The sequence below is a fragment of the Megascapheus bottae genome, chromosome 13 (genome assembly GCF_031878675.1).
Source record: "Megascapheus bottae isolate mThoBot1 chromosome 13, mThoBot2.hap1, whole genome shotgun sequence".
Taxonomy (NCBI): domain Eukaryota; kingdom Metazoa; phylum Chordata; class Mammalia; order Rodentia; family Geomyidae; genus Megascapheus; species Megascapheus bottae.
Genome location: NC_143521.1, coordinates 34,335,981 through 34,474,487, shown reverse-complemented (window position 1 = coordinate 34,474,487; position 138,507 = coordinate 34,335,981). Strand labels below are relative to the sequence as shown.

The 138,507-nt window shown below is 34.7% G+C and overlaps 1 protein-coding gene and 1 pseudogene across 4 annotated transcripts; one reads left to right on the top strand and one right to left on the bottom strand.

Annotated features, from left to right (window-relative positions):
* The first annotated feature begins 24,306 nt into the window (after positions 1-24,306).
* Positions 24,307-40,418, top strand: LOC150055806 (kelch-like protein 24; annotated as a pseudogene).
* Positions 40,419-57,264: 16,846 nt separating this feature from the next.
* On the bottom strand, positions 57,265-124,008 carry Gabrg1 (gamma-aminobutyric acid type A receptor subunit gamma1). 4 transcript variants are annotated; one of them, XM_090343647.1, is made up of 10 exons: positions 123,882-124,008; positions 123,692-123,842; positions 102,163-102,311; positions 94,271-94,338; positions 81,285-81,505; positions 78,320-78,402; positions 76,611-76,748; positions 76,341-76,493; positions 69,671-69,882; positions 57,265-59,752 (listed from the first exon to the last, which is right to left on the bottom strand). In XM_090343647.1, exons 1-10 carry the CDS (start codon positions 124,006-124,008, stop codon positions 59,483-59,485), a joined length of 1,572 nt encoding a protein of 523 aa, XP_090199773.1. In that variant the 3' UTR covers positions 57,265-59,482. The 4 variants fall into 4 exon arrangements, with proteins under 4 accessions (XP_090199773.1, XP_090199769.1, XP_090199772.1 ...); XM_090343643.1 differs by having other exon boundaries at positions 123,692-123,888; XM_090343646.1 differs by lacking the exons at positions 102,163-102,311; positions 123,882-124,008 and having other exon boundaries at positions 123,692-123,750.
* Between the last annotated feature and the right edge of the window lie 14,499 nt (positions 124,009-138,507).

Below are 138,507 nucleotides of genomic sequence, written 5' to 3'. Positions count from 1 at the left end.
GTCTTTCTCAAGTCTAGAGCTCTACCACTTGAGCCACAGCAACCTATCTGGCTTTTCCTATGTTGGAAATTCACGAGTGTCATGTAGCATACACAGGAGGTAAATCAGGATATATGTTCATAAAATATTCAGAGAAATGAACCTTTTTAGCTGACATATTCTTTTCTTTTAATATTTTTTATTGTAATTAATAAAAGGGTTACATGATATTTGCCAGATAAATGGTGCATTAATTCACATACATTGATACCCTTTCACATGTCTTGGTCCCCATTACCCTCCCTCCCACCCCCACCCCTCATCTTGTTTTCCCCCCTTCCTTATCAGATTTCAAATAACCAAATACAAATATATCCAATATATCAGATAACAAAGTGAGATACTGTAACAATATGAGATAACCAAGGGACAGCAAAGGAGATGAGAGACAACATACTACATTAAGGACAACAATCATTCATTATATGGCTTTTATTTTGTGAGATCATTTTCATTTTTTCTTACCTCTCTAAAATTTATATGAGTTTCCTGAGAACTAGAAAATTTCTACTGCAAACTCCATTTGGTATTCATTCCAGGATTTATTCATCATCGCTAACACACAAATCTCAAGAAATAATTCCATTTCAAATCTAGAGAATCAAAATATGACATAAATAAAAATGTCTCAAAGCATATGTAGATGCCAGTCCTGATTCAGGAGGCACCTAGCTGAAAAGAAATATAAGGGTGAACCAGAGATTGGATAAAAAAGATGTAAAAGACAATATGAGCCTGACCTTTAATATTGGATTTACTCTAGTTTCCAGTAAAAGTGACAGCTGTGCATGATTGATTATGACCAATAGGATTGAAACTCTTCTTTCTATAGTTTTGAAGTTTTAGCAGATTACTGAAAAGTGAATTGGAACAGTCAAATTGGAGAGGTAGTGACACAGAGTGAAAAAGCTCTAGAGACAGACTTGCCTTTTCCTCAGTTTAAAAGTATATTTTGCAACTGTGTTATGTCACATGTATCAAAAGTTATAGAGCATTCAAATTAGCACAGATATTAAAAAGAAAATTTTAGAAAAATTGTTATGTTTTATAAAAGGGCTACAGGAATAGAGTAAACAAAACTATCCAAACACAACTGCTACAAAAGGTTTACAGTGCAAACAAATATGCTTGTGAGAAATCAATTTGTTTGGCCATAAAACTATGTACAAAAAACTATACAAATATATATGAAATAATAAATATTGATTTTATTTAAAAATACCTTCATGTAAAATAAAAATTTTGTAAAACATGTAAATATCTTGTTATTTATCTAAAACTACATAAATACCTTATATAAATGTCAACACGTTAGTCAAGTGTGCCACTGAAGTAGATGGTGAGGAACAGTTAGGAAATATGGGTTTTATTCAAGAAGTAAAGTTTGTAAAAAAGAAAACATAAAATTGGATAAAGTGACAAGTTGCAATGAATTCACAACAGTTTTCAGTAAAAAACATATGGTTGTGGAACAAATATTGCCTGTTAGAAGAATTCCACATTGGGAAAATTGCTTCTTTTAATGGAATGCCATTAAAGGCATTTGAAGCAATATGTGGCTTTGTTGTAAGCTAGGGGTTAGGAGAGGGGGATTGTCAACCAGTTGTAATCCTTGTCACATGTACAGAGTTCTTTGTGAGATGTAATATCCAGGGCTGCCACAAATAGCATTTTTTAGAATTCATATTAACAAATTATAATAAGGCATAAACATATGATTGCATATGTTTGTGTGTATATGAAAGGATGTTTACCTTTTACTCATATTCAAGTAAAAGCCAAAGCTGCCAGCTATAATTCCTGAAATTTGGTAGGATTGTTAATGTCCTTGTATTTATAGTGTGGTGCACACAAAAACAAAATGTGTGACTATGACTGCCTAAATTCTCCAAGGACAGCTCTTTATTTAATCCCAGACCAGAAAGTTATCTTGATATGTCCCTCAAGTAACGTCTTGAGAGCCCTTTGACACAGATTATTCAGAAGGATTAAAGGAACACGGAAAACATTGTCTATCATATATTGTATTACAATTGGCATCTTTGCAAGTGTCTTGTTGGAAATGCCTATAGAAGTTTAAGTTTATACTGTCAGCAAAAATAAGAAATTTACCACATTCCCAGTTTCATTCAGGACAAATCTATATCATATTGATTTTTTTGGTCTGAAGAAGATGGATGAGGTTTTCCTTTTCTTTCTTTCAGTCTTACCCTTGTTTCGAGAGTTTTATTTGTAATGACCTGTGAGTCATTCCTGGCTTGGATGTGAGGTCAAATAGAAATGCCAGTTCTAAAATGCAATTATTTAAGGGAATTAGGCCATGTTTTATGAGAGCTTTGTCAGGAATTTGATTTTGACTTTTTAACAAGATCCACACATTCTCCTAGAATATAAATTAGCGTCCTTTATGTTTACTGTGCCATTCCCTCTCTTCATTACAAGTATAGAGCATCCAAAATGTTGTGTGGTATGATGACATAGATACAAACTTTGGATCTGTAATTTTTAATAGAATGATTGGACAAGAAATCAGTGACCTTCTAATGATATTCCAAATAACATGACTATTATAACAACACATTACTGATACAAACTTTTCTTACTTGAACTTATTTCACCTCTGAACTGAAGTAAAATTATAGAAGGTAGACCTTGTGGAACGTAAATGGTCAATTGGCATTAGAGAGAAGCAGCGTACACCTTTAGAAACATGGAAGTTGTGTAAATAAACCTTCCTGTATTCTCAAAACTGATCCATACTTACCCAGATTCTCCAGTTGTCAAAATAACTATATGTTATTTTTCAGTACCTTAAACAAATTCTTTGGTTTGTGAAACATAATAATCAAAAGTTCTGAACCCTCCCATTCTTTGGGACTATCCATTTGGCTCTATGATGAATCTGTATCAATCCCATTTCCAACTATCTTCACCCATTCAGCAAACAGAAGTTAGTTCAGCTATACCTCAGTAGATATTCTTGTCAGAGAAGCTAGGCACAAAGGAATAAACATGTACTGAAGCAAAAAAATAAGAAACAAATCTTTCCAATTGAAATTACTATTACATGAAATAATTTTTCTTGATATTAATAACCAAAATATAAGGGGAGACTTCCATGTGTAAAGCCTTAACTTGGGGAGGTGTAATAGATATTATGTATCTAAGTACACAAAACAAATTTAGGAAAACTGTGTGGATATCAGCACAGAGGCTTGCTAAGAGCTGTAGATAGACTTTAGAGTTCACCATCTGCATATCCATTAAGTAACATTGTATTTTTCATACTCAAGGATTTCTTACTTTAAACTGACAGTGTAATACCATTCCATTTTTTTCATGATTCATCAATTTTATTTAATTAAACTCATCACAGAAATGTTGGATTTATTGAAGCATTTTTCTTTCTGAACCACCATTCATCCTTTAAAGTCTGTGACCTGAAGTTTAAAAAAAAACACTCAAGGACAAGCACTTCCTTTGATTCATTGTTGTTATATTTTTTCCTCACACACACACACACACACACACACACACACACACACACACACACACATACAGACAAACCTCCACAACTTTCTACATACACTGTCCACCTTAGAAAATTCTTTTGGCAGAGCTAACAGATGAAAAAAAGCCAAAGATGCTACAGTATAAGATTTAAAGTCCTTGTCCAAATTGTCTGGATCATAAAGTTACCTCTGTCATCATACTTTAATTGGCTTCTATTAATAATTTTATTTTTGTAGATAAATCACAAAATAGATTAGGTTGGCATGGAACTCAAGTATTTAACTTATGTTTCCAAAAAAATTGGCACTAATTATATGCATCAGGTAAAAAGCCGCTTTTATTCAGGTGAAAGGGCATAGGTAATTGTGAGTTGGGCCAGGTCCACCTAGTATATACTTTACCACTGTAGTACATGTGCTGATAAATTTACTTAGTTGTATATTGAGTGATTAATAGAGACATGTTGATAGTACTTTCCAATCCTCAAACATTCCCTATAAGAGAACAGTATGCATTTACATGTAAAGACATTAAACGTAGTTAATACAAATGTTTGCTTAACTTGGGCAAAGTTTAGAGCTTAGCATTTATACAATGTTTAAATTGCAAATCCATTATGCAACAGTTCTCTGTGTGTGATTGATCTGTTAATTAATTAGTTAATTTTTAAATTATTTTGTATTTCCTTGTCACATCATATGTGGTTAGGCAGAGCAGGATGCAAAAATAAGCCTGCTAAATACAAATTTTATGAGATTTTCTGCTTCACACTGTAAAAGGTGGTTGCCTGTTAGCTAATGTTCACTGGAGGGGTACTACTATAAAAGGGGACAAGTGTGCTCCTTTATTTTCTTCTGAATATTGCCATGTTCCTTAGTCCCTGTGATACACATTTCACTACTCATGTGCATATTGTCCCAGAATTCTTCAAATTTTGAAAATTTCTCACTAAGAAAGCCATATGGTGTCCAAATTTCTTGTCACTATGTATGGATTTAACTATTTTCTATAAACTGAAATACCCACAAATAAGCACAAAAAAATAAGCACAAAAAATCCCACACATTTACAGGAGAAAATATGTCAATCAGATACTATACCAGCCTCGTAGAACTACAAAAGTGTATACTGTGATGTATGAATATGACAAAGGAAGTTAAGAATAATATTGATCACACTGAGTTTTCTCTTTTTTCATATATTTTTATTGTAATTAATAGAAGGGTTACATGATATTTGCCAGATAAATGGTGCATTAATTCCCATACATTGATACCCTTTCACATATCTTGGTCCCCATTTCCCTCCCCCCCACCCCCACCCCTCATCTTGTTTTCCCCCGTTCCTTATCCAATTTCAAATAACCAAATACAAATATATATCAGGTAACAAATATATCAGGTAACAAAGTGAGATACTGTAACAATATGAGATAACCAAGAGACAGCAAAAGAGATGAGAGATAACATAGTACCTGAAGAACAACTATCATTCATTATATGGCATATGTTTCTATATCCTAGCGATCCTTTCATTCAGCGTCCTACTATGTGGCCTTTCGTATCAAGGTTTTGCTCTATTGCAAATCTCTGCTAGGAGAGCCCAAGGTTTCTACTGATTATGACAAATGAGGGAAACCATTGAGCCTATGTTCCTTTGAGTCTGGCTTACTTCACTTAATATGATCTTTTCTAAGTCTTTCCATTTCCTAACAAATGGGGCAATGTCATTCTTTCTGACAGCAGCATAGAATTCCATTGTGTACAAATACCACAACTTGTTGATCCACTCATCAACTGAGGGACATCTAGGTTGGTTCCATATCTTTGCTATGGTGAATAGTGCTGCAATGAACATTGTTGTGCTAGTGGGTTTAGTATGTCCTTGTTTCTGGATGGTTGGGTAAATGCCAAGTAGTGGAATTGCTGGGTCATAGGGGAGTTCTATGTTTAGCCTTTTGAGGCACTGCCACACTGCTTTCTATAGTGGTTGGACGAGTTTGCACTCCCACCAACAGTGTAGTAGTGATCTTTTTGCCAGTCCTGGGTCTTGAACTCAGGGCCTAATGACGGTCCTTGAGCTTTCTCAAAGCTAGAGCTCTATCCCTTGAGCCACAGCACCTTCTGGCTTTTTTTCTATGTATGTGGTACTGAGGAATTTGACCTGGGTCTTCGTGCATGCTAGCCAGGCAATCTGCCACTAGGCCAAAGTCTCAGCCCACCCATTACTTTTTAAAACAAGATATTGAACCACTACTATGAAATATTCAGTTTATAGCTTTAAAATATAAATGTATTGAACTCTAAACAAAGACTGAAAAATATCAAATGTATTCTTCATAAATGATGGATATATTCTTGTATTTTTAATTTTCATGGATTTCCAGCAGGAGTCTCTTTTTTTGTTTGCCAATCCTGGGGCTTGAACTCAGGGCCTGGGGACTGTTCCTGAGCTCTTCAGCAAAGGGCCAGTGTTGTACCACTTCGAGCTACAGTCCCACTCACAGAGAGTCTTTTTTCATGAGTAGAGTCATTACTTTAAAAATCAAAAGATAAATAGAAAGTGAACATGTGCAAAGTCAAAAATGAAATAAGCTTACCATGACCTAATCACGTTGTATTCAGTCATCAAACTATGTTCAGTTGACAACCTATATTGTTTTTTACATAAAATTCAATGGAATTATCCAATAAAAACAAAATAGAGATTAAAAAATCAAAAGACTTTAAACATAAGAGCAGTTAATATTTTTATTTTTAAAATTTTATTTTATTGTTGTGGTAATGTATAGTTATATTCATCAGATAGTGGGTACATTGCTTTTGAACATTGTTACTCCTTCCCATGTTTTTCTCTCTCTTTCACTACCCCAAGCCCCTCCCACTCATCTTGTTTTACCCTTACCTTCCCATTTTCAAATACACAAATAAATATATATACATTATACTAAGTACCAAAGTCAGATACAGTAATATCACTGAGATAAACCTTAAAGGGAAAAAAGAAATAATGTAACATAGTATATTAAGAACAATAATTGCAAAGATAAATCTCTTGTTTCCGTTTTCTGGAGTTCATTTCACTTAGCCCCTTCCTATATGGACATATGTACATAGTTTTTGAGCTCTTATGATCCTCTGTTAGGAAAATCCTAAATGTATACTAATTGTTACAAATGAGGGAAACCATTGAGCCTATGTTTCTTTGGGTCTGGCTTACTTCACTTAATATGATTTTTCCATGTCTTTCCATTTCCTTACAAGTGGGGCAATGTCATTCTTTCTGATGGCAGCATAGAATTGTATGTTATAAATATACCACATCTTCACCACCCATTCATCTACGGAGGGGCATCTGGGTTGGTTCCATATCTTAGCTATGGTGACTAATGCTGTGATGAACATAGTTGTGATGGTAGGTTTAGTATGCCTTTGTTTCTAGATATTTGAGTAAATGCCCAGGAGTGGGATTACAGAGTAATATTAAATATTCTGTGGATATGTAAATAATCTAAAATGTTGGAGAATTATGTACATATTGTTTTAAAGATACTAGGAGGCCTTTATGTTTGTTTGTTTTTTTGTTTTCTGAATTAAGTAGCCTGATGATCATCTTAATTACCAGGTGAATTTAAGATAAAATAATTGAAAAAATAAGTGAACGAACAGAAACTCTTTTAGATTATTGTTTAAAATTATTCACATAATGAATTGCATTTGCTTGAATACAAAAAAAGGTAAGGTTTTATTGTTTTTATAATTTCTTAGTGAATTTACTATATGATATATATATATATAATTTTCCTATTTAATTCTTATTCATTATTTTTCTTATCGACCTTTGTACACATATATGCATACCTGTATATGTTTACATATATATATTAGAACTTTCAAAATAACCCATATTTTCTATGAATTAGAAGCTCTATTCAAATAATATACGCTTTTGCTCTCATGAATCATCTATATTAACATATTCTCTCAGAAATGGGATTTTTCCAAAATGCATGAGTATAAATTAATCTTGATCCTTTTTTTAAGTTGAATTCTATTATTCTGTTAAAATAGTACTTTAAATTGGAAATGCAAACTTAGCTAAGGATCTCATGTTTAACAGAGAAAATATATCTGTAGCCATTTATCATTTTTATTAGCAATTTTGATGTCTCATTTGGGTATGTAAGCTATAAACATACCTAGAATCTCAGAGCATTGCTTATTGTTGAATACCTTGGCCTTCAATGACCATGACCATGAAACCCTGTAGTTAATAGATAAGCAAGCATTCCAATCTTTTACAAACTTATTAGAGAATAAAAGGTTGTGAAAGTACCAAATGTAAGAGACAACATGATATTCCTGGTTTGTTGAAGCAGTTACACAAATACTGAACTTATACTATTCAAATGTCCTCTTGACTTCATTATCTGTACAGAAAAATAAAAGTAGCCTTTACCTTGAGTTTGCTTCAGAGGACTGCCTGCTCATGTCTTCAGTACTTATTAAAACAGCTTTCACTGAAAGGCTTTTTTCTTGAACAGGATCTGGAGAGGCAGATGACAGCCTGTGGAAATAGTTGTCAGCATGTCTTACCTCTACTAACTTTCTTTTAAGCTACCAAATTGCATAATTCTAAAATAATGTATTAATTGAATAGCAGAATCCATGTTTTAGATTCACCTAAATGTTGCCTAGAGCTGATATGTAGTTTAAATATGCAATCAAATATAGTTTCAATTTTGCTCTGACAGACTGGCTCTGTTAATTAGGACAAAGTTTTTAATTTCTCCTCTCATTTGTGTGTTTCAGTATGATCAGATCAACATAATAATAGCTGTGTCTCAAAAATTATCATCTGAATATAATTAGACTATTCCCTTTGGAAAGTAAGAATAAGCAGCAGAGTTAAGTTTCTTGATAGTTCTATGTGCTATTTATTGTCGTTTCCTATTTCAGGATAGGATATCATAGGGAGAACTGTTGATTTCCAATTATATAATTTCTGATTTGGGATCACACTAGTTTTAAAGCCAGGGAATAGATTATGATATAGACGCTTAGAGCTATCAAAGAAAATTTAGGGGAATTTTTTAAAGTTTGAATTTCAGTTTTAACAATAGATAAAGCTAATTTATGTCCGGGTGAATTTTATGTTGACGGCTATATTTATCAAAGACTCAGAAATTCTACCTCCTCTCTACATATTAAGTACTGCAAGCATTAGACACCAACATGGCATCCCAGTCAAGCAGGCCATATGATTTACCCTGCTGTATTGCCCCCATCTAAGCTGAATGTGGACTAGTCCCATCTAAAAACAGAATATGGTGCAAGCAACTCATACGGCTACATTATGAGAGAAAAGTGCTGTGCTCTATCAGGTGTCTAGGGAAACTCCCTTTGTGAAACTGGTGACCTGAGAACGAGAGCCATCTTGGCTTGCCATATCTTGAAGAAGCCAAAGTTAATTTTGTACATAGAAAATGCTGAGAAAGAAGAAGTTACTGGCCATCAATCTCCAACTCTTCCAGCCATAACTGCTTGTAGACCCAAGCCTATGAGTACATAATATATCTGGACACCCAACCTAGTTAACCTTCAGATAATTCCAGTAACAGAAGTGGTTTCTGACCCAAATCCTCTGATAATTCCAGTAACAGAGTATGCTTTCTTCTCCAAACCATTTGTGAATTATGGATGAAAATTGGTGAGCCCAGGTAAGCTTTAAAAAACCACAGCACTATGATTTATTATGCCATTGTTTCTTGAGATGGTTTGTAATCTATCAGTATATATAAAAATTATGTTCACACTTAACCATAAAAAATGAAAAAGCATGTATGCTTTGACCTGATTTGAAGTCGTAAAAGAATGTGGGGAAAAGCTGGCTTCTTTTTTTTCAGTCAATACATAGACCATAAATTGTGACAAAGAATTTAGATCATACAACTGTTTGGGCCTGTAATAGTCCCAATAATTTCGTATGTTGAATCTCTAATACCTGAGACTATGACTATATTTGGGAACATGGTCATTGTGCTTATTAAATGATGCCAAAAACATTTGCATTTCCCTTTGCTGGAAATGGAAAGTAAATTGTATGTCTCCTCACATAACAGGGGTTGATTCTGGTGTAGCATTCACTGCCATTCCATTGTGCTGTGCCTTCTATTCCTGTAAAGCTACCATGGTAACTGAGACATGGTCCTTTCATTGCAACCACTCTACATCCAGCTAGAGAGATCTCCAACCCATTTTCCTGGTGTCTCTACTAAACGCAAGAGAGGAAATCTCTATTATTTGCATGTCACAAGGAACCAATGAGAAGCGATAGAGGCAGAAGCTGGAGGAAATAATCAAGAAAAACTCAAAATGTTTTTTTGCCTCAAGTTAAAAACAATCATAAAATCAGAAATGCAAGTTCAAAAAGAAAAATGGAAAACTGTGTTTGAGCCTGCATAAAATATCTAACAGGTTTTTATTCAATGGTTATAAATTATCAGGAAGAAATATTTTCATAAAGGAATCCATGCGCATAGTTTCTTGGAACATTTGTAAAAGTGTTTGTAACACTGCATGTATGAAGCTGAGTCTGTGTGTCTCTGTGTGGGTGAGTTTGTGTCCATGTCTATCTGTCTGTCTAACCTTGTCTACTCAGGAAGTTTTCTTCTTTTTTATTATTTTTTATTGTCAGGGTAATGTATAAAGGGGTTACAGTTACATTCACCAGGTAGCAGGTGAATTACTGCTCACACACTGGCACCCCTTTTCATGTTTTTTTAATCTTATTTTTTATTATCAAGGTAATGTATAGAGGGGTTAAAATTGCATTCACCAGATAGTGGGTGTATTACTTCTCATACATTGATACCCCTTCATATGTTTTTGTCCCCATTTCCCTCCCCTACCCCTTCCCAATCATCTTGTTTTCTCCTTCCATTTCCTATTTCAAATAAATAAATAAACATATATACAATATACCAGGTAACAAAGTCAGATACGATGCAGTAACAATATGAGATTAACCAAAGGGCAAAAAAAGAGAGAAATAACATAGTACATTAAGAACAACAATCACACAAGATAAAGCTCTTGTTACCATATCTCAGAGATCCTTTCATTTAGTCAACTCAGAAAGTTTTCTAATTGAACTGTTTGAACCATGATTGTTCAGGTCTTGATCTCCTGATTTACAGGGGCTACAGGCATGAATCATCAGTGCCTTGCTGCAACTTGTTCATTAATAAATGAAAAAATAAGTCATTTTGGGGAGAAAACATTTGAGGTATATATACATATATTTTAATTTCAACAAACCTGCACAACCTGATGAATAACTCCCCTAAACTGAACTAGATACCTACCAAAATGGGTGGATCAAGTTTGTGGTGAATCTCTGTAATTGCATCTTTATTAACATTGCCATTTAGAATGGCAATTATTGCCCTCCATCCATTAAGGAAAACTTGATTTATGGAGTTCTAACACATCAACTCTGTGATTCCAAATGCCTAGACCAAAAAAATCAGGTTGCATGGCAACAGTGTCCTCCGAGGTCAAAGAAAAAGCTGAAGCAGAGAGGGCAAACTAATTTCTTATTGTTTGGAACAAAAAAGCACTTGTGTTCCAAATTGTCCTTTGTTGAACAGCATGCAAATGGAACAAGCATGCTATGATGAGGTAGATTATAAAGAACATAGTCCAGCATGTTCCATCACCTCTACTTGACAGAGAAAGTGGCAGTCTGACAAACAATATTGAAGGACAGAAATAATTTTATGCATCATTGGCTTGATTACAGCATTCTGTGCCCTGAAGGTGCCTTATCTCTCTGCTATGGTTTCAGGTGTTATTCAGAGTTGATGTGTGGGAAACATAATCCCGAATGGATCGTGTTGAGAGGTGGGATCTCTAAGGGCTCCTTAGGACATAATGTATCTACCCATGTGAATAGAACAATGGCATGATCATATGAATGGTTTATTATAACTGCAGTGATGAGCTAGAATTTTGTTTCAGGGATAATAGGTTAGGTAATGAGAAAATTTGTCCCCTTCTTGCTTGGTTCATGCTCTGCCTTTCTCTTCTTACCTTCTGCCATGTGATAATGCATCAGAAAAGCATTGAAACACACTTTTAGGTTTTCAAAATAATTTATTTAATGTGGGCAAATAATTTGCTTTGTAGCTTGGAAGTTACAATAAATGCCTTGAAAATAATATTCTGTTGATGTGGGAGAGCAGTGGGCCAAGCCCACATTTGTTTATGTTCTTCTTGTCTACAAGAAAACATCTATAGTTTGCATGCACAATGGTAATTTAGAAGAATATAGGTACTTGTGTATGTATATGAACAGTGCTCATTCACTTTTAGGGAGGAAAGGAATATTCTTACTTGTCTGACTGAAAACCTGTGCTATTGCTAAGAAAATGCGTTGGGTAATGAATTCTAGAAAACATAAACAAAAAGATTTTTTTCTGTTTAACTTTCCCCCCTTTTTTGTGTTCTATTTGTTCATTTATATGTCTTTGGGTGTATTAGAGGAGGCACAGAAATGGCAGGAAAAACAATGAACAAATGCAGTATTAGTAATCACCAGGCACTATTTTGAAAACTATCTGACTTGTGAATGGGGATGGGAAGGAAAAACTGAGAGAGAGCAAGGGCAGGGGTAACGCTCCAAAATGAAAGGTCCTCTTTACCTGACTTATGTATATGTAATCCCTCTGTCTATCACCTTTATAATGACAATAAAAATTTAAACCAAAGGAAATGCATTTTGGATCCAGAGAGCCTAAAAATGAATTCATGCTTTTGCAATCAGTAGACATTTTGTTTTCACTTTTAGGCAATATGCTTACTCATTTGTGCCTACATCCTTTTATAAAACATCAGGACTTAACTCTTAAGCTTGTGCTAAGAATTAAACAAATTGAATGTCATTGAACTTGTTGATCAGTGTGAAGTACATAGTAGATTAAGTAAATTAAATTAACATCTTTTAAGTAAAATTGATTGAATATCAGAAGTTTAAACATTCCATCCTAATATCAACTGTCTAGCTAATTTTTATTCATTATAATCACAAGACCACATCAGTCTTTGCCAGAAATTTCCCTAACTTGTTTTATTCTACGCGACCTTCCTTACTGCTACCACACTAAAAGTATCTATCTCTATTAAAACTTTACCATGTGTATAATTTATTTTTTGGCTTTAGGATATGTTTCAAAAGATTGCACATTTTATTTCAGTGCCTCCAACACTTACCACTTATTTCATTTTTCTGACAAATGAAAATTAAATTATATTCCAAGTGTCCAAAAACTAGCATAGAAGTTTTCTTTTCACCTTGTCATTTACTTTCAGCCCCTAAGAGCCTACTCACAAACTTCTGGGTTCTATGGGCATCACTATGACACTGTTTGGGATGCAGGGACACTGCTCTGATAAGCCCAAGCCTACAATGAATGAAGAGAAAAGTACAATAAACAGGAAATTGATCTCACCTTTAGACCTATCTACACAACAGTCCTCTAGAATAAATTTGTTGTTTTCAAAAAGTAATTTCCAAGGTATGAAATTATGGCTTAAAGGAGTAATGGGAGATTTCATGCACGTAAAAGAAGATGTGCATTGATAGAGATCTTGTGTCTGATACTGAGAAGAAATCATAGCAATCCTTTGTACTTGGAATTTGCAATACAGTGCGCATACCATTTGTAAAAAAGGAGAATATGAAAGAGCCAGCAGAAACACGCAATAGGAAAGAAAGGAAGAAAGGAAAGAAGGAAGGAAGAAAGGGAAGGACGAAGGGAGGGAGGGAAAAGCTTTCCTGTATATATTTGTAGACAGAAATTAGTGGGTTTTTTTATTGTATTTTATTGTCCATTTGATGTATCAAAGGATTACATTAAATTCATCAGGTAGTGGGTACTTCTTGAACACTGATATACCTTCCCTGGGTTTTCTCCCACTTTCCCTACCCCACCCCCTACCAATCATCTTGTTTTTCCCTTTCCCTTTCCTATTTAAAATAAACAAAAAAACATATATACAATATACCAAATAACAACATGAGATAAACATATGAAAAGCTACTTTTGAATCTTGCCTTGGACACTTATTGCCTTTGTGTTTCTTTTTTTTTTTTTGCCAGTCCTGGGCCTTGAACTCAGGGCCTGGGCACTGTCTTTGGCTTTCTCAAGGCTAGAGCTTTACTACTTGAGCCACAGCACCATTTCTGGCTTTTTCTATGTATGTGGTACTGAGGAATCAAACCCAGGTCTTTGTGTATGCTAGGCAACCACTCTACCATTAGGTTAAACTCCCAGCTCCTGCTTTTGTGTCTTAAAAAAAATTGCTATACCTCAGTAACCTGTTCTATAAAATGGACATAATAGTTATAAATACCCAACTTACAGAGGTGTGAATAGTAGATAATGTTCATAAATTATTTTATACAACCCCCTAGAACATAGTAATAAATATGCTTATTAATGCATTAATGCAGAGAGACAAGATAAGAATTACCAGTTATTCTGGTCATTTTAAAATATAATAATCTCTTAAAATAATATATTCACAGCAATTACCTTAAAATTTCATATTGAAAGTTTAATAAAAATTGCATAAGGGCAATTGCATATGGCAGGTCCATGGTATTGAAGATATAGGTGTCTTAATCTTTATCATGACTCAGGACACTACCTTTATTCTGTCAGCTAGAAAAACCTTAATTTTTAAAAATAAATTAATCTTTTGACCTTAGAGGCTTTCTATGAGGAAAACATCTCATTTCAACCTACACCACTAACAAAGGACATTGTTCTACTAAATCACTCAGGGATATGGAGTGGTGGAAATAGTGCCATTGTTATATAATTTCAAATGTACTTCATTTTCCCTGGTCATCATGGTAGGGGAAGGGAGAAGCCTTGGTTGGAATGTGGCCATTCTCCTCTCCTGACAAAGGTAACTGCAGTTCGCTTCTACTCATGGTTTATTACATAGCACTTATTTAGTTGTACCAATGGTCTAGGGAATACACTAATGGTGATGGAAATATATACAGCATTTCTACCTATTCTACAACCCACATTTTCTAAAATGGCTGATACTGAAACTTTATTTGAGCCAAAAGGAAGAGTAAAAAAGGGGAAGATATTTTCCATTTATTAATTGCAAAACATCTGAAAGGCATACTCAGACTTCTCTTCACCATCCATGATTAAACTGTAGTGAAGTGATTAGAATTACCAGTGAAGACTAGAAATACAATTTCATTCTCACGATCATATTTGACTAGAGGAAAAGTAAGTGGATATAAACAGACAAATTTCATTTTGGCCACAAATTCATTAATAAAATTATAGGATCAGGTAGGTATTTCTTTGTTAAAATGTATTCATGTATAGATTCTAGTACAAAATCAAAGCTCAGAATCAAAAGCAATTTTGAGGCACTTTCTAGCTTCTCCAAATATTATATTAACACCAAGAGTCAACCCACAAGATCTATTTAAATACTCTCTTTTCTTGCTCTCATTAGAAATTTCTTCTGAATTATCCGGGCAGTCTGAAGACTTTTAATAACAAGAAATCTTACAAATGTCAAGCCATACAGATTTTAAGAAAGAAAGGAATAGATTTATAGCTCATGGTTTATCTTCTTTGCAGTTATATGAAGAGAAGCAAGTTATCTAATAACAATATCCAGCAGAGCTTTGATAGTTTCTTTTTTTTCCCTTTTCAAAAAAGACCAATTCTTTGAAAAATACAAGTTTGACAGTTCCAAGAACTAATGTTCCAATGCTGTAATTACATCAAAATCAATTTAAGAGACAGTTCTTTGATTTTCTTTTCTTCTTTGTGTTTTTTAAAGACAAGCAGATCATACTCACGGCTCATTTGATATTTATCCTTCGATATTATTTTTAAAATCCTTATCATTGCCACCTGAGGGCAACATGAAAGCTAATTGGCAGCAATTATATTATTATACTGACCTTTAAAACCTACACAAGAATTTCAGGCAGTATTTCCTGCAGTGAATCTTCTGGTTATTCTTCCTTGTTGCAGAATATTTCCTTGAAGACTAACCTGTAGGATTATGGCCTCTGTCACAAAGAGCCACTTTTTTCCAAAAATGCACAGATTTGTTAGTTGCTGCTAATTAACAGACCTATTATTATAATTCTAAAGTAAACTATAAATATGTACAACTATCAAGTCCTTGGGCTATGATGCAATATTTTCATGTGATTCATGGGCCAAATGGTAATCAATTCTCTTGGGCTAGAAGACCCATTTCTTTGGGCTCCTTTTCTGTCCTATATTGAACAGAATAGATGATAAATCATGTCATATCTGTAGCTAGATGGAACACTTGTTGCTATGGATTATCCTAGTGCCTCTTATATGCAAGACACTACATGACCTTTGAGGCTTTCTTTACTACTTTCAGATCAGCTTTCCCAGAAGTTGCAGTTTATGCCCAGATAGCCAATTTGAGAAGATTTGGCATTAGCAACTCTTCAGAGTTTTACTTGGCCATTGAGAATATGCTGTTGGCAGACATGAGATAATTTTAGTCATTTCCTACACATCATTCATTATGGTGATCACTTCTTTTGACCGTTAGAAGTTAGCTGTTAATGATATATTGAACAGAATTGTAGACACGGGTACAATCTCAACATTCATCTGCTCCTAAGAATTAGAGGAGTCTTCCAGTGAGATGGACTGGCGTGTGAAGACAAAGAACTTCCCAGGTTCACAGACTCAGAATTAAGATTCAGGTTTCCTAAAGCAGAGATAAAGCTCATAAATTCCTTCTGTGTTTTTTTTTTTTAAAATATCCCTTAGTTCTAATATTCTCTGGGCGTAGACTTTGTGAAACAAAAACTAGGGAATGAGTAAAAGATGGCTACAAAGCAGTAGTGAATCGCCCACCCTAGCTCTGACTGTCTGATCAAACAGAGATTTAGGGTCCGAACATATGCTTCACTCCAAGAGACTGACAACAGGGAAAACACAAAGGGATAGGATGACAAGAATGAAAATAAACTTATACCTAACATATACGAGGAACAAGAACTGCGAAGTTCTTTCCCCCAGCCCTTCCCGTCCCCACAGTACAACTAAGCCTTGAGAGCGGTCCTGGGGCTGCATGGAGAACCTAGCCAGTGCACTGAGTTAGCAACGTGAGACTGCCACATTCCGACGCAGAAAACGTTTATCTAGTGCTGAGGCTCTAAACCAACAGTAGGAGCTGTTGAGTACCCAGCCAGGGACCCCTCCCATGGCAGAGCAGTACTGTGGTGACCCAGAACCGCTCCCTCTCTCCCTCCTGAAAAGGAACACCATGCTTGAAGAGGCAAAAAGACAGAGCCCTTCCACATGTCCCTTCTGAGGGACCAATATTGGTTGCATAGGAGGACCCTGAATATCCTGCAGCCCTAACTGCCAGCAGAAAAACCTGATAGGCTAAAAACAAAATAAAGCAAACAAACAACAACAGCAACAACAACAACAAAACCAGCAGGGACAGTCTCCCTGCACCCTGTGGGGACCTGTTCCATTCCAGGCAGAGGTTTGTTCCAGTTCAGTACTGGAGCTGGGAAGTGTTGCTTTCTGGGACCAACGTGGAGAAGATGTGTTTACTCTCCCCTTCAGAAACCAGCCTCCCCAAAGACTACCCCCATCACTGAGGTGAGATTACAGCCCCTCACCACAAGAAAAGCAGGTGTCAATTCAGGACTTGAGAAGGTCGCAGTCTGGGATACAAGTGGGGTCACTTTCCACACACTTCCCTGTGTGAGCCTGCTCTGAGGCCCACCACTTTCCTAATTCAGTACTCAGGAGGGGAAAATCTCCCATTCAAGTGGGAACCTGTCCCCTTCCAGAGCTCAAATGAGTTCCAGGCGCTGGAATGCTGCTCCTCGCCCATGTAGAAATAGATGCCAGTCCATACTAACATAAAATTATACAGCTATAATATATATATATAAATGAACTCCAACATATGTTAAAAGGAGACCTCATTACTCTGTTTACTTAAAAAATTTATATCTTTATTTTCGATGATTTTATCTTTTCCTTATGTATGCTTCATTCAAATATATATCTTCCAGGAGGTGGGGAGGAAGAGATAGAACTTGAGGGGAAAAAAGGTGAAAAAGTACAGCAGTGGAATTCACTGGATATAGGTGAAAGTGAACTATATAACTTGTGGATGGAGATTGGAGAGAGGGGCTGGGAGAGAATGAGGGAACAGAAGCCACGAAACAAAAGGAAATTTACTCACTACCTGACTCATGTCATTGTAATCTCTTTGTACATCATCTCTACCATAATAATATAGTAAATTATTTTCAAAAACTGGGTGGAAAAATTATGCATCAATAAAAATCCAAAGTCTTTAATTTTAAGGAAAATTACTAGGAAATTACTAAGATTTTCAGGAAAGAACCCATAGAGTCTGCTTTTTAACTCTGTACTCTGTAAGAGAAGGTTGTCTGTTCTAAATTATTTAAGTCCCTGTCTTTTCAAAAGGCACGTTTTCAAACCATAGAGAATATGGAGCTATTGGCAGTGTTCAAGATTTCCTGACCTTTGTTCTTCTGAAATATTTAGAAATTTCTTTCCACCTATCCTTGTACTCTGAGTGATGGATGGTTCTCAGAAATTCTACCATATGTTAATAATAAATCACAGCAATTAGGGCAATATAGTGAATTTCTGCTTGCCTTTACATGTTCTCTAGTTAGGATAAGGTTGGACAATACTACCTGTATTACTCATTTATTTTACCATTGTAATAAACCTAATTTTATTTAAATTGTTAACTTAAGAGAAAAATCATACTAATGATGTCACTGAAAAAAACACATAAGTCAACAAAACAGAAACAAAGAATATCAGTATCTTGTGCCCCAAAATTAACTAATACTGATTTTTGAATTTTCTCTTTCAGAAATATTTCTATCTACATATATTACTCATTTTTATTAAAATGGTTCTTACTATATACTGTTTTTTTTATCCTGAACCTTTGCTTTTAAATGCATAAGGGCACAAGGATTATCACTTCAAGTTGGACTAATGTCACATTCACATTAAGAATTATTGTGCCTTTTTGATGAAAAGACCTTTATCATTAGGTGGTACTCCTCTTTTATCATTGGCAGCATTCCTTGCTCTTAATTACAATTTATTTTATAATAGTATACTCTCCTTAACTGCTGTTATTTGGCACAATATATCTTTCTCAAATCACTTTATATTGAAAGTTACGGTATAAATTCATTTCTTCTGGAAAAAAAATGAAGCATGGATTTATTAACCAATTATATTTAAATATTGGACCATTTATACACAATGCAATAAATATTTCCTCTGCTGTGACATTTTCCTTATAAATTAATTGAAGAAATTCTTTATCTACCATAATACCATATCTATTCTGTCTCCAACAAATATCACAAAATATTTGTCCACCCTGTAAAATTAAGATGCATTGTACTGATAATCAGACCTATGGAATTGTAAACTCTCATTAAAATTACTCAATAAATTTTTAAAAATAATAAAAGTGTAGTAGCTATTTTTATCCTAAAAAAGACAACACCATGCTGAAAATATATTTAAGACTTAATAAATTCTTTTATTAACTTCTAAACCATCTTCTAACACTTAATTTTGTAGGATATGCATTGTATTATTTATTTCATGCTTTCCCTTCTCATTTGTCAACCCTCTTCACCTCCTCCCATCTCACTCCTCTCAAGTGCCTGCTTCTTCTGTATAAAAATAAATTACTTTAAAAGCAGCTTATGGAACAAATAAGAATACATTTTTTCACCCAGGGAAACAATTACTGATGTCAAATTCTTGCCACCAACGTTTGTACTTTCATTGTTTATAGTCGTATCTATTCTTCAGATAATTAAATGATTTAAGTGCTATGTTTCTATTTTTATACACATAAGAAAATTAAGTTATTGTTTGCAAACATTAGCCCCAGAGACTGTACCACATCAGAATACTTAGAGTTAGCAATGTAATGGTTTTAGCTAATGTAATACTACCATTTTACAATGATTATGTAGTATCTTGCCACTATTTTCTCAATATTTAAAAGTAGTAGTGGTATACTACTAAAAGAAAAGTAGAAAACAGTGAATTAGCTTATTGAAAAAGATCCTTTGCTTTACCTATTACATTAACTTTTTAAGCTGGTTATTCTGCCAAAGTTGGAATTCTCATTAATTACAAAAATGTCATTACCTAGTCTTCTATCCTTTTTTGGAAAAAATATTTAAGTCAATGGCTTGAAAAGGAAATAAACTGTTCCTTAATTTTAATACACAGTCCAAAGATTTTTGTAACTTTTTGTAACAGAAAAAGATTCTTTGTTTTCTGACTTGAAAAAAATCATATTAAGTGAAATAAGCCAGACACAAAGAACATAGGCTCAATGGTTTCCCTCATTTGTAATAATGAATACACATCTAGGACTCTCCTAGCAGAGTATTACAATAGCTCAAAACCTAGGTACATAAGGTCATATAGGATGAGGCTAAATTTAAGGATATCCAGGATATGGAAACAACAGCTTTATTTCATGTTGTTTTCATGTTGTTGTTGTTCTTAATGTACTATGTTATTTCTCTTCTCTTTTGTTGCCCTTTGGTTAATCTCATATTGTTACAGTATCTGACTTTGTTACCTGCGTATTGTATATACATTTATTTGTTATTTGAAATAGGAAAGGGAATGGGGGAAAACAAGATGACTGGGAGGGGTTAGGGAGAGGGAAACGGGGCAAAAACATGAGAAGGGGTATCAATGTGTGAGAAGTAATGCACCTTCTACTGGTGAATATAAATGTAACACATTACAATAAAAAAGTAAGAGATTCTACTTTAAGAAGGAAAAAAATCTGTTCCCTCAATTCATCAGTAATCACTCCTATTTTTTCGAAGGAGTTGAGCCAACCTGGCATAAGGAAAAAAGAGAAATGTTTTGGCTCCTGTAGCTGAAGAGTTCATAGATAGGGCTAACTTCAGCCACAGCTTGCTGTACAGGCTTAAATAATGTCCTAGGCATCTGTTTTCTGCCCACCACTTGGCTCAGCTTGACTTTCCTTCAAGCTTTGTCTCAGCTAGATGGCAGGCAGAAAAACTAGCTGTGGGCAATCATGACCCCCAATCTCTAACCTTCAGTTTCCTGAAGGTAGGCTGGTATTCTCTCTCATAGGATTCTCATGGAAAGCTTGCTGTATTTTATCAGGTTTAGCAAGTACCAATCCTAAAACAAACTCATAACAGAACAATGTGAAATTATTAATTGATTCAGGACTAGGACACATGACCTGCGACTTGAGATTAGATTTCCTAGGAACAATCCTGGAAACGAATCCATGACCTAATCACTGAGATAGCATTTCACTGGAGAAAACAGAAAAGAGAACAAGAAAGGACTGGAAACCGAGGATGTTAGTGTGTTAAGCTGAATAGAGGAAAAGATTCATAACCTTTTCCTACAGAAAATCTGTACTTCTATCTTTTTAAATAATTGGCCATGAGAAAATATGTACTCTGGGCCATCTGTGTATGCAATCAAAAAACTGCCTCTTGAAGAGTACTCTTCCATGCAGGTTTAATGCATGCATGTATTTGAATCTAGTAAATGCAAATGCACAAAGAACCTGACAGGGGTCATATAAAGAACTAAAAGGATGGGGACATTTGGAGAACCTACTAACCACTGTAAGCTAAAAACTGTGAATAAAAGAGATAGACTGAGGTCTCATCTGAAAGAAAATCAGAGTGCATTTCATGAGAAAGTGGATTAAATTAACCTTGTATGGCACATACCAAGATATCCCCACTGAATTTTCTAAATTTGGGGAAATGAACAAAATGATTTTACAGAGGAATGTAATGGATCTTTAGTGCAAAATATCCCCCCCAAAAGTCTGTCTCTTTTTAAATTATATAGTAAATAATATTGCTACCCGGGTAGCAATATACATTTATGTAGGAATGCTGTATAGTGAATTCAGTCAGTGAGATACAGAGAAGCAACATTTTGAGAGGTCAAATGGAGATTATTAGTAGGTTGGCATCTTCAGGTGGACAATTATCCCAAAGACCTGCTACACCTAACACTGTTAAAAAACTGAGCCACCAGAGCAGGAGAAGAAAGAAAGGGCAGAAAAAAAATACCAACAACCCAGATAAACCCCAATGGAAATCTGAAGTGGGATATTGTGTTGACCTGAGGAGAGCCGGGAGACACAGCATACAAGGCCTGGCATAATGGCATTTGATCTGGTCTGACCCCTAAAATAGGGTCAGGTTAGGAAGTAGGGTCACAGGAAACTGGAGAGTCTCCTAAATTCAAGGCATTAGACTGAAAGATCCAGTAACCTTCCATCCAAATCCCACCTCTACCTCTATGAACTCAGGCATAGCCATCACCGGGAGGTGAGACTTCTCTTTCCTCCACCAGGAAGTCAAGATGGCCTAGCAAAGCCCAATTCCCTATCCACCATGTGACCAAGATAGCACCAGCATCCCCACTTCCAGAATCAGCATAATAATGATCTAGAGATGGTGTAAAGCATCTGGCTCCTGTGGGGGGCGGTATATAAAAATACTAACTGTTTCATTTTAAGGATTTGAACTTTTAAGTTCTTAGGCATCTGAAGAAGGTTGAACCTGCATGAATCATGGCTCTTCAGATAGAGAGGAACAACTAACATTGAAGTCATGGTTGTTGTATTTTCACACTGGTGTGAGGAGTACAACAGCTGGTGTGGAGTAGAAAGGGTATAAGATGTAGAATAAAGCTCTGGTTTCGCCTCTCATTTAGAGTGTGAATGTAGACCAATTAATTAACCTTCCTGAACCCCAATTTTCTTATCTGCAAAGTGAGAATTAAAATATAGACCTAGTTCCCTAGTAGCAGTGCCAATCAGATGAGCTAATGAATACAAAAGTAGTTTTCTAATGGTAACACTTGGAATGTTAATAGAGCCCTGATTGGTGTGTAAGTTTCTGAAGGTCAGGCTTAACTGTTCTCTATATTTAACCTAATACCTACACTTAATTTATACTTCTTAGAGATTTAATCAGGAAAAACATATTTTTCCCCGGCAAAGTTAAGTTCTTTTCTTTTTGTTGTTGTTTGTTTCAGCAGTGTTACTTGAAAGTCAATGAAGCTATCTATCTACCTTGGTCTTTGCCTCTGGAAAGAGACAAATTCAGGCAAGCAGTAAGCGCAGTCAAAGTGGTAGGAACATTTACCAGGAAAAAATGTAAAGACTATAACTTGATATAATGTACTCAAAGAGGTAACTTCAGTTCATCCCTAGCTGTCTTCAGTCTACAGACATGGACATTAGTGTTCAGTAAAGAAAGAATTAGGGGAAGGAGGGGGTTGCATAGTTAAAGAATCCCAGGTATAGATTTGTCATGGTTGGTCATTAACTCAGTACTGGTTCTTCTGAATTTCTGAGTTGTTATCCTTATTGCAATGTGAGTGGAAATATCCAGTCCTCATGAGGCGATTCTTCTGCTATGCCTCCTGCTCACCACACACTGAGAAATTTGAAGGTCCTTTATGGAAGCCAGCTGTTGGTTATCTCCAACTAAGATTTCTCATCTCTGAGGGGAATTAAGTGGAATTTTAAAAAGCAGAACTTGAAATTTTTACATAGATTTAGGGAGATGAGTTACTGACCATATAAGGCTCAGGCTACAAGGAGATGACAAGATGGTGTCAGCATGAAACTCTGCGTGGCCCTTCGCTGTAAAACTAGGACCAGGGGGAGGTTAGGCATTTCACTGGAGTGAACAGAGCGTGAATATATTGTTTATACATGTAAAATAATGTCTATATGGCTTACATTCAAGCATATGGAGACTTTTAATTCACTGGTTCATATAAACTATAAAGAGACACATTTCAGGATTTCACTTCTTAGAAGCTCTAGGGTACAGCTTTCAACATTATAAAGTAATTTTCATCTTTCGATGCAACTGCAAACTTCTGCTGACCCTTAGGGTAGATTCCTTCTCTTGCCATAAGCATAGCATGATCACTCCTGTCTTTCCTGAATCTAAATTGGTTGCAAAAATCAGTGTAAACAGCTTAGAACAAAGACAAATAGAAAATGGAGACAGAGGTGCTAAGTTTTTCTCCTGCTTTTAATTAACAGTGGCAGCAGCAATCCTTAAGATACCTTTTGCAGATAAGCTTTCAATAGATTGAATGAGAATTTTCTTTACTGTGAGAACAACAGATGAGTTTGGGGGGGTTGAGTATTTATTGAGACTGGGGGAGAAATTCCTGTTACTAGCAACACTGGGGCCGAGCTAACCTGTTTGTTGAAGGTTGGATTACCTCATTATTTTATTTATTTATTTTTTGTCTCAGAGACCTCACTCTCACGTTCCATTTTGCTTGCTATCTAGCAGAAGTTGTGTACCTATATACCTGACTGTATATAGTAAGGTTGTTAGAATATTTTAAACTATTTCACAATTTTTGTGAGGCATTCCTACATTTTTCATAATGCAACAGGAACAAATATTGTGAAATAAACTGATGGCGTGCCTTGTTTTATAAGTTTTTGTTTTTTTTTTACAGATTGAAATGTTTTTATTTATCTTCTTTTTAGCCATTTAAAGAAAATCTCTAGCAGTCATTTCTCAACAATTATATAGTCAACTGATGTAACAATGGTACTAATATTGGGCCACAGACTAAACAGAGAGGATCTTGGGTTGCGTGATTCCCCAGCAACGAAGCGTAAAGTTTTTGAAATGGACCCCAAATCTCTGACAGGTCATGAGTTTTTTGACTTCTCTTCAGGATCATCCCATGCTGAAAACATACTCCAGATATTTAATGAATTCTGAGACAGCCGCTTATTCACTGATGTAATTATTTGTGTGGAAGAAAGGAGTTTCCTTGCCATAGAGCTGTCCTCTCAGCCTGTAGCATCTACTTCAGAGCTATGTTTTGTAATGACCACAGGGAAAGGCAAGAAATGTTGGTTGAAATCAATGGCATTTTAGCTGAAGCTATGGAATGCTATGGAAAGGTGAAGATCACTACAGAGCATGTCCAGGATCTCTTTGAGACATCAAGCCTCTTTCAGATTAGTGTGCTTGGAGATGCTTGTGCCAAGTTCTTGGAAGAACAACTTGATCCTTGTAATTGCTTAGGAATCCAGCACTTCGCTGACAGCCATTTACTCAAAACACTCTTCACAAAATGCAAAACCTTTACGTTACAGACATTTGAGGATGTGTCCCAACATGAAGAATTTCTTGAGCTTGACAAAGATGAACTCATTGATTATATTTGTAGCGATGAACTTGTGATTGGTAAGGAAGAGATGGTTTTTGAAGCTGTTATGCATCGGGTCTACCGTGCCGTTGATCTGAGAAGGCCATTGTTACATGAGCTGCTGACACCTGTGAGACTCCCTCCGTTGCATCCCAACTACTTTGTTCTAGTGGTTGAGGTGGACCAATTGATCCAGAATTCTCCTGAGTGTTACCAGTTGTTACATGAAACAAGGCGGTACCACATACTTGGTAATGAAATGATGTCCCCAGGGAGTAGGCCACGCAGGTGAGAAGACTGTGTACACATCTAATTAACATATAGTTGTTCCTACAACACACCTATAGATGTTAATTCATAAACTATAAAAAAGATAATTTCCTGGCTGTAACAATGGGAGAAATACTGGTGGTTTTTTAAAATTTTACTGTAAGTAAACTAGAAATTTCTATTGTGAGAATGATTTTAATGTTTTTCTGACAGAGCTAGCATTGCTGTTGGAGTTTTGTATTGTGGCAGAAAGCACCTAACAAAAACGTACCATCTTTTTATCTTTACTTGTACAGTTTAGTATTGAAATTGGTTTTGCAACCAATATTTTCCCAAATAGATTTTTATTTTTGATTGAGCAGAAAATAAGCATAAGTTACAAAGGGTGAATGAATTCAGCAGTGAAATCCACGAGGTTATGTTAGAAATGAACTATACAACTTTGGGGATAAAGGAAGTGAGGAGGGGAAAGATAGAATTAGAGAGGGGATGGCACTGTTCAAAAGGAAATGTACTCATTACCTGAAGCATGTAACTATAAACTATAACCTCTCCATGCACCATCTTTCAGTAATTTTTATTTAAAGAAGTGTTTAGTTGCCAAAGTGACTGTTTCTTTATATAGTTAAGAGTTTTTAACGTCTACAATGAAGCAATCTAATAGTCTCAGAGATGCCTAAAAGCTGTTTTCTGGGGTTTTTTTGTTTGTTTGTTTGTTTGTTTTTTTCTGGACCCATTAACTAAGTAGATGCAGGAAAAAAGCTTGGCATCCCTGACCCCATTCTGTATGATCTTTGCTCTAAGCCATGCTTCTGCAATCATTTGCAATCACCCTGAAATGGGAGAAAGATAGGACTTATTGCTGATCAATAGCATCTTTATGGTGATATAGAAACTATCCCTAAGGAATAACAAAACTACCTCAGGAGAGATCAACCATCCATATAAACACACAACTATGATTTGTAAATACTGGCCAGAAATGATAGTGATAACAATTTTAGCTAAACTGTCCCCAAATATAGACTGAAAAAAAAATCCACCAACCCATAGTTTGACTGGAGCAATTTAATCGTTTTGCATACTTCTTCCCTTCACCTTCAGGTTCCTGACAATTTAAATATTTAAGTTGCAGTTGTATCACAGAGATAGCTAAAGATGTACTGAAGTGCTGTCTTCCTGTGTTATCATGTAATAAATCTCTTTTTTTCTGGGATTCTCTATGTCTCTTTAATATTATGCTACTTTGACTTACTATTTCAGTTTTGTGCTTCAATTTCTGTACTTATGAAAGACAGTAATAATGATAACAACAATACTTCTCTTATAGATTATGGAAAGAACTAATTGCTTCAATGCATCAAATTTTTATCAATTATTATACACTAATTTACACTACTATGTGGTATGATTAGCTTGATATTGTAAGAATAAAAAAAATCCAGGACATTGTTAAGTGCTATCCTTAATAAAAAAAAAAGCCAAGAAAGAACATGAAGTCCTAAATTTAGATCCCAGAAGTGTCCCCACCACTCTGACAAAAAAGTCTTTAGTGCCTTTAAAGTGATGGCATTCTCCAAGTAATGGTAAATATCTCCTTGGAATGAAAACAGAGTTCCTGCCATTCGGTTTCTATAGGAAGATAGACTGCTAAGTTTATATGCTCCTATTTGAGGGCTAGTTATTGCTCATGCTCAGAAAATATGAAGGAATGGACTGCATTGATTGGCTATATAAAGTGGTAATATTGTATCCAGTCTTTGTAAAGGGCAGATTGCCTGTGATGCCTGACATTTTCTGATTCAAAAAGAAAACTGTGTTCTTTCTCTACTAAAATCATGGAGAAATATTCCTGATGTATGATTGAAAAATACATGAGCATTTATTTTTATGAATAGGAAAGGGGACAAATAATAAGAATATCTTGATTTCTCCCTTACTACATATTTGATTTTTCCCCTCTCCATACATAGAAGAGTAGCTATAATATCTGACAAATGTAGATAAACATTTCTCCCTGAAGTGCAGGCAAGGAAGTAACTCCATCAGAATGATTTGATCTGCTGCAACAAACTCAACAATGATGTGAGCCCACAGTGTTACAAGTATGCTTTGGATTTTTGGACAATACTGGGACATGAACCTTACATGTGCTGGACAAGCATACTACCCATGCCTACCTAAATATTTTTTGATTATCAAATGTTTAGACATTGTAATAAGAATAGCAGTCTACTTCTCTGGTTTTCTAAGTAGAACACTTTATAATCATTGTCTTGGGAGTTTTCTATTGCCGTTCTTCATTCTGTTTCCATGTTGGTTATCTCTGTGTATTAAAATTACACTAGATTTCTTGTTTTCATTACAGACATCTGTTTGCAATTTGCGAGCAAGTCTGATTAGACTAGGTCAGAGAAAAACTGTCCATTTAAAAAGGAATGATTTGAATAATTTCAAAGAGAAATTTCTACATTAATCTTTAGAATGTCATGCAACTGCTCTAAAGCAAAAGAAAACATATTGAGTCTATCACAGAAAATGAAACCTCGGTGGCTTCAAATAGCTGATAAACTCCATTTGAATCCTTTGCAGCAGAGTCTATTCAGTATATGGCAAAAATTATCGCAGTTAGTCTTCCAAACATTTTAAAAAATTACATTTAGTTTCTTGTAATGAAATATTAACCTGTATGAAGTAATATAGTGGAAATGAAAAGAGATGAAGGCTCTAAAACAAAGTTTGGTAGAGTTAAGTGTGTTTATTCATAGGATCAAGCCATTCTACTTGCAATCCAAACCTACATATAACCTCAATATGGAACACTGCAGGTTGTTTAACTTTGGGATTTTTTTTAATCAGAAGGTTAGAAATCATCTGAGTTCGAAGCAGGTTCATTATACATTGCTTACCATGTCAGTCCACTGTGTCATTGTGTCTGAGCTGCTGTTTTTCTACTATGTTTGGAGAGATAATGTAACCAGACAGACAGACACACACACACAAATACACACACACACACATACACACACACATACACACACACTCTCCTACACACACACACACTCCTAAACAAAATAAGAGGAAATGATTTAATCCAAGATTATAAGGAGGGAAGCATCACCATGCATAAAATGTCTTAACTAAAAGAGCTAGATTAGATGTTGTGGGAAAAACAAGATATGTAAATAGATCTTCATTACAGTAATAGATGACTGACCTCTCTCTTTCATTGTACTCCTCTTATGTATTTATTGAAATGTATATGAAGTAAGTTTTCACAATTTCAACCAAACATAAATGTAACGTAGTAGATGAATTGGTAATTCATGTACAGGTACTGTGAGTAGAGCTATGGGAGATGACAGGGTAGTGCGACCACTAACATGATCCATGAACAGGTCAATCCCTGATGAGTGTGTAGAAGTATGTAGAGGAATTTCGGAGTTGGGAGGGACCTATTTGAAGAAAGTAAGTCACTGGATGCTTGTCTTTGAAGGTGCATTTGTTCCCGACACTTTTCTGCATGAGGAATGCTGATTTCTTCCACAGTGTGCTCTTCATCATGAAGCTCTGCCTCCATATAGGAAGAAGTGACAGAGCCAAGTGCCCATGGAATAGAAAAAAAACAGGAGGCAAAGTAAACATTAAACATAAGAAAAATATAAACATCAACTGTTCGATTTTTTTTCTCAGGTCTTCAGTCACCGAAATAAAAGTGATTACCACAGTATTGTAAATAAAAGAAGTGTTTATACCCCTACACAAATGAACACCCTAACCAGGCAATACCATATTCTGCAAAACAATTCACCCATATTATCATGTTATTCTGTGGCAGACTGGGCACAGAGAATCAATGAGAAGCAGAGGCTTCTCAAAAGTGTTTCTGGATATTTGGGTAAATGCCAAGGAGTGGAATTGCAGCATCATAGGGGAGCTCTAATATTTAGTCTTTTGAGGAATCTCCATACAGTTCTCCATAGTGGTTGAAAGAGTTTACACACCCACCAACAGTGCAGTAGAGATCCCTTCTAGACAAATCCCCACCAACATCTATTGTTATTAGAGTTCTTGATAATGGCCATTCTAACTTGAGTGAGGTGGAATTTCAAAGCTGTTTCAATTTGCATTTCTTGTATGGCCAGATATATAGAGAATTTCTTCATTGCCATAATAAAGCTACTAGCATAACAATGTTCATTGCAGCATTATTTACCATAGCTAAGACACAGAACCAACCCAGATGCTCCTTAGTAGATGAATGAATCAAGAAAATGTGGTACTTAGACACAATGAAATTCTATGCTGCCATCCAAAAGAATAGCATTGTCTCATTTGTAAGGAAATGGAAAGACTTGGATAAAAACATATTAAGTGAAGTAAGCCAGACCCAAAGGAACACAGACCCAATGGTTTCACTCATTTGTAACAATTTATACATATCTAGGATTCTCCCAGAATGGGACTACAATAGAACAAAAGCCATGTACATATGGTCATACAGGATGAGACTAAATAAAATGAACTTTAGGTTATGGAAACAAGAGGTTTATTTTTGTGATTGTTGTTCTTAACGTACTATGTGTTGTTATTTCTCTTCTCTTTTTTAATTTAACTTATGGTTAATCGCATGTGATTTCTGTATCTGACTTTGTTACCTGGTATATTGTATATACATTTATTCATTTATCTGAAATAAGGAAGGAGACTGGGAAAGCAAGATGATTGGGAGGGTGCGGGAGGAGGGAAAGAGGGAAAAAACATGAGAAGGGGTATCAAGGTTCCAGAAGTAATGCACCCACTACATGATGAATGTAACTGTAACCTGCTCTGTACATTATCTCACCAATAAAAAAAAGTGTACTGTATCTCCGGAGGTGGTGGATGGGAAGGCTTTGACTCCAAGATTTAAGTATGATTTGTTTGAACTGTATAAGACTTCTGCACCAATGTAAAGTAAATAAAACCTGCAGATCAAACCACCATGCCATGGTGGTCCCTTTGTAAGATAGTAATCATACGTCGTTATGTTAAGACATGAGAACAAAGCATCAATACAAACTACTCTGGGCATTTAGTTTCTTTTCCAATGAAGAGTAGACTTACCATTAAGTATTGTATTAACATTTAAATTGTTTACATGGTAACTTAAAGCAGGTACATTGTGCAGTGAGTCTGCTGAAAAAGAATACCAGTGTGCACAAGTTGTACCAAGCATATATTTTTATTGGCAAGAAAGTGGAAAAAAAGAACAGAAATAGTCTGGGATTCATTGTGAGCCAGTGATAGTAGCACCAGAAAAGCTGCTTAGCTGCCTAGAATCTCATCTCTGTGTGTCCTCATTTCAGGCACACTGAAGATAGTCCACTATGGTCTAATTCACCTAGATAATATAAATTCCTGTTATAATGTACAGGTGGATATTGTGCTTCTAAGGCAGGCAGCCACAGCACCCAGGCTGTTCTGCTATTTCCCCCTTATCACAGATTATTGCATTGCTTGCACTTTGTACAATTATTCTTGAGAACTTTACATGGAAAAAAACAAAAAATTGGATAAAATAAAGATTGGGAGAACTTTGCTCTATTAAGTACTCAGATTGTGTTACATAGTATTACTAATATATATTATAATGTTACTTATGAGCAGTTAAAGATACTGCACACAGTTGTTTATTAAAATGTAATAACATTAAAGATTATATCATGGATAAAAAATGGAGGTGAATGTTTGCAGCTTTCTTGGTCTTTCTTTGAAACTGGCAACCAACAACTGACTTGGTCTGTGGAAACTCTAATCAGTGGTGTGGGTTGACATTTCAGTACAAGATCTTCTGACATCTCCTGGGACAAACATTAACACTGTTCAGAACAAATAATAAAAAAGAAAAGAAAAAAAGAAAAAAAACAGATAATGATCATCACTTCAACCTATAGAGAGAAGTAACTGAAATGAGAATGAGATTTTCTGGTAGTTTGTTTAATGCCGTGTGCCCTCCTATTGAAACCAGGGTCAACATTTTCAGTAACCAAAATGGATTTTGTTCCTGTTTCATTTTTAACTGGTGAGCTCTAAATAATAACTTTCATAATGATATTAGTTACGGGACCTTTGCGTGGCATATAAAAATTTAGGCTTTGAGTCTTATTTTATGTATTTGCTGGTTTACTTATTGAACTTTTTAAAATCTCTCGGCCACCATGCTATTTCATATATCATTTGATGCTTGCAAAGAACGTGCTATCGACAATTTATATATTACTTTTTTATGCAACTCGTGGGAAATTAGTCTCTATGAAATAATATTTATGAATAATGACATTTCAAAAATACATGGCTGATATATTTACATTCTTTTTGACTATAAAAGTAAAATAGAATTTCAACAGGTCAACAACTTACTTTATATTACTGAAAGAAAATTGGTACATTAAATTGTAATGCATAGTGAATTTAGAAGAAACTATGTGAATCTTCAATATTGCGTGGCAGACATCTCAATTGCCATAAATCGTGAGTGATGTGTTGGGTCAATAGGGACAAATGAGAGATGGAACGTAAATATATTTTCCTGATAATATAACATATAACAATCTAAATTTATGGGACCACTATTTGAAAATGTTATTTTATGATAACTTTGAGATAGGTAAATTTGTTAAACCAAGTAATGTGTTTTTCATGTAATCACATTTTATATTTAAATGTTAAAAGACAGTGTGATATACTGCAAAAGAAAATTGCATTGGAAACCAGAGAGGGTAAGGAATGGATTGTGGTATTGTGGATTATTTAATATCCCATACATTGATATGTGTATAACTTAGGAAAGGATAATGACAGCACCCAATTATAGAGTTGATTATGAGGATTATTATGTAAGCAGCAATAAAGTTCTTGGAAGAATAATATGCAAGAAGCACTAATAAGAAGCAATAACCCCCAACGTAAATATAAAGAAAAAACTATAATAAATATTTGTAATAAATATAATCTTAGTTATATTAATTTCCATAAACCTACTAGAAATACTGAGAGCAGTGAAGAAAATACATGAATACTTACATTCAAAAAGGAGTAAATTCATTGTTTATGAAGAAAAAGTAAATTTTCTTGGTATAGAAAGAAATGTATACTAAGTGAAACTAAAGTAAGTTTCTTTTGAAGTTCCTAGGCTTAATAGGAAAATAGAAGAGCAAAAACGGTAGGAGATTTCAATTACCATAGTATTTTATTTTTTGACCTAAAATATAATTTTATAATTTTGTTTTTTGACTAAAATAAAAAACACTATATTGAATAATCTATAATATTGATATTTTAGAAACTATAAAATTTCAGATGTTAGCTATGTGATGGTGGCTCATATATAGAATCCTAGCAACTCAGGAACCTGCGATGTGAGGATTATCATACCAGATCTGGCAGGTAAGTCCCTGAGGATCTTCATCTTCAATTAAAAATGAGAAAACTGCAAGTGTGTCTGTGGCTAAAGTGGTAGAGTGCTAGCCTTAAACAGAGGAGCTTAGTATGGGGTGTAGTCCTTGAGTTCAAGCCACAGACTCAGCATAAAAAGAAGAGAGAAAAGTTCAGATGAAACTGCTATGTATATCAGTTTAATTTCAGTTGTGAAAATAAATTTTAGCAATAGTATACTAAAAAGTCTGTCATATGGTGATAGTAATCTAATACAAACAAATGAAACACAGATAAAAGTCTGAGAACAATTCACCAACATTTAAAGATTAAAAAATAAAATATTTCCTACATTTATATATTAATATATTTTAAAATTAAAAGAAAAAACTATTCTGTATAAAATATAGTTGCTCAAAACATTTTGAAAAGCTTGTGAAATAAAATCAATTCAATGCTCTAGGGAAAATCATTTTTACCCTGAATATTTTTATATCCATATTCCACCACTTGTTGATAAATGCTCCTATTTATTTTCTTAATAATTACTATAGATTCCAATGGTTTTTATTTGAATAAACTCAAGTTTTCAATTTTAAGTTTTGCTTATTGGTCAGTCCATTGAGCTTTACAGTAATACTTCCTTCATAGCTCTGCTTATAAATTTGGTGGAAATGGAACTTGGGTACTCTAATAATATATATATAATCTTATTTTATATGCATGTGGTTGCATTCTCCTTTGTTATGGAACCAAAGGAATATATTACAGGTTAAAAAGAACATAGAGAGGTCCATGCAATGAGAAGAGAGACAGCAGTTTAGGAGAAGGAAGAAAAATTCAAGCTGGCTAGTCACAAACCACCACCTTGCATGGAAAATGAGAGCTAACAAGGGTAGGGTGGTGGCCTTGAGCTGAAACAGCACCCAGGCCCAGGGATAGGGCAAAAAATATTATTACAAATATTATTTTGTAGCATGAATAATTCATTTTTGAGAGAATACTTATCAACAGGTAGATTAAATTGAAGATGGCAAATACAAAGACAATAATAAGGATTTGGTAGATGTTCTAGTTAAAAAGGAAAGAGATCAATGGAAGTTTCAACTGACATGGGTCAGTTAGATGAAGTCAATTTCACTTAACCTTTCTGATCCTCCTTTGGTCTCCAAGCAAATAAAGTTGTTGACTAGATGAACTCAGATACCTATTTGATGTAAAAAGAAAATGACTCCAGAGAGCTTAGCTCATCTATTACAATGAAAAGAGCATTCTGTCCTTACTATGGGAATTCAGAATAATACGTTATGAATTTGAGTTAACACATAGCAATAAGAGACCAGGCTGTGTGAATTTGAAAGAGAAAGATAAAAAAGGAACCACAAGAGAAAGACAGGCAAGCTAATAAACTGAAATGTCTGCGGGGAACTGCTTCACACAGGCTCATTTGTGAAGATTCCTAAGGGAAAGAAGCAAGCCAAACTCATCTGGTATATTCTTCAGAAAGCTTCAAACTACATAAAAAAATGCCTGCCTCAGAAGCTTATGCACAAATTCTGTACCAAAGGGATTTTGCATATGTGTGTAAAATGTTCTTTCTAGGCATAGTACCATTGTGTTAAAGCAAAAGAGACAGACTTGTTACCAGGTACTTTCCTCAAGGTCACAGTTTCACTACTCTGTTATCTGTGCCCAGTTTAACAAGAAGTGAAGATGGGTTTGGCTGCCCTGTTACATGGAAAACCATTCCTGTGAGTTAATTGTGTAAGGTAATAGCGAACATGGCCATTAATAATCATGTGATACATGCTTAATTTGAATTTCTACCTGTTCAAATAATTCTTTTTGTTTGGTTGGTTTTTTTAGAAACAGGGTCTCATTATCTGACCAAACCTGAATTGAGAATTTGCCTTCATTTTGAATCATCTTCTCCATTACTGAGATTATTTCAACCACTTCTTATTTGTTCCAACCTAAAGATTGTTTTTTTAACATTTAAGATAAATGCAGAATGAATTCAGCCATAGACATATAGCAAGGTTTGTCACAATGTAATTCCAAGTCTTCATACATTGAAAGCACTGCTGTTATAGAAGAACAAAAAAGAGCCAAACTCTCTCCTAGATTGATTTTTAGAATGGGTGACTTTATATAAATGTGGGTAAGACCGCCTAGCATAAATAGGGCCATAATCTATGAACATTCTATATTCCGTTTATTTAGCTTGGCCCTGTGAAGAATGTGTCTCCATAAAAGGGTTCTAGAAATACATTCCTCAGAATGTGTTCTGTGTACTACCAATTTGATTGGATTTTTCCCTTTGCAAAAACAAAAGAAAAGATTTTGAGATCAAATGATTTAGGGAATCTGGTTCAACAAGCTCTCTTACTGCTAAACACCTTAGCAGCTTTAAGATGCTATTGTGAATTGAATATTTTTGTAATGAGAATGTGGCATTTTCAAAATTTAATAATAGCTTCCATTTTTTAAGTACTAGAATATCTTATGAGAACAATGTGTTAGAAAGGCTTGGGAAAATCTCATTCATGTCAATTGGAAATAAAATGATTAAAAAATACAAGGAGATAAAACAGGGTGAATTCAAAGTTTAGAGCCCTTTATGGTACAATGAAAATACATTTAGCACTTGTGATATTTACAAATTTAAGTTACTCATGATGATGAATAGAACTGCCTTATGTTTAGGGATTAAAACTATATGATGTTCAACTCTATTTCCGGCATCTTTGTAGAAAAAATTCAAAACTGGGAAAACAAAGAAAGATAATAAATCCAATAGTATCAACACTTTCCATGGAGGTTGAGGGTTCTGAGGGAGGAAATGGGACAAGATCAAGTTCTGGGGGTTTAGGATACTGAAAAGTGTTATGTCATTTATTTTATTTTATCGGTGCTGGTCCTGGGCCCTGGGTGCTGTCTTTAACCATTTTTGCTGAGGACTAGTGCTCTACCACTTGGGCCACAGCTTTACTTTTTGCTTTTTTTGGGTGCTTCATTGGGGTTGAGTCCCACAGGCTTTCCTTCCCTGGGCTGGTTTTCAAATGCCATTCTCAGATCTCAGCATCCTGAGGAGCTAGGATTATAGATGTGAGCCAGCTTGGCTGGGTTGTGTCTTTATTTTTTTTTAATCTGAGCAATGTTATACAAATCATAACTTTCTTTGAGCATCTGAGAACCTTCTACTTTGTGTGAAAATTCCTATTTTAACCCAATCTGCTCCAGTAACATATAAGTCAAAGAAAAAGTAAATGTAGCAATGAGTGGGGATTTATCAAGAAGCTACAAATGATTAACCTCAAGTATTTCCTCATGCCTACTCCTTGGCCCAATTCATCATACAAACTTGCAAAGATGAATGTTTTTGCACTCTAGAATTAATGTCTGTTTTACTTCTGTGTATGTGTGTGCGTGTTTGTATGTGCATGCGTGCAAATGCCAGTCCTGGGGCTTGGCTTCTGTCTCTGAATTTTTTTGCTAAACAATAGTGCTCTATAAGATTTCAGCTACAGCTCTACTTCTGTCTTGTTGGTGTTTAGAGATAAGAGTCTCTTAGTCTTTCCTGCCTAGGCTGGTTTTGAATCTTGATCCTCAGATCTCAGCCTCCACAATAACTAGGATTATAGGTGTGAGTCACGAGAACTTGGCTTTAGTTTACTTTGTTTTAGACCTGCTTTCCCATGCCTAAAGTGATTAGAGAGGGGAGAAAATAGAAAATAAAAATTTTTGCTCAAAAAAAGAAAATACATTTATCATTCTTAGTCAAAAGTAAATGAATTCAAATGATGGTATCATTGTACACAGACACATTAAATGTCATTTCAATGCTCAAAGATTTGTAATTTTTCCTTCTGTGTTTACTTATATTTTCTCCCATCATAAAGAAAACTACCGAATCCCAATAACACTGCAACATTTATCCATCAAGCCAGTCCTAAAATATAGAATAATAACACTAAGTATAATTTCCACTTCTATACCCAAAGGATATAAAACCAAAAGAACTTCAAATGAGCAAACCTCAGAATTATATGTCAGTTTTTAAACTTTCACCATTATAAATAAAAGTAAAGGGAATGGCAATATCATCCAAAGAAATAAAAAAGACATATACTCTTTCCCGATTTATGCAATGGCTGACACTCTGTACAACACCTTAACAATAATGATAAAATTATGTATATATAAATCTCAGTTTAGTGAAATTCTGGTCTAATTCAAGAATATCTTACTGGGTCAATTGTGTGCACTCACACAAAAATAAGAAGTCATATCTAAATGACAAAAATAATATACTAATTTGGCAAGTTCCCCACTGAGCTAACCTAAGAAACTCAACCTTTCAAATAAATAATAAAAATTCTGAATGATAAAATGTAAGTTATAAAATAATTCATGAGTCACATTTTGGGATGGATCAATTCCTTTGGGCCTTTAAGTGCCCACCTCATTTGGGAAATACTATTCTGCCTTTTTCAGCACATTAGAATTTTTCTGGACTAGTTAAATATTTGTGTCTCTAAGTAAAATAGGTTGTACTTTCTTAAATAATTGGGCCTTGTAAAATCAACTGAAGATATGAATAGATAAAAATGTTGGATCCTTGTACAAATAGGAGACTGCCTTTCCTCTACTAATTCCTGAAATATTTTCACAGTTTCTGGCCTTACACTGAGGTCTTTGATTTATTCTAGTTCAGGGTGATCTATGCATACAAGTGGTTGACAAATACTTGATAGCTACGTGCATATGATCATATGAAATAAGATTTTATGGGATGAACTGCAACCAATAGTTTTTTTTTTTTTTAGTTGCAGTGGTGGCTATTTTTGTTTTATTTTCCTTTTGTCTTTTTACTTTGTACTTGGTAAAGTAAAGGGAGACACAGAGAACTTGGAACAAAAGGTGAACAAATTCAACAGTGGAACTTACTAAACACTATGTGGAAAATGAACTGCACATCTTGTGGGTGAGAGCAGGAGGAAAAATTTGGGAGAGAGGGAATGAAGGAGAGACATGGTTCAAAAAGAATTATACTCACAACCTGACTTTATAATTGTAATTCCTCTTTGTATCAACTCTAAAACAACAACAAACGTTTTTAAAAGACAAAAGAGAAACAAAACAAAAATAACAACTAAAATATCTCTTGTCTCATTTTCTTGGAGTTCATTTCATAAAATTTTATTTGATTGCTTCATTCCATAGACTTTTTCTTCATTCTTTACATGGTATCTTTTCCTTCGCAACTTGCTACCATCATCTGTTAATTCTTAAAATGTTTCCTATTCATAAACTGTTAGCCTCATATTTTCCTCTATTAGTTTTAAACAACAATGGGAAAACAACTGCTTACAAACTATTATTTGTAATACCAATTGTTAAAGATTTTGCTTTTACCCCAGTATATTTTTGGCACCATTGTCAAGAATCAGTCCACAGTACTTGCTTGGGTTTATTTTTGGATCTGGATTTGTTTAGTGCCAGTACCATGTTATTTTTGTTACTATGGATCTGTATTGTAGTTTGAAACCAGGTATTAGAACATTGCCAGCATTGTTCTCCTACTTTTCACTATGGAAGCCAGTATGGATTTCTAAGTAAAGTCTTTAAAACATACAACTCTCATACTATTCAGGGATATACTATATACTCTCAACTTCAACTGATTATGAAAATGCCTGTATGCTCATGTGTATAGCTGTACTATTCATACTATGTCAATTACTCAACTGGTAAAGGTACCTTATTAGAGGAAATGTAATATGCATGCCCTAGGTAGTTCTACTGAGCTACTCAAAAGAAATTATAATCAGGACATAGTGGGCCAAACCTGTAATAATATCTACTTGGGATGGAAACATGAGAGAATCTCAGTTTGAGGCTACCACTGGCAGAAGTTTATGATATTCCATCACAATCAATGGCTGGATCACAGTTATCTAGGCTACATAAGAAGTACAATAGCTGAGCACAGTGCCAGACTCATGTCATTCCTAGCCACGTGGGAAGGATGGCTAACAGAGTCTCAATGTAGATGAGTCTGGCCGTAGGAGGGAACCCCATCTTGACAATGACCAATTTATAATTCTCATTAAGTTGTGTAAAGATGTTGAATTGACAGCTGGACACGTAGTTTATGAAACAGGTATGCATCTATAGTGTGGGGAGCCCGGCCCCTCCTGCATGGTGGCGGGACCTGGAGGCGCAAGTCCCCCTTTCTCTGTGGGGCCGCCTGCGGTGCTGGTGGCTGCGTGACTCAGGGATATCCACCGCATGACCGGATGAAGGCCGGCATCCATTTTGGGGAGTGCTGCCATTGTTAGCGGAAGCCTGGTCTCTGCGTGGCCAGATGCATGAAGGGTGCATGACTGGAGCGTGTGAAGCCGTGATTGGAGGGCCTGGGTGAGCTGGCATGAGTTGATTGGCCCACTGCCTGTATATAGCCTCAGGAGAGGAGGAAGAAGAAGAGAGGCCTCAGAGAGAAGAAGAAGAAGAGAGAGAAGAATAAAGGATCCTGCTTTAGCTGTAACCTGTGTGTCGTGCGTTCTTTCTTGCGGGACAGGGATAGCGTGTGATATCTGGTGCCGAAACCCGGGAATTATTGAACTGTAAGTATTTATAGGTAAGTGAAAGCGAGCTCCGCTTGGAGACTCCGATTCAGGATAGGGCAGCCCCATGTTCGCGGTGAGCGACTAATCTCAAGCTCGCGGATTGCGACTACCACGCTCCCAGAAGGTGACTAAAGAGGAAGGATACAGGTGTGTGGGATGGGATCAGAAGTGTCATGAAACAGGATGGAATTTACCATTAAGGGTCAGTTGGAAGCTAATGGGACCCCTTTAAAATCTTCCACAGTAAGGAAATTCATCAAAATTATAGAGGAGAGAACCCCATGATTCTTGGAGGAGGAAACCATTGATGCCAAAGTGTGGGAAAGGTTAGGGAAGGCTCTGTATATGAAAGGGAATGAATGTGTGTAAAGAGATTTTAGAATAGAACCATATGGGTTCAGACTGGAACGATCGCAAATGTGTGTGTGAATGGTAAATCTCTATAAGAGGTGTAAATCTAAATCTAAGTCTACACGGGAGTAAACAGTTTAAGAACAGGTGAAAAATAGCGCAGAGACGCTTGATGGTAGTGATTTAGAAAGCCTGTGTTTGGGTTCAGAATAGTTGAAACAGGCTAAAGCTTTTTAAAGTCCCTGACAAAATATAGAGTCAACGCCCCTGAATCAGCTTGAAGAAGTTACAGAAAATGGATCTTCGCCCGGCAGTGATGATTGCGGGGGAGAAGCAGAGAGTAATGTGGAACATGCTGAAGACATTCCCGCTCCCGATTCCATTGACAAATAGTTCCAGAGTGTATCCTTTTGTGTTTTCCACCAATTCCTCCTCAAAAGGAGGGAGGTGTGCGTATTAATTGTAGTAAATTGGTGGAGTTTAAATCTACTCCTGTTTGTGTTTGGTCTCCCTTTCTGTTTTTGTTGTTTAGTTTTTCAGGAGAGCATCTAAATTGTTCACAGCAAACCTGCCTGCTTAGCACCTGCTGGAATGGCAGTGTCCACGATAGTGCAGTGCTGATGCGGCTTCCCACGTCCATTCCGATTCCAGCATTGGTGACTGATAAAGACTTATCGGTGGTTCTTAGAGAAAGAAGAGATTTTGGTGTTCTTGCTGCAACTGCTGCCGCTGCTGCGTGGTTTCATTGGCTGTGTCGATTCCCACAGCTACTACACTTAACCAACTTTCTGAAAATACTGCTCAGGCTTTGTCTACACAGATGTCTATGAATGCTCATTTTTTAGGGGACTGATGATTGTGAATCAATGGGTTGATTTACTTCAAGAACAATTGGACATTTTGCAGGAAACCGCTGGCGTTGGATGCATTTCCACCATGCGAGGGTTATGCATCACCCCCTTTTAATATCAGAATTGGACACGTGCCGCTAATTTATCAAAATTATTGGGACAAATGCTACGTGGCACTTGGACTATTCAATTTGAAAATTTGACTGAACAGTTATGTTTGGAAATAATGGCTGTTAATTCCAGTAGAGTAGAAGTTTTGTCCATGCCAGATATGTTATCCTGGGTTTCTAATGCTTTTAGCTTTGTAAAAGAGTGGGCAGGTTTTGCGGCTCTGGTATACTTGGTAATCCTTGGATTGGTAGTGATGCTGTGAGTGATCTGTGTGATGTGTAACAACATGGCCCGACAAAATACTATCATCAGACAGGCTTTTGCGGCACTATCCTCTGGAGACTCCCCTCAGATCTGGCTCAGCATGCTGGACCGGTAGTCAAAGACAGGTAAGGACAGGGGTAGGCATATACCAACCTAAGACAGAAGCTGCAACTTGAGCCTTGCAGCATTTCAATGACGGGTAAGGATATGTCCTGACTCCTCCACCTAAGACAGGCACGGTCCCTTGCTTCAATAAAATAAAAGAGGGGAAGCTGTGGGGGGCCCCGCCCCTCCCGTGTGGTGGCGGGACCTGGAAGCGCGCGTCCCCCTTTCACTGTGGGGCCGCCTGAGGTGCTGGTGGCTGTGTGACTCAGGGATATCCACCACATGACCGGATGAAGGCCGGCATCCATTTTGGGGAGTGCTGCCATTGTTAGCAGAAGCCTGGTCTCTGCGTGGCCGGATGCATGAAGGGTGCATGACTGGAGCGTGTGAAGCCATGATCGGAGGGCCTGGGTGAGCTGGCATGAATTGATTGGCCCACTGCCTGTATATAGCCTCAGGAGAGGAGGAAGGGGAAGGAGACGCCTCAGAGAGAAGAAGAAGAAGAGAGAGAAGAATAAAGGATCCTGCTTTAGCTGTAACCTGTGTGTCGTGCATTCTTTCTTGCTGGACGAGAAGTGCACGTGATACTCTAGCACTGACATTCACTAGATGACATGACATAGGTAGAGAACAGATTAGTAGAGAAAATAATCTGAGAGAGAATATCAAAGTAGAAATTCTTATTCTCCCTAAAGAAAAGTTTTAGTTTTCTTCATCAAATCTGTGAAATCTTGTACATGAATCAAAGCAATAAAAGGGATAGTTGATTGCATTTATTTTGAACTGAGATAGTTTTATTTTGTTTGTCATAACAAATACAGGGCTGGGAGTTTGGCCTCATGGTAGAGTACTTGCCTAGCATGCATGAAGGCCCGGGTTGAATACCTTGGTACCACATACATAGAAAAAAAGCCAGAAGTGGTGCTGAGGCTTGAGTGGTACAGCTCTAGCCTTGAGAAAGTCCAAGGACAGTGCTCAGGCCCTGAACTCAAGCCCAGGACTGGCAAAAAAAAAGAGAAAGAAATATATCTTCACAGAAAGTAACATGATATAAAGGTCTAAAACTTGATAAAAGATATGAATGATTTTTTTTAAGCTCAGTATTGTGAAGATCAAATGAGCCTCAGTTCCCTAAAGAACCTCATAAGCAGTAAGACACATGAAATGCTAATGGATATTGCCTTTCAAGTAACTACATCCTCTTTAGTAGCAGAAAGGGATGATGCTCATCAAAATGCATTGTATTCATAAAGTGCTTTGTGGAATGACGACCCCTTTATAACCTAGTTAAAGATAATATAAATATTCTAAAAACAAAGAAGGCTGCCTAGAAACCTGCAATCGTTATGCAGAGTTGTATGAATGCATAACAGAGCCCTTCCATAGACAAGACCTCTCTGTTACTGAGTCTGAATCACAGCAAAGAAATCAGAGAAAGGCTACAGTTGCCAATTATGGTTAAACTGTCTTAGTCTAAAAATATGCCATCTTTGACTAGATTCTCTCAAATTTTAATTTCAGCACTATATGCAGGATAGAGGTGATAATAATCTTTCTTTGTTTTCATCCATATATTGAGGTCTCTAGAGCTTCCTGCCACCATTCCTATGGGGACAATTCAGCATTTGCATGGTGGCCACTGTTTTTGAATGAGTTTCTGAGTAGTGATAATAAACACAGCTCTCAGGCAATGGAACTCAGTAGTGCACAGTTGTACCCAGATGGTTGGCATTGTATGAGGTGGGCTACCTAACTGGTAACAAGGTTTATACCCAAGTGACAAAAGAGTGTCAGAAAAGATTTGTTACCTGTGCATGTTGTATGTAGCTTTTGTGTACCAGATGTTTGCATCAACCTTTGCTACTCATAATTCTAAAGATTATAGATGCAGGTTACTTTGCTGGTTCCCACATATTGATTGAACTTTAGAGGTCAGCCCCTATAAGGTTTGATGAGCTCTCTAGATGAAGTCATATTCAGAGAGAACATCTGATAAGAAGACAATGCTTAGAAATGCCTAGGATAAACCAACAAGCTAGGACTAGAGGGAGGATAAAAAAGATATGACGCTAAAGAATTTAAGTGGCTGCTACATGGAACTGATAAATATGACCTACGTAACTTGCCTTTGTGCAAGAATCAAATTCATTAGTTTGCACAAATGAAAACTAGCTAAGTTCAGAAACTCTTCTGTGCAAAATAATAAATAACTTGTACATGATTTCTGCTCTCCCTGAGTTTGTAGGATTCAGAAATGACACATGGAAATGCTTAATAAATTCCAGTACAGTATCATTGAATAGTATACATAATTATGCAAATATAAAAAATCATTTGTTGTCATAAAATATATGTAATAGAAAATGATGAGAATGGTGGAATAAAAAACTAGAAGGAAGAGATAATGATAATATTAATTAAAGTTTACTATGAAAACAGTAAAGGTCTTTAGACCATTTAAATGAGAAAAGTACTAATACTTGCTTCCTTTCTGGCGGAAGAGCAGATATTTTTACAAGAAAATTTATAGCAGCACAGTTGTTACAAGACATGTACAAATTATAGGAGATTTCAATGTGCTAAAATCTGTTGTTTGATTCAATTTTACACTATTTTTTAAAGAAAATAGCATAAAGAGTTTCATTGCAATATTTCCCTACATTTCTGTAATGCACTCAGATCAAATTGACATTTCTATTTGTATTTGTATCTCTTTAATCAATCTTATAAATAACTTACTGTATATTATCACTCTATATTTATTCAAGTTAATAAGATACTTTGATTTTTCCATTATTTTACAATTTCAGTTTACAGGTTAGCCTAAAAGTATGGGGACATTTGGTTAGCTAACATGCATGTGACCATGAGCATTTCAGAAGCAATTTCACATTATGTAATTTCTCCATTAACCTTTTCTATTTTCCTGATAGACTATTTAATGTGGTAGGCATATTCTCATCATCAGAAAAAAATAGTGACACTCTGATTCCCTCACTATAAGAAACAAAATGGGGACAGGAGCATGACGTAGTGATAGAATGCTTGCCTACCACGCACAAATCTCTGGATTTGATTCTTCAGTACCACATATACAGAAAAAGCTAGAAGTGGTGCTGTGATTCAAGTAGTAGAGCACTAGCCTTGAGAATGCCTAAGGAGAGTGCCCATGCCCTGAGTTCAAGCCCCAGAACTGGCAATACACACATACATACATACATACATACATACATACATACATACATACATACATAAAATGTATGCATACACATGTTGGGAAATAGTTACATAAAAATCAGGGAATCCAAAAGATTAAGCTGAAGAAGAGACTAATTCCCATGAAAAATTTGCTCATCCAGGTAGATCCACTAATTGTCAGAGACATTTTTAATAGCAGATGATTTTTGGTTCTTCAATATAGTGCTCCTTTTTGAAATGGGTTAACTATTCTGTCATATTTCTGACTTTCCTTCGGTATTTTATGTCTCACATGCATAAATAGCTCCTGCTGATGTTTTCATTCCATCAGGCTTATTCTTGCATGTAGATTACTCTTTCACTGTACATTTATTAAGCCCTATTCCATGTGAAAATATAAGTGCTGAGAATAAAATGGACAAGTGATATGGACTGTCTTCTAATGGTTACTGTGCTTTCACAAATAACTCTAAAATAATATATCATTAAGATTAGTGCTACAAGTGTAATGGGTGAACGATTAAGTTTTAAGGAAGTTTTAGCCCTAATTACTGTGCCTGTGCCTCTAAACTGAGAACGCTGTTCTCAAAATAGGCCTGTCTGAAGAACAGCCTTGTGCCAGTGTCATTACTATGATCAATCTTTGGCTGAGAACAAGAGAAGGATTCCTCGCTATTATTTGAACTTTTCAGAATTCTGTACTGTAGAACCAGAATCTTCCTACCCAATGATTGTTCGTCCCCCACCAACTCCCTACATATTTTTAGATGTTCTTGATTATGGCTCTTCAAAATCTCTAGTTTGGTTCACTCCATTCTTCTCTGACAATACATAGGAGTGAAAAACATACGTTTTTGCTCTTTATGGCATCAGCTGTACTTGAAATTTCTTCGTCTTAATTTTGGAAGATAGGTCTCACACCACCAAGGACCATTTTAGAAGTTCAGGGCCTCAGAAGCTTGCTTCAGCTGTGTACATTACATTCAGGCATCTTGCTGGTTTATTAGAGATAAAAATCTCATGTATTTGTCTACTCATGTGGGCATTGAACCTCAAACTTTTGTTTCATCTCAGCTTCCTAGTAGCTAGAATTATTGACATGAGAGAGTGATGCCTGGATGGAGAGGTAAATTTAATGGCATTTTATTTCCTAGCTGAATTTTATGAAAATAGTAGATGTAGTGTGTTGGGAACATTCTCCCCCTCCCTGAATTCTTAGCATAGAATGTGCCTGCATAGTTCCTTGTCTTAAGGGCAACATTTTGTAAATTAGGTTACTAAGCAACTCATGCCTGCTTGTATTGATATGTAAACATACTACCACCTGACCTCCTACCCTGAGCGGTGTCCCAACCCCCTTTTGCCTCTCCTGAAGAGACATATAAACCCCTGTGTGAAAAATAAAATTCACAACTTGATCAGAATGCTTGTCTTGCTGCCTTTTTCGTGTCTCCTGTCCCTTTCATTCCTCCCTCTAGGTTCTTGGCCCTAGTTGACATCTTGCAGGACGGGAGAGTAGTGTTTATCAAGTGATTACTATTAGCGGAAATGTAATTAGTCCTAGCAGTAACATTTACACAAAGCCCACAAAGGAGGAAAATAAAGTCCATACAGTCAGATAATGTTTATTAAATTTATGGACACATTTTTTATTTGGAAGAATGGGATAAGAGAATTAATTAATGCGGGAAAAGTAAAAAGAACTGAGTTGCAAGTTTTGTTGTTATTGTTGTCTTTACTTTGTTATGGCTGGTGACCACTATAAGCCATGGACAAAGAAACCATCTTTAGAGTGTGAAAATTTGAAAAGGAATGCAAACAATTAAAACAATAGTGAGATCTCTCAAGTACTTTATGATGGTAATAAATATGTTGTTCCTCACCCCTACCTCCCAGTTTAGAGAATTTGAAGTTGTTTAAAAACACGGATTATTTCCATGACGTTTAAAACATTAGTTCATTAATAGATGTTATTATCAATCCTAAAGTCAGTTTAATTTCAAATTTTTACTTTGATAATGTACATTTGAAATGAGGGTGTGTTTATATTTGTAGTATTTTAATAATACAGGAATAAAAATTTTGTTCTTAAGCGGTATCCCTTAGAAAAATAATCCCTTAGACTTATGTTACAATTTCAGCATTTAGAGTTATTCTTTGAATATTTCTGTGGATAACTGCCAGTTCAATTTGGGGCTTTTTTTTTCTTCTTCTTTTTTTTTTTTTTTTCCGCCAGTCCTGGGCTTGAGTTCAGGGCTTGAGCACTGTCCTTGGACTTTCTCAAGGCTAGCACTCTACCACTTGAGCCTCAGCACCACTGCTGGCTTTTTGCTATGTATGTGGGGTACCGATGAATTGAACCCGGGTCTTCATGCATGCTAGGCAAGCACTCTGCCACTAGGCCAAACTGGGGCTTTTTTTTTTTTTTTTAACAGAGTTAACTATATTCTCTTAATAATCTTGATATCAAGTCACAGAAGGAAACTTACACAAGTTTGCCGAGAAAAGAGAAAGGGAGAGTCCCTACCACAGTGGGGACTGTGGTAGCTAGGTTGTAGGAGCAAGTATTACAAGAAAACATGGCAAAAATTATTTTTACCTTTCAGAATCTAACTTTGAAATAGTCAGAACACTATATCCATCAGGTTAATGATTCTTTCCAAATACTGAAGCTATATCAAAGTCAAAGTAACATTGTAAGAACATGTTTATCTCTAGGAAGTAATGAACTCTGAAAATATGTTAGAATTTATAAATCTTACTAAAACATTTTGTGGCTTCACCCTGATAGTGACTTTAATATTCATGATATTTTAATTTTTATCTTGATGGTATAAGAAATTCAGGTCATGCTTGAAAATTTGCCATTTAAAAACCATTAGGAAGCACACATATTCCAGAAGAGCAGAAAAAAAAGAATTTCAGCTTCTTATTAGCTTTTCAAATGATGAAAATACAAAAAAATCAACTTTACCCTATGAAGTCACTACAGCTCAATAAATTAATCAATGAAGCAGCGACTAAGCATATGGTAAGCATTATCTACTCTCACTAAGATATTTTTTAAGCATAATCAAAGTAGTCCACTTCTTTTCAATGCTGTAGTAAATTCTGTAATAAAACTCATTTTTCATCACACACTCTGGAAGATTTTTATGGTATATTTCCACACATTCTGGAATGCCTGCTTTTCTAATAATTCAGTGTGTCAGTAAGAGTGTATTAGAACTTGCCTAGTGTAAAATACATTCCTGCAATCTCAGCAACTAGAGAAAGTGATGAAGAAGAATCACAAGTTCCAGCCAAGCTAGGCAACTGAATGCGATTCTATTCTAAACATGTAAATTTTTTTAGCAGGGTTATAAATAGAGTTCAGCAGTCTTAGGCTCATTCTTTATATAATAACCATTAAAAAAGAATGTATTTTAACTATTTCTGGAAGACTGAGGGAATCTCTTCATAATCATGTAATTATTTTTAAAGTTTAAGAAAAAACTAAATACTGACATGTAATTTGATGCCGTTTAGGGTTGGGAAATCCCCTGTCCACAGCAAACAAGGATTACAGAATCATTTGTCATACCAAGACAAATATTGATGACTTTTTAAATTCATCTGATTGGTTGCCTCAGTCCTTTGCCTTTATTGATAATTTTGTATGGTTCCCAAAGGATGTTTTAAACATCCAAATGGCCCCTGGATAAAGAAAAGTTCTTCACCCCTAAATTATTCTTTCATAATAAGCTAAGAGAGAAAAATATTATAAGGGTTACAGTCATCTGGTCATCACAGTTAGTCATCATTAAATGCAAGTTACATTAAATGCAAGCTCTTTCTTCCAGAGCATCCTTCAATCTTGCAATGATGTATACAGTTTATTTTATTTATTTATCTCGTTATTTATTTGTTTCCAGTCTTGGGGCTTGAATTCAAGGCCTCCGCACTGTCCCTGAGCTCTTGCTCCAAACGAGTGCTCTACCACTTTGAGCCACAGCACCACTTCCAGTTTCTGGGTGGCTAATTAGTTATAAGAATCTGACAAGGATTTTCTTCTTTGGTTGGCTTTGATCCTCTGATCTTAGCTTCCTGAGTAGCTAGAATTATAGTCATGAGTCACTGACTCCCAGCTTCCACAGTGTTTTATAAGAAAGTGATCATGCTCATTTTCAAGCCATGAGAATTAAAAAAATAATTTCTGGAATAAGCAGTCTAAGACTTTCACCAGCGGTAAAAGCAGTCCCTATCCAGTTCCGTTCATGTCATGCATTTCTGTACCTCCAGGATGTGTATCTTAATTCTAGGAAGGAAATAAAGGAAGATCAAAAGCTGACCATTCAGAAGCTTGTTCTGAGCATCACCTTAGCACAATCCTTAAGAAAAACAACAAGACCTTGACTTAAAAATCATCTGGACAGCTCAGGGCTGAGGTAGGCTCATGCCTACAGACCTGTTTATTCAGGAGGAAGATCTAAAGATCGCAGGTGAAAACTACCCTATGAACCAAAAAGAAAACAAAATGGGAATTGTCATACGCACTATGATAATGAGAACTAGGCCATGTAGTAGCTTGCCATTAGACAATAATGAAAATAATCTAATCAATGAAGTACATTTTTGCTTTACTTCTATAATAGAGAAAGGCTCAGTGACTGTGAATGTCTTTGTTAGCACTTAGTTTACAAGGGTCTGAGGCACTTTCTGTAGAGCTCATTCATTCTGATCATCCAAGTCTTTCAGTCCAGATCAACATAACTTAAAGGATTAAGGAAACATCTTCATGCTGTGTGGCATTTAAATAATGGCCTTGAGTGCAAATCGGAATTTGAAGTCAGAGCTGTATTTTGATGTGTCATACAATGCTTCTTGTACTGTTGTCCTGGATCAAAAAATAAATACTTCGGGGCCGGGAGTTTGGCCTAGTGGTTAAAGTGCTTGCCTAGCATGCATGAAGACCCGGGTTCAATTCCTTGGTACCACATACGTAGAAAAAAGCCGGAAGTGGTGCTGAGGCTCAAGTGGTAGAGCTCTAGCCTTGAGAAAGTCCAAGGACAGTGCTCAGGCCCTGAGCTCAAGCCCAGAACTGGAAAAAAAAATATTTCAAGAAATTCCCATAAACATTTCACCTGACATGATCATTAAGAGAAGAAGATTGCAATTTTGGAATATCTTCAAGATGATAGTAAGAACACTGTTCCATCATGCACGGGCCAACCTTGTCAGCCATGGCTTTTTCTGGGGGGAGGGTGCAGTCCTAGGCTTGAGCTCAGGGCCTGAGCAATGTCCTTGGATTTTCTCAAAGCTAGAGCTCTACCAATTGAGCCTCAGCAGCACTTCTGGCTTTTTTCTATGTATGTGGTTCCAACGAATCGAACCTGGGTCTTTGTGCATGCTAGGCAAGCACTCTACCACTAGGCCAAACTCCTAGCCCCCAGTCATGACTTTTATCCCTAAAACCTGATTCAGTGTTTAGAATACAAGTGATTCCGATACATACATACATACATATATATATACATATATATACATATATATACAGATATACATAGACATATATACATATATAAGCATATATACATATACATTATATATATACATATATACATATACATTGTGTGTATATATACATATATATATATATATATATATATCATGTCTGAAGCAGAATAAATGGCAGTCTGACCTTGCTGCTCATGGTTCAATTGTGACAAAGTTTATCTGTGATTAACAGAAGTCTAAAGGAGGAAGGGAAGTGATGTTCTTGGGGAATTCATTTCACAGGCTTCCTCTGGAAGTGTACCCACAATAGGTGGGTGCCTCTTAATATAGAGTGTTTTAGCTGATGGCTGTTGGTTTTCAGCTTCCTACAATCTCCTCCCCTCTCTTCTGCTGGTGTCAAGACTTTAGAAAGCTCTTAGGAGATTTACTACTCTTTCATATATTTTTTTCCTTTTTAAATTTAAATTTAATTTTAGTTAATGTATAACGATTACACATATTTGTAGGGTACAAAATACATTGCTATGCATTTATACATTGCATAATATTTAAACTAGGTTAAACATCTCTATCTATTTACTAAATCTTCATTGTGAAACCATTTCAAGTCATTTTAGTTTTTAAAAGTGTCTGTTTGTTATATCAAAAGCACTTGAGGTGAGAGAAAATCTAATGTTCCTCATCTCTCCTTAGAGACAAAGTTGGAAAAGGGGGAGAGGCAGTACATGGCATGAATGGTTGAATACTTTTCAATGAGTCTTCAACTGGAATATTATTTTATAAACATTTATAAGCAAAGGCTTAAGCCTGATAAATAAAATATTGTGCAGTAACTAACAGAGAGTTCTCTAACTCTCTGTTTTCTTGTATGACAAATGGACTGCATGATATCTATTACATTGGCTTCTCTAATGACCATATGAAAAAATTAATATAAAATGTCAGTATATCAAAACAATATGCTAATCTTAGTTATTAACATGAATAGAAACAAATTTCAAAATTACACACATTTTTTATGATAGCAATTTCTTATAAATACAAAGCAAGATGAACAATTGAAATTTAGAATAGTGAAGGGAAAAAATTATAAGAATTAAAATTTCAAATTGTAATTTTAGTACTGACTTGAATTAATATAGATATTTGATTTATGGTTAATGCAATGCACATCATAATTAAACTTACACTATAATATTAGTTTAAGCAACTCTACTACTTTAATCAGTGAAATTTTAAATCAGCCATTCCTGGTGATTCTTTGGAATGTAAATTTTAATAATTGAAAAGCATACACTGAAAGGCACAGAAAAAGCCCATGAGTAATGAGCAAGGTGAATTAAATATTTATTCCAATGAAATTATTCATACAGGCTGCCTGGATTTTAGTGCTGGGAAAAATGTTGTTAAATGCAGGATGCTTATTAACATAAACAAATATAATGAGGAAACATGTTTTACTACCTCCAGAAGGAAAATCATTAAAGTTACTTTAGAATTTACATTTATCACTTAACCTTTGCTTAAGGAATCTTGTGTCAATTTTAGTGGTAAATGATACTGAGTCAGTCTCTGCAGCAGATGACGTTTTGATGAAGCATGTGTTTTTATTAATGAAACAGATCTATAAATCTTTTTTAATAGATTTTTTAAAAGAGGACATAGCTTTGATTAATATATCTTTGGAAGAAGATTTTGAAGTTCAGCATAAAACTAATTGCATTACTTCACATGAAACTCTCGTTAGCCTGTATCTTATCTTCCAAAGATAATTTTTAAAGAAAATGTGTTTTTTAATGAAGGACTTTTTAATTGGCATACTGAAGTTATTTCTGAAACAAAAATTGGCTAAATTCTTGTGTAAATTACTAGATAATAAAGACTTTGGCTTTATCCATTGGATTCTGTTACACTTGCTTAATTCTTCCATTGTTGCATAAAAGCAACCATAGATAATGTATAAATAAATGAGGCATTATCCACTATTATGGCTAAGGTTTACCAACTCTTCTTCTATAAAGTCAACATTATGTGTTTTATTCACTTTTTTTAAGTACTGTGGTTTGAACTCAGAGTTTCTAGGCAGACACTCAAATACTTCAGATGCATTCCAAGCCCTAAAAGTGATTTTTAAAACCACTTTAAAATATTTCACCTGAACTAAAATTAACTTTGTAATCAAAGGAAACAAAATGAAATAACAAAGACAATGTTCTTATACTATTACTGAGTAATATGGCCTAGTATTTGGTACTTCAAACAGAGTGAAGTGGAAGATAATTCAGGCCCCTGCTTATCTTTTATGAAGTAAACATGTTCTACTAATAGAATATGAAAAATCAGATTGTCATCAGAGTAGCTCAGAATAAGTGAAAAATAAAAGACTGACTACACTGATAGGGGCACCCCCAAAAAAATCAGTTCTAAAATTATAAGTTTAGGAGTTTGAGGAGTTAATCTACAAGATGAAACATCCATTTTTCTAACTATTAGTAAAACTATATTATTCATACTGAATTCATCTCAGGTTCCCAACACAGAGCAGATACTCCAAAGACAGTAAATCTCCCTTCACTTGCCTCAACTTGTCATAGAAAGATTGTATCTGGAATGTGAGACTTCAAAGAAGAATCAACAACCATTTTTTCTTTACTATTGTAACTTGAGTGACATGGGAGGGAGTATTGGAAGGGTGACACTGATGCCATCTTTCAATCATCTTTCAGACATCTTTCCTCAGTGACATAACACTTTCTCATGTAACTTGAGATCTATCAAATGATTTGGATGATCATTCTAACTGATATGTGTCATTCCCCCTTAATTTACTGAAGAAAGACTGACAGTACACATTATTAGAATAATCTAGAAATTGACAGTCATTGCAGTGAAACTCACATATAAACAGTAATTATCTTTATTTGTTCTATAACTGTTTAAATTCATTTTCAAACTCAAACTCAGTCATTTTCTAAGTAGGAAAATATGAATTATTATTGATCCAAAATTAATGCTGCAAGCATAATCCCATACTTTAAAACATTAGAGACAAATATCTGCATGAAAGATACCACAAAAGAACACAGTTGAAGAGTAATATGTTGCTTTGTTTATTAATGGCTATTGAGTTTTCTTTGTACTTAGCCTCATGAACTTATAAAATACTTTAAAACAAACCTGAAAAACTTTTGCCACATACTTACAAATGTTCTTCAAATAATGAGTCAGAAGCAGAGCAAACCGCTACAATCACAACTCATAAAGCATATTATACAAAGTGACTATGTAATCTTAATGAATGCAAGTAATATTATTCCAGCAATTTATAATACCAAACTACTCTCACTAAAGTAAGCCTTAAAGTATGTTTATTATCCATTTATGCATAGCTATATTGTAGTTACTATATCTTTACTGTTTATAGACTCAAATGGGTCAAGGGACATTTCATTTTCTAAAAAAGGAGAAATATTTAGTTATTGATTCATATTTTAGAAATTGAAGATTAAGAACCAGTTTCCTAGCCCTCTGTAATCTCACAGTGGGCCTTTCCTAACTGCATCTCTATTTTTATTTCTATTTCCGTCTGTGGTAAATGAGTGTGTGTGTGTGTGTGCGCTCGTGTGTGTGTGTTTGTACGCACACACGCATACAAGTTTGTTGGATAAGAAGAGGTAATAATTATTACACATCTAGAATACCTCTAGCAGAGGCTCACAATACCTCAAAACCTATGTACATATGTTCATACAGAATGAGGCTAAACGAAATGAGCTCTAGATTATGGAAACAAGAAGTCTATCTCTGTGATTGTTGTTCTTAATGTACTATGTGAAGTTATTTCTCTTCTCTTTTTTTCCACTTATGGTTAATCTAATGTGATTACTGTATCTGACTTTGTTACCTGATATATTGTGTATATACTTTTTGTCTATTTGAAATAGGGAAGAGAAGGAGGAAAACAAGATGACTGAGTGGGGAAGAGGGAAAGGGAGACAAAAACATGAGAGGTGATATGAAGGTTTGAGAAGTAATGCACCCACTTCTTGACAAATATAACTGTAACCTCTCCATATAATATTCTGGCAATAAAATACAACCCCAAGAAAAGAAGAAAAAGAAAAGAAAATTATTTAAATGAGGAAGTCTTTTTTCTACTTTTTTTTTTTATTTGTCTTGGGCCTTGAACTCAGGGCCTGAACACTGTCCCTTGGACTTTCTCAACAGCACCATTTCTGGTTAGAGGAATCAAACCTGGGTCATGCATGCTAGGCAATCACTCTATCACTAGGCCAAACTCCAGGCCCAAAATGAGGAAGTCTTTTATGAAAACAATATTGTACCATTTGATCCACAAATCCACTTTCAGCTTTATCCGACTGAGTACTTTATTCATGAATTTTTCTGCCTGGGCTGGCTCTGAACCGTAATCCTCTTATCTCAGCCTCCTGAGTAATCAGGATTACAAGTGTGAGCCTTCACTGCCCTGTGAGACTACTTGTGAATTACACTCATTTTTTCTTTGGTTCCCTAATATGGGGAAAGATAGATCACAAAACCAAAAATATTTGTTTGCAATAAAGGAACAAAATTTGCATTCATAATTTCCTTGTAGACACTGTTCAAAAAGAAATGTACATATTACCTTTAATTATAACCCCTCTGTACATCACTTTTTCAATAAACATTTTTTTTTGGCCAGTCCTGGGTTTGGGCTCAGGGACTGAGCACTGTCCTTGGACTTTCTCAAGGCTTAGCACTCTACCACTAGAGCCTCAGCACCACTTCCAGCTTTTTTTTAGGTATGTGGGGCCAAGGAATCGAACACGGGTCTTCATGCATGCTAGGCAAGCACTCTACCACTAGGCCAAACTCTCGGCCCAGTCAATAAATATTTTTAATGCTAAAATTTCCTTGTAGTGTTTTAAGTTTTCATTCAAAAAACAAACAAGTGTTTTTAAAATTCCCATTTATTGAAGATCATGGAAAAGTCTCCCACCATTATATACCAGACTTGTAAATCACCATTAATGCCCATCACTTTTTCTACTTAGGGAAGCTATCTCCATTGAACATTTCTGTCATCAGTTTACTTACCTTCTTACCCTTTTACTTTCTTCACTGTATCAGCTACCTTCCTTTTCTTGTTTTGAGCAGCATATAACACAATTAGACTTCTGCAATTTTAATAATTTGCAATCAGTTCACTCAATTAGTTTATAATATCATCTAGAATTTTCTATTCTTGACTCTGAAACATGGGGTTTGGGGCTAAATTTCCAGCATCATGTGTTTCTATATGAATCTTCACCTCTAATTAAAGTGAACTTTCCTTAATGTCAATGATTCTGCTTATTCAGATTCTTTCCTGATTGGAAGTTGTAATCCATCTTCTCCACTTCTACTGCTCTAGTAAAAACAGCATTTCTAAGTAAATATCCTGTAAGAGACCTTCCTGAAAACCTCAACTTTTTTTTTTTGCCAGTCCTGGGCTTGAGCTCAGGGCCTAAGCACTGTCCTTGGACTCTCTCTACCACTTGAGCCTCAGCACCACTTCATGCTTTTTTCTATGTATATGAGATGGAGGAATCAAACCCAGGTCTTCGTGCATGGTAGGCAAGCACTCTACCTCTAGGCTAAACTCCCAGCTCCAAAATATCAACTTTTGATTGTGTAAATAATTCTGTTTCTAAATCCCTGTTCGTGAGTGTTAATAATTATATTTCTGCTATATGTAGACCATCGTTTTAAGCATTAGAAATACTACTTGAATATTTGAATTTGGCTATCTCAACTTCCAAAACAAAACCCAAAATGGAAGACCAGATCTTTCCTGTACTAGAGCATTGGTCATTAATATCTCAAAAGGTCATCTAGATGTCATTGAAACTTTATAGTTGTATCTTTAAGCTCATAATGGCCTACCAAGGACTCCACAAGTGTGATAAAGGATAGCAACCAGAAGTATAATATAGTATATTGTGCCCTTCATATGGTGTCAGACTGAGGAGCTGGGCAAACTTGATATAAAGAGGAACCCCTTTGCCAGAAATAATTTTCAACTTTTTCCTACTTTCACAATTTCTTTTGGGACCAATTCAAAACCAGTATGTTAGACCAGAGATATATGTGTGAATGTGGTTTCTAGCTATTGGAAATTTTGTGAAACTACTGTCATGGGAATTTGTTAACTGTATATGTATATTTAATTATTTGTTATGCATTTATTCAATTGCTGGTTGTTAGTTTAAGTGTTTCTCAAATTAACTTATGCAACATTTAGATTCTATGTGATCAAAATATATGGTGCATGTAAAAGTAATATATTGCTTTGACATGAAAGACAATTTACACAGTTCTGGCCCTTTTGGAGTTAAAACTACTAGCTATTCTTTTGATATAAGAATACAGCCCTCCGTTTTGTTCTTGTTCTTTTCAGAAAAGTTTTATTACTATGTAGAGATAATAAAAAAATAGGGTAACAAATTAACCATTTTGACTTTATTTTAGCACAGGCTTGATCAACTTTAAAACTTTTTTTTTTCACCAGTCCGGGGCTTGAGCTCAGGGTCTGAGCACTGTCCTTGGACTTTCTCAAGGTTAGAGGTCTACTACTTGAGCCTCAGCACCACTTCTATTTTTTTCTATGTATGTGGTACTGAGAAATCAAATCCGGGTCTTCCTGCATGCTAGGCATGTACTCTACTACTAGGCCAAACTCCTGGCCAATTTTAAAACTTTTTAATGAAACTCCTTATGTAAAATATATTAATTCTCTAATTTTTACTTACATTAAAATTTCATACTTAGATAATGCAGGAATGAATTTCAAACAAGCCACAATTTTATCCATGCAATTCTAGGATACATATTATATCATTGAGATATCATTATATCTAAATGACTGAAAACTCATCACCTTCTTAGATCTTTCACAGTTTAGTCATATATGAGTGGAGGTTTTTTTTCAAGTTATCCAAAGCCTTTCTGATTCACTAATTCTTCTCAGTCTTTATATGAGTCTATGTTAGTGTTACTTTATTTTTTTTTTTGCATCTAGGGAACTCAAGTGTCAGTGAATACAATTAGTTAAGGTATAATTCACTGCTTGGTGTTAGTGGCTCTTGCCTAAAATGTTAGCTACTCAGGAGACTGAGATCTGAGGAGTTCCAATTGAAGTCCTATAGGAAAGTTTGTGAGACCCTTATCTCCAGTTAACCACCAAAGAGTTTGAAGTGGAGCTGGAGCTGGCTCAAGTGGTAGAGCACTAAACTTGAACAAAAGAGGTCAGAGACAGTGTCTAGGCCCTGAGCTCAAGCCCTAGGCCTGGAACACACATTGTATACAAATACAAAAAATTAATATTAATAATTCACAAAATCAAAAAGTATTTAAAATACTTTGTCAAAATATAAAAAATTGGGATTTGAAATAAGAAAGATAAAAGAAGATGACTGCATTATTTTAGAAAATAAGTTATAATTGGGTTCTTGTACAAAAAATTTCAAGGCATCTCTAGCTTTACACTCTTAGTTTTAGAAGTGAGATTTAGTTAGCTCTCTAATTTGTATGTTTAAATGGAACTCATCATAATACCACTGTTTTTGAAACAAAAATGCTTGTTTGTGATACATAAAAGGAATGTAAATGCTTTTATATTTTATCAACTTTATTTTCACTTGTAAATATCCTTAACAGTTAAAGGCAAGTTCATAAACAGCAATGAGAAAATCATGGCTATTTTATCAAGCATATTTAATTACTTTACAATGCAGTCATGCGCAGTTACATTTAAAATGGCCCCCAAGTCACAACTGGACCAGGGTAATAAGCAAGCTATAGCTTTAATCATGTAAAGTAGCCTGAAAACAAATTTAGGTAAGTAGGTACTTTTTCATGTTTCACTGATTCCTAAATGATTGGAAACACGAATGTATGAATATTCTGTAAATCCATATATACATGGCCAAAATTTAATTGGCTCTTTGTTAAAAACAAACAAAACAACAGCAAGAAAGAATATTTTTAGCTTTATATCCTAGTACCATTCCCTATTCACAGAGAACAACATCATTAGTGGATAGTTATCATTGTCATTCAAATCCTGCTCACATTTTTCAGAGTTTTATAAACAAGTTAAGCAAACTAAATTTGTTTAAGGAGCTCAGAATGAAATATATTTATATTATGACAATCATATAAAAAATGTAAGAATAACCATGCTAGTGGCTCACCCAGTTTGGGAAGCTATCATGCATGTATTTTTGTGAAGGAGTTATCACAGTAACACTGGTGTCAAACTCATCTAAGAGAGTTTCCTTTTAAACCTTAATACAAGTGTTAATCATAAAATCCTTCACACATTTAATAGCTTCTGGCACTGAAAAGATTATTACATTCACCTATAAGCTGATCTTAATGATTTCTCAAAAAATTTGGTAATAGCAAGGAATTCAAGATTTCTTGCAAAAAATGAATATATCAAAACCACTTACAGATTTGAAATTACTAAAGCCTCAGTCAAACTCTATATGTCAAAAGAGATATTTTGGCAACTGTGCGACAATGATTTTGGCCTACAGTAAGATTATCTAGATTTCAAGCTTCCACAGTTGTGTTCAGTAAAAAATACCTCAAACAGAACTCCACCATTAACATGATTTTACGGGTTTCCTCATTTTCTACAAAATAGAGTAAAATAACAATATAGTTGTAAAGCAGGTAAAGAAACTAAGAGGGTGAAAAGAATAACACGTGGCACAGAAATAAACTATATTCCCAATATAACTGGTTTAAAATGGTTATTTGTTTTTAAGATCTTATATTTAATATGACTTGCAAGTTATCTTGTAGAGGATCCTTTAACCACACATTTAATACAAGTACCCTTCCCTAATGGATTCTTAACATAGGCAGTTGTATCTCCCCAAGGAGAAATGATAATCTCCCATTCTTTAGTTTCAGGACTGGCACATTGTGACATTTTGATAGCAAATCATATACTATGAGGAAGAAAATAGTTAAATGAAACTTTTTCATGACAAATGGTTGCCATACAGGATTGTAACTCCTCAAACTAAATGTAGCTAGAGTGCCATTTGATCCACAAAATAGATTAGATTAAAGGTAAAACATAGCCATTTCATAAAGCATATGCAACTGACAAGTAGTTGGACTTGATGATTCCACATTGTGTTTGTAAGTCCTTATATATCATTTTACTCCATTACATTGTGTAACAGTTTGTATCACCAATAGTAACTTCACAATAAAATTTTAATTAAAAAGGAATTGAAGTATTAAGTAGCTTCTCATAAGTTAAATAATCATCTTGGAAACTGTTCCAAGGAAATCATGGCTTTTCACTTTCAACAAGAAGCATCCCAAACAGACAGACCAAAACAAAATAAATTTTTAAAAGAGCAAAGAACATCAGTCAAATGACCATCAGTCAAATGACCCACCTCTTCTAGGCCAAATGTTATTACATATATAGGCATTAGTTACTCATTATAAACATGCTATCTATATCTAAATAAAAACATATTTAGATTATCTCATCTTTAGAACACAAAACGTATACCAAATTTCAACATTATGTGAGTAAAATTTAAAAAAGAACTAAAGTAAAAATATAGGATATTTTAATATATTGGATTTGGCAATAAGCTTATGACAACTTAAATTAATCTGAAATTTATTATTTAATTTTTCTGTGAAATCCTTAAGATAGCAATAGTAATTTCCAATTTTTATCCTCTAAATCATCCACTTTTTAAATGAAAAATTCATGTGACCAGAGTACAACTAATTTTATTGGAGTCAATCAGATTTCTTAGGGTGTTTTCTTTTTTTTCTACAAGAGGAATTTATAAGTAAAGATAGCCAACCCAGTAAACCAGATTAAACAGGGCAAAAGCTGTTGGGAAAAATATTCGCGAGTAGGAGTCAATTTTGGCAATGCGTATATGAATTCTTCCTTCCCTCCAGGATCCTGTTTTGCAGTCTTCAAAGCAACAGAAGAAGCTGGCACAATCTTTGCCCTCCAAGCATTGGTACCCATAATCCTCTTCTCCTTGAGGCAGAGAAATACTATTCATTGGAATCAGAGTGGATCCAGCATGGACACCAGGGGATACCTGAGACAATAAGAAGAATCAGTTGAGCGAGTTAAGGAAAGATCTGTTTCATCCCTAAGTTTCCTTCTAGGAACCCAACAGGCAAGTAGAATTAATTGATTTTTCAAATACCCAGGAGTCTCAATTAATGTTGATCTAGTTGAAGACTAAAATTATTTTGTAATAGCTTTCCTTACCTTGCAAGATTAGTAGAAAACAAATAACTTAATTATAACGAATATATATATTTTTTTCTTTTTTTTTTTTTTTGCCAGTTCTGGGCTTGGGCTCAGGGCCTGAGCACTGTCCTTGGACTTTCTCCAGGCTAGAGCTCTACCATTTGAGCCTCAGCACCACTTCCGTTTTTTTTTTCTAAGTATGTGGTACCGAGGAATCGAACCTGGGTCTTCGTACATGCTAGGCAAGCACTCTACCACTAGGTAAAACTCCCCGCCCTATAACGAATATATTTTTTATCTTTAGAAACTGGGTCTACCAGGAGACCACATTTTGTACTATTTTTGTTGTTTTTGTTTGCTTCATTTGGTGGTACTGGACGTTTGAACTAAGGGTCTTGCTCTTGCTAAGATGTTACAATACTATTGAATCAAGCTTCAAACCCACTTTTCCATGGTAGAGCTCTAGCCTTGAGAAAGTCCAAGGACAGCGCTCAGGCCCTGAGCTCAAGCCCAGGATTGGAAAAAAAAATAAGGAATGTGAACACAAATTTACATTACACAACATAAGAAAAATAGCTGAAGACCTGATAATATCAATAAAATAAAATAGAGTGGAGACCCGTACATCTGACTTGGAAACAATATAATTACATTTCAAAGAATATGCCATTCTTTATTACTTCCAAATGTCAATAACAATACAGCTAAACATTTTAAAAACTCAATCCCACCCTTACCAATATATATATATATATAAATATAAAACTGAATAAATATATATAGATGTAGTACTACAAGCCCTATTACTTGCATAATAATAATATAGACATAGAGAATGAACACTAAACATTAGTGTATTATTTAGCAATTTTATGAGAATGAAATAGAAATTATACTTATATAGGTAGTATTTATATAACTATTATTTATACTATGTGATAATGAGTTACTGGTTACTGGTATAATAATGTAAGTAGTAAACATTAGGTTCTTTTAGTAATACTCTGAAATAATGACTACTATTATTGATTTCCCATTCAAAACACTAACATGAGAATGCCAACATAATTACTGATTTTCATCACCATTTGTACAGACTCTTGCTGAAGTATTAGCTACAGTGTTCAAATTTATAAAATCAAGTGGATACCGGTATCTTAAAACCATAATCAAGCTATGCAGGCAGCTGAGTTCTGAGGATGACTGTTTTAAACTAGCACCAATAGGGATGTCTAGGAGAGTTAGCTCTAGTTAATCATCAAAACGTGGGAATTGGCAGGACTGATCAAATGGTATACAGTCACTCTTGAACAAAGTAGCCAAGAGAAAGTGTGCTAGGCCCTAAGTTCAAGCCCTAGTAGCCACATTTAAAAATTGATAAAAATCTATATTAGTACTATAAACAGAGCTCATCCATAGAATTTGTGCTGAGTTTCTTTATATTGAAAGAGATTACAGAAAGAGATCAAATGGATAAAACATATACATGAAAAATTGGTACTGAACATCAACAGGATCAAGGACAAAAATCACATGATTATCTCAATAGATGCAGAAAAGGCATTTGACAAGATCCAACATACCCTTATGCTAAAAGCTCTGGAGAAACAGGGAATCCATGGAACATCCCTCAGTATAATAAAGGCTGTGTATGACAAACCCACAGCTAGCATTATACTTAATGGCGAAAAGCTAAAGCCATTCCCTCTAAAATCAGGAATGAGACAAGGATGCCCACTCTCTCCACTCCTCTTTAACATAGTATTAGAATTCCTAGCCAGAGCAATAAGGCAAGAAGCAAGCATAAAGGGGATCCAAATAGGGAAAGAGGAACTGAAATTTCCCTCTTTGAAGGTGACATGATTCTGTACTTAAAGAACCCTATAGACTCCACTCCCAAGCTGCTTGAGCTGAATCAATTTTGGCAAGGTACCAGGGTATGAAATTAATCCTCAACAATCAACTGCCTTCCTCTATGCCAACAGTGAGAAGAACAAGGCAACAATCAGGAAAGCAACTTCTTTTGCAATAGCCTCAAAGAAAATAAAGTACCTAGGAATTATTTTAACTAAAAATGTAAAGGACCTTTTTGATGAAAACTTTAAAACCCTGAAAAAAGAAATTAAAGCAGAACTGAGGAAATGGAAAAACCTCCCATACTCCTGAATTGGAAGAATTAACATCGGGAAAATGCCAATCTTGCCAAGGACTATCCATAAATTCAATACAATACCCATCAATATCCAAATGTCATTCTTCAAAGAAATAGAAGAGGCAATCCAAAATTTTATATGGAATAATAAAAGACCCAGTACAGCAAAAACACTTCTTAGCAGAAAGAACAGCGCAGGAGGAATTTCAATACCAAACTTTAGACTCTATTACAGAGCTATAGTAACCAAAACAGCTTGGTACTGGCACATGAGCAAGCCTGAAGACCAATGGAATAGAACTGAGGACCCAGATATTAAACCACAGACCTATGGCCACCCAATCTTTGATAAGGGAGCCAAAAGAATAGAATGGAAGAAAGACAGCCTCTTCAACAAGTGGTGCTGGCGGAACTGGTTAAGCACTTGCAGAAAACTAAAGGTGGATCCTTCTTTCTCACCCTGCATTATGATTAACTCAAATGGAGCAAAGACCTCGAGGTAAATGCATATACACTGAAAACTTTACAAGAAGGAATTGGAGATACTCTAGGTCTCCTTGGCACAAGTAGAAACTTTCTTACTAAGGACCATGAAACACAACAAATCAGAGAAAGGCTGGATAAGTGAGACTGCATTAAACTGCAGAGCTTCTGTATGGCAAAGAACATAGCTAGCAAAATCACTAGAAAGCCTACAGAGTTGGAGAAAATCTTCACTAACCGTACAACAGACAAAGGCCTCATATCTAAAATATATCAACAGCTCAAAAAATTGAATCACTCCAAAACTAATCTCCAAAGTAACAACGATCGCATTAAAAGATGGGCCAAAGACTTAAAGAGAGTCTTCTCTGAAGAAGAAACAAAAATGGCCTATAGACACATGAAGAAATGCTTGATATCTCTTGCCATAAAAGAAATGCAAATCAAAACAAATCTAAGATTCCACCTCACTCCAGTTAGAATGGCCAGGATCAAGAAATCTAATAACAACAGATGCTGGAGGGGATGTGGCCAGGAGGGATCACTATTACACTATTGGTGGGAGTGCAAACTCATTCAACCACTATGGAAAGCAGTATGGCAGTTCCTCCAAAGACTAAACATAGAACTCTAAGACCCAGCAATTCCACTACTTGGCATTTACCCAATCGTCCAGAAGAAAGGGACATACTAAAGCCACTAGCACAAGGATGTTCATTGCAGCACTATTTACCACAGCAAAGATATTGAACCAACCCAGATGTCCCTCAGTTGATGAGTGGATCAAGAAGATGGGGTATTTATACTCAGTGGACTTCTATGCTGCTGTCAGAAAAAACGACATCACCCCATTTGTAAGAAAATGGAAAGACTAAGAAAAAAATCATATTAAATAAAGTAAGCCAGACTCAAAGGAACATAGGCTCAATGGTTTCCCTCATTTGTCATAATCAGTAGAAACCTTGGGCTCTCCTAGCAGATTTACAATAGAACAAAGCCTCAATACATAAGGCAATATCGTATTATGCTAAATGTAAGGACCTTCAGGATATAGATACAAAAGCCATATAATGAGTGATTGTTGTAATTAATGTACTATGCTGTCTCTCATCTTTTTTGCTGTCCCTTGGTTATCTCATATTGTTACAGTATTTCACCTTGTTATCTGATATATTGTATATATGCTTGATGGGTTATTTGAAATTGGACAGGGAAGGGGGGAAAACAACATGAGCGGTGGGGGTTGGGGGGAGGGAAATGGGGACAGTGACATGAGAAAGAGTATCAATGTATGTGAAGTAATGTAATGCATCTTCTATCTGGTGAATATAATGTAACCCTTCTACTAATTACAATAAAAATATATGAAAAAAGAAAAATTGTTAATGAATGAGAAAAAAATCCTCAAAAGAAAATAAAACCAGAAATGTTAAAATGTTATGAACCTTCGAAAGGTATTGATCAGAGAATTTCATTCTCCACTTATAAATTTTTATTCTATTTATTTGAACAAATAATTGGGGAGGAAAATGGAGAGAAAATCCTGAGAATGGGTAGCAATGATTGTTAAGGAATGCACCTTGTATCTGGTGAATATAATGTAACCCTTCTATTAATTACAATAAAAAAATTAAAAAGAGTGTTACTGGAAATTTAACTTACTTTAATAAATTTATTTCTTAATGAATCTGCTTTTTTTTATTTGTGGTGCTTCTAGTAGGAGGAGAAAGATGAAATTATGACGTGAAGATATCAAAATAGGGGCTGAGATTTTGGCCTAGTGGTAAGAGTGCTTGTCTAGCATGAACAAAGACTCATACTTGCCTAGAATGAACAAAGACTTGGTACATAGAAAAACCCAGAAGTGGTACTGTGGCTCAAGTGGTAGAGCAGTAGGCTTTGAGAAGGCCCAAGGACAGTGCTCAGACTCTGAGCTCAAGCCGCGGGACAGGCAAAAAAAAGGTCAAAATAGACAGAGGGAGAGTTGGGTGGTTGGGTGGTATCCAGGGACCTCCAGAAATGCATCTTAGGACCATCATTAAACTGGCATTAAATGATTATTCTGTCACTTCAATGCAGACCACCACTTGCTGACATTTTACAATGACTTACGGAGCTTTCTTTGAAGTTTTATTTCACATTTTATCAATATCTTATAATACCTGGGAGCTTTACCAAAAAATTCATTTAGAGTAAAAATAATACAATGTATGAGATTACACAATTTTGTTACATTACTACATTCTATTAAATGTAGATTATGTTAATTCAGATAAATGTGCACTTAATGGAAAAAATATCCTTTTGCAGAGAAGAGACTATGATATGGGAATGGCATGGAAGTCTCCTTTACTCATCATTATCAACCAGATATCTAGTTTGTGGCTCTTCATGGTGTGTTACTTCTTAAATTATTTCAGTAGTCTAACTTTATCTCTCTGTCTCTTTTGCCATCCAAGTATATTTACCATATTACTTCAAATTATCTTCCTAGCATAAGTAATTCTGCTTGAAAATGTGGCACAAAATTAGAAGTTATGACATAATTCTGATTTTCTTAGCCACTATGGCTTAATAGAACTTTCTACTATGACAAAAATAGCTTACATCACATTACAATATGGACAGCAATTACAAAATGTGATTATTGAGCATTTGAAATCTTACATAATGCTGTCAAAGTACTGAGTTTTAAATTGCATTCAATTTATATTATTTTTTTGTCAGCCTAGCCTTATGTAGCTGTTGGGCTTTGTACTGAATAGTATAGACTACACATATCACATATACTAGTGTCTACTTTAAACTCATATGTGAGTTTCAACTCAGATCATTGGCTACTTCCTGCCTTAAATATTCTCCCCTTTTTTCTGAACCCCAGAATATATTTTTCAATGAATTTCAACTAAGTCATACTTTCTCTGAAATTTTCTGTGCCAAAATACCTTTGGAAGTATTAGTTACATGCTTTATGCATGAATTATACACACTTAAGATGAAAGGAGACTTCCCCATTCTTCTGTCACCCACATTGATATGAATCCCCTTTCAACAGTCAAAGCATTTTTCCAAGTGTCTCAAGCCTGTCATGGATGTTGAGGCTTAAAACCAGCCTTGTGGTATCTCCTCTCCATCTCAACAAGATGAGTGGCAACAGCAAACATATGTTATGCTGTTTTAAGTCAACTAGTATATATTATATGTATTTATTTTTAAAACAATTCTGAAAATATATGAGAACTCATCCATTGAGTGTTCTCTTCCTAGTATCTTCGTTACTTTACTGCCTTACATTGGACTATTATATTGAAGCTTTTTATCTCATGTATACATCTCTAATCTACCTTTTCACCATTATACCTAAATATCTATGAACACAGATAACACATCCCATCCATTTTTGTTTCCAGAGTGCCTGTCCATAGATGGTGAAATGCATTCTTATCAGTTTTAATTTTTTCAATTTATCGAAGCAAATTGTAATCTCATTTTGAATTCATTATCAAATTCCCCACTATTATTGAGGAATTTGATAAAAAAATTTCTAAAATTAACAAGCAATGTCTCATATATTTAATACAAAAGTTACAAATATATTTTCTCACAATCTTTAAGGTACATGTAAGTTTATATTCCCTAATTTTAACAAACATTAAGAACTTAAAAATTTAGGAAATTCTGTTTTGAAATGGGTCTATCATGCTCCTGTTCAACATATTATGTGATTTTCTTAAAACTTCTATAAGTGTGGAATATTCTAATATTTCTGTGAAGCTCTCATGGTTGGCAATGTCTACTTACTATTGTTATATGTCTGTATCTTTTACCTCTTCCACAAATGGGCTTGATTTCATGCTGTGACAAGTCAACACAAATAACCATATCTCTTGGATCTTATTATTGGATATGTTCACATGGGTATGTAGGTGGTACTGAGGAATCAAACCCCAGTCTTGGTGCATGCTAGGCAAGGGCTTTACCACTAGGCTAAACTCCTGGCCCCAAGGAACATTTTTAAGTGTTGATTTTCTTAATGAGTCTATTAAATTTATATATATTAAAAGAATCTGTTGCATTCAAAGAAGCACTGAATATAAAAGAAACAAACAAGAACTTTTATAGATTCATTGGCCAATGAAAAGATAAAAGGAGATTTTACTTTTGTAAGTAATAATAATAATAATAAACATGTTGAACTTTTAGTCATTTTTCCAAAGTCATTGGACATAGCCTTACTGTTGCCAGAAATGACTGAGACTAACTATATGGGAAAATTACATATTTGGAATTACTTATAATTTTGAGTGTCTGAATAAGATTGAGGAGATTAAACAAAGAAGAAGAAAAATGTAGAGAAAGGGAGGCGAATAACCCACAGAGGTAAAACAAATGTGTGGACAATATCTTGCAAGATCTGAGTGTAGATTGCTTATGAGTTTCCTAGAGGTGAAGAAATATAAGAATTTCACAAAGCCTCTAATGAGAGATGTTAACTAATAATGAACAGAGTTACCTGTTCCTCATAAAACTATATTCTAGTTTATTATACTACTGAGACTATGTCTAGACTGCAATCCAGGCTGGTAGTGAAATATGGTTAGTGATCCCAGTTTTACATAGTGTCATTACTTGAACTCACAGAGCACATCGTTGAACCAAAAGAAAGTAAACTATGTTATATAGATGTTTACTAAAATATTTTAGATGCTCAGAAAATGTTATACTGATTGAACCGTTGCTGCTTACAATTTAGTACATTGAAGTGATTATTTAAATTTTATTTCATGCTTTGCTTTTCTTTAGAATTTTGTGTCCTAAGCTTAATGTTATACTTTTGAGGAACAGCATACTGGGATTGGAACTCACAACCTCACATCTATTTGGCAACTACTCTATCACTTGAGCTAAAACACAATCCTTTGTGGTTAGCCCCCTCGCCTCTAGGTCTTACACTTTTGCCCAGCCCAGCCTGTACCAAAGTCCTCTCCTGTCTTTCCTCCATGTAGCCAAATTGTAGCTAGGCACCATTATCTTATGGTTGTATTTGAGATAAGGTTATTTTGATATTGCCTCAAAGTAAAATCCTACTTTATCTATCACTCAAGGAGCCTTAATGTTAAGTTTTAACATTATGTCTAAACTTACAGTATCTATTTTAAAAATATTCTAGAATAAAGAAGTCTTTTTATGACTGTGTGCTCTCTGAACATGTTCTTTCCCAGAACTTTGTTCTCCTGAGTGAGAGTTTCATCCAGGATTGTGCTTAATGCTGCTACATCTGAAAGTTCAACTGATTGGCTGTTATCTCCCAGTGCTCTTAGGAAACTGCTAGCATCTATTTTACACACAAGTAGAGTGAAATTAGAGGCAAATACATGTTGTCTGACATGAATGTTATTTTTATTCTAAGAACTTTCATTTAATTTTCTTAAAAGAGAAAACAATTAGAGGCAATAAAGATCTATTAATGAAAATAGGAGGATATGTAAAAATCTAAATATGATCCATCATTTTTATTGTAAGAAATTGGTGATGAAATCTTTCATTTTTAATCTAAATATTTAGCAGTGGATATTAAAATTGACAGTATTTCTTTCAGATAATTTGTCCATTTGTAGGCTATACTGCAACCTAAGTATGACCATAAAATGACACTTAAAATAATACCAAGTGAAAGAATCACAGGGAATTTATAAAATTCCAGTTATCCAATTTGCACTGTCAGCAATATACTCTGCTTTTTTGAAATATTGTGGAAACTGTTCAAAAACCAAAGGCTTTGCACCATGGAATATAACATGAAGAGTAAAATATAATTTAAAACTATCCTGAACTTTTATAAAGAAGCTAATGAGAAAAATGGGGGGTCAGGAAAAAAAGTATCAAATCCTATACCTTGGGAAGTAACTAGTATGGAGATATTAAAGATTCATTGTAAACTATATGATCTTTGAAAACATTTATTGAACCTAACTATGAAGTGTCTTCATGTTACTTTTGGAGAACGACAGTACTACGTCTATGAGTTGCACGAGAATAGACAAATAAAATGCAGTAAGACTTTTATCCAGTGGTGTAGCTCAAGATATAAAGAACCAGCTCAGTAGGCACAAGATACTGAATCCAAACCCCACAAGTGAGTGGGAAGACATAAAAAGCTTGAGCTCTGGCACGGAGGGTGAGCTGTGCCTGAGTCTTGAATCTTTCAATTACTTAGATGTTTTTTCACAAGTCACTGAACTCATGCTTACAGAGTTTCTGGGAGCATAGAGGAAATTGTGCATGTAAAATGCTCGAAGGGGTGCCTGGAACACTGAAATATTAGCTAGAGCTATCAGGTTGCTATGATTGCTATTAAAAAAAGAAATTATAGTCATCATCCATGACTTTACCTCAATAAAGTCCATAAAATCAGTTTAAATACAAAAATTAACTTATTATGTAAGTTAAACCAAATACTAGAAGACTAGGAAAGAAAAAATTAAAGATATACAATGTAGAAAGACATAAAATCTCATTATATTCTAAAACAGGTCAATTTTAACATTACTGACAGCTGTTAATCTCTAAATATATGCAAAATCTCTAAATGTAAACCACTTACTGTTAAAAAAGCAAATAATACTACAAAACTAGAAATAGGAGAGAAATGTGATATAATGGTTTAGGTACAGAGGCTATACTGATTAATGGAAATTTTTTTTTTTTTTTTGCCAGTCCTGGGCTTTAGCTCAGGGCCTGAGCACTGCCCTTGGACTTTCTCAAGGTTAGAGCTCTACCACTTGAGCCTCAGCACCACTTCTGGCTTGTTTCTATGTATGTGGTACCGAGGAATCGAACCCGGGTCTTCGTGTATGCTAGGCAAGCACTTTAACCACTAGGCCAAACTCCCGGCCCCATTAATGGAATTTTTTATAGCAAATGAAATCCTTTGTGCAACAAGATCCAATAGGGGAGATTGAGGTAATATAAATAAATAGATTACTCTTGGTGGAGTAGTTTCACCTTGATTTTCTTATCTTCTGTCCAATATCCTATTTATCTAGAAACATAACATATATATTCAAAACAGAATCAACAAGGAAGTTAAACTTTATGAATCAGATTTTTTTCTTCTTAACATACCGAGGCCTTGTTTTTCAGCTTTCTTTCTCTAGTAGTCTTCCCTTTTTTGTTGCTAGTAAAATAATGCAAGGTTCCATATTCCATCAGGGCTGCAAACACAAAAATGAAGCATACAGAAACAAAGAGATCCATGGCAGTCACATAGGAAACCTTAGGTAGTGACTTCCTGGCAATTGTGCTCAGAGTTGTCATGGTCAACACAGTAGTGATACCTGTGGAGAGAGGGAGGAAATATAGAAGATTAAAAGTATTTTTACGGGCTCCTTTGATTCTTCCATTTGGTTTGGCAATACGCCTGAAATAAACCAAAACAAATCATGGAAAATAAAGGACATGATTACCAGTATTACAAAGACAATTGCTGGTAACCATGCTGTGTGAATTGTAATCGTTTCAATTACGGTAGATTGTCATTCATTCCCCATTTCCACCCTTCCTCCACAGTAATAACATCCTCAGGATTTTAGTAGTTGCCTGGAAGAATTTTATTTGCTACCTCTGTGCAGCAGACTGTGACCACTGAATAAGAATAGGAGCTAGCCATGAGTAACTAAGTCAGGAATTAAAGTGATGTTGAACCAGGGACATTACAAACAGGAGAAATGTCTTTCTCTCCTTAGCCTTCTGTAAGAATACAATGGCTGATCCATGAGCAACTACCTTTGACCATTAGATGATGCTGGGAATCTATAATATAGCAGGACATTCAGAGAAGTCTGAATCCCTCTTACGGTGGATGTCCTTTTGTCTTATAGCCAGTATCTGTATCTACCTGCCTTCTATGTGAGAAATAAATGGCTTTCTAGTGGAAATATTTTTAGTGAACTGAGGTGCTCTGACATACACATTTAAAATTAATCTAATGTAGTCTAGTTTTCTTGTATGAAATCTTGCATCAATACTCCTTTAAAAGATCCCTCAACTGAAGAGTTCAAACGTAATTATGAGAAAGAGACATTTCATAAGCACTAGTAAATATTTGCATTTTTTAAAGAATTCATCGTATTTAAAGCAGGTATAGGAGCTCAGACCCATAACCTGGATTCCTGGCAGGCAGAGATCAGGAAGACAGCAATTTGAGGAAAACCTTGGTAAAAAAGTTGCTAAGACTACCTCAGCCAATAAAAAAATGTAGGCATCTGGTGATTCTACCATCCACACCTTGCAAGAAATGTGAATGGAAGGACCAAAGTCCAGCAAAATCCAATTTGCAAGATAACAAAACTGAAAAGACCTTGGGACTTGACTGATGTCATATAATACATGCTTTGTAATCATGAAGCCCTGAGTCAGTATGGATAAAAAAAATAACAACAAAAAGAGAGTGAGAAGGCAAAAAAAAAGAGGAAAAAAGATAGAAGAAATATAATAACCTTGTTTAGCTGGAATACCCCAGAGCCACACCAATGATTGTGATTTTTGGAAATATTGCTCTTTACTTGTTTGCCTTCTTGTGATTCTTATAACTATTAATATCAGATCATCTAAATTATAGAACCATTTCTTTATCTTTTTTAATATATACCACCATAATTCTCATTCTTTAGCTTAAAAATATGGCTATAAAAAGGACCAGGAGCATGGCCTAGCAGTAGAATGCCTACCTAGACTGCATGAAGTCCTGGATTCCACGCCATGGTACCACATACACAGAAAAAGCTGAAAGTGGTGCTGTGGCTCAAGTGGTAGAACACTAGCCTTGTAAAAGTCCAAGGACAGTGTTCAGGCCTGAGTTCCAGCCCCAGGACTGGCAAAAAATAAAAATAGTGTGTATATGTATATGTATATGTATATATACATATATATACGTGTGTGTGTGTGTGTGTGTGTGTAGATGAAATTCACAGTACCCTCTTAAAAGTGCCTCACAAAATGCAAGTGTTTCTTAACTTGGTCAACAATAATAGAATGGCAAGATCATTGATGAAAAGAAGAAATAGAAAGCTCTTAGCAACAGCCTCTTTGGTAGAGTAAGGTCAGTCTAGAGCCACTGTTTTCCCTCATATCTCCCTACCAACTCACACTTGCATGCCTTCTACTTCACTGATTGACAGGAATGAAAGAAGCAAACAACGAAGACCTCAGGTATGAAGAATATGAAATCATAAATTTAAATTTAGGCTCAATCTCTCTATATTTTCTCTCAGAGCTGAAGAAAAGTCTTCAACTCTGCTGTGTCTACCATCTATACATATGGCACCAAAATATTTTGCCAGGAACCTATAGTAAGTATATCTAAAATTCTATGCTTATGTCAAAGCATAGATATTGCAGATTTTAAAGTTTTAGCTTTTTTATTTATGTGAATGCAAAGCTACAATTTACTCTTAAAGTATTACCTTCACAGTGCCCCCACACATATTTATTTATTTATGTATGTATTTGGTAGTCTGTTTATTTATATATTTTTATTTTTGTTGTCATTGTAATGGTGATATACAATGGAGTTATAGTTACCTAAGTCAGATAAAGAGTATTGTTTTGTTTTGTTTTTTCCAGTTGTGAGTCTTGAATTCAGGGCCTGAACACTGCCCTTGGACTTTCTCAAGGCTAGATCTCTACCCTTGAGCCACAGCATCACTTCCAGCTTTTTTCTATGTATGTGGTGCCAAGGAATCAAATTCAGGTATTCGAGCATGCTGGACAAGCACTCTACCACTAGGCCAAACTCCCAGCCCAAGTACGGGTATTTTTGAATAATGCTACTCTTCCTTCCATCTCTCCCAGGTTTTCCATCCTGCCTCTCCTAACAAGTTGTGTAGTTCGTTTTCAATATAATGTCTAGTGAGTACCACTGCTCCATTTGTTCAGCCTTTGTTCCTCCATTTCTATGCTAGCCCTCAATCTCCCAAAGACAGATAAGGGAGACAAAAGGAAAAGAAAACAAAAACAGTAACAGAGAAAGCACTTGTTTCCATTTCTTCGAGTTCACTTTGATAAATATTCCTTTATATGATCAGATGCACATAGCTATTGTGCCTTGGTGATTTTCTCCCAAGAACATCTTTCTTTGGTCTCATGCATGTGAATACCTAGACACATGTATAATTTATCATGTGTCACCCCAGTTAGAATAGTTTTATCAAGAAAACTAACAATAACAAATTCTGGTATGGATGTGGTAAAAGGGAGGGCTACTACTGTTGGTGAGAACGTAAACTTCAACCACTTTGGAAAGCAGTAAGGAGGTTCCTTGGAAGATTAAACATTCCCTATGATTCAGCAATTCCATTCCTGAGCAGTCATGCAATAGACCACAAACAGCCACACTAAAGTTACCAGCACAGTCATGCTCATTGTAGTATAGATTATCATAGTCAAGATATAGAATCCATCCACAAAGAAATTTATATTTTAAATTCCTATCAAAATTTAGCTTATTGTATTTTCCAATTTCTCTTTACTTCTCATTTGATATGAGGGTTATCTAAAAGATGTTTGAAAAAAATTCTAATTATGCAAGGTCCATATTTGTGATAGTCTTTTTACTATGTCTTCACTACTTTCATTTTTGTTGGAAAACATACTCATAAGAGTTTTAGCCTATTGGATTTTATTGCAATCTCAGTGAACATTTTATGTGCACTTGAAAATTTCCTGTGCTCATAAGTTACACATAGCATTCTACAATGTTCTGTAAATATTCATCAATTCAGGTGGTTGATAATTCCATTCAGTTTTTCTGTTTTAATTCAACTTTGTGTGAACAATGAAGGAGAAATTGGTATTTATATTCAATAAAGATTACAGATTTGTCTAAGCCATTTTTCCTCAAGGTATTTCCTTCATGCATTTTAATGTTTCTTTGTTCATGTATTTTAAAGCCCAAACAACACTTCAAAAGTTTATATCAATAAATGTTATATAGTTACAGGGACTGCCAGTATCTCAGTTCTCTAAACTTGTATGCTCCTTCAGAAATAAGATTATTAGGTTACAAAATTTTGATAATTTAACAAAGGTAGGTTTCTAAAACCATTCCTGAATTTTATAAAATTATGTTCTATTTTTACACATGTTCGAAGTCAATGTGTTGATTTTATATCAATTATCACATTAAATTTTACTTTATTAGACTATGCTATCAAGCAAGAGAAATGACAGTGTACTTCAGCTTTGATATTTAATACAGGAGAATGTGGTGAATTTTGTATGAAACACTTCTAAGTCTACAATAATAAGAAATCTTTTGTGATGTTAAAACAACTGCAGGGATGTGGATGAATCGAGAGCGAATCATGTTGAGTGAGACAAGTCTAGACCAAAGTAACAAAAGGTGCATGGTATCCTTAATATGTGGCTATTAGATTCAAACAGTACAAGAGCGAGGACTCAATATTTGCATATCCAATGCTATGGACAGGGTATTGGAAATATAAACACAACTACACAGACATAAAAACCTATGACTCTACAGACATAATGTTTTATTACATAGATTAATATGTATCTATGACATACAAACCCTCAGCCTAATTTTGATTATGTTCTAAAATCTAAGTGCCAGTGATTGTATATAGATTTCCTTCTTGAATACCTGTTTGTTAAATATGTCATTTGAAATATGTAAAAATCAATGTTAATAAATTCTTTAATAAAACAAACAAAAAACCAACTGAACATATAATTGTTACTTCTCCCCAGTTATGTTTCCTGAACATCAAACATAACATGAAAGAAGCATCATCCTTTGGATCTGTAAGAGTCTCCCTGCCTAACTTACCCTTCTTGAAAATATCCAGGTTGTTCAGCATTTCATTAGGCAATGTTTAAATTCCATCCCCTCAAAGAAATATATCTAACTTGTGACCATGCAATCATATTCACCCAAACTCCTTCTTTTCCTCTAGCTATTTTTTTTCTTTTCATAGACTTTTTCCACTCCCAGAAGTTTAAATGATTTTCAAATGTTTGCATCATTTCCTCCACTAACAGGCATTATAAACACAAACGTTTTAACAACTTCTATCCCTACAGAACCAAAAACACTGCCTTTTTGCAGAATTTCCTCAAAGTTTATTTTAAATGTAAATTAAATAAGCTCAGAAAAGAATACTTTAATGAGATGTTGAAAACTATGCATACAAAGTTACAAAAGTGTTGATTTTCAAACTTACAAGATCCACCATGTTAAGAGTTATTCCTAAAGAGACAGACATGGCTCAACTTATCTTTATGATTAACAGGCTAGCGTTGAAAAAAAAAACTCTCACAAAAGCACAATTCCATAATTGCCTCTCTGCAGCATGGCATATGACTTCATGCAAACCAATAGTAGAAGTAAACCATTCAATACTCTTTGGAAAAATGTAGGAATCAAAATAAACAACTAGCCCCGGTCACCTAATGGATAAGGCATTGGCCTCCCCAAATAAATAACTATATTCATGTGATAACTTATATAGCATACCAAAAATTGCAACATTCATATATTTTAAAATCTTAAACAATTTGAAAGGGATGAAGCATAGCCAGCTACAGCAAAGGCTAAGCTTAGATTCACAGGGAAAGTCTTTCCAAGGGTAAGCCTAAAGGTTTTAAATTCTGCTCCAATCACCTTTATGTAATTTCCTTTTAATTACAGCAGACACAATAACCATGAAGAAACCTCTGTATCTTTGAAAATTGAAATTTTCTCAATTTTTTCAGTGCTTTCTAAACTACAATAATCAGTCATGTGATCCATGACAACACCAATCTGGACCACCAATCACTTGATTAACAGTTGTTCACATTCTTTGAAATGAATGTATAGTAACTAACCACTTTTAAAATGTGATTACTTCTAAAAGGGAGAGAAAAAAATCTGTTTTATCAAGTCTAGCTCATTCTTCTAATCAAAGTTATTGTTTAAGACACTCATAAATATTCACTGATTATACATTTTTATATTTTACAGAATCAAGGAAGCTATTTTTAGCTAGCAGCTCTTTGGAGTAGGTAAGAACTCATTTGAAAATAGGAGATTTCAAGTTCAACCAAATATGTAGTGGGAAAGAATCTCTTATTATTCCAAATTCTGTTCAATCATTAAAGAAAAATTTATGAAAAGTAGTTTTAAAACATGGGCCAAAATGAGATTTAAATGTCATGTATGCTTTTCATGTATAAATCCACATATCTTTACTTCTTCTGATATGAATAAAGAGGAAAAATAATTTTTTCTGAGATTTTCTGATATTAATTTCTAGATGTATTTTTTTTGCCAGTTCTGGGTTTGAACTCAGGGCATGAGCCCTGTCCCTGGACCTTCTCAAGGCTAGAGCTCTACCACTTGAGCCTCAGCACCACGTTCGGCTTTTTTCTATGTATGTAGTACCAAGGAATCGAACCCAGGTCTTCATGCATGCTAGGGAAGCACTCTACCACTAGGCCAAACTCCTGGCTTCTATATGTATTTTTAAGACCCAGAATCATTACACAGCCTAGGGTATTTTTCATCTGCTTTCTTTAAATCCTAAGTGCTGAAATTACAGATATGAGCCACCATCAAACCTGGCTTCTACTTGATGTCTATTTATTCCTTTTGTCCTAGTGTTGCAATAGTTCCTATCTATCTTTTTTATGATTGTAATATAGAAATATTTTTAACATATGTATTGATAAATTTTTGTTAAATTGAAATGTTTATTAAAACCTGTGATACAATTCATAATTTTTTATATCATACCCAGTGATGTCCTTGCAGGCACAGCATCTTTATTGATCCAAAAAGACACCCAAGAAAGAACAACGGTTAGGATGCAGGGAATGTAAGTCTGAATAGTAAAATATCCCATTCGTCTGCTCAGGTCAAAGAAAATTGTCATGATAATATAATCACCTGGAAGAAAACACATATTTTATCAGGGCTAGATAATATATGAGACACGTATTCAATCTATGTATTCCAGTGAGATTTAGTGCTAGAATCATTCATTGAGTTGTGTTTATTCCTTACCAGAGATTGTGTGAGAGATTTCAGTGGAGTTCCGGAGCCCAACAAATGCAAACTGATATAATCTCCAGTATTTTGGATCAGCGACTTCTACAGATGGCTTTTTCCATTTATATTCAATTTCATTTTTTGGATATCCATCTGAAAGAATAATAAAGACATATAGATTAACAAGACCCCAAACAGTTACCATTTATCTAGCCTTTGGGAATTCTGCTCACACTTATTTTTTATAAGATTCCAAATATGGAAAATATTGACTGAAATATGGATATATACAGTTTAAAGAACAATCATGTAACAATAATTTCAGAGGTTACTTTTCTTCTCCACCTCTTGATGTTTTGATGGTAGAGAAAGTCTTCATCAGATATTTAATGTTCAGGTGAGGGTGTTAGGAATGCTTGTATTTCTAATACAAAGGTATATGGGCACAAATAATTGTTGTATGCTCAGCCTCACATGGTCCCAGGACCCTGACTCTGTAATTGGAACTGTAGTACACTCTTCCAAATATATCTATCATGAAATTAAAATATCTTCGTATTCTACTGAACCTGTAGAACATTCCTTATAAACTATACATTGCTAAGATTTTTACTCATTTGATAGCAAAGGTATATTCCAGGATGGTAGTCCATCACAGCTGAAGCAACATTCTGGCAAGATTTAAGAAAGGCACCTAGAGGAGAGTGCAATGACTTGTACATCATTGCATATTTATATGTCAACTACTTCCTGAATATTCCCGTTCATCAACACCTTGTTTTGATGTGGCTGATTTATGTATTGAAGTTAGCACTTGGAAATCAATGAAGTGAGATATGAGATCATTAATATAAGAGTATGTTGTGATGAGACAACATGTATTAATATAATCCAAGAAAATCTTCAATCAACATGACAAGAGATAGTTTGGAATTAAGTAAATGGAGAGGTGTGACAATACTTATGGCTGGTTATATGATATTTACTGAGGATAAATTCCAGAATGTGAAATTTGAAAAAAAGTCAATTTTGAAGGAAGGGATAATAGCAGTCAACATTTGGATGATACAGGCAATAGTATTTTTGTAGTCATTTTACATTTCTCATAAGGTTTGCTTAATTGCGATGGAGATATGATTAATAAAAACATATGAGAACATAAATACATTAGTATATATGACTAAAAATTAATACTGCAACAATATAACTACTTTTGAGAAAAATATCATCTTTATATTCAAATCGGTTTTAATTATTTATCTGCTTCTGATTATTTTTTTCAACTGAATAAGCTCAGTTCTACTTTAGCTTTTCTAAATGTACCAAACACTCTTCACATAAACTAATTTTTGAAACATATTTTAAAGCCCCATACAATAAAGTCAAATGTTGTCTCAAAAAATGAATATATTTCAATGAAGACTTTATTACTGACTGTGTGAAAACACTTGAATACAAGCCTAACTTCAGGACTCTTAATTATTTAAAATAAGCAGCTAACATTATCCTAACTAAAAGTTCTAAAGTACATGTATTCATTAAACATTTATTGCCTCTTTTTTATTTGAATAAAACAAAAATATTATTCATAATTATCAAAGAGAGTTAAATAAAATCCACTCTTCTGAAAATTATGTTTCCCCACATTTGACATTTTATTTTTAAAGAAAAAGATAGATAAAGCTAATGTTCTATAAAAAATTAACCAGTATTTGAACACTTACAGCTAGAAAATTCCAGAGGACAGGAATGTTCATCCATAGGGAAATTGTGAAGTTGGAGGTAGCATTCAGCATTTATTGTCAGTCTATTTATGTAGAAAAATAATTAATAAATTAATTAGTAAAATGGAATTCATTCAAAATCTATCCCTTAATTCTTTTTATTTTTACTTTATTTACTTTACTCTTTATTGTTATTATAAAGATGATGTTCAGAGTTTACAGTTATACAAGTCAGGGAAAGACTGCATTTCTTTTTACACAGTGTCATCCCTTTCATTGCTCTCTTCCAGTTTTTCCCTCCCATCTCTACCTAAAGGTTGTACATTTCATTTTCACCATAATGTCTAGTGAGGACCACTCCTTCATTTGTCTGCTTCTTGTCCCTCCATGTCACTTGATTTTAAAATATGGTTTTGACATACAATAATGGAGTATGATGAGTTGGAAAGCAATAGTAAGTCTAACTATAACAATAAGTATCAGGGTTATTATATTGATTAATTAATTGATTGATAGTAATTGATCAATTAATTGATATATTGATAACCTTATTATAAATGTTATCAATGAGTATGAATATTAGAAAGTATATCTCAAAACTAGATCACCTCTGCATATATGGTTGTATTATATCTGTGATTATACTTACAAATTCACATTCTTCACAAATATACATGTTCATACATATGGTAGATTCATGGTTGGAACATGTTTAAATGTGGTGATAGAGACATGGACATTGCTTTTATGACTAGATTCCCTAATGGTTCCACTGAAAAAGTTTATGCACAGCAAAGAAACTTACAGAATCAAACAAGAACTGATAGAATGTGAGAAAAGCTTCGCCAATGACTCATCAGATAAAAGATGAATATCTAGAATATACAAATCACTCTGAAAGTAAAGAGCCAAAGAATAATCCAATGAATGAATGGCAAAAAGTTTTCAAGTGAAGAACAAATGGTGCAAATATGTGAAGAAATGTTCAACAGCCTTAGCATAATGGAAGGTAAAATCAGCCTCTCCTTTGGAGAGTCCACCTCTCAAATTACAACAGATATCACAAAGAGAACAGACAGCAGAGAAGCTAGTGAAGAAAAGGAGAAAAAGAAATTCTTTTTTTTTAGTTTTTTTCCATATATTTTTTATTGTAATTAATAGAAGGGTTACATGATATTTGCCAGATAGATGGTGCATTAATTCCCATACGTTGATACCCTTTCACATGTCTTGGTCCCCATTTCCCTCCCCCCACTCAAAGAAAAAGAAATTCTTATACACTCTTTCTGGGGATATCATTTAGTGCAGCTATGATGAAAACCAAAATGGAGATTCCTTAAAAAACAAAAAGAGATATGATCCTGTAATATCTCTTCTGTACATGGAACTGAAAGAGTGTAAGTCAACAGACAGTCTAGATATTGGCACGCCCATGGTGGGAAGGGTATTTATATATTCCTACATTCTTTTTCTTTGTTTTGTTGTTCCAGTCCTGGGGCTTGAACTCAGGGCCTGAGCACTGTCCTTGGGCTTTACCACTTGAGCCATAGCACCACTTCTGGCTTTTTCTGTGTATGTGGTACTGAGGAGTAGAACCCAGGGCTTCATGCACATTAGGCAGGCACTCTGCCACTAGGTCACACTCCTTTCTCCTATTCCTACATTCTTAAGGATATATTACTGCTCTGTCAAAAACCAGAATTATGAAATTCTATAGCAGGATGGGTTTATAGGAAACAATGGTTTTTGTATTTTATCGTCGGGGTAATGTATAGAGGGTTTACCGTTCTATCTGTCAGGTAGTGGGTGCATTACATCTCAAATGTTAACAACCTTTCTCATGTTTTTCTCCTTGTTTCCCTCCCCCTCCCTTCCCAATCATCTTGTTTTCCCCCTTCACTTCCCTATTTCAAATAAACAAATAAATGGATATATAATATACTAGGTAACAAAGTCAGATACATTAGTCACATGAGGTTAACCATAAGGGGAAAGAGAAAAGAGAAAAGAAATAACTGTTCCTCGTACATTAAGAACAATAATCTCTTTTTTTTTTTTTATTGCCAGTCCTGGGCTTGAGCTCAGGGCCTGAGCACTGTCCTTGGACTTTCTCAAGGCTAGAGCTCTACCACTTGAGCCTCAGCACCACTTCCGGCGTTTTTTTCTATATATGTGGTACCAAGGAATGGAACCCGGGTCTTCATGCATGCTAGGCAAGCACTTTAACCACTAGGCCAAACTCCTGGCCCCTCACAAAGATCTTTTATAGACACATTTAAAATTCCTAAATGAAAAGCTACTCAAGAACACCAAGCAAAATGGAAGCATTAGAGTACCTCAGATTCACGTGTAATTTCGATCCAGTGTTGGATTACTTTATGACCCCATAGCAGGTGATAGCTACTGAAGCCCTTCAATACACTGTTTATACAAAAATTCAAATTCATAAAAATTTACTTGAAAATACATGACAAAGCTTTTACATTTCTACGTACTGATCACTGCAGATAGAAGGAATTAAAGTGTCCAATTTTTCCACTTGTTTCTGTTTTCATACTATTTACTGATGACTGTTTAGTTGATATTGCTTACAGGAAACATTCAAGTATCACTTACCCGGTCACTTATGTTTAGAAATGAGAGCTGTGAATTAACCACAATGATTTTCTTCATAAGGGAAAAGACACTATATTCATTCTACTGTCTAGTAAGCTTCCACGGAGGAAAAATCAAAGAATTTTTCAGCTTTTCTTCTAAATCTTCTGCAGCAATCATACTATAATAGTAAACTTGACCTTAAAAGGTTACAGACAAACTACTTAACTTTTTATATTTTATATTTCATTTTAGCAAATAAAAAGAGATCCCGAGGTCCTGATTTTTAAGTACGCCGAAGGAAATTTAAGAGCCAATCAAGTAAGAGTGTAGAAAATAAATTAGAAAGCAAATTTTAAAGCAATTTCACCTCAAAGTATAGAGAACTCGGCCATCATTCCAAATTCGCAGGAGACGATTCGGAGTCGTGATCCAGTGTGCATCGGATTTTCTTGAGTTTCTGAAGAATGTGTCAGGAATCCAAATTTTTCCAACCATATTACTGTTAAGCATAAGCACTTTCATTGTGCTGTTGAATTTTAAACGACTGTCAAACCATGTTTGGGCAAAAATTATGTCTATTGTGTACTCCTGGAAAATAAGTGAGATATTAGTAAAGCCACTCTTTTATATCTTTTTCTCAAAAGCTTGACTTTCTATATTGTAATTTCCTGTAAGCAAATGGTACTTTCACTCTTATTGGTGAAAAAAGAAATGTCTTTATCGTACTTTCTGTTTTTCCTTATTTATGAGTCACATAAAGTGAAATCCAAGATTTCCAATAATTTCAGCTGTCTAGGGTGTCTATTCTCTTCTACAATGTAAAATGCTTTGAAAAATTTTTAAAGATATACAACATAGTTATTAAGGGTTTTATCTTATATTAGTCATAATAATCTTGTGACATTTATATCATATCAATATCACAAAAATAACAAATATGTATAAATCAAAATACAAATATCTAAAAATTATCTAAAATCTTTTGCAGTGCCTCTGTCCAAAAGGTTTTTTTGTATTCACTGGTTTGAGAAGTTGTGAATTCCCTGCAGTCTTACTGTGTAATTATAATAAATTATGAATAATACAAATTATAATAAAATATGATTTTATTTTTTATTTTATTGTTGGGGTGGGGGTTGCATTTACAATCATCAGGTTGTGGGTACATTAGTTCTTGAACATTGTAACCCCTTCCCATGTTTTTCTCCCACTTTCCCTCCCCCAACCCCCTCTCACACATCTTGCTTTTCCTTTACTTTCCCATTATTATGTTTAGAGTTTTACATTTTATTATATTGCTAAGCTTCCTACAATCCTGTGCATATATATACTAGTACAGTGTGCATTTTCAGTGTCATTATTGCATAATAAGATAAACACTAATGTCCACATCACACAGATTAGACTCAGCTACAATGAAACCTGGGCCACTACCAGCTTATATGGCTCCTGCACAGCCACCACAGAGACGCAATGGCTCCCAGATCGGAACTAAGATTTTGATGATAGTTAAGCGACTATGCAGCAAAATTCTCATGGTTCTTAATGAAGTCCATGGAGGAGACCATTAGGCTTTATCCACCTTTGCATCTGACAAATACCTTCAATAGTATAAGCAGTAAAATTTATTTTAAAAAATAGTAATGAACAAGAATGAAAGCTACCAATGTACTGCAGAAAGGGAACTCCTTATGTGTGTTGAGGGTGATTTCTATAATGCAGGAATGAAGAGAAGAAAGGAAGACTAAGCTGAAAAATATGACTTCTAATCCAAAATAAAGTATAACAATGTATAAGGATAGTATTATGGACGTCACTGTTGACAATGTGTTGAGAGCAGGGAAAAATTTGACAATGGAGATGGTTATTATGAACAGAAACTTCCAATGTACCAATGTACTACAGAAGCACCAAAATGAAAACCTTTGGTACAACTAACACATTTTAAAAAAGCAATGAATGACAAGTAAAACAGGGTCTGTTGAGAATGGTGGGTGAGAGGAGTGCTAATAAAGAAGGTCACTGTGAGTGAATATACGACAAGTAGTATATTGACACCCATGAAAAAAATAAAATCTGTTGAAATTGTTCTAAGAAGTGTGAAACGGGATACGGGAATGCGATGGAGGATTGGAAGTGGATGGGGGATGCATTACTTATATGTGGGGTAATTTCACAATGCCATCTTACTCGTATAACTAGTCTATGCTTTTTTTTTTTAAAGTGAAGTTATATATGGGATTCTATGGCAGTAGATTGGCCAATTTAAATGTAGAAAATATACAAAATGTAATTAGCAACTTGACTGAGTGAAAAACTGAAAAACAATACCAAGAAGATGAATAAGTAAACACAGTAGGATCCAACTTAGTAATAGGAGAGTGGGGCCAAATCCTACTTTGCCAGTGATTCATATAGAATCTACTGATTGATATATACAAATAAATTTGGAAGAAAACTTTATCTGTTTTGAGTAAGCAATGCTGCAATTTGGAAAAGCACACATAGTTTAATTATTTAAAGTTCAAACAAGGGTATGTAATTTATCATGAAATACTTATTTTTAAATTAGATTATACTACATATGCATAACATCAATGACAGTTTGCGTAATGACAGAATGTTTTGTCAATTAACTATGCAACTTTTTAGCATCTACTGTATTAGTTTTGGTTTTCTGCAGGAAGAGGGGTGGAAGTGAAGTCTTGGGGAATGAAACTACTATCAATGCCCATCTTTATGCATATTGGTTGCCTCAACCAAAAAAATTGAGACAGGATGGGCAGGGAGTTTGGCCTAGTGGTAGAGTACTTGCCCAGCATGCAGGAAGACCCGGGTTCGATTCCTCGGTACCACATACGAAGAAAAAAGCCAGCAATTGCTGGACACAGTGGCTGGATGCCTGTAATCCTAGCTACTCTGGAGGCAAAGATCTGAGGATCAAGGTTCAGAGCCAGCCCAGGCAAAAAAAGACCTGAGACTTTTATCTCCATTTAACCCCTAGAAAAAGGGAAGTGGGTTTGGCTCAAGGGGTAGGGCAGTAGCGGTAGCCTTGGGCTGAAGAGCTCAGGGACAACAGCCAAGCCCAGGGTTAGGGCAGTAGCCTTGAGCTGAAGAGCTCAGGGACAATGCCCAGGCCTAGTTCAAGCCTCCATGACCAACAAAAAGTATTTTAAAAGTAAAAGTGGTGTTGTGGTTCAAGTAGTAGAGCTCTAGATTTGAGAAAGCGGCAGGACTGACCAAAAAAAAAAAAAACTGAGACGGGAATACAAATATTGCCTGTTTTTCACATTTTAGAGTAGGACAGCACCAAATCTTTGTGTGTTAGCTCTTTTGTAACCTTGTAAAGCTTTTTGGTCCTACAGTATAACCTTGTTGATGTAATTACTGTGTATACCTGGAGCTGAAACACAATGCAAACAAAACATTGCACAATATGGAAACAGATTTATGTGAAAGGTAGTCATTTCAATAATATTAACAGAGAGGTGCCTAAGTATGATATCATTGATGTAATGTCCCTCCACCTCAAATCTTGTGGAAAGCTTTTGTCATCACCATTAGTCCCTGTGCTTACACCCTCCTGTGTCCCTTTAGAGTCACTTGGGATCAATTATGACTTACCTGAATAGTCTCCTCACTTGATACAAATGCTTAACTGTTCAGAGTCTAACAGCGTAACTGTGCTAATGATATGAACATAGTGAATGCAAATGAAGGCTATCCTTACTAATTCTACAGCATATGCTTGGAAGAACATTTCATGAGCTTTCTCTGGCAGAATCAAAATATTTTCTGGCAAAATTAATATGGGGATGGAATTAAATAGCTATAACTGCATAAATTGCCAGCCAGCATCATTACTCTGTCAATATTGAACATTGGATGGTTTAGAGAGGATCTCATGCTACATGGAAAGGTATACCAAGCTTCAGGCTTCCTAGTAGAGCATATTTGAAAACTATCTGTCCAAGGTTAGGATTTTAAAAGTTTCTGCAGATAATACTTAGTAGCAGTGGGGACTTTTTCTTTCTCCCAGTGCTAAGGATCAAAGCCAGAGCCTGGAACATGCTAGGTAAGCACTTAAACACTGACCTCTACTCTCAGCCATGAATTTTCTTTAGAATACCCCATTATAAATATCCACATCACTCTTGGGAAGCTTATGGTTTGTAAGCGGTCAAATTTTGCCGAACGAAAAATAGTGTAGAAAATGAATAGTTTTCTGAACACAATTGCTCCCTTGATGTAAGATCAAAAGGAGAATGGAGCAGAGCATGTGTCTTGATTATCCATTCTTCTCAAAGCCCTGCAGAGACTAATTCTCTCAAGTCTTTTAAAATTGTTAATCCTTAATAAATATCTCACTGAGATAGGAAAGTTATTATAGTACGTGCCATTTTATATGTAATCAAAGAATCCAGTTTAATTTACTCATTGCTATTAGTGTAATCTCGTGGAAACGATCAAACTATGTGCTTGTACATTGTGTGTTTTCATGCTTAAAGGTTATAATCACCAGAATAATAAGGAAGTAAAGAAAGTAATCGATCTCAGAAGAGGCATAATATCTAGTAGGATATCATTTTGAAAGAAACAGGAATGTAATTAACATGTGAGAGCCAATATAATTTATCATCGTTACACAACAGCAAAAATGAATAAATATAACACAGCTTGCCATGCTAATTTATAATTTAAATCAAGTTTAAGTATTAAATATGTACATCATCATCCTTTTACTACATTTGCAGTTTTGTTGAGGTGCTACATATCACATTTCAAGTTCCGTAAATTTATGTATAGTCTTCCTAGTAATGTAAAACCTCTCTATAAAATTCAAAGTCTAATTAAGAAATAACTATTGGTGCATATTTTCATCATGAAAATTGATCCTCATCTGGTTTTACCACTTCAACATTAATCTCTTGCCAAACTGTCCAATCATGTGGTCAAATAAAGAGCAGTAAGATAAATCATAGCATACCAACAGTAGATATATAGAAAAAATACAGTTGGACCATATTGATAGGCATAAATGTTCATTATAGATGTCAGATTTGTTTTGCTGTTTATCTGTTATCATCAAATTATTAACTTGTTCAGGGTATCACAACAAAGTGATAGAAAACAAAATATATGTAGGAGAGGTTACAGTTATCCTTCATATACAGAGTTTCAAAAATACTCATAAAGCCTATAAGGTACATACACACACACACACACACACACACACACACACACACAGAGACACACACACACACACACGTGGTCTGAGATCTGCATTGACCATTATCTTTATATAACTGAAATTCTAGTACTAGATTTATCCAAGCCAATGAGATAAATGGACAGATGAATGGATGAAAGACTTGACACATCTATTTTACGAAGCTGACTTGTGCAATGTTGAGAGGGCTAACAAGCCCCAAATCTGCAGAGCTTGCTGGAAGATGGAGAAACTCCAGAGAGGTCTTAGACTGTGATCCAGGGCAATCTGACTGCAGAAATTTTTTCTTCCCTCCAGGAAAAGAGAATAACCCTTAAGACTTCAAGTGATTGGAAGAAGGTCACTTATATGATCAAGGACAGTTTCTTAACAGAAGAATTACTGATAGATATTCTAATTGTATCTGAAAATAATTTCACAACTGTATCAGGTCAGATATCTAGAAATCTAGTGGAATTGCTGGGTCAGAGGAGAGCTCTATGTTTAGTCTTTTGAGGAACTGCCATACTGCTTTTCATAGTGGTTGAACGAGTTTGCACTCCCACCAACCGTGTATTAGTGATCCCTCCTGGCCATATCCCCTCCAGCATCTGTTGTTATTAGTTTTCTTGATCCTGGCCATTCTGACTGGAGTGAGCTGGAATCTTAGAGTTGTTTTGATTTGCATTTCTTTTATAGCAAGAGATGTTGAGCATTTCTTCATGTGTCTATAGGCCATTTTTGTTTCTTCTTCAGAGAAGACTCTCTTTAAGTCTTTGGCCCATATTTTAATGGGATGGTTGTTACTTTGGAGATTAGTTTTGGATTGATTCAATTTTTTGAGCTGTTGATATATATTAGATATGAGGCCTTTGTCTATTGTATGGTTAGTGAAGATTTTCTCCCACTCTGTAGGCTTTCTAGTTAATTTGCTAGCTATGTTCTTTACCATACAGAAGCTCTGCAGTTTAATGCAATCCCACTTATCCAGCCTTTCTCTGATTTGTTGTGATTCTTGGTATTTACCCAATCATCTAGTAACAAGGACATACTAAATCCACCAGCACAACAATGTTCATTGCAGCACTATTTACCATAGCAAAGATATGAAACCAACCTAGATGTCCCTCAGTTGATGAGTGGATCAACAAGATGTGGTATTTGTACACAATGGAATTCTATGCTGCTGTCAAAAAGAATGACATGGCCCCATTTGTTAGGAAATGGAAAGACTTAGAAAAAATCCTATTAAGTGAAGTAAGCCAGACTCAAAGGAACTTAGGCTCAATGGTTTCCCTCATTTGTCATAATCAGTAGCAACCTTGGGCTCTCCTAGCAGAGATTTGCAATAGAACAAAACCTTGATACAAAAGGCCATATAGTAGGACACTGGATGAAAGGATCTCTAGGATATAGAAACATAAGCCATATAATGAATGATTGTTGTTCTTAAGGTACTATGTTATCTCTCATCTCTTTTGCTGTCCCTTGGTTATCTCATATTGTTACAGTATCTCACTTTGTTACCTGATATATTGGATATATCTGTATTTGGTTATTTGAAATTGGATAGGGAAGGGGGAAAACAAGATAAGGGGTGGGGGTGGGGGAGAGGGAAATGGGGACTAAGACATGTGAAAGGGTATCAATGTATGGGAATTAATGCACCATCTATCTGGCAAATATCATGTAACCCTTCTATTAATTATAATAAAAAATATGTGAAAAAAAGAATGTTTTAAATATGTTTTAAAATGAATGTTTTAAAAGATTGATATGTTTGTGTCATCTTTTAGTCTATTCTCAGTATATCTTGATCCATATTATCCAGTTGGAAGAAAGTAATATACTAAACATTCACTTTTATATTTTCTTGTCCATTTCTACTTTTTTTCTGAACAGAATGATCTTATGAAGACCTAAGAGCCATTCAGACAAGTTCCAAGAAAATAATGATTGAAAGTCAGCAGAGTACTAATTTTGGATGTGAAATAAATCAACCTACTAAGTTAAAAGGTGTATTTGCCTTACATTTTAACCATATTGCATCATTACTGAAATTCAGTATTGATTGAAATGGAAGCAATTTTTGGTAAGAATACTAATGTTTAACACACTTTAGGCATAGTTCATTTCTGGTGGTCTTTATTTAAAATTTAGCTATTAGGTAACAACATAATCAATGTAATAAAATTAGTTTACAGTAAAAATGTCCACATATCTATGAAATAATTATAGATACAATTCTTAGAACCATGAAATTTACAGTGATGCTACTAGAGTTACTAAGCAAAAAGTATTCTCATGTTTTTATTTATTTAAATTCAAATCTACATGCAGGAATCTTTCACTTACTCAAAAAAGCATTTTTCATATCATTCTCAAGTGTTGTCTAGAGTCTGTTAAATAGGTTGTCTATGGTACATTTTCAAGTTCTCTTGTGTTCTCATAATTTCTCTCACTCTAATTTAGATATAAGGAAGAAAACTCTTCAATATTTAGAGAATATAAGAAATTCTGATTATCTGGTCTTCAATTTTAACCCTCATCAATGTCTAAGAGACCATCCATATAAGGCATGAGGCTGCAAACTTGGGAAATGAAATCCACAATTTCATAATTACAACTTTTGGTAAGTTACTTCAAAGTAATCTTTCTTTTGTATTTTCTGGGTCTCAATGGCATACATCTTTGTTTAAACTCTAGAATATTGGAGTAGGATGTGAATAACTAAATGAACTAGTAGTTGCACAGACCATTCCTTCTTACTTAGAAAGTATGTATATGATAGCCAGCATCATTTAATGTATAAACTATAGTCCCTTATTAGTTTCCCCATGGTAGAAATTTTCCACCATGGACAATTGATATTCATATGAGATCTACTTCATACAGAAGCCATATCATCAATAAGTAATTGTGTTTTCCATCCACATGTGCAACAGATGCCACACTCAGGTTCAGTATTAGAGAGCTAGGTTAGTCTTTCTGTGTTTTCAGTGGGAAAATTGTTTTTGCATTTACAATGAAATCATATGCAAAATATGTTTCTGGCCTTCCAAGTAGGCTGTCCATACAAGACAGAACACTGTTAGGATAGAACATTAAAAATTGTCCCTATCACACCTGTTCCAAATTATTTATGCTATGACCAATTGGTGGAATTTGACACCATCCACATTTCAAAACAGCATCCTCAGTCTGGTTGGAAAGCCTTTGCTTCCTGTATTGCCTTGATATTAGATACTGGAATGTATTGAGTCTACCACAAAGTTACACAGAAATCCCATCGTTCTCTACAACTTATACAGTTTTCATTATCATATTTTTCCCAATTTCCATTATGTCAAAAGTCAAAATGCTTAAATAATTTCTCTCATATTAAAATATATTCCACAAACATTAGCATCAATTAATTGTAGAGGGTAGTTTCATTTTCATATGTCCAACCTAAAGCACCTAGGGCTGATTCATCACCTCTGTTTCTGTGTCTCTTCCCCTTTCCACCCTCCCAAACCAACCTAAAGAAGAGTTATTCTTCAATTTCCCATTTGTTTGTAAAGCTCAAAATAACTCTTAACTCAAATCCATTTCTATGTATGACCTAAAACTCCAGCAAGATATTTAAGGCCTATACAGTAACAGATAGCAAAGCAAATATTATGCTATTCATTAGCAGTAAGGCATTTGCCATTCCTATTTGAGAAAAAAAATTACAATGTAATTCTCTTATTTGCCATTCTCCTGTCTTAGCCACCTGGGTTCTGGGATGCTTGTTTTTAATTATCTACAAAATGTTAAATTAACTTTTAGATAACCTGTGAGACAACTACTGAACATTTGTGATGTGTGTTACAGTGAGAAGTTAGTGTTTTGGGGCCCACAACTCTGGATACAGGGTATGGAAAAAATCATGTCATAGTTCTAGTTTATCACAACCACAATACTAAGTGCTAGATAGGAAAATGATGGTTTGTGTGCTGCTTTTGCTGTTATTTTCCTTTTGTTCCTCATTTTCAATCTCTTAATATTAAAATATGCAAGTATTAGCAGTTTGTACAAGTAAACCCAGCTATATATCATATCTAAAATTTTCCATTTTTTCTGAAGAGATCAGGAACAGTGCCCTAGCCCAGAGTTCAAGCCCCACAACTGACAGAAAATTCCATTTTTGCGGTTTGTCTTACTAATCTTACATGGTTAGATACCTACGATATCATCTTGAACCTCCTTGATCTTTCACTGATCCTCACTTGATATAGAGAATTGCTATAACCTTACAATGTTGTACTTGCTAATCAGAAGGTAAACTACCAACAATGAGAAAGATACTCAAGGGTACCTGAAGAACTAGGAGGTTAATGATATTGCTGTCATTGCAGTTTAATTCTAGTTAATAACGTTTTCTTGCCCTCAATACCGATTATATATGCTTATCTACTTAGAATTAAGATAGTTTTAATCAGTACATAAATACAATTCAAACACCTCTCTGTTACTCTATATTTTGATATTTTGTCTCCTTCTTTCATCCTGTTATTCACTTTAACTATGATTCCACAAGATAAAAAAATAATAAAAATGATTTGTTTATTGACTGGTACAGTCATTCTCCCCCCCCCCACCCCACACTTGTACTAAGGCTTGAACTCCATCTGGACACTGTCTGTGAGCCCATTGGTGCTCAAGGCTAGCGCTCTACTACTTGAGTCACAATGCCATTTCCAGCTTTTTCTGAGTAGTTCATTAGAGATAAGAATCTCAAAGACTTTCTTGCCTGTGCTGGCTTTGAACCTCCATCCTCAGACCTCAGTCTCCTATGGAATGTGAGACACTGGCATCCTGCTATAGCTATCGAATAACCTAACCTATCATAGGGACACTAAAATTTAAACAATTTTTCTAACTTTGAAATAAGGAAAAGTAAAAGATACCCAAAATGTAATAATGTTTTAGGGGTTATCTATATAATCTATAGAAATGCTATTTTATATAGTTAAGCTTTAAAAAAATCAAATACTTTAGAACAAAGCAAAATTTTATAGGGAAGTAGCTAAATCAATATATTAATTTTCTTCCTTCCAGTCACTTAAGTTATATCAGTAGTTAATGAGATTAAGAAAAAATACTACTCTTTTACTTAATTATATTCAAGATTCTTGCTTGATTACACTCACATTCAAAGCAATTTTGCTCACTTTATGAAAAGTGAATTTTAAATTCTATACACTGTTTAGCTAAACTTATGTCTATATAAGATTCTTATTAATACCTAATATGAACGTATTTCTCTTTAATAAAAAGTGTTAACTGTTCCACTAAGATTTTTTTTAACTTAATGTGATTCAGTATCACTGGTTTCAGTAACGATTTCACTTAATTATATTTTTAAAAGCTATCACTGTCCATGATTATAAGTGTGTAATTTGCCCTCTTGGGAAAAATTTAATCTTTACAATCATGAATCTGTAATAAAAAAAAGATCATCATAAAAACATCTTGGTAGCGATTCCTGTTGACAGAGTTCCAGAATGCAAACATGGCTTCAACTTCTATGTTTCTTTATTTTATTGACTACATTTCATCCTTAACAAATTCAGGAACACTAAATACAAAAATCCCCAAATCAAAAGTGTAATTCAGGAAATGAAAGCCTCCATGTACGCATCCAAACTGGTCTATCTTCTTCTTTAAGCATTGCTTAGAACCCGAGCACCGTGATTTTCTTGAACATAGAAATTAACAATTATTAGTATTAACATTAAGTTATGAAGTCTTATCATGTATTCAAAATGATTCCTCGTTATAAAACTCAACACTTTGTATGAGAATTTGTTCTCAGTAAAGCTGAAATCAGAATATTCTGAACCTTTCTTCTCATGGTTTTGATTGGCTCTGTGATGTCTTTATTTTCTTCCCAAACTTGAATTTTTATTTACTGTTTCCACTTTCAGAGCCTTAGATGTGTTCCTAATGTGTGACATACATTCATTTCCTCTTCCACCCTCCATGTTAAGGCTCTTCTCTCCTATGACTCAGTTATGTGTGATTTCAGATATGCCATAAAAATGTAAACATTTATAGACTACAGTAGGTCAATAAAATAGTAAACATTTTTGTAGATGAACTAACGTGATTCAAATTTCTATTTTAGATATTAACTATTGTTATTCTTTTCTTGCAGTGCTTTAAGAAATGTATCCTAACTTGTTGAAGTATATTCTATCTTGTTCTGTAGTAGAACAGTCGAGTTCTTATCTAACTATATTTTGTCTAAACAGTTTTTCTTCATTTTGATTAAATTAGTAATGTGAAACACTTAATTCTACGGTCATAATACCAGTACCCTGAAACCAGTGTCTGATTGTGTGACTCTCCTTGTAAGACCCCAGAATATCATCAGGGCTGAAGCTAAAAATTTAAGTAAGAGATAACTTTTGAACATCCCACTCAATTGTTTATTCCTGTTCTACTGAATTTTATTCAACAATGATAGTCAATAGCACTTAATTACTGATATCAGTGGGCCTAATTTAATCTATTTTGTATTGAATTTCATGCATCTCTGCAATTCATTATGGTTTCCTTTCTCTTCATTTTCTTAAGTCACTCCCTTTATAAATAAAATAGTCTTCTGGTTCCTCTACCATTGCTTTCACTTTCCACAACATGTGGATTTCTCTTTCTTCCTCCTGTGTTTGTATGACATTTAATTTTGAGTCACCATGCATTTGTCTAAGGAAGTTTCATCGTAATGTTTCAGAATATGCACAAAATGTGTCTTGAACAAATTCAGCCTCTCTTCCATATTGCTTTTCCTCTTATTTTTTCTCCTCCTTTCTTCAAATATCAGTTTATGAGTTTCAAGATGTTGAAACACACACACACACACACACACACACACACACACAAATATAAAATACATGGCATATATGCCCATGTATATAATGAAAATAATATTATATGTGTGTTTGAATCATATCATCTTTATTTCCTAATATCCTCCTTTTTCCTCCTCACTGATCTTTTCCTACAAGATACTCCCTTTTATATTATGATTCCTGGATTTCACACACACACACACACACACACACACACACACACAATCATATCATCTATTTTTCAGTTCTGTACTTCTCATCATTTGGATATTTCCTTAGTCATACCATATATTTTTGAAATTTTAAGATACATTCATTACATACTGCTTAATCCCTTCCCTTCCTGATTTATGTCTATACTCAATCGTAACATCTACCCTAAACAGTAGCCCTGAGGAATCAAATAACTGTGAAATACCTACCTTCCTGAATACATGCTTAGAATTTGATTTGTACATGACTGTTTCCCCTATCTCAAATAATGATTCACTCATTTGTAGTCTCTTTGACTCCATACCATGCAATCAATCTATGAACAACAAATGAACCATTAGAGTATAAAATTTTAACCTAATATTTCTTAAATATGCTATTGTTACTCTTAATTATTATCCTGGCTATCTACTTTAACAACAAATACAACAGCTTAAGTAATTTCTCCAGGTAAGATCCATTCCTTTGATCTGTCTTCTGTAATTTTTTGAGCAATGTACTGAAAAAAATGTAAATTTATCTGGGACATTCCCTGATTAAAAACTTTGCTCATGTATTTTACCCAATGAATCACAATATACATATTACAGAGGAACACATGATCTTCCAATTTAATTAGGGCCCTTAAATACCACTTTCCCCTCAGTTCATTACTTTGCTCTTTATATTTCTCGGCCATTGAACTGGTAGAAATCCATCTGTTCTTTCTAGGAAGTTGATCTCAATGATTAGACTTTTATTCTTCTTTCATCAGATTCCTTCCTATCTGGATCCTTCTGATTTACTTTGTCCAGATGTTTTCAAGGGCGCCGTGATGGACCAGATGGTAATTATGTGTACCCTGAAATCACCCTGTTAACTCCAGCAATCTGGAATAACAAGTTATCAGTTCTAAAGCAGAGGCTCATTTAGTTCCTGTTACCAGGTACCTGGCACATAAAAATTATATGGGTTGACCTGAATTCACTCAGGATCAGCTGTGAGAAATCGTTCATTTTAAAATGAAGGCATATATCAAGAATCTGTACAGTTTTAGTATTCCTTACTCACCATATTTATGGGATCCACTGGTCCAATGCTGTTTACATAAACATCAGTTTCTATGACTGTGGGCCTTACTGCAAAACACCAACCAAAAGAATAATATTATTTCAGTTGTTTATTTAATTTATTTTAAGGAAATAATAACTCCTAACCTTACACCATCTCAACTATAAAACAACACATAATAAAATACAAAAGCATAGTGTATATGAATATGATGATTTCTGTTTGCCTATCAATTATATCAATAAATCAATAAATCATAAATCAATGATATGCTTAACTTTTTATTAAAAAGTCAACTGTATAACCTAACAATAGTAGTAAAATATCCAAACTATCCACCTAAAATAAGAAATCTAAACTTAAAAACATGCTAGATAAGCTATTCTGAATTAGTAATAGGATATTAGATTAGAATGAATAGTAGACCTAAGGAATATCTTAATCTATTTCATGTTTATCAGCTCTAAGTTGGTAAAATGTTTGTTGGCTAACTTTCTTCTCAGAAAGTTTGAGAAAACAAAATAATCCCTGATCTGTAACTTTTGCAGATTTTGAAGAGGTAGGTTTTCCTGAAATGCAGATTTTAAAACAATGTAAAAATTACCGAATATCAGAGTCTGAAAAATACATAATAAATGTGTATTGTGAACCAGCACAATTCAGTCCAAACACACACTAAAATTTACTGAATAGTGAACAGGATAAAAAGACACAATATTTATTATGAAAGAAAAATTCTTTCATGTTTAACCAACTCATGTGAGGAGCTTAATAATTGTACATATTTCCTTCTTGTCTCTTACAATAAAATTACTTTAGATTGTCAAGAATTTGTTCACATCTAAGGCATCTCCTTATTAATTCACACAGGGTATATTATATTACTATGGGTCTTAAGTTATTATTGTTTTGAATGTGCAGATATGGCCTATATCTATGACAGAATGAATCTGATTATATTTATCACAAATGATTTAACTGTAAAGATTGCATTGGGGCCTGGCACTGGTGACCTCTGCCTATAATCCTCACTACTCACAAAGCTGAGAATTAAATGATTTATCCAGGGCAGAAAAGTTTAAGGTTCTCTTTCTCCAAATCAATCGTTAACAAGCTAGATGGAAGCACATAGAACCGCAGCGAAACAACAAAGTCAAGCAAGTACAAGGACTCAAGTTCAAAACCCAGTAGTGGCAAAAGATAAAGAAAAGGAAAGAATTAGAAAATCACCTCTGGATTTGAAGTTTCTATGCTATTCATTCCGTTTTAATCATGTTTGTTCAATTTCCCTTTTTAAACTTTCATCTACTTTCCCTTAATTGGCCTGAGTACAGATCATCATCTAATCTAGGACCAAATCTGCCAGTCTGAGTATCTGCACAGCCCTAATCTCCCCATGCTAACATTTTTTAAAGTGTTGCAGAGATTTCAAACTATCAAACTTTGGAGCAATATCATAGCAGTATCTTAGATATTTTGCAAAAGAGTGCCTGGACAAAGATCCAAAATAACATTTACCATGCACGAAGACCTGGGTTCAATTCTTCTGCACCGCATTCATAGAAGCAAAAAGTGGTGCTATGGCTCAAGTACTAGAGTGCTAGCCTTGAAAAAAGCCCCAAAACAGGGCTCAGGCCCTAAGTTCAGTCCCAGGACTGGATACACACACACACACACACACACACACACACACACACACACACACTCACACACATATACACACATACACATACATATTGTATTTACTTTTGTTGTTGTTGGTGGTGGTCCTGGGGCTTGAACTCAGGGTGGGTGTGGGCATTCTCCCCGAACTCTTTTGCTCAGGGATAGTACTCAATCACTTTGAGCATAATATCTACTTCTGAGTTTCTGGTAGTTCATTGGAGATAAAGAGTCTCATCGACTTTCTTGCACTGGTTGGCTTTGAACCATGACCCTCAGATCTAAGTGTCCTTAATAGATGGGATTACAGGTGTAAACCACCAGCTAAAATGTTCAGACTGACATAATAGGCAAAAGGTAATTCAGCCTGCTAATCTTAACATTATTATTAATCATCTTAAAAAGCATATCACATGATTGATGAAAGATTTTGAGATTTTCATTTGGTTATGATTTCTGAGATGAGTTACTTAAAGTTTTGTCATTTATTTCTGACAAACTAAACTGTAGGCAATAATTATATAATTAAGCTAATTAAAGTTAGATTTATGGAATGACTTTCATGAATGACAATTAACAAGAAAACAATAAGCTATTTAGTTTCACTTACAAGTTACAAGCAATTAAAGCATCCCAATCTCAAATAATTTGATTTTTTGAGCAATATATCAGTAAGTAATGACTTCCTGGTTTTATTGTACAATATATGGGATCAAGCCGGGGAAATGCAGATTCCTAAGAATTCTTGTTTAGAAGATATATTTGTCATATTTAAGATGTAACAAGTTTTATATATTATGAGTTATCCTGGTTTCTTACTACCAACATTTTTTAGTTGAAACAAGATGAATCTATGAATGTTCTAATCAATATGTAAACCTGAACAATAACATAAAGGTACAAAATTTTTAAAAATTCACTATATATCTTTAAACTGTCTTTTAAGTTATTTTGTATAACCTTTGTTGATATTTGATCTGATACTTTAAGCTGAAGGCCCAAATAACAAATTAAATAAAATATTACAGATTATTGTTGGCACTAAATGTAGTAATTATATGCTTTGTATACATAATGAGAAGGCAAAACAGAAATCTATAACTGCTCCTTTACAAGGACTCATTGTCACTTTGACTTTACTGTGAATAAGACTTGAAAGCAAAATTATTTCAAATTAAGACTTCTTGGAAGTTGAGAAAATAATATTCCCCAATGCTTTGTTTCTTCTCAGACCAAATGCACAGAGTGACAGAAATACATAATGTTCAGAATGGAAAACTAAATTTCAGTTGAAAACCAGAAAGAGGACAGCTAAAGAAATTGTCACTCTAGGTTCATTAAATGATGTCTTGAATGCTGACAACAGAATACGTTCAATACATCAAGACTCACAGAGATCTAAAACTTTTCTTCACAGTTGCCTCACAGTAAATGTGATATCCATGTCCTGCCACAGCTAATTATATTTTTCCTGCAGAGAAAGCAGGTAGAAATGACTTGGGATTGTTTTTGCAAGGCCTTTTTCTAAATATTCTGCTTTAAATACAGCACCAGAATAGAAGTAGATCAATTCTCAAGGGTATGAAACCTGAGCAGGAGAAAAACTCACTTTGTCCCTACACATAGGAGAAGTGAATGTATAACTGATGGAATTTAAAGGAGAAATTAGAGAAAAAGACAGTTACAGGATTATCACTAATTAGTTCATTACAACTAGGAATAAGCAGGGGAAACAAATTCTAAGAAGATAAATCCAATAATAAGTAAAGGAACAAATTGTGCAAAGCCAAGGCAGACAAAGGATTAACATTGCTATAATTGGAATCCATCCAGAAAGTCAATAACGCTGTTCAAAAAGAAATGTACTCATTACCTGACTTATGTAACTGTAATCTCTCTGTGAATTACCTTTACAATAAAAATACATAAATAAATTTTTAAAAGAAAGTCAATATCATGGAATAGAACAAATATCCAACCCTGTAGTACAAACTAACTTCATGAGTAACCATGACAATAAATCTTTGTGTAGTTGACAGAAAGTTGAAATTGTATTGCATGAAGAATGATCAGGTATTTGGGAGAAAATGTTATTCAAACCGAACAATTATGAGACATATACTAGCAAAACTATTCAATTGAAAAATGAAAAAATCCCTCAATAGCCTCCAGAAATAAAAATGACATAAATGACAAGAGCTAAAAAACTGGATTGGGAACAAACTTCTCAAAAATAACCCACAGTGACCAAATGAAATAGCCTACTAAAAGAAAAACCAATGAAATAAAGCCTGAGGCACAGGTTTTGTTTACAGCTAATTTGTCCTAATCAAATAGAGGGATCAAGGACAAGACTACTTTTCAATATTAAGAAACTATTTCAAAACTCTACTCATACTTCAAAAATTCTACAGAAAGAAGAAATGACTAAAAAATCATATCAACAAGATAGACTAATGGTGAGCTGGCACTGGGCCTTCAAGCACATTTACTTGGTAGATGGAGGCATTTTATGAAGGCAGGTCAGCGGAAACAAAATAAAGTAAAATCAAAAAGGTAAGACTAGGGATAGTGCTCAGGTAGGGTAGTATAAGCTTCAGATCTTGGCTACATTTCCCAGAACTAGAAACAAATAGCTAACACTGCAAATTAAAGACTTAAACATTACAAGAAAAGCATAAAACAAAGTGACAAATAGAGTGAGAGAGTAGTGAATATGTAAGACAATTCATTAATGGAATTAGAGATCACAATAAACTGCATCTGAATTTGCTTTAAAATGATCTGTATATCCTCTGAGAGTATATTTTGAAAAGTCAAAGGATTATTATTGTTATTTTTCTGTGTATGTGGGACTGAGGAATCAAACTCAGGGATTAATGTATGTTAGGCAAGCACTCTACCACTAAGATACATTCCGAGTCCCAAAGAACTATTTTTTAAACTGAAAATAAAAAACATAGTCAACGGATTTAAAATAAGTCCTTATGTCTCCTAAGGAGTCAATGGCCTCCTAAACTATACATAAGAAAACAGTTTGTAAAATTTTAATATTAGATATTATGATTAAGAAATATAAATCTACATGAATGAATCTTTTATACATTTGGGGACAGGACCCTTTATTTCATTAGAAAAGTCAATGTTAAAAAGATGTCAATTCTCACTAAGCTGATTTGACAACTTAACATAATCCTCATACCGATACCAGCCTGTTATTATGAGGAAAAATATGTAGGCACTAAGTTGATATATTTAAAGAAATATGCAAGGATAGTCAGAAATGCATTATTTTGAAAAAAGGCAAATATCCATTTTTTAGAAAATGATCAGACCTTCTATATTATAAAAATCCATAGGAAACTTAAAATAAATAATTAAAATAAAAAGGCTTATAATATTTCTGGAATAACACAAAATATTATTTTATATTATATTTTATAGTTACATTGTTTTATATATTGCTTTATATTATACAACTAGGAAATATCTTTAAAAGTTCCCTATTCCTTTATTTATTTATTTTTTTGCCAGTCCTGGGCTTGAGCTCAGGGCCTGAGCACTGTCCTTGGACTTTTTCAAGGCTAGAGCTCTACCACTTGAGCCTCAGCACCACTTCTGGCTTTTTTCTATGTATGTGGTACCAAGGAATCAAACCCAGGTCTTCGTGCATGCTAGGCAAGCACTCAACCACTAGGCCAAACTCCTGGCCTAGTGCTGTCCCTTGGTTATCTCATATTGTTACAGTATCTTAGTTTGTTACCTGATATATCAGATATATTTCTATTTGGTTATTTGAAATTGGACAGGGAATGGGGAAAAACAAGATGAGGAGTAGGGGTTGGGGGGAGGTAAATGGGGACCAAGACATGTGAAAGGGTATCAATGTATGGGAATTCATGCACCATCTACCTGGCAAATATCATGTAACCCTTCCATTAATTACAATAAAAAATATCTGAAAAAAAAGTTCCCTATTCTTATGTCGAATACTCCAAAATAGTTGAATTACATCTAACAAGACTTCTGTAAAATCTTTAGAGGACACGGAAATTTTTTTAAAGTATATAAATTGAGAAATACATAATGTTCAGGACTCTTGAATGATAATTCTATAAATTAAAAATCTCATGTGGACTATAGACTTATTTCAATAAAATCTTCATATTTTTGTTATATATTACAGGGGAGAAGTTAAAATATAATTATATAATAAAGCTTCTATATATATTCAAAGTAAAAAACTTGAATGAATTTATTATATCTATTAGTTTCATTCTCATAAATTATCATTTTATATTAATATAATGTGTATGGACACAAAACAAGAACTGCCACTATTTTTTTAAGTAATTGTATCTCATTATTGGGGTGATGGATAGAGGGGCTTCAGTTACATTCCTCAGGTAGTGAGTACATCATTTCTTGAACATTGATAATCCCTAATGTTTTCCTTCTAGTTCCCCTAAATCCTCCCTGTCATCTTGCTTTCTCCCTTCCCTTCCCTATTTCAACTAAACAGATTAACTTATATACAATATACCAGGTACCAAAGTCAGATACTGTAATGAGAGAGAGAGAGAGAGAGAGAGAGAGAGAGAGAGAGAGAGAGAGAGAGAGAGAGAGAGAGCAGAAATAACTTCACATAGTACATTAAGAATAATCAAAAAGATAAAATTATTGTTTCTCTATATTGGAGTTCATTTTGTCATATTCATATAGCTTGAGGAACTGTGATTCTCTGGTAGGAAAATCCTAGATGTTTTTTTGGGTCTGGCTTACTTCATTTAGTATGATTTTTTCAAAGTCTTTCCATTTCCTTACAATTGGGGAGAATGCCACTACTCCTATATGATCATTTTTTTTACATATTTTTTCCTTTTTTAGTCTTTTTTTATTGTAATTAATAAAAGGGTTACATGATATTTGCCAGATAGAAGGTGCATTAATTCACATACATTGATACCCTTTCACATGTCTTAGTACCCATTTCCCTCCTCCCACCCCCCATCATAGTTTCCCCCCTTCCTTATCCAATTTCAAATAACCAAATACAAATATATCTGATATACCAGGTAACAAAGTGAGATACTGTTACAATATGGCATAACCAAGGGACAGCAAAAGAGCTGAGAGATAACATAGTACCTTTAGGACAACAATCATTCATTACATGGCTTTTGTTTCTATATCCTAAAGGCCCTTTCGATTAGTGTCATACTATATGGCCTTATGTATCAAGGTTTTGCTCTATTGCAAATCTCTGCTAAGAGAGCCCAAGGTTTCTACTGATTATGACAAATGAGGGAAACCATTGAGCCTATATTCTTTGACTCTGGCTTATTTCACTTAATATGATTTTTTCTAAGACTTTCCATTTCCTAACAAATGGGGCAATCTTGTTCTTTCTGACAGCAGCATAGAATTCCATTGTGTACAGATACCACATCTTGCTGATCCACTCATCAACTGAGGGACATTTAGGTTGGTTCCATATCTTTGCTATGGTGAATAATGCTGCAATGAACATTGTTGTGCTAGTTGATTTAGTATGCCCTTGTTTCTGGATGGTTGGGTAAATGCCAAGTAGTGGAATTACTGGGTCATAGGGGAGTTGTATGTTTAGCCTTTTAAGGCACTGCCACACTGCTTTCCATAGTGGTTGAACGAGTTTGCACTCCCACCAACAGTGTAGTAGTGATCCCTCCTGGCCACATCCCCTCCAGCATCTGTTGTTTTTAGTTTTCCTGATCAAAAAACTGTTCATCTTTTCAGGAAGTTGTATTAAAACTTTAAGGCACCAAATTTTACAATGGCAGTTATTTACTAGTTCACTTTAAATTGGAAAGTTCTCAAAGACAATGATGATTCCAAAGACTAAATCACACAGTCAACATAAAAAATTATGACATTAAAAAATGCAACTAATATCTATACCAGAGCTGGTGGCTCATGCCTGTATTCTTTACTACTTAGGAGGCTGAGATCTGAGGTTCATGGTTTGGTACATGCTAACCTGGGCAGGAAATGAAGTGAGGCTCTTATCTCCAATTAGCCACTAAAAAATTGGCTGGTATGGAACAGTAGTGGTAGCTTCGAGTGAAAAAGCTCACGGACACATCCAGGCCCTGAGATTCAAACCCCATGACCAGCAGTAAAGGAAAAAAAAACAAATATGACAAGTTACTACTCATAGTCATTTAAATCTCAGAAAATTAACTGAAACTTACCTCCGATGTCTGGACGAAGTTTGTTGTCATAGCCCTGAAGGAGTGAGTTGAGAATTTGTGTGATATCTCCTTCATGGATTTTTGGTGCCAAGACCCATGTTTTATTCACTGTTAAATCCTCATCATCTTCATCATCTGTCTTATCAACACTAAATAATTGCAAAGTAATTGAATCACATAATAAAAAGCTTAATCAGACATTCAACTATGTAGATAGACATAGTTAGCAATTATTATATATTGTAACAGACTAAACAACGTTTAAAAATTACTTCCAATGCTGGGCATCAGTGGATCATACCTATAACCCTAGTCACTTAAAGGGATTGAGATTTGAGAATGATGCCCATTGAGGTGTCTGCCTGGCCAGATACCTTCTCATTGTTCTTGTCTCCAGTTAACCAGCAGAAAGTTCAGACTGGTGGCGTCATTCAAGTTATAGAAGAAAAAGCTAAATGAGAACACGAGGCCTTGAATTCCAGCCTCAGTATCAGTACACACATGAAAGTTACTTCCAGCAAGTTCAATGTCATTCCCACTAATCATACTAATTACAAGGCTGCCATGAAAAAAGCAGCTTACTTGATCATGTACCACTCATGCTCTGGGTAGCTACTGGCCAAAGGCGAGAAGGCCCACGAAATATGGACTGACCAAGCCAAAGCTATTGGGCAAAATAAAATCTTTTGTGTGTGTGTGTGATGAGGCATATCACAATTCAGAAAGTTAATCAGCAGAAGTATCAACATAGTAAACTTAAGCCTAGTTTAAGCAATTTACTTCCTTATCTTCTGTCCACAGTAATTTCATTGATCATTGTTATTAAGGAACAACAAACCATATGGTCTATAGCCTTCAATGCCTCTATCTTCCTTCCTGTAAAGAATGATTTTTCTCACACTAAGTTCTAACTCATGTGACCTGAGTTTCACCTAGCATTTTAAAAATGACTTGTGGTAATAACAAATGCCTCAGTACTCCTATACCAATCTCACAAGTTTTCCTATCTGTCTCACCTCAAACAAGCAGACAGCCTGAATGAAACCTCCAACAACAACAAAAAAATGGTAGCACTGTCAAAAGAAGCCTTAATTTAGCCAGAAACATGTACCTTAGAAAGATCACTAGGAACTCAAAGGCTGAGATTTGAGCATCGTGGTTTGAAGCCAGCCTAGTGAAAGTCTATGAAAATCATATTTCTAATTAACTACTAAAATAGAGGAAATAGAACTGTGACTCAAGTGGTAGCACAGTGGAGCACAAAAGCTCAGAAACTGTGATTTGCCAGATCCTGAGTTCAAGCCCCTTCCCAGGACTGGCACCAACAAAACAGCCCCCAATTTGGTTAAGTAGAATATGCTTTCCACTTAGACACTCTGAGGCTAATTATTGGGCCCTAGCACACAAGTTCTTTTAATATTATTATTATTATTATTATTATTTGAGGGGTTCATGGGGTTTGGACTCTGGGCCTGGGCGCTGTCCCTGATCTCTTCAGCTCAAGGTCACCACCCTACCCCTGAGCCATAGCCCCACTTCCCATTTTCTACTGATTAATTGGAGATAGGAATTTCCAGTTCTTTACTTCCCAGGCTGGTTTTGAACCTTGATCCTCAGATCTCAGTTATTATTATATTCCATTACTTTGCATTGAGAGAAATTAGTTCATTTGGCCAAGGTAACAATACTGGCAGGGAAGAGCTTGGGTTCTGACACCAATGACAGACAATGGAGATGAGTAACTACTATTCTCACTGAGAGCAAATTTATCAATGAGGATGTAACTTTTGATTCCCTGTTTCAAAGGATGCAGTAACTACCACAAAATGTATAAAGGTCAGATTTTATCTCTCTGGGGATTCTATTGCAGTAGATATTTTTTGTACTTAACTTTGGGATGTATATTGTACTGAAGTAATATCACTTTCTTCAAAATTTCCTATCATTTTTCTAAAACATATTGATATATAGATCAATATGTATCTATGACATTTAAAGACTCAGCTTAATTTTAATTATGTTCTTATAGTTATGTGCCAGTGATTGCATATAGAGCTTCCTTTCTTGAATACTTGTTTATAGAATATGGCATTTGAAATATGATGTAAAAACTCAGTGTTAATAAAAAAACTTCTAATAAAAATAAAATAAAATAGACTGATAAATAAATAGATGATAGATTGTTAGGTAAAAAGATAAAATAGAGAGGCCAGGAGTTTGGCCTAGTGGTAAAGTACTTGTCTATCATGTACGAAATCCTAGGATAGAGTCCTAGGTACCACATACATAGAAAATGCTGGAAGTGGTGCTATGGCTCAAGTGATAGAATACTAGCCTTGAGAAAGTCCAACGACAGTGCTCAGGCCCAGAATTCAAGACCCAGGACTGGCAAAAAAAAAAAAAAGAAAGATAAAATATAGTTGATAGATTAAGAACATGAAAATACTGAAGAATTTGTTGGTATATCATCTAGAACATATTTGTACCATTATATTTGTTGAGACTTTATCAATAAGTAAACTTTAAATCTCAACCTGTTTCCTAGAATGACATCTTGTTGAATACAGACATGTCATTTGAAATAAGATGGCAATCAAGTAGACATGCCTAGAAAATTAAAGGTTTTTCTTAGTTGTTAGATTATTTTGTTATATTTTTATTAGGTGAAAACCACATGTATACAATATTTAGTTTCTCCCCTTCCCAGTAGATCTTTAAGATAGTACTAAGATATGTTTCCTCATTTTAGGCAAGAACAGAAATGAAATTTCATTACAGTTAATTTCTGTGTTCCTTCCCTTTACACTCTCCAAATTACTTTTGGAATATTTGTTAATTACTTTCAGTATCATGTTGGTAATTTTTGGTGATTAAAAAGTACTTACAATTTGAAGAATTTAGTTGTTATAATTGGTCTTTTCCAAAGAACTGAATTTGTAAATTTTAGATTATTTCGGATGACACAGAAGTGGTTTTCTTAATAGTGCATTGTTAATGGAAGATTGGGCTTACAAAGAATCACTCAATGTCTATTATACTACAAAAACTGTGTGACATATTTCTTTCCTGTATATTTTCATTTAATTCAGATAAATTCCATGGAATAAGGCTTTATGTATCCATCAATAATTGTGATCACCAGGAAGTTCCAGGACATATTACTATTAAATAATACAACTATGATTTAAAATAAGATTAGTTTGATTGAAGATGTTTTCTCATTTGGGGGAGAAGTTTCTCTGACAGCCTATCTTATCTTCATTAAAAAGTACAGGTGGTTGGATTTTGATTTTTCTTCCTCATAGCAACATAATAGTTATGTTATATAATTAAGAAGTATGTTTGTATGCTTAGTCTTCTTCATTTGGAGTCTATAACGTAAAAAAAGGCATTCACAAGGGATCACCCATCTCTGAAGAAAAACAAACACTTTAGCCTGATGTTTGAATTCATTTAGGGAAGAATTAGCACATATTTAATGTGTGCTACGTGCTGGAAATAGGAAGTAAAATATTATAACTCAAACCTAGATGATCATTTCTTCTAATAATGTAATGAAACCTATGCAATGAAAAGCATGAGGCAAACAGTGTTTAGAACAGTAGGAAAAGAGGACACACTTTTAAACATCATTAATACAAATAATGACATACTCCCATAATACGATGTGTGCTTTCCATTACTAATAAGAGTAGTCTGAAAAGGTGTTGGGGCCATAGCTTTCAAGGGGAAAGTGCTGAATTATTTGTCTGGCATGTTGAGTCCCCAACCTCAATTCCTAATACCATACAAAAGTTAATAAAAATGTGAAAGTATGTACAGACTGAATATTATGTGAAAAAATAGCATAAATGCATTGGTTTCCATAGTAATCTATATATAAAATGCATTAAGTTTTGGGTGCGAAAACAAAATAACTTGCACAACTAGTTATCAAAATAAGTAGAATAGTAGAAAAATGACTGTTTCTGTAGATTTTTAACATCCAATGAGTTTCCTGTATACATCTGATAAGACAAACACAGGGAAAGGTGAGAGGATTTGACAGGAACATCTACCAGAAATGGACTGTCTCCTCTCATATACAACGCAGTGTGCTGAAATGAACGTCTAATCATAAAAATATAAATAATTAAATAGAACCTTTTATGGTGAGAGGCAGAAGACGAGATTCTGTCAAGTAAATGATTGCAGTCTTGGGTCTTCAGAACATTACTCTGCCCAACTCGCTGCCAGGGCTCGTGATTAGCACTAAATCTTTCCAGAGACAAGTTGTCCCAGGTCCCTTAAAATACACTCAGCCTTCAGACTCCCAAAGGACACGTACTGGTTATAATTTCCTCAGAAGGGCACTGTGTACTTGAGATCCGACCTCAGCTTCTTTTCTTCTTTAGATAGAGAGGTAGCAAATATCAGGCCTATAACTCTCCTGGCCTTCATTATTCTTAGCTGATGCTTCCAATACTATTGTACATGTCTAATCTTATCTGATTTATTAAGTACTCTGGTCCAGTAATTATTAATTGTAACTGTTAACTGTTTACTAAGGACAATCTGCATTACACAAGCATCATGTGTGTGTGTGTGTGTGTGTGTGTGTGTGTGTGTGTGTGTGTGTGTGTGTGTGTTTATGTTTCCTTGGTCTTACTAACTTGTTATTTTGCAATATACAAGTCACTTGAATGACATAAAATTTTAGTAATGGAAAACTTTATGGATGACAACATTACTTTGTTTGTTATAACAAGAGTCTCTGGAGTGAAAACTAAGAGATAGCTTAGGACAAAGCCTGCCACTGCTAATACTGTTGAAGAGAAACCATTTGCATCACTACAGAAACATACAAAAATGCCTAATGCAAGTCCAATCAACTCGTAGAAACTGGTTTTCATGTTTAAAGTACATATTCATTGAACTTTGCTTAGATGGTCTAAGTTTACATCTACTGACCTGCAGTGACAATGAGTAATGCTCTCTTACCACAACATGGCCCAGGTTAAATGTGTGAATATATACAATTCACACAAAAAGGACTGAGAATGTTCTACTTCTGACACAGGAGGGAGCCACTTACATCAATCTGCCTAGAAAGCAGATGTGGAACCCAAAACAACTGTATGAGTTCACTGAGGAATCTGACTAAATCTGAAGGAATATTGCTAGAGGTTTTTCCTCATCATTGAAAAAAAAATTGTAATTCAAATGCAATGCACTGATAAGCCCAATTGAATACTGCATAAGAAAAAGGAAAGTTGCTTCTTTCACTGCACATATACATGGGGGAAATAATGGGAGGTTATATATAGTGAATATTTTATGCTTTTGACTTATATTTTGTTACTTTTGTGTTAATTGAATTTAGGTCCTCACAGACAATCATGATCCTTACAAAAATGTATCAAATTTGTTTTATGTTATAATTTAGAAAATAGTATATAGCTTTATCTTCTAGAAATAAATATGACTAGTAAAATTTAAGTTTTACCCAGCCAATGTAAAATTGAGATATTAGGAAAGTATACTTGACCCTAAATTCTTTCCTTTTTCATTTTAGAAATTAATTAAATAAATATGCTCAGAAGTCATGACAAGGATTTAGTATCACTGATTGCAAATAATTAACAATGTTCTTTTGCTGCCCTTGGTAATTTTAATGCTAACAAATTCAATTATAATTGTTAATGTTTGTTTAATTAATTGAGCAAAAGTATAACTACCTTGACCAAACAAAAGTATATCTAAAATTGATATTCTGCATACTGAATGTAACCAAAAACTAGAATTAAGTTAATGTTTCTTAACTCAGATTCCAGAATTAGTCATTTTTCTCCCAAGTTCCATATGCCTTAAATTGTGAACCATTACTCTAAATATTTCTAAGGATATGACACATTCAAAAAATGAATCTATAAATTTATATTCATTTCTCAGGCAAAAATAGAATATAATTTAGAAAACATAAATGATTCCATTAAAGTTTCATTGTTCCTTAATGACCGAAAAGTTCCATATGCGTATCATATCTTAGGGAATATGGTTATGAAAGATTAGTTCACCTATGTTGATTAATTGTACATAGTTACTTAGAGTAATGTCTACTTTAAAGCATTCTGAGAGCTTGTTCTAGAAAGAAATTATTATCAAATATTTTAGGAATCATAAAGCAATATATAATACAATCATCAGCTGTTTAAACCAATCACACAGTTCAAAGAGTAAGTCCTCTACATTTCTTTCCCTTTCCAATGGTAATGATTGTTGTAACAAATATGGTGTAGTGCTATAGTAAAATGCAATAATCATTATATGTGCATCCATAAGTATCATAAAACCCATATAAACATCTTAATGTTATTAGACATATGGTCATGTGATCATTGTGCCAATCTAATGGATATAAAACAGTACCCTATCATCAACTCATTACACTCCTCTTTGTGTGAAGGAGGATGCTGATAACAATCTATAAATAAAGTAGAAAAGCACAAATTAATAAAACTTATTCTTACATGTTGGTTATTTGACTTTATGTACATTACATTCCAATTTTATTTCAATATTTTAAAAATAACTAATACTGTTTTAGTAAAGTTCACAAAAATTTTTACATAATTCCTATGACCTGATCATCTTCTAGACACTGATATATGAATAAAATGTCCTCTGAAAAAAAGCTGTTACAGAAGACACAGTATACATGGATTATGTGTTAAGTAGTAATTTTGTGTGACTTCTACAGGTCATTAAATATACTAGTACCGTACTTGTCCCATATAACATAAATTTAGAATATTTATAAATTCTTTGGTTTAAAAGCTACTTTATTTGTAAAAGATGACACATTTTAAAGTGGATCAGCTAATTTTCCTTTCTCATAAGTCAGCAAAAAGTAGAAAAGAAAGAGAATTTCTCCAGCACCACCTTTGGGCAGAAAGGAGAAGTCTGTAATCATCAGGCAAACTGAATGGAAGAGTTGTATGTGTTTAAAGGATGTGGGAAAAAATGGTTGTTTTTGAAGTTAAGGGCACAATAATAAAAAAAAAAAACAGATGCACTATCAGCAGATGTGGGCCTTTTCTAAAACTGGCTTACTAAAAACAAAATAAAAGGCAAAAAATCAAGTTGCTAAAGCTAAAAAAACCACACAGCCATATAGACACACAACTGATTAGCAATGAAGTAGCACAAAGATCTTTGCATTTGTACAATTCTAGAGCTACCTGTCTAGCTGGATGGACTATTGTATTCCACGAAGAGAAAGACTGCAAGTGTTGAGTCATCACTATATGCAGAACAAATGGGATTCCTTAAAATTTTATTGAAGGAAATTATCATAGTTAAAAATTTAACAAACATGCTTTACCTGTATGAATACTAAAGTCCTCAGAAATAATGTAAAATTAGATAAGGATTTGATAAATATAGATTATTTCTAGACTTATATGGCTCCATTTAAAAAATATTTAGAAACTAACCTGTATATTATCATTTAAAATGAGAACATATCAACCAAAAAAGTCATAATAAAACAAGAAATTGGAAACACATTATATTTCCCAACTTTCTTGACTCAACTGGCTAGCTTTATAGAAACTTTTTTTTTGTTTTCCCAGTCTTCAGCTTGGTCTCAGGGCTTGAGCACTCTCCCTGGGTTTTCTCAAGGCTAGAGCTCTGCCACTTGAGCACAGCACCATTTCTGGCTTTTATCTGTGTATGTGAGACCAAGAAATCAGAACCCGGGTCTTCGTGTAGTCTAGGCAAGCACTCTACCACTATGCCAAACTCCCAGCCTAAAAACTTTTGGTTCGTATTTTCTTTGAAGTCTAATTTGTCTCTTTCCACATGCAACCTTCACTTCAAGAGGCTCATTTAGAATATGGCAGACCCCCAAACCCAAGTTGACCCAGTTCCCTTCTCTGTTCAAACATGATTAAGAAATGTAGAAACTTCATTTTGGGGAGGCAATCCAGTTAAAGGCTCAGCTTGAGGAGAAACACACAGATTTCTATTATAAGCCCTGTTCTAAAATCCCTTGATGCTTGGATTTTCAAGCCTTTATCCCAGGTGATAAACAGTAATCATTTTATATGCTTTGTTTATTTAGTAAGTGTCATTTTCTTAACTAGGATGAAAAGAAATTTATAAAAAAAAAATCCTTGAGAGACACAATTAAAGAAAGGAAGGTAGCTGATCCTTTTCATTTTAAACTGGAAGGGTAAGAAGAGAGAAGCAAATAACTTTCCTCATCATTAAATGTCTGAGTCGAACATCTGCTGATGCCATTAAGTACTTAATGACAAAGCTTACGTTTTATGGGCAAGATTCCACAGCAGTACAAAATAACCTATCTAGCAACACACACTTTAAATGAGTATATTTTACTCACAGAAAATATAGTCTAGTAAGAATATTGGTACTAACTGCAATTTCTGTCAGTATTTCCAAGTTCATAACACACACACACACACACACACACACACGTTGCTTTATCACAACTGAATATTAAAATTTGCCAATATATTTACTGCATACAAATTTCTTATGCATAGTAAGGACTTTCATTATGATATTTTTATTCATTCACATAATCTACTTTGATCATATTCCCTACCCATTTGTACATTTTTGTAAAGACCTGAGATGTAAATATCTTTTGTTTTTCCTAATACCCCTTTTCCTTGAATTTAGAAAATGTTTTAAAAATATTTTACATTTGAAATAAAATTAAGCATAATGTTTAAAATTAATTTTAAAGATATATTATTAACATAAATACAAAAAGAGCGATAAGAAAAGTGATCCATGCTTTCAGTTCCAAGGGAAGCTCACACATATTGTCATTTTATTCTATTGATTTTGTGATTAATTATTTTTACATGCTATTTTGTTTTGTCCGTTCATGCATGTGTTTAATACAGAGCAAAGCTGTCTCATTTCAAGGCAAATGAATTAAGATGTATCGAAGATAAAGCTGTTAGTCTTTCTGCAGATAATCAAGTATCAGTATATGATCATTTTGAATGTGGGCTCACAATTATGTATTGATCCCTTCTGCATTCTTAAATATGATTTTCTTTTCACTATTCATTAATGATCATCCCCTTGTAGGTTGTCTATTCACAGTTCCTCTCTTCATTCTTCCTTGGTTCCATTTTCTACCCTCTCTGTTTATTTATTTATTTATTTATTTATTTTTGCCAGTCCTGGGCTTGAGCTCAGGGCCTGAGCACTGTCCTTGGACTTTCTCAAAGCTAGAGCCCTACCACTTGAGACTCAGCACCACTTCTAGCTTTTTTTTCCTATATGTGGTACCGAGGAATCGAACCCAGGTCTTCATGCATGCTAGGCAAGCACTTTAACCACTAGGCCAAACTCCCGGCCCCTACCCTCTCTGTTTATATATGTTAATTCATGATTCTGATACCAAGTTGTACAGTTTGAGATAAATACTTGACATTTTTTTTTTGAAATCTCAGCAAGTCAGTACTATTTTTAACTAATTTTCCATGGGCTTTATTAATTTTTTACTTTGTATTTGAATTCAAAATTTTATTTTATTTTATTTTTTATTTATTTTTTTTTGCCAGTCCTGGGCTTGAGCTCAGGGCCTGAGCACTGTCCTTGGACTTTCTCAAGGCTAGAGCTCTACCACTTGAGCCTCAGCACCACTTCTGGCTTTTTTCTATGTATGTGGTACCGAGGAATCGAACCCGGGTCTTCATGCATGCTAGGCAAGCACTTTAACCACTAGGCCAAACTCACGGCCCTCAAAATATTATTTTTTAGAAATTTTATAATTGACATATTTTAGCAATAATTTGACATTTAAAATACTATGTAATTGGGCCAGAGCATGGCCTAAGGGTAGTGTGCTCGCCTAGCATGCATGAAGGCCTGGGTCTGATTCCCTGGAATCACATACACAGAAAAAGTTGGAAGTGGCATTTTGGCTCAAGTGGCAGAGTGTTAGCCTTGAGAAAAAAGTGTCCAAGGACAGTGGCCAGGCCCTGAGGTCAAGTCCCAGGACTGGCAAAAAAAAATACTAGTAAATTATCTACTTATGTATAACAGAAAAATGTCAATGTTGGAAGATAAGTTTCTAAAATATAATGGTTATAAAAATATAGATTTCCTAACATATTCTTACCAGTTAGTAAGAAGTGAACTAATAACCAGAAGAAAAAATGTGTAAAATGCATACACTACTCAGAAACATGCAAATGTATATTTTATGTGAATTTGCTGAATTAGGGATAATCAGTTTGATCCCACTTTTCTCAATTGAATTAAGCTCAGGATGGTCAAAATTATAAATTTAAACTTATTAAGCATAGGTTCTTTTCTTACCTAAGTTTACATCTGAGGAAAGATAGAATAAATCTTTCAAATGTCAAACCAATGTTTTCAAATTTCACCTCCTTAGATGTATTAGAACTTTGGCAAGAATTCAGTTTAGTTATGTCACTACATCTCCCTGAGAAGAGTGGTGGTGTGCTTAGACTACTGAACTGGAAATCAGCTTTTTCCTATTCATATTTGCATGTATTGTAGACATGCATCTCCTAAGTAAAAGTCAGAGGTGAAGAAATGTCTGACCTTAGAGATCATAAAATTTGTGGGCCAAGAGCATGACCTAGTGGTAGAGTACATGCCTACCATGCAAAAAGCTATGGGTTCAATTCCTAGGTACCATATACACAGAAAAGGTGGAAGTGGTGCTATGGCCCAAGTGGTAGAGCACCAGCCTTGAGAATGCCCAAGGACAGTGCAGTGCCCAGGCCCTGAGCCCCTGAGCTTGAGACCCAGGACTGGCAAAAATGTTTCAAATGCAAATCCTTTCCTTTATAATGTAAAAATATAAAGTATATGCAAGAGAATGAGTAAATAGTGTTCATGAACATTTTCTTCACTACATGTGAGGACAGGGATTTGTCTGTTTTGCTTCTGTTGCAAACCTAGTATCTAGCAAAGTGGCAATTATTAAGTGTTGAATAAATGAATAAATTGACCTCAGGTGTCCCCTGAAGTAAAGAATTAGTTATAACCTTTTATAAAGTAACTATAAAGAATTTCTGAGACATTTCATTTATTTGCCCCAATTCTTCTAGCAAGTAACACAAACAGAATTCATTTAAAAGGCCCGGTTTATTGACAAAGTTTCCTCCTGAGTCTGAACTTTCAGGCTTGTAGCTTCTAGTTTACTACCCATACAGCAACCATAGAGATGTCTTAAATACACAGCTCATATCACAAAATTGCAATGATCTAACCTTGGATTCTAGTTGGATACTATGCTACTTCATCCAGAACCAGAAATACTTTCCAGGTCTTCCATCTCAAAATGTTTTCTCCTCAAACTCCACTTAGTGTTTAATGCTTCCTGAGTTCCTAATATTTGTTCTAGGTATTACATAATCACCAAACCCCTATGATAATCCTATTAATTATAATATAATCCCAAATTCCAGATCTGGTTAAATCAGCCATAACTGTGTTCTTAAAATTACATACATTATACTATATATATATTACTCTATATTCCAAACATATAGAGGAAAAGCTTCAAAATTTAATCAGAAAATGAGACTAAATGTAAGTGTATCACATCATGTGTTTTTAATCTGTTTTCTGTTTAATTCTGTTTCATCTCAATTGAATCAATTACTATGACTTAAATGTCCAAGTTATTTAATATGATATTGTTGGAAAAATCCCAATATCATGATAAATTCCAAAGTTAAACACCTAAGATTGGGAAGTTACAACAATTGGTAAAACATTTGCCAAGGAAAGCACAAGATCAAGGATTAAGTCATCTGGACTATCTAGAAAAAAAAAGTACTGAATAAATAAATGAATGGAAAAAAGATTTCAGGGTTAAGTGGTAACTTACTCCAAATGAGAAACTGTGATTATTTACTTCACATAATATTGATTTTTAACATGAGGAAACTTCCTGATACTAGCTAGTTCTAGTCTGCAGCAAATAAAATAGTTATATGAAAGAAATATGATTTTTCTCACAATTGCAACACAAATTAAGGCTAAGACAAATGTAGTAGGAAAGGCATGTGTTATATGAGGAAAAATAAAAATGAATTTCTTAATGTAAAGACAAAAAGAAGGAAAAGTTAAATTCTAGCTATAAAATGATTTTACTCTATCTTATTTTAAACCTTATTTCTAAGTATTACGCTGTTTTGTCTTATTTAAGTAATATGTTATAATCAGTCTAGTTAAACCATCAATAGGCAAAATTCTGAGGTATTATTGAAAAAAACATTTTGAATGAAACTTATCTATACAAATACGAAAAAGATAAAATTGCTGTAATCAAAACCTTATTGTAGTAAAAAGAAATTAGTGGGAACAAAATTAAGCGTTCAAAATTAGTCTAAGCATGTGTATACAAAAGTTTACTGTATGATAAAAAAGGATTAGTACGCTTAGAAATAAAATGATGAAATATTCAGGAATGATGCAAGTTATAAGAAATCAAATTCAATCCCCAATTTAAATTGCAAATTCTAAACATAACAAAGTGTAAAACATGAAAGAAGACAGTGAAAAAAATGTTAGCCACTGGAACAGTGGAGGCCAAATGTGAAAACAGAAAAAAAAAAGAAAAATTAGCAATAACTTATGATTTTTTGGCTTATTTTACAAAGCAGGGACAATTGATTGAGAAATAGTAACCACAAATAGTGCTGTAAAAACATTTAAAAGGAGGAAAAAATACCAGCAAGTATATAAAAGTATGCAAACATTTACCAGTGAAATGGAAGAGATCTATTAGACCTACTAATAATATATATATGGATATATGACATTTTTATATTTGTTAATACAATGTAGGATTCCTTTATTAGTATTGCCAAGGCACCAATAAATATCTTAAGAAAAAGTCAAGTACATTATTTTTAGATGGCAATTGCTAAGTGTGCACCCCAGGAACTAGTGGCTCACGCCTATAATCCTAGCTACTCAGGAGCCTGAGAGCTGAGGACCACAGTCAGAAGCCAGCCCAGGCAGGAAATTCCACGAAATTCACATATCCAACCAGCCACCAAAAAGACAGAAATGGAGCAGTGGCTCAAGTGGTAGAGCACTAGCTTTGAGCAAAAAAGCTTAGGGACAGCATCCTGATCTTTCATCCAGGTACCAGGACTAACATATACACAAAAAAGAGTTCAAAGAGAGAAAGAATGAGAGAGAGAGAGAGAGAGAGAGAGAGAGAGAGAGAGAGAGAGAGAGAGAGAGAGAGAGAGAGAGAGAGAGAGAGAGATAGGGAGAGAGAGAGGGAGGGAGGGATAATCAATTATATAATACCAAACTACAAGTATTAGAGAATGTAGAATATGAATTATATAATTACTAAAAAGTAAATATATATAAGTAAATATATATATATGTATTCATCTAGAATGGTATCAATATTTGCATTGATTCTTTATTTTCTGGTCGTGGGTTTGAATTGGGGTGTAGATGCTGTCCACGAGCTCTTCAGCTGGTTAATAGGAGATAAGAGTCTCTCGGACTTTAGTGCCCAGGTTGGCTTTGAACCGCCATCCTCAGATCTCAGCCTCCTCAGTAGCTAGGATTATAGGCCTAAGCCACCAGCAACAGCTCATTGATATTTGCATAAAGGACTTGGAGCAGTCTCAATCTAACATAGTTTATCCAGATAAATTATCTAAAAGTTTATATAAAATTCTACTAATGAGAAAGGAACACTATGATCTCAGAGTCCATTTTCAAAAATTAAAGATACAATAAAAATATATAGAAAAAGTTAAAGGATCATATAATTTTAAAAATGCTTAATGCCTTTCATCACAGACTTGAAGTATTTCTTGTTTATATAGTGATCCTTAATGCAACAATCATTACTACTGATTAAACAATATACATGGCCAACCTTTGGATTTTGTTTTATTTTGCAGACAGGTCAACTCCGCTCTTTAAACTGAGTTAAGAAAGTCTTACATTGTGGCCTTACTGGTAGAGTGCTTGCCTAGCATGCTTGAAGCTCTGGATTGGAATCTTGGGTACAACATATACAGAAAAAGCAGGAAGTGGTGCTGTGACTCAAGTGGTAGGATGCTAGCCTTGAGAAAAATTCAAGGACAGTGCCCGAGCCACATGTTCAAGCCCCAAGATTGACACAAATAAAAATAAAAAATAAAAAAAATCTTGGTACATCCCATTACCAGTCTTCAGAAGTTTGGCATAAGCTCAAAGATTTTAAACGTGCTTCAATGTCAATTTTTTTAAGAAGAAAAGTACAACTTTTCATATAATATATTTTTAAGTGACCACTGGGTAGAGAATATATTAAAATGAATGCCAAATTCTCCATTTCAACTTATATCCATAGAGACTGACAGGACATAAATTAGATTTAGAAATGATACAACCTTCCATGACATTCACATTTTCTAAATCTTTGAAGCTTTTACACATCAGATAAATGCTTCAAAGCTGCTAAAATTTGTGGAAACTGATGGTATCATATTGAGTCTTATTAAATCATAAGACATACTGAAAGTCTTTAGGAATGAAAGAAATGAGATATAGTACTTCTGAATACAGATGCATGTGCTATTTTCTTGGCCTTGGATCTTAAAAGACTGAAATATTTTCATAATACTAACATATGGTGCTTTTATATCATTTGCTTCCAAAAAGAAGAAAATATGTAAAAGAGTACAACAGAAGCAATCATCCATTAGTTTTTTCCCCCTCATCTATGCTAGTTATGACATTGTGAAATCTTTCACCAAGGATATTTTTTACTAGGAAAAATCTCAGAAAGGTAGCAGATTAGCTTATTGAATGAAGCCATGGAAATGCAACCCAAATCCACACAGCCAATTAGAGCTAGCTTACTCTGTGCTAATTAATGTAGCTACTTTGAGAAGAAAGTATTCCTGATGACAGTCACATACAGTCACACAGTGTGAGAAAATTATTTTGTTAAGGATATGCATGTAGGATACTTGTGGGGTAATGTGTCTATAGATTTAAATTAGTCAGATATTGTGAAATTTTAAATTGTGGGCTTAGAAGTCCTCCCAAAATTTAATGGCTACTAGCCTAAAAGATATGTGGGGAACCCAACGACTTGCTGGCCAACCAAAATGAAAATATTTACGTGGAAGCCAATACATTTTATGTAGATAGCTTCTGACCTACCGATGTAGCAACACGTTACAGACTGGGATATATGTGAAGTTTACTTTCATATCTTACTTGCTCCTTATAATCTCTCAGTTTGTCCTTTGTTTAAAAACAAGAAGGAGAAATGATAAATCTCAGAAAATACTTTTGTCTAGAAGAGAAAATAATTCCTAACAGTTCTGAATTTTACTAAATTATGTATTAAATTATGTACTCTACATATGCTTTACAAGGTTGTTGTTATTCTAATGCTACATGTTAGATGAATAATATAAAGGAATATTTTTAAAGACCTTTCATATCTGGAAAGCTCTATCTATTATGCTATCTATCACGTTGACTTGAACTTACGCTTATGATAGCTGAAATCATAAAATCTTTTCCCAGAACTCTAATGATAACAAATCCCTTCAGTGTCTCCACTGTACATCAATGTAAGAATCCCAGGTAAGACATGTGGACCCTGAATAGACAGCTGTTGAGTAATAAATGTTTGCTGTTTTAATAGCTGAGGCCATTTCTTGAAATATAGGACTTCAATTAGCCAAACAATTTTAGTATTGAGTTAAAAAAATGGAGGAGAAGGAACAGTCAGAAATCTCATCATCCTCATAGTAAGTATAAGAATAGGATAAACACCTTTAGCATAGGACTTAATGAAAAACCTCCAATGTCTTGTTTTCTTGGCCAATAATTGGGATTCATATAACTTTCACTCTTTGGATATGATTGATTTGGTACATTGAGAAATAACAATTTTGACTAGGACATTATATAGTGTCCTTAAATGTATCCTTATATAATGTCCTAAAAGGAAGGGCCCATTTTTCTCTCAAGAAAATTTAGCTACAACAATATTCTTGCTTTTAATTTTTTTAACCTTTCCTTCTCTTTTGGTCTACTTTCCCCAACTTTCCTTTCCTACTTTCCTTTCTATTTTCTCTCTCCTTCTTTCCCTTTTTCTTTTCTTTTATAGTTTCTTTTATTTATTTTGATTGATTTATGTTTATTTGATATAAAGAGGGGTTACATTTCCATAGGCCAGATAATGTGCCCATTTCTTCTTGAACACCTCTTTCCATGTTTTCTACCAGTTTTTTCCTCCTAGCCACCCTTCTCTACCAGTCATATAGTTCATTTTTGATGCAGTGTCTAGTGAGTATGACAGCTGAATTAGTTTACTCTGTCCCACAGTTTCTGTGTTTCCCCTTCCACTTCCTGAAACAGATAACTTAAATACAAGACAAAAAATATAGAAATAAAAAACAACAATAATTGGGTAAGAAAAACACATAAAAGGTAAGATTAAAGGCCTCTAGTTTCCTTTTCTTAGAGATGTTTGATAAACATCATTTTTGATGACCATACACATAGCTTTTAAGATTTTGTGATCCTCTCCTCTTTCCCCTTCTATCCTCCTTCGTATTGGTTACTTTTACTTACATTGCAGTTTAATTTGAATTATCTGACATGTAGGAACACAAGCTTGCCGGGGCCAACCGGCAGCAAACCAGGGTTTGCAGATTGGGGTTCCTGAAATAGGGGGCAAGGACTAGGAAGAAATAGAAGAGAGACAGACACACCGGGTCCGGGATGTCCGCAGTCCAGGTAAAGACTGCCATGTTTGTTTTTCACTCCAGCTTCTTCCCTCCTTGAGACCCAGGGAACTTCCAGGTGTTACATTCATATGGTAAATCTCAGGTCATTTAAACAGAATAAGGCCAGAAAACAATAAGACAATAAAGCCATTATCTGATGCAAATCAAGGTACAGTTTGATTCCACTCTGGCTCCCAACACAAGCTCAATGCAAAGAAAACTCAAATTAATGAGTCTTGAATTCAGCACTTATCAGCAGGATGACTGGAAGTTACCAAAGTTCTGGCCACCAGTTTTTCCATCAGGGAAAGGAAACAAATTGTAATATTTAGCTTTGCTCTCTTAGAGGATTGACTGGCCTGGCTACATATAACCTACAAGGTTGAACATTTATCATCAGAATTTAGTCTACCTTATCCCACATAGACATCTGGTGTTGCCGATATGGAATGTCATGGCCCTCTTATTTTCGTTCTTGATTAAAATTTGTCCAATCAGCAGCATTCTTTATGCTCAAAAATGTAGTACTCTCTGTTTATTGTTGGCATTCTGGAGGTCTGTGTATTTATTTTGACTAATAGATGTTTCTTTATAATATGAAAGTAGACCTTAGCAGGCAGATACACTCAGTATAGCCAGTAATCATTTTTGCTGTACTTAAACCTAGCATATTACTTTGTATTTAGAACAGAGCAGGCATTAAATGAATATTTGTTGAATAAATAAATGAGTGATCTTTTTCCAAATTCAAAAAATATTTAACAAGTTGGGCGTAGTGGCTCAAACCTGTAATCCTAGCTACTCAGGAGGTTGAGAGCTGAGGATGGTGGTTCAAAGCCAGCCCAGGCAGCTTTTTCTCCAATTTACCACTAGAAAATGGAAAATGGAGCTAGGCTCAAGGGGTAGGGTGGTAAGCCTTGAGCTGAAGAGCCCTAGGACAATTCCCAGGCCCAGGGATAGGGTAATAGCCTTGAACTGAATAGCTCAGGGACAGCCCCCAGACTCAGAGTTTGAGCCCCATGACCCACAAAATAAAGAAAGAAATATGTTTAACAATTTAAAATGATCCAGGTCTTTACTCTAGTGGACTCCAAACCATTTTAACAAGAATAAAGTATAATGTGATCATTGTTCTGTCTCAGAAGGTCTGTTATCATATCATTTCAAGACTAAACAGTGAGTGTTAGGCTCTTTGCACAAATTTCCTTTCTTAGTCTTGAAATTGTGTGGTAATATGGACAACGAGTGAGGACGTCTGCTTCCAAGTTCGGTCTGAAATCTTCCAGTAGGAAATGTTAGACCTGAATCCAGCACTTGCAGTGATGTGAAGGTCAAGGATTCTCACTCGCTACCTGCCCACATGTGCATTTTTTTTCAGATGCCTACATCTTCTACTTGGCCCTACTCATTCTCCTGGAGCCATGATAGTCATTTATCATAAGTGATCATCATCCTCTCAGGATCTCAACTGCCATTTTTCAGTTTTCTCTTCTTTCCTCCCTTCCTTAGGGCTTCTACCTTCATTCTTACATTCCTGAATAATTTCAATCACGTTGATGCAAACACCAAATGCTACATTAGCCTGTTTAATGGTTGAATGCCATGTGAAGCATTTGCTTTTATTGCTTTGACAATTGTGTGTTTCATGGTATAGATTGGAATAAAATTGAAGAATTTTGCTTGTTTAAATCATTTGAGAGACTTTATTCACAGAGTTCATCAATTAGGAAATATTGGCTCCAAATTCAATTTAGGTCTCCTCTCTTTGAATGTATAATTCTCATAGAATTATTTTCCAATTTTTCTTATTTATCAACATGATTAGAAAACAAAGCTTTAAATCTATACACATAAGGGAAAAGTCATTCATTGATTACCACATTCACAAAAGATACTACCGAAACTTGAAAATAATGTATATGTATATATACACATATATATTATTCTTTTTCCAGTTCTGGCCCTTGACTCAGGGTCCGAGTACTGTCTTTGGGCTTTCTCAAGGCTAGTGCTCTACCACTTGAACCATAGCACCACTTCTGACTTTTTCTATGTACGGTACTGAGGAATTGAACCCAGATCTTTGTGCATGCTAGGAAAGCACTCTACCACTAAGCCAAAGTCCAGGCCTGAAACTAAAATATTTTAAAAGTGCATATATAAGTGAATATTTTTCCTTGGAAAAACTTCATTTTAAAATATTTTATTCATGAAGTTTTTTAAATAAAATAAATTTTCAGCACTCTTAAAATGCATCTTCTTAGTCAAATCTTAAGAAAAGATATTTTCTGGGATAAATGACAAATCCTTTTGAAAAATCAGATTATAACCAGATTGTTGTGAAGAGTTAAAAAAAAGGCAAATCAAGCAGAAGAAATCTGAAACAACTTGTCAAGATGCCATAGTGTTTCTTGCCACAGAATCCATGACTAGAGCTTTTAGTGACAACAAGATTTGGTCTCAAAGTTGAGCAATATAAAAATCAATAGTGTCTCTCCTTTTTCCTCTTAATGGAAGCTAATAAGGAAACACTTTGTTTCTGTTTGGATATAAGAAATATTAGATTCCAATTTAGGAAGTCTCCAAATACATGGCTTTGAAGATTTGTTTTAGAAACCGGCAGGCCACCAAACAAACAGAACTGTCTGTGGTTAGTTTTGAAAAGAACCTTCAAAACAATGAGAAAGAGGAAAATAGGTTCTATAGCACATATGTATATTGACCTCCATTATATCCAACTAAATAGCAAATGAATGAGAAGTTCAGCACAAGTTTAGCTACCTTAGAAATTGAGGACATAAACTCTCATAACTGAAGCCTTAAGTAGCTAATTATATCCTCACATACAGTTTTACTTTCTAATATGCATTGCTTCATTGAATAGAGTAATATAGATTGTCCATACTGTGATGATGAAGGATTTTTCCATAGTAACTGAATAACAAATTCAGTGTTAACTGTATAATATATTCACCACATATACATATGGTAATATGTAAGCAATTCACACTTAGGCATTCTGTCTTTAAAACTACAAAGAAAAAACAATAAAGCCATCACTAAGTCAGTTTATGTTTTAATTAGAACCATATCCTGGCTTTACTGAAAGTGAAAAATTGAAGGAATCACAATGTATTGCCATCTTTCATTTCTTAAATGAAACAAATCTGGGTCATGAGGTTCAAAGTCCTTGACATGAGTTGAGACTGCTGAACTTGGGCCTGCCCACTAACCCACACAAAAAGTTCATTAACTCTGAAGAGTGTGATGAAAACTCTGGAGCCAGTTACAGATCTATAATATAAATATCAAAAGGAAAATATTTTTATTTAAAATGGAACATCTCATTTGTTAGGCCACATGCATTTTACTAAACTGATTTCCTATCTAGTTGAAAGAGAACCTTGTACTTGTAAAGTATACAAGTTGTTATTCCAGAAAAACCTCCATTTTTATCCCATAATACAATGCAGATAAGCATTTTACTGGTCTTCTTTACAATTTTATAATATATTTGAAGAAATTTACATTATGATGAAACAGATAGAAGGCATAATTCAATGGTATTGTGTTCCCATACAGAACATTCAAGACCCTAAGGAAAAAGATAAAGTACAACTATTTCCACAAAATGTCAAAATTTTCTAGCAAGGCAAGTACTACTTAGCCTTTAAGACAATCTCATCTTTCTGAGAGTAAATTACAGTTTTACTATCTATCCACAATATCAAAATAATTCAAAACAGCTATATACTGAAATGGTCATAATACTTTATTTTGACCAATAACATCTGTGATCAAAAAGCCATGTTTCCATCTTTATTATGATTGCATACTAGAATTCTAAACAAAGCTATATATTAAAATATTGTAATTATAAATGTATATTTATTTAAAACAAGCTCCATGGTATTGATACTGTGTGCCAGTATTTTATAGTACTTATGGCTTCATAAGATGCATATGTAGTGCTAAGCATTTTCTTTTCTTATCAGAAAGACTTCAAAGTTTCAGTGAAACGGCCCAGTCTTGTTCCTGTTAGACTACAGGTCTGTGATTGGTAATCTTTCTCTCCCCCTCTTTCTTTCTCTCACACACACATAAACCCACACTTAATTACCTACCTGTACATAGAGAATTGAAATGATTGAAACAAAGTTGATTCCAGTAAAAACAAAGTTATTTTTATATTAAACATTGCTTTTATACATTTCTACCTTTGGTAGGGATTTTACCTAAATTGAAAAACCTTATTTATAAAGCATTGGTTCATATCAGAGAGTTGCCATTGCCCCCAAAAGATTGTGAAATATACAGCAACATCGGTAGATAGGAAAAAAATAAACTTATCATGTGGGGAAAAAGATGCTGAAATAATTTTTGTCTTTAAAATGCAGAATCATCCAGAAAGTTCATCAATGGCATTCATTCCCTAGGTTTAGTCACAGTCATTTCTGCCCCCTCCTACTCACTGAATCATTATTAGTTTATATGACCTACAGCCCCCAAACAAGTGAACTAACCTTCAGAAATAGGCTCATTTCATATTAGCCGGGAAGGAATACACCTAAGTCAGAAAATTAAATGAAGACAAATATGACCCAGGATCCTCAGGAAATGCAAATTACTTAACTTTTGAATGCTTTGTTGTTGTTGTTGTTGTTGTTAAGAACAGAAATAAGTAGGAAGAGGCAAATACCCCGCAACTCTCAAATAAAACAAATAGTTGTAAATCCTGAAATTTCACTCACCAGCTTCCCAAATGCAGGGTCAGTAACAAGAACATCAATCTCAGCCCTCTACTTTGACTCCACAGAAGAAAAGGGGAAAGGAGAAAGGCTTTCCAAGAACCCATCAGGATCGTTTTGGGGTTGTGTTTGTTTTCTGTGGGTGCTGCCCTGGCTCAATTTCCCCAGGGGCAGGTGCAGGAGTTCTCCTAACACCTCCCAGCAGCAGCTTGAGTGAGGGAAGGGAGGCAGTGGAGGGAAATACACCTCCTAGCCAGGTAGGATGCGACTCCCAGCTGAACTGAGCCTGGGCACCAATCAGACAGGGCGGAGGCAGGCATAAATTAGCTGAGAAAGAGTCGGTCCAATCAGTGCTCCATAGAGGCGGGGCTTCCCCTACTAGAAATCCAGCCCAGTAGGCAAAAGGGTTTCGACTTGGTTGCTTTCTTTTTTTTTTTTTTTTTTCCCTCCTAACAGAAAAATAAATAAATAAATAAACCTCCTTTCCCTCCCAGACACTGAGAAACGTTTGAGTGAGTTTGACAGACTCTCTCTGCGGGGAAGAAACTGCCTCTCCCTGTGTGTCTTTCTCTCTTTGCCTGTAGCTTTCCTTCCTGCATTTGTGGAGGGGACACTGGCCTCTTCTCTCTCCACAACATCCCCCAGATTAGGATTCAGTCTCTCTCTCAGGAGAGGCCCCAAGGAAGCAGGAAATCCCTAATTACTTGGCCCACGATCTTGAGGATTCAGTTAATTTGGGGTTAATTATCGTTTGCTAATTTTGATGGAAGGCAGGGGTGTGGCTCATTTATCTCTGCAAATCCAATACCTGACACAATGCCCCACACCTACAAACTCTAAGTTATGAAGTCCTGCCTGCCTGAATGAATGAACTTAGTGGGCGCGTTTCCTTCACCCCCTACCCAACCTGCGCCCTTGTTGGGGAGATGGAGTTCTCGCCAGTAGGCTCCCAAAGAGAGCCTTAATAATAGCAAGCAAGAGGGGTCTCATGTTACAAACACAAAAACAACAACGATCTGCCTGCAATAAATGAATAAATAAATAAATAAATACATGAAAAAGAAGAAAAAGAAAAAAAAAAAACCATGGTCCTCTTAGCCTCGGGCGCTGTGAGAGCCTTTTTCGCTTCTCCCTCCCCAGTTGCTTTTGCTTTCCCCCCCTTACCACCCCCCACCCCCCACACTGCCTTTGGTACCTAACTTCAGAGGCTCCGCTTGGAGTTCACATACAGCCAGAGGGTTACCATGGCAACCGGAAAGCCTCTGGCAGCTGGAACCCCTGTACTGTCATGGTGGTGGAGAAACAGGCTCTGTGTGCCCAGCCATCTTCTGCCTTTACGCCTGGCTAACTCCTTGCTTCCCACGGATGTTGCCCGAGGTTGGGGGGGGGGGGGATCTTTGGCTGTACCATTAATCACTCTGCTACCACCTGGCCTCTGTGGATTCAGGCTGAGCTGAAATTTACCATGTAGATCCTGGAGAATATTTATTCCATCCGCAAACAGTTCAAACCACAGAAGTCTCAATGTTTGTGCATGGCCATAAGAAACTGTTGCTGCCCTCGCTGTCCGTGGAAATCACTAAAAGGGACTTGAAGGCGGTTTCCAGGGCTGCCGCTCTCCAACCCCCTGCAAAGAATCACACGCAGATGTTGAGTGTCGAGCTTTTTCTCACTTCTCCTTTATTCTTCGTCTTATATCCTTCTTATTTTTCTTCTCTCATTCTACATTAATTAGACAGCATTCTATTTCTTCCAGAGTGCATGCGAATTAAAGTAGCCTTTTTCAAATAATTTATGCATCAGTAATGGTTCATTATACCCGACACGGACTTGAGCAAATTTAGGAAACAGGTGATGTCAATGTAAATATAGGCTGTTGGTTTTGTTCCTTTCATTTTTCCTGTTTTTATTATTTTTAACTTTTAACTAAGAATGTGCTTTGGATAGTTATTCAGCTCTTCGATTGGACACACACTAATTCACTGATCTGATTAGCCAATGGAGGAAGAATTAAATCATCAGCAAGTGTGTTAGGAATAACAAATACTTCTCCAGTTACCCCCTTGCATTTTGCTGAGATTAGGGGAGGTTTTTGCACACACTAATGGATATAGGATATTATCTAATGTTTTACAACAGTCGCTGATAGTCTTCCACCATCCATCATTCCTAACAAGGTTTTGCTCTCACTCTTCTCCTAGGTAACTGGAAGGTGCTGGGAGCAGTGAAAAGAAATTAATGGAGAAGAAAGGTGAAGGACATTTCCTTGGGTAGTGGCAAGGTGGCTGCTTGTTCTTACAAAAGATAAAGAGCTAGAAAAAAAAAGAGATACTTTCTACATTTCCAAAACTCCATGAGTTTTTTTCATTTGTCAGTTTTTATACTGAAATATTTTCTTTTATCATTGTTTTGTTTCAAGTACTTTTATTTAGCCCAATATTCCTTTTCATAATGCATTTCTTTTTAAGAACTGATTCTATTCTGCTGTTACCTAATTATATTTTCCTGTAAACTATGTAAAAAGGGACTTTGTTCCCTCTGGGAACTTGAAAAGGAGGAATGATAGTTGTATATTTGCCATGTTTAGACTCTGCCTCTCCTTTTAGACTGAATACTCCAGCTGGGAGCAAAAGGGATTTGAATAGAGCATTTATATATTATAGATTCTGAATAAAGCAAGTTAAGATCCATGGACCTCATTCAATAAAGCCTAGTGTGTCACAGTGGCACACTTGTGGAGACCCACATCAGTTGTCTTAGTAGACTCTGGATTTAGAAGACCAGAAAACTACCAATACTTTTCTAACTTTGATTGTGGTTTTCAATTGGGAACCATTTCCTCCTAGGACTTTGGAAATGTCTCAAGATATTTCTCTTTATCACAAGTCAGAGAGTGGGGTGACTAAATTATACCTAGTTAAGAGAATCTGTGGTTGTTGTTATATTAGTTAGTGGTACCAAAATTGCTTCCCACAACAAAGAATTGCAAGACTTCAAATGATCAATAGTCCAAAACCAAAAAGGTCTTTGTCATGAGTGAGGTGGATAGGCAAGCAGATTCTTTCTCAGGCTATTATTTTCTAACAATATCATTGCAATCACCTTTCCTACCAACCTTCTTTTGACTGGAGGGACCAAAGTAATTATCCACTAGCTCTATATCAAATTGTAAAGACTACTAAGTTATAGTGCATATAAAGTGGGTTTGATTTTCCCCTCAAACTTGGCTTAAGAATACCTTAGAATTAAATACTATGATACTTATTAAAAATACAAATTCATGAGCTTCACCAAGAATTAATGTATTTAGAAAAACCTTGGGGGATTTTCATGAATTATTTTCACAGTAACCCAAGGACCTGACCAAAGTCAACATGATGACCTTACACAATTGCCCACGCATGTATGCACAGCTCAGGCCCTAGCAAAGCAGAGTTTCATCATGATTCATCAGTCATTGTCAATCCACTCAAAAATATTAAGAAAATGTGCCACCCAGCCTTGTGCCTGGTGTTGGGAATATAGTAAGAATGCAATAAGTAAGACTTATTGCTGCTTTGTGGCTTTGTCTTCCATCTGTACGAAAAAGAAGGATTTATTTGCTTGTAGGGTTTTTATTAAAGGTTAAATCAATTGATACATGAGGATCACTTGAGAAACTACTCAGATAATCAAATTGCTCCCAAAATGCCCAGTGGTACTTTCAAATGTAAGTAATTCGCTGCAGGATCTAGAACATCACACAAAAATTTATAGAACTTACCATTTAAAAAGGCAGAGAAAATGAGGGAGAACATTGAAGTTCTCAGAAGACTCTGAATGTAATTCTCATCCCTGACTTCTCTGGGGTAAAGGACAGTTTTATTCATGTCCTATCTCTCCTTATGTACTTCTGACTTTCCTGATCTTAAGCTCCTTAGTCAGTATAAGTAATGCTCTTTTCTATCAAATCATATGCTATTCTGTAGCCTAGAAGATTCTTCCTTTTTCATCAACCTCTGATTAATTCCTTCTCAAAGTTTCTGATTAAGTTAGTGATCATTTTTTCTAAGAATTCTTCATTGATCCCTGCTTGCTAGTTTTATTCTTCTTCATAACCATTCTTTTCTATATCTTCAACTTGCATCCTCTCACAAAGATATCCAGTTTATTTTGGCCACTATAATACTCATGCTGCCATTGTGCTGAATCAGACATTTCCAATGTTCATCTTGTATAATCTCCCCTACTCATTTAACCCTTCCTTTCACACAGTTCTAAATGGAATAATATGTTTCACATATGGCATTAGCTAAATTTTGTAAGGTTCTTTACATTCTTATTCTATCTGCTTAATCTAAATATGTTGTTTTTCACATATAAATACACATATATTATGTGAATCATATATGATTATATGTGATATATGACTATGTATGGTATATATGTTATATATGATTGTATATGTAATATTATATATGATTATATATCAATATGATATATAATAAATATGATTATATATGAATATATATCCATGCAACTTAATTTCTTTTTACATAACACCAACTTTGAAAGCCTTTACTAAATATGTGTATAATGTTCAAGAATAGCTCCTCAATCAGAATATAGAAACAAAAGCTATATAATGAGTGATTGTTGTTCTTAATGTACTATGTTATCTCTCATCTCTTTTGCTGTCCCTTGGTTATCTCATATTGATACAGTATTTTACCTTGATATCTGATATATTGTATATATGCTTATTTGCTTATTTGAAATAAGATGAGGAGCGGATGTGGAGGAGGGAAATGGGGACCAAGACATGAGAAAGGGTATCAAAGTTTGTGAAGTAATGCACCTTCTATCTGGTGAATATAATGTAACCCTTCTATTAGTTACAATAAAAATGTATGAAAAAAGAATTGCTCCTCGAATTACATTGGAAAGGAAAAAGTGCCTACTGATACATTTTACTGAATTTTACCCACAAGATAACAAACCAGATGCCTCAGAGAACTTTCTTTGACAGATATATTGTTAAGTTCTTTTTATATCCCCAAATCTTATATACAGATTCACAGTTTATACATATATATGATATACGTATATATATTGAAGAAACCTTAAGCAACCTGGTAGGCCTTTAAAGCCAAGATCCTTTTCTTACTGCAGAAAGATAGAAAGCTTCCATCATTTTATTTAGTTTCAGTGAAAATTAAATTCGTTCAATTTATAAGAAAGACAAGACGGGGGGTGGGTGGTGGGGGAGGGAGGGTAGTGGGTACCAAGACATGTGAAAGGGTATCAATGTATGTGAATTAATGTACCTTCTATCTGGCAAATATCATGTAACCTTTTTATTAATTACAATAAAAAATATAAAAAAAGAAAGACATTGCCTAATGCATAGCACATACAAAGTGTTCCACTCATTTTAACAAACATTTCGGTTGCGATGACCACCAACCAACCTCTTTATGGCTCAACTGCCATAGTTAACTCCAGTGGCCACCATGTCTTGCTGACATTGCTGCAATCCTTTTCCAGTTCCAGTTTTGACTATCTCTTATTTATTCATCATGAATACTAGACTTTTACAAAATAGACTTTTACAAAATGGAAATCTGAAATTCTGTTCTGCTTAAACCACTTAATCACTTCCTATTTTATTGAGAAGAGAAACATATTATTATTGTCCTTGCCTTTATATAAACCTCCTAGCTTAGAGTGAATCATGTTGAGTGAGACAAGTCAAGACCAAAGGAAGAAAAGGCGTATGGTATCCTTAATATGTGGCTACTAGATCCAAACAATACAAGAGCAAAGACTCAGTATTTGCATACCCAGTGCTATGAACATGGTATTGGAGATAAACACAACTACATAGACATAAAACCTATGACTCTATAAACATAATGTTTTATTACATAGTTTAATATTCATCTGTGATATACAAACCCTTACCCTAATTTTGATTATGTTCGAAAAACTAAGTGCCAGTGATTATACATAGAGATTCCCTTCTTGAATACTTGTTTGTTAAACATGTCATTTGAAATATGATGTAAAAGTCAATGTTAAATTCTTTTCAAAAAGTACACTTTAAATTTAAGAACAGTTTTAGATGTTCAGAATTAGTGCAAATAATAAAATCATTCTTATGCATACAATAAAAAAAACCTCCTAGCTTTACTCACTACCTCTATTTTTCTTTCTCTTTCTGGCTCTGTGTGTGTGTGTGTGTGTGTGTGTTTGCACCTATATGGATGTCTCTCTCCTGCTTCATCTCTATAGCTTTCTACACCCAGTGTGCTAATCAGAAATGTCTCCTTTCAGCTTCTGCCCTGTCATGCCTTACCTTGACCTGGAGACACTGCAGATAATTTCTCTATATCTGGATCACTTCACCGCACTTTTCTTATTCATTTGACTGCTTTCTGGTCTTTCAGATTCAGCTTAACTACCATATCCTTGAAGAAAACCTTGTTTCTAGATCTAAATTCTCCAATTATAACAACAAATAGCACTCCACTTATTTCCTTCCTGACACTTGGTCTATTTTATAATTTATTGATTTAATTAATTCAAGAAATAATCACAGAGCACCTGGGTTTAAGTACTCTCCATAAACTAAAGATACCAAAATAAACAAAACTGACACTTCATTGCATGCTATTGAACATTTTACAAAGTGAATTATTTTTTCCTTTTGAAAGTATTATTATTAGTTTAATTTCTATTTCTTTTCTGGATACTTACTCTTTAAAAGAAGGGTAGTATTTTGTACTTCTCATGCTACAAGTGACATCTAGTAGATTAATGATTGTAATAATTAACTGGGTAAAGAAATAAAAGAATTAATGAGCAGCAATATTTCCATATTGTTCTCTATAGCTTTCAGCCTGATATTTCACTTCTGAAAACTCACATTTCCTCTTCATTAAAAAGAAAATAGGATAGAACTTTTAGGGTTGATAGAATATTATTATGAAGTATAAATAAATTGCCTAGTATATAATAAGGCTTCATAATTGGTAGGTAGATATATGAAGTCAGGACTTAAACCACCATGACCACCATGAATCATACAATTACACTGTATGTGGACTAAAAGAAAAAGAATATAGCATAAATTTAAACCTTGACTATAATAATTACTCTGTGCTGTTTGGCAAATCACATCTTTCAAAACTTCAAATTTATCAATTTCAAAATCAACATAATTTTCTTATAAAAGTAGATTAATATGAAGGTCAAACAAAACACATTAGCATAACTTCATAAACTCTTTTTTATTGTAATGTATAGAGTGGTTACAGTTATAGTCACCAGATAGTAGGTGCATTACTTTTCACACATTGATACCCCTTCTCATGTTTTTGTCCCCATTTCCCTCATCCACCCCTTCCCAATCAACTTGTATAAACTCTTGACTGATGTGGAAATTTTTATGTGATATTGTTATTGCTGCTGCTTTTCAATACAAGTGGACAGCAACTGAAGAAGACAGAAAGAAATTCCAGCTCTCAAGAGCCAATTTACAAAGTACTCCTAGTTTGGTAAATATTGGCTTTCTTCATTGTTTTGGAAAACTTTGTTCATAGAAATCATTTCATGACCTGGCTGGAAGTTTCTAAGGTTTCTTTGTAATTCAAGAGAGAAATATGGAGAGCAGACAGACATTTAATAACTTTCTCAGTTCACACAGTGGAAGTGACCAACTGAGATCTGAATTTGAAAGTTGGATTTCAGAGCCCACATTTTTAACGGCTATATGATGGTGTTCTTTGCCAATGAATCATGATATTTACTTTAAAGTAAATTGTTCCTCTTTCTACCAAGACCACATTTTCCCCTTCAGGTCAAACAACACCATTAGTTCAGTGGCTACATACTAGGGAACCATTGTCACAAAAATCTGTCATATTTCACTGTAAAGAACCATCTCATAAAAATGTCAAAAGTGGGAAAGAATTTTTGAAGAATGTCTCTTTACCAGCTATGTATCAAAGGTATAGAGTCCTGTGTACAATATGAAACACTTACAAGAAAGAAGTTCAGCATTTGAAGATTTATTGTAACCTGATATTTAATGAAAACCCTCAAGGTTTTGATGGCGCTTTATTATATCAATTACTCACTCACCTCACATACAGACTCATATATTTTATTTTTAAAATGTCTTGCTAGCAGAACTGCACTGAAATAGTAGCCCCTGGGGCACCTTTCAATATGTCCTATCCAGACCTCACTCTCTACTCATCCAGTTGATAGCCCGAAGTGTTTCTACTTCTGTGGCTTTCACAAGCAGCTGAAGAATAATATAGTTTCTGAATAACATAATTCCTCATTAACACTGAAAGAGAATGGGAGACCTCCTTATTCTTGTACATTTTTCCCACCACTTGTCTTTCAGTGACCAAATAAACAGGGCTACTCCATGTAAATACTCAGAGAACACTTATAGTTAAGTTTCCCCTTTCCCCCATGAGGAGTCATTAACACCAAACAAATCAGAAGCCTTTACTGAAAGAATTGGTGGAAGGTTGTGTGAGAATGGTTTCCAAGTTTGCATGATCAATGTTGGATCAGCCAAGTTGTTTGAAATGGGCTTAAGAAAAATATTCTGGATTTAATATGACATTACTCTTTCCTTGCTATGACTAAATAACTAAAGCAACCAACCTAAAGACCAACACATTTGTGTTAGCCCATGGTTTCAATGAAGTCAGTCCATAGTCCATGGCATCATGGATTGTGAGCTGATGATGTAGAACATTATGGTGGCAGGAATATTTGGATGGGAAGAGGCTGTGCATCTTATGACTTTCAGAAAACAGAGGACATTAGGAACAATGTGTAACTGTTCAAGTTACATTTCCAACACCCTACTTTTTCAGTTAGGTCTCAACCCATAAGTTTTTCAGAACCTCACAAAATTGCATAAAATTGGTAACCCAAGCACTCAACATTGGGAAATATTGTGGAGCATGTCCTAATAAATAAATTATATCAAGAGTTTTCTGCTTGATTAAATTATAATTCTCTGATAGTATATACTAATGAAATTGAAGTGTCGCAGATAGAAAGTACTTCTCTAAAGCTTAGAAAAAATATTACATATTATAGAAGATTGGTTCTGTTTTAGCTGTTATTTAACTTCCAATCCACATACATGAATTTGTCCAAACATACTCCTTTAGCCTAATACATTTGTAAAAGAAACGCTAGCTGACTTACAGAGCTCTGTGATGGCTAGTATCTGCCTGTTGCTGTCCAGTTAATTCTAAAGTTGACACAATGGTTCCATGTAATTTTCTGTAATCAGTGAACTTGGTAGGATTCCAGAATGGCAAGATCCACAGGGTAGGAGTTCAGTCAAAGCCAGTAGATTTCCACAGAGTAACCATCATAATTTGTCCTGAATAGATCCTCTGTGTGACTGGTTTTATTTTCATTATTTTTCTCAGTCATGGGGAAGAGATTGAATTTAGGGTCTGCAGCACTGTTTTTGAGCTTTCTCAAGGCTAGGTCTCTACCACTGAACCAGAGCATCACTTGCAGCCTTTCTGTTACAGCCCTTCCTGCTCAAGTGATCTTATGATCTCAGCCTTCTGAGTAGCTAATGTTACAAGCATGAGTCACCAGTTTCTGTCTTAGAAAGGTTCTTCAGATCCACATTTTTTAAATCAATTAATCCTAGGTATATAAAAAATTGGCAAATCAACCAAATGAAATTAGGCACTTAATTGATCGTAACCATTGAGAGAGATTAAAAGGTGTTTTTTCCAAGATAGTAAATTTCAAAATAAGAAATCTGGGTTCTGTGTGCATGTGTGCGTGTGTGCGTGTGTGTGTGTGTGTGTGTGTGTGTGTGTGTGTGTGTGTGTGTGTGTGTGTGTTGTATGCCTGCCCAGGTGCTTGAACTTAGATTGTAGGTGCTACGACTGAGCTTTTCAGCTCAAAGCTAGAACTCTACCACTTGAGCCACAGCTCCATTTCCCAATTTTTGTTGGTTAATTGGAGATAAGCATCTCAAGAATGTTCCTGCCTGGAGTGGCTTCAAACTTTGGTATTCAGATGTCAGCCTGCTCAGTAGCTGAGATTACAGGCATGGCACCATGCCCAGGATTAGAGGCATGGCACCACGCCCAGCAAGAAATTTTATATGAGAGATGTGAAAATCAAATTTTGATAAAAATCTTCATAGTAAAAATCTAACAGACATGCTAGGTAAAAGATATTAGGTTAAAAAAATGCCATTTCAGTGTTTCAAATCATGGCTACTGAGAACTAATTTTACAAATATGCTAATTTTAAAAATAATCTCCTAAATTTATCCTATTAGTCATTCAAATTTCCATAAGTCTTGATTGATATATATTGTTGGATAACCACTGTCATGAACAAATTTATCTTGCTCCTTCTTATTCAGTCCATCCTCACAGCCTTTAACATGCTCATGTGAATTTTAATTCCTATACTTTTGCCAGATTGTAATATGAACTATGTAACCTTTTGTCTGTAGCTTTATTTAGCATAATATATTTGATATTATGATGATTAAGTACTAATAACATATTCTTCTTTGTTGCTAAACAATATCACATTATATTAAGAAACAAATTTCTTAACCTCAGAATTCAATCCATTATTCATAAAACAGAGATGAAACATGATTCCAAGTATTGATTTATTGGTATGTATTTCTTATTAACAATTTAAAGTGTACTGTAAAGCCAGGTGCTGGTGACTCATGCCTGTATTCCCAGCTACTCTATGAGGATCACGAAAGATCCTCATAGATCCTCAAAAGATATGAGTAGGACCATATGAAAGTGAAAGACCTCTACACTAAAAATCTATCAAACCTTGAATAAAAAAACATGGTACCCTTAATATATGCATATTAGATCAAACAGTATAAGAGCAATGACTCAATATTTGGGTACCCAATGTTATGGACATGGCCTTGGAGATATAAACATAACTACATACACAAAAAAATCTATGATGGGCTATATAATCTATAGACATAATGTTTTATTACATAGATTAATAAGTATGTATGACATACAAACCCTCAACTTAATTTTAATTATGTTCTAAAATCTAAGTGCCGGTGATTGTACATAGAGATTTCCTTCTTGAATACTTGTTTGTTAAAACATGACATTTGAAATATGATGTAAAAATCAATGTTAACAAATTCTTTAATAAAAAAAGAAAATAAAACAAGAAATTGGAAAAAAATAAAACAAAACTAGACAGACAGACAGACAGACAGAGCTGGACTCCAGTAGCTCATGGCTCTAATCATAGACACTCAGGAGGTAGAAATCTAAGGTTTGTGGTTCAAAGCCAGTATGGGGAAGGAAAGTCCATGATACTCTTGTCTCTGATAAACTACTCAGAAAATACTAGAGGTGGTTCAAGTAGTAGAGAACTAGCCTTGAGCACAGAGAGGCTCAGGGAAAGAGCCCAGAACCTGAGTTCAAGCCCCAGGACTGGTTTAAAAAAAAGGTAATTTAAAACTATATATTACATTGTATTACTCTTTTTTAAAGGAGTAATGAAGATTCAGAGAAGTTGAATAACTTGCCTAGAATTATACAGCACCAAACAACAAAGTTGATATTTCAATCTCATACTTTCCCAACTTTAACACCCTACTGCTTTCCATTCTACTTCAAAAGATTTAAGTAACTGCTTAAAGCTAATAGAGTATTTACTTCCTTTAAGTAACATGATGATGGTAAAACATCAAAAGGAAAGTGCAAATTGGATATAAATGGTAAAAATAGAAAAAAGCACTAATATCTTTAATCATAGAGGGAACTTTGGGCTTGAATATTTAACTAAAAATACGTTTTGCCTCTAAATTTGGAATATCCTTGTGGAGCACCTCACATCAGGGAAATGGAAACCTATGCCATAGAAAAGGAGGCCTAACTCGTGGCCCAGTGCTCATTCCCTGGTCTTGGGACCGCACCTGGCTGAGATGGTGCCTATTGCTGGGTTGGAAGGTGTGGTTGTGGTTTGTGATGTAAAGTAAGGCCACCTCTGGGATAGGCCCCGAATCCTTCTGCCCACTGGGACAGCACATGATTCCCCTTCTTTACCTCCGCTGCCCTGCCTACCTTTGTGCTGATAGGCTCCTGCATCCTATATTAGCTGAATGTACTTTCTCAATAAACGAGTTCTTGCCTTGATGAGTCTTCTGACGGGTCTGATTTTCCTCCGGCTAGGGAGGGCTGGGTACCATAGGTCAGTAGGCCCTTTCCCTTCTGGGCTAGTCCTGATCCCGGCGAGTTCTCTCTATCCCTCCTGCAGGTCGGAGGGACCGAGGATTAAAATCCCTGGCAATCCTTACCAAGATTTTCCTTTGTTCTTTCTAATTCATTTACTAGATTAATGAGTTCATCTACAATACTTTACAATATGTATTAAATTCAGAGTTTAAGAATTTATTAATGAAGACATCAGCTCAACTATCTTTATTATAGTTTCCCATCAAAGATATCATAGGCTTTTTCAAAGACAAGATTAAATGATCACCATGTTATGGAGATGATAATTTATCAGGCATAGAAATACAAGCAGTAAAGATGATTACAGAAAAAATACTATAAGGGAAAATCAATCATACAAGCAAATATGGTTTCAGAAGCCTTAAGTCATTCTCTGGTTATAAACTAAATGTGTGGTAATATTTCAGACCTATTTAAAACTTGGATGAAAAATCAAGTATGAAAAACCATGAAGAGTTCTGTCATGTGTGTGAGATGCCCCAATATGGCATAATTCCTAGTGAATTCTGCTGTAAATTTCTGATCACTTGAGTTTACAGTGAGCTTTTTTCTAATGCCGAATCAAGGTAATCATGTAAGCTGTGCATAATTAAATGGTTAGTTTCCTAGCTAAGGTTGATGATGAATGATGGGAGTATTTGCATAAGTGGTGGTTCCACTTTAATTTAAGCTGAAGTCTTGTAGCCAAAGGGACTTGAAATGCACTGTCCTTGGACTTTCTCAAGGCTAGAGCTCTACCACTTGAGCCTCAGCACCATTTCTGGCTTTTTTCTAAGTATGTGGTACCGAGGAATCGAACCCAGGTCTTCATGCATGCTAGGCAAGCACTTTAACCACTAGGCCAAACTCCCAGCCCCTAGAGATGAATTATTATACTAAATAATTATCTAAATTATTACAGTAAATACAATAAATAGTATTAATTATTATAGTAAAAATGACAAGAATATATAGTTAAGAATTCTTGAAATCAAACATAAACCTTTCCAGGACTAACTAGAAAATGTGGAAAAGAGCAAGATGTGTGTGGGGGGAACAGGAGAAGGATTGACTGGACTGAAGATTCCCTTCTATTCAAAATTGACATGACGGGTTATTCTTGTTATGTTATGACAAGCAACTAGAAATTCATTTTTAAAGATCAAAATCCTGAAGAATTATTTCTATATAAGAATGCACTATTAATTTCCATAGTTTTTATTATACTTTATTTTTAATTTAAATTTTATTGTGAAAGTGATACACAGAGGGTTTACAGTTACATATTATTCTTTTGATAGATTTATTGATTCCTGTATTTTATTATTTCCTCTTTTTTTCAATTGTATTTTATTGTCGGAATGATGTATAAAGGGTTACAGTTACATTCATCAGGTAGTGAGTATATTACTTCTTGCACACTGATACCCCTTCCCATGTTTTTCTCCCAGTTTCCCTCTTTCTACCCCACTAATCATTTTGATTAATATACAAGGTACTAAAGTTAGATATAGCAACAACACAATATAAATCATAAGGACATAATTTTTAAATAAATGAACGCAGATTTAATTGTATTGGTAAGTCCGTTTATTCAACTTCACAAACTTCTGATTCTACCAATAAATGAAAATATTTTGACTTCATTGCATACGACAGGAGCTAAATGGGTATTTCTTGCCTGTCCAGGGCCTTGAACTCAGGGCCTGAGCACTGTCCATGGGTTTTCTCAAGGCTAGAGCTCTACCACTTGAGCCACTCCCAGCTTTTTTCTACATATGTGGTATCAAGGAATCGAATCTGGGTCTTCATGCATGCTGGACTTGCAAGCACTCTACCACTAGGCCAAACTCCTGGCCCGTAAGTATGTATTTTCTGACTGAATCTAGATTCTGATATCTAGATGAACAAAACTAGGAATAAAGGCTTTTGCTCAAACAGTTCTGTCTTCAAAAGTCTTAGTCCTATTTGCATTTGCAGGAAAACACAGTAGTATTTCCCTCTGAATTCTAAAAAGTTGTATTTACTGCCTGGGTCCTAAGTAAACTGAGAGTTTGGAGGGAAGGATTGTGTATTATTCATCCTCAAGTCTCTAGAGCTTAGAAGTGCATGGGATCTAGCAGGAGCTCAATATATTTATTGAAATCAATTGAATAAAGGATACATGAACAAACAGAAACACAAAGAAATGAAATATGACTACATCACATACCATTACCAAAAAATTCCTTTTTCAAGGAATGTTTGTAGATTTGAATTGCCTCATTGGAAAATGTAGACTTTGAACTACACAACTCATTTTTAAATGTTTGCTTACTAAATAAGTTTTTAAGCTATACTTTTCTTAAAGTTTTTGCACAGTACCTTCCTAAACATTAATCATGCTACCGCTACTACTATATTTTATATTTTTATCAGAAAAGACCTTTCACATTAATGAATTGTTTGTTTTTCTGACAATCCAAGTACAGAGTTGTGGTAACACAACTGGCATCTCCTAGGTAGATTGGAGTCTTGACTGGAAAACTGATCAGGGTGTGGTATGAAGGA

Coding starts and splice junctions, on each gene's coding strand:
- Gabrg1 (XM_090343647.1), bottom strand. CDS start 124,008: ATGCCTGCCTCCGCCCTGTCTGATTGGTGCCCAGGCTCAGTTCAGCTG. Junction 81,506..94,270: donor CAGTGGATCCCATAAATATG/GTGAGTAAGGAA, acceptor CTTATTTTCCAG/GAGTACACAATAGACATAAT. Junction 76,494..76,610: donor AATCTCTCACACAATCTCTG/GTAAGGAATAAA, acceptor GTTTTCTTCCAG/GTGATTATATTATCATGACA.